This window comes from Nuphar pumila, chromosome 10 (assembly GCF_984573655.1).
Source record: "Nuphar pumila chromosome 10, dmNupPumi1.hap1.1, whole genome shotgun sequence".
In the NCBI taxonomy this organism is placed as follows: domain Eukaryota; kingdom Viridiplantae; phylum Streptophyta; class Magnoliopsida; order Nymphaeales; family Nymphaeaceae; genus Nuphar; species Nuphar pumila.
In genome coordinates, this window is record NC_143258.1 from 102,657,504 (window position 1) to 102,801,682 (window position 144,179).

At 39.0% G+C, this 144,179-nt stretch overlaps 7 protein-coding genes across 11 annotated transcripts; 4 read left to right on the forward strand and 3 right to left on the reverse strand.

The window, feature by feature from the left end:
- Positions 1 to 757: 757 nt before the first annotated feature.
- Positions 758 to 2,633, forward strand: LOC149827675 (uncharacterized). Its single transcript, XM_090018550.1, has 4 exons — positions 758 to 1,070; positions 1,658 to 1,768; positions 2,379 to 2,447; positions 2,515 to 2,633. Exons 1-4 carry the CDS (start codon positions 758 to 760, stop codon positions 2,631 to 2,633), a joined length of 612 nt encoding a protein of 203 aa, XP_089874676.1.
- Positions 2,634 to 12,142: 9,509 nt separating this feature from the next.
- LOC149827676 (protein ALWAYS EARLY 3-like) lies at positions 12,143 to 66,814 on the forward strand. 3 transcript variants are annotated; one of them, XM_090019553.1, is made up of 21 exons: positions 12,143 to 12,362; positions 13,256 to 13,370; positions 18,896 to 18,994; positions 19,275 to 19,337; positions 32,992 to 33,069; positions 39,348 to 39,537; positions 40,428 to 40,690; positions 40,808 to 41,147; positions 43,374 to 43,454; positions 58,136 to 58,419; positions 58,539 to 58,589; positions 60,053 to 60,403; positions 60,478 to 60,656; positions 60,863 to 61,142; positions 62,891 to 63,136; positions 63,218 to 63,382; positions 63,967 to 64,104; positions 64,228 to 64,431; positions 64,805 to 65,104; positions 65,492 to 65,706; positions 66,680 to 66,814. In XM_090019553.1, exons 2-20 carry the CDS (start codon positions 13,266 to 13,268, stop codon positions 65,693 to 65,695), a joined length of 3,621 nt encoding a protein of 1,206 aa, XP_089875679.1. In that variant the 5' UTR covers positions 12,143 to 12,362; positions 13,256 to 13,265; the 3' UTR covers positions 65,696 to 65,706; positions 66,680 to 66,814. The 3 variants fall into 3 exon arrangements, with proteins under 3 accessions (XP_089875679.1, XP_089875678.1, XP_089875680.1); XM_090019552.1 differs by lacking the exon at positions 66,680 to 66,814 and having other exon boundaries at positions 65,492 to 65,801; XM_090019554.1 differs by lacking the exons at positions 12,143 to 12,362; positions 66,680 to 66,814 and having other exon boundaries at positions 13,356 to 13,370; positions 18,896 to 18,972; positions 65,492 to 65,801.
- Positions 66,815 to 69,478: 2,664 nt separating this feature from the next.
- LOC149827677 (vicilin Cor a 11.0101-like) lies at positions 69,479 to 71,707 on the reverse strand. Its single transcript, XM_090018551.1, has 5 exons — positions 71,125 to 71,707; positions 70,639 to 70,814; positions 70,339 to 70,419; positions 69,959 to 70,237; positions 69,479 to 69,784 (listed from the first exon to the last, which is right to left on the reverse strand). Exons 1-5 carry the CDS (start codon positions 71,705 to 71,707, stop codon positions 69,479 to 69,481), a joined length of 1,425 nt encoding a protein of 474 aa, XP_089874677.1.
- A 15,881-nt stretch (positions 71,708 to 87,588) lies between these two features.
- LOC149827678 (protein ALWAYS EARLY 3-like) lies at positions 87,589 to 91,608 on the forward strand. 2 transcript variants are annotated; one of them, XM_090018207.1, is made up of 7 exons: positions 87,589 to 87,930; positions 88,012 to 88,176; positions 88,761 to 88,898; positions 89,022 to 89,225; positions 89,599 to 89,898; positions 90,286 to 90,500; positions 91,474 to 91,608. In XM_090018207.1, the coding sequence occupies exons 1-6, from the start codon at positions 87,697 to 87,699 to the stop codon at positions 90,487 to 90,489; spliced, it is 1,245 nt and encodes a 414-aa protein (XP_089874333.1). In that variant the 5' UTR covers positions 87,589 to 87,696; the 3' UTR covers positions 90,490 to 90,500; positions 91,474 to 91,608. The 2 variants fall into 2 exon arrangements, with proteins under 2 accessions (XP_089874333.1, XP_089874332.1); XM_090018206.1 differs by lacking the exon at positions 91,474 to 91,608 and having other exon boundaries at positions 87,596 to 87,930; positions 90,286 to 90,597.
- Positions 91,609 to 94,272: 2,664 nt separating this feature from the next.
- Positions 94,273 to 96,501, reverse strand: LOC149827679 (vicilin Cor a 11.0101-like). Its single transcript, XM_090018552.1, has 5 exons — positions 95,919 to 96,501; positions 95,433 to 95,608; positions 95,133 to 95,213; positions 94,753 to 95,031; positions 94,273 to 94,578 (listed from the first exon to the last, which is right to left on the reverse strand). Exons 1-5 carry the CDS (start codon positions 96,499 to 96,501, stop codon positions 94,273 to 94,275), a joined length of 1,425 nt encoding a protein of 474 aa, XP_089874678.1.
- Positions 96,502 to 112,382: 15,881 nt separating this feature from the next.
- LOC149827680 (protein ALWAYS EARLY 3-like) lies at positions 112,383 to 116,402 on the forward strand. Of its 2 annotated transcripts, XM_090018209.1 has the most exons (7): positions 112,383 to 112,724; positions 112,806 to 112,970; positions 113,555 to 113,692; positions 113,816 to 114,019; positions 114,393 to 114,692; positions 115,080 to 115,294; positions 116,268 to 116,402. In XM_090018209.1, the coding sequence occupies exons 1-6, from the start codon at positions 112,491 to 112,493 to the stop codon at positions 115,281 to 115,283; spliced, it is 1,245 nt and encodes a 414-aa protein (XP_089874335.1). In that variant the 5' UTR covers positions 112,383 to 112,490; the 3' UTR covers positions 115,284 to 115,294; positions 116,268 to 116,402. The 2 variants fall into 2 exon arrangements, with proteins under 2 accessions (XP_089874335.1, XP_089874334.1); XM_090018208.1 differs by lacking the exon at positions 116,268 to 116,402 and having other exon boundaries at positions 112,390 to 112,724; positions 115,080 to 115,391.
- Positions 116,403 to 119,066: 2,664 nt separating this feature from the next.
- Positions 119,067 to 121,295, reverse strand: LOC149827681 (vicilin Cor a 11.0101-like). The gene is made up of 5 exons (XM_090018553.1): positions 120,713 to 121,295; positions 120,227 to 120,402; positions 119,927 to 120,007; positions 119,547 to 119,825; positions 119,067 to 119,372 (listed from the first exon to the last, which is right to left on the reverse strand). Exons 1-5 carry the CDS (start codon positions 121,293 to 121,295, stop codon positions 119,067 to 119,069), a joined length of 1,425 nt encoding a protein of 474 aa, XP_089874679.1.
- Positions 121,296 to 144,179: the final 22,884 nt, after the last annotated feature.

Sequence of the window (144,179 nt, forward strand, 5' to 3'; positions counted from 1 at the left end):
TAAAAATATTTAAAAATAAACTGAATCAGCCTGGTTTCCTATTGATTTCTGCCCGATACGCTATGAATCGATACTGAACATAATTCCAAATATCTTGATGTGGGCAACCCGGCACTGAGCTTACTTGATAGTCAATGCATCAATATCAATGAGTGTGAACATAGCGTGGCATAGAAGTTCCAACTTGGCTCAAGTCTTAGAGCTAATCTAATTTGGGTTGGTCAAGCACAAAGTCATGCTTTTGAATTTTTTAACATTATGTCCTCGTAATGCACATTTTCATCCTGCCACCTAGGTCAAATTCATCATTGATTTTGTGGTTAAGTTCTATTCTTTCTTTGACCGAAAGAAAAAATGATAATAAAGAAAAATATAGAAAGTAATAATTTGTCAGCTGAAAAAGATTATAAAATATTGACACTTACACAATATTTTATAAATATATAAAGATAACTTAACCCATTATAAATTATTGAATCATAACCTGCTATCCTTAAAGAAATTGCAATCAACATCTGACTAGTGACTGGGTTAGTTACAAAGAAACATAAATTAGTCATGGTTGTTCATCCATAAACCCCAACAGTTTTTGTCTCCTTTCTCACTCTTCTTTCAAGTCTCGTCTCTTCTCACCCTATAAATCCTCCCTCCCCCTCCTCCCCACAGCCACAACCCAGTCAAGCAGCTCCTCATATCTTCCTGTCGGAAAACCAGTACCAATTTTCCGGCCACCGACAACTCAACATATCCTTCTCTAATGGCTGTCAAGTTGGGTTTGGTCTTGGCCATTGCTTGCACATTGTATGTGCATGCATATGCTCAATCCGGCTGCACCAGCGCGCTCGTCAGCCTTTCGCCTTGCTTGAGCTACATAAATGGAAACTCATCTACACCTGCAGCAACATGTTGCTCACAGCTTGATAGTGTGGTCAAGGCCCAGCCTCAGTGCCTCTGCCTGGTCCTTGGGCCCAATGCTGGTGCCTCACTTGGGGTCACAGTTAACCAGAGCCAAGCACTAGCTCTCCCTGGTGCTTGCAATGTGCAAACACCTTCACCTAGCTTGTGCAGCTGTAAGTACCACTTGCATTTGTCAATCAATTCTCTATGAGTAAGGTGTAGGTGCAAACTAAGAAATGAATGGAGTCTTTTTGCTTTTTTTTTCTCAATCTGACGATGTAGATCTGTTCTACATGCTTTGTTTTTTATAAAAGATTGTCTGACTCTGCAACAAATTTTATAGGGTTTGGCCCAGAATTTTCATAAACATTCAAGGCTTAAAAATTCGTTTTTTTTTTCTAAAAATGCGATTCAACTGTAGATATTCTTAACAAATGGTCTACGCTGAACACATCTGAAAGGTCAGATTTGAAAAATGCACATTTTAGAAGTGCACTATCTACATAATTTGAAAATTTGATAAATTTGTATCAAATAACAACCAAAGGATGAAGGTCATCAATAATACATTGGATAACTTAAATGACTTTGGGTGGCCTTTTCGTTTCATCAAAGCAATGGGTACATTTGCGACTAACAAACGATATAATCTTATATCTTTTAAAACTTACAATATCCTATTAGAAAATTAGGAAATTACACTTCAGGTTGGGTTATTCTTTTTATATGTCAAAAGTTATCAATAAATTTTTTTTGACAGCTATCACTGGCTCACCCACTTCATCTCCTGCTACTCCAACTGATGCACCACCAAGCTCAGTCTTGCCATCCCAGCCATCTGGGACAACCAGCTCACCAGCTACCCCGTCAGGTAATTAATAACACCCATATATAAAAGCCTGAAATAATCACCTTGGGCTTTCACATTTTGAGATGGGTCCTGACCCAATTCAGACTTTCTGGAACCTTGCTTGGGTCTAGGTTCAGACTTAGCTGGAATCCAGTGTAGGACGAGAACCGGTCTAGATTAAGCCAAGATTGGTGTTTGAGCATGAAATCAATCTCTAAGGCCTTGTTTGATGCGCAGGACAATCCTGCGCGGCAGGGACACCAAGGCCCCATGTGGGATTGTCCCACATTTAAAACACTGGACCAAGCAGTCCATGCAGGGACCGCTTTGTTCTGGCACACTGATGGGAAAGCACGGCCAGTGTGGTCCCGTACTCCTGGGTGCCAGGGAGGGGTATATCAAGGTCAGACTCGAACCCACATTGCACCAAGCAACGGCTCTCCATGAGATCGATATTCAAGCTTTTTCTAAAAAACCCATATTTTTAAAATATCGTGAGATTTTCCCTGGACGAGATTTTCCGTAGAACGAGATTTGTGACTACGGCCTATAACTCTTAGGCAATGTTTGGGCTTGATATAGAAGTCCAATTGGCACTATGCAATTTTTTTTTTGTTTTTTTATACTATAGTCCTGGTTATGGAGTGCCTTGGCTTGTTGCTGCACTGGCTGGCTGGTGTAGAGAAGGCTTCAAACTCAAGTGTGGGGAGTGAAATTGCTTTATATTTACATGTATTTCCACTGATAAGTAGTGCTTGGTATTGCAGGAAGTGTCACCCAATCCCCACCTTCAACTAATGGAAGCCCCATGAACTCTGCTCCTTCTCTGATGGCCCTCACTGTCATCTTGCTCATTTCTTGTGCTTCTGCTGCTGGGTCCTTTTGAGTAGGGTTGGATTTGATTGATTGGGATTTTTTAGTTTTTTTGGGGGAGCGGGGACTCCATAGTATTCTTTTCTTCTGTTTTTGGTACTCTTGTTTATGGTATTTTGTGATATCTTGTGATTGTGAGGGGTTGTATTGTTTTTGTTAATAATATGACATGAATTGTGTTAGTTGTTTAATTCTCTCTCTCTCTCTCTCTCATGGAAGAGATGTAAACGGTTCAGATTGGGGTTGGATTGTGGCTAATATCAGATCTGTCTAATTGGAGTCATTCAGAAAAATAAAATCTAATATTGAATTTGATTAAATACATATCGGATTTGAGTTGGATGTCAGATAGCATCCAGCCTGTTGGCATTCCTATCTGATACTGAATGTTGGATTTGATGAGGTAGAGGTGAATCCAGATTCAAATCTTATTGGTAATTCTGCATCCAGCCAAAGAAGTTTAGAAGCAAGAGTTTTACACAATGTTGTCATAATCAGTTTTTGAACCGAATTGATTTTTCAAAAAAATGCATGAATAGGTCTGAATAAAATAAAATCGAATCGGTTTATTGAAAGTCTAGTTTAAAAAATAAATAAAAGTTTTCTATATATATAGGTCGATGCAACACAAGGTGACTGCACCAGTGTTCAGAGAAGAATACTTACACAAGTGTTCTACCTACCAAAGGGGAGCAACGTAGTGGCTGACAAGTGATGGGATCAGATCAGTGTGAGCTCTGACGGTAATGAGCGATATCCAAACCGTAATACGGTCAGAGCTCCTTTGGATGCCGTTGAACTGAAGACTAACATCATCCAAACCTGTATGGATGATACACCCATCACTTGGATGGACCACACGTTTTTCCCGATGTCGTTCATGTTCTAGATGAGTGACATCTTAATGGTTTAAAATGAACGGCTCACAATGAGCCTTATTCACTGCATTTTTAAGATGGACGGTATCCAAGAGGCCTCCAGAGGTGCATTTGACCTGATCCTCTCTCCTTATTAAAAAAGGGGCCCAGCCAAGTGTACTGCCACGCACTTAAAAGGGCCAAGCACACCCCAGCTGGTAGAGCCAAGCGGCTTATTAAGAGCCGAGCTTGGTGAGCTAATCACGAGCTGGTTTGTTTTCTTTAAAAATTTATTTTTAAGTGTTTTAAACTTGATAATATATAAATGCATTTACCAACAAGGTGCCGATTCAATTTCATTTTGATAACATTGGTTTTACATGTATAGGATACAAACAGATCAAACTAAGGTTAGATTCCAACCCGAATGCAATAGAAAGCATAAACCCGAACTCAAATCAGGACCAGGAAAAAGTCCTTATCATACTAGTCTGATTTTCACATTATGGTCTTATTCTAAGATTCATGCCCGAGTGTAATGCATCAAATTTGGATCAAACACCAGACTAAATCCAATCCGTTTGTGTCCATATTGAGAACTCTTTGAGTTGCAAATGGGCTGGGGCTTTAACCATAATCTGACCCACAATTATGGGTCCAGATAGCTTATATTTGAATTAGAGCTGGATTGAGGTTGGGTCTTTGGAACAGAGTTGGAATCATGGGTAGGCCAATACAATCAGGTATGGTGGGTATGGGTTAGAAATCGGCCTAACCTAGCCCGTTTTACCGTCTTCACATATCAATCAATTGGTTTTACTTGTTTTCACTGAATCCTGTTTTCAAAAAGCCTATTCCTACTAAAAAGTGCATGATCACAAAGGGTTATTTTGATGAAAAAAACGGAAGCTTGCCAAAGTCATTTGTACATATAAAAGAAAACTTTAAACCTTTGTCTCTCATGCCAAATATACTTTGAGTTTCAAGGGACCATATTCTAGAATGAAGGGAAGAATGGCGTTGAGTTGCTTCACTAGTTTTCCTTTTACTCGAAGAAACCGCACCAGGCGCACAGACCTAGCCGTGATGGCTCAGCCTGTCGCTTACGCCTTACGGTCTCTGTCTATGTCGGCGTAAAACTCTGAGGGCTTATGCAGGGGTGACACCCATGATGTTTGAACCTAGACTGCCCGTCAAACGGTCTAGGCCCCATCCCACTACGCCAAACCCCTTGGGTCTGAGTTGCTTCTATAGTTTACGTATATAGAGAGCATACAAGTTAACCACATCTACTCAGTCAAGCCACATATATATTGTAGGACCGATTTGTCAGACAAGGTCAAGTGAGATTATAAGATGATACTCGGACAAGATTGATCCGACCTATTAGAAAATGGGTCTAATTGGACATATCCATAGTCAGATTCACCAGCTCTTAAACATAAGGGTTTATAGGCTCAACAGATTACTGTGAGGCTGAGCTTGCTGCTCCGGAATGTCAATGGTTCGTCCTGAGTCGATATCCGACCGATCTGAATCTGTTTACTCGGGTTTGGTAAGCAAAACTGGAATTGAATGCTAATCAGACACAGATTAATCTCTAGGATTTTCACATCTGAGTCCGAATTTTGAATCCTACATAATACGACCTGATCTGTTAAGATATATACTCTAATCAAACTTGGGTTTGGTATAAGTTCCACACATCCCAGTCTGAATCCATTTTTTTAGATTGGACAAGATTCGAGTCGAGTCTGACCTGTTTGCATCCTCCTATTATGTTGCTCAATGTATCATTGACAATGAATGTGAATATAACATGGCGTAGAAGATCCAACTTGGCACAAGTCTTGTACCAAGACAACTAGCAAGGAGATGATCCAATTTGGGTTGGTCCATCACAAAGTCAAGCTTTTGAATTATTGAACATTATGTACCAATAATGGACACTTTTTTCCTGTTAACTTAGTCAAGTTCATCACTTATTTTTTGGTTCAAGTTCTTTTCTATATTTGACCAAAAGAGCCACAAATTTCTCAAAAAAAAAATAGGAAGTAACGATTTGGAAGCTGGAAAAATATAGAAACTATCACTTACCCAATGTTTTATAATGATATAAGATAACCAAACCCATATTAAATTATTGAATTATAGCCTGGTGCCATCAAATAAATTTCAATCAACATCTGACTAATGGCTAGGTTAGTTAGAAAGGAAATAAAGTAGGAAGGGTTGTTCATCCATAAACCCCAACTGTTTTTTGTCTCCTTTCTCAATCTTTTTTCAAGCCTCTCCTCTTCTCACCCTATAAATCCTCCTCTCCTACTCTGGATTGCCACAACCTCTAGCTTCTGGCGACCAGAAAACCAGTACCAATTTTCCGGCTGCCGACGTCTCGACATATCCTTCTCAAATGGCTGTCAAGATGGGTTTGGCCTTGGCCATTGCTTGCACATTGTATGTGCATGCATATGCTCAATCCGGCTGCACCAGCGCACTCGTCAGCCTTTCGCCTTGCTTGAGCTACATAAATGGAAACTCATCTACACCTGCAGCAACATGTTGCTCACAACTTGATAGTGTGGTCAAGGCCCAGCCCCAGTGCCTCTGCCTGGTCCTTGGGCCCAATGCTGGTGCTTCACTTGGGATCACAGTCAACCAGACCCAGGCAGTAGCTCTCCCTGGTGCTTGCAATGTGAAAACACCTTCGCCTAGCATGTGCAGCTGTAAGTACCACTTGCCTTTGTTAAACAATTCTGTGCGACTAAGGTATAGAGGTGCGAATTATGTAATAAATGGAGTTTTTTCTTTTAATCTGACCATGCAGATCTGATCAACATGTTTGATTTTATAAAAAAAAGTGAACTTTTAAATGTCAGACTCTGGCACTTAAATTTTATAGGGTTTGGCTCAAAACTTTCATAAATATTCGAGGCTCAACAAATCTTTTTTTTTTGTTTTGGAAAAAATGTGATTCAAGTGTAGATTCTTAACTAATGGTCTTTGCTCAATACATCTGCGAGGTCAGATTTAGAAAATGCACATTTGGAGTGTGCCGTATATATAATTGAAAATTAGTTAATTTTGGATCAAATAACAACCAAATTAGGGGTGTCAATGGGTCGAGTTTGACCCGTACCAAACCCTATAGGGTCAGGGATTGATGATAAAAAAGAAAGCTCTGACTAGAATCCGGGTCGGACCCAAAGGGTCCGATTAATATATGGAGTCGGGTATGGTTTGTGAAATTTCATACCAGACCCAGACCAGACCCGAGTTCCGATTAAAATCCACAATTTTTAATGTAAAAATGAGAAAAAAATTTATTTTACCGGGTATGGTCTGGGTCTGGTTCATGTAATCCTTATACGATCGGGGTATGATTTCTCTTATGGTAGGTCTGATTAGACTTGGGTCTGGACCGGGTACCATAATCTCAAATGAGGTTTGGGTCTGGTTCTACCTGGCTCTGAACCAAACCCTACCCGTTGACACCCCTAAACCAAATGATGTGGGGAATCATTAATTATTGGTAACTTAAATGACTTTGGGAGACATTGGCGTTTCATCAAAGCAATGGTTATATTTGCAACTAACAAGCAATATAATCGCCCGCCCGGGTTGCCCAAGTGGTAAGGATGGTTCTTGAGAAGGTGGTGGAACCCAATCTTGCCAGGATCGATTCCTCCTGGGATCAGGCCTTTGGCTCGCCTAGTAGATGTTCTTTGAGAGCTAGGAAACTCACCTGGGGTTTACTATCTAGGAGGGGAGGCTCATTACGTGGCCTTAGTCTCTAGATGGCTTCTTCGTCATAAAAAAACAATATAATGTACATTTAAAAACTAAAAATATCCTCTTAAAAAAATAACATTCTTTTTTTATTTTTTGACAGCTATCACTGGCTCACCCACTGCATCTCCTGCTACTCCAACTGATGCACCACCAAGCTCAGTCTTGCCATCCCAACCATCTGGGTCAACCAGCTCACCAGCTACCCCATCAGGTAATTAATAACACCCATAAAAGCCTGAAATAATCACCTTTGGCTTTGACATTTTGAGATGGGCCCTCACCCAATTCGGACTTTCTGGAACCTTGCCTGGGTCTCGGTTCAGACTTAGCTGGAACCCAGTGTAGGCCAAGATTGGTGTTTGAGCATGAAATCAATCTCTAAGGCCCTGTTTGGTGCACAGGACAATCCTGCCCGGCGGAGACACCACGGCCCCATGTGGGATTAGGGGTGGCAAAACCTAACACGACCCTTCGCCAACCCGCCTCTTAGGCAGGTTCGGTTTGGGCAAAAACGAATCCGTTTAATAAACGGGTCGACCCGCCTATTAAACGGGTCGGGTTCGTGTTAGGGGTATGCCAACCCACCAACCCTGCTGACCCGTTTAATAAACGGGTTAGGCGGACGGGTCAACCCGCCAAACCGACCCGCTAACCGCCAACCCAACCCGCCAAACTGACCCGCCAACCCGACCCAACCAGTTTATTAAACGGGTTGGCGGGTCGTGTCGGGTTACCTGTTTAATAAACGGGTTGGGTTCGGGTTGAGGTATGCTGACCCGCCAACCCGACCCGATTGCCACCCCTATGTGGGATGGGAATGTCCCACATTTGAAACATTGGACAAAGCAGTCCATGCGGGGACCGCTTTCAGCCGACACACTGATGGGACAGCACGTTGCCGTAAGAAGGTGGGGTGGGGGTGAAAAGATCAGGTGCCATCACATGGCACAATTTTTTGTGCCTTACCCACCTGATCACCCTCCATCTTGGGGATAGGGCCTGTCAGGCGTGGAGCCCATGACCTGATGGACGGCGATCAGGTGCTTAAGGCAAAAAAAATGTACCATGTGATGGCACCTGATCCCGACTTCGGTGGGGGACGGGGGCATACACGGACAGTGTGGTCCGGTACTCCTGGGTGCAAGGGAGGGTATATCAGGGTTAGACTAGAACCCACATTGCACTAAGCAACCGCCCTCCATGAGATTGATGTTTAATGGATCCCAATTTTACCAAATTGGCCAGTAAATAAAATGGATTTGGTCCTAATATAGACCACACTCCACTTTGCTAAGCTACAATAGATACCATGCATACTAGCGGTGTCAACATGTCGGGTTTGGTTTGGACCCAGGTGAAACCAGAAATGACGCCAATTTTCAGGTATAGTATCAGGTCCGGATGCGGGTTTAATTTGACCCATCATAAGAGAGACCATACCCAAATCTGATAAGAACTACATGAACCAGACCCGGGCCATACCCTGTAAAACATTATTTATATCATTTTTACATTGAAAATTTGCGGGTCTTAATTGAAACTGGGGTCGGGCCTGGGTCTGCTATAAAATTTCACAAACTATACCCGGGTCCATGTATTAATCAGTCTTTCAGGTCCGGACCAGGTCTTCTTATTTATCACCATACCCGGACCCTATAGGTTTTGGTACAGGTCGGGTCTGGGTAAACCAGACAGTTGACACCCCTAATACATACTCTCAAATATCACCGAAATTTTGAAAATATTGTGAATTTCACATGATGCTTTCAATATCTGTTATTTTGCCGTTCAAAACATGGGATTAAAAAAATTGCCTATATCAGAAATATCACACTTGTAACACGTAAATATGGCATAGAAACACTTTTTTTTTTAACTGCTTGGTATTGCAGGAAGTGTCACCAAATCCCCACCTTCAACTAATGGAAGCCCCATGAACTCTGCTCCTTCTCTGATGGTCCTCACTGCCTTCTTCCACATTTATTGTGCTTCTGCTGCTGGGTCCCTTTGAGTTGGGTTGAATTTGACTGATTGGGATTTTTTGTATTTTTGGGGACTCCACCCTATTCTTTTCTTCTTTTATTTGGTGCTCTTGCTTATGGTTTCTTTCTTGTGATTGTTGGGGGTTGTATTTATCTTGTTATTGCTCATAATATGACAGAAATTTTGTGTTATTTTGTCAAATCTCTCTCTCTCAAAGTGATGTAAATGGGTCGGGTCGGATGTGACTAATACTAGATCCAATTAATCAGATATTGGTCGAACCGAGTTGGATTGGGATGGGGAAAAACTGATGCTGGATCTGATTAAGTCTATGTATCGGATTTGGATGGGAAAAAACTGACACTGGATCTGATTAAGTACATGGATCAGATTCTGGTCGGATGTCTGATAACATCCGGGGTGTTGAGTGTTGACATTCATATTTGATGGTGTGTCGGATTTGGTTTTGTAGAGTTGAATTCAGATTCAAAACTTATTGGTAATTCGGTATCTGGCCAAACATGAGTTTTTCCTTTTTTTTTAGGCTAGGCCAAGAGAAAACCTGCACATTGGCTGGCCTCCTGTTGGTAAAACCCTTAAGGTCCCCCTTGCCCATTAAGGAGTACACCCAGCTTCCCTTGCGGCAAGGGATGCCCCACTGTGAATTTTGAGCTTGTGACGTCCTATCAACTTGGTGACATTCACAAACAGCCCTTACCAGATGAGCAAAGCCCGGGTGGGGGCCAAACATGAGTTTAAACTTTAACACAATGTGATCAGAATAAACTTTCAAAAGAAGAAGCTCGAGTTGGTCTCAATCAATTTGAATCCGTTTGAATTGATCTATTAAAAAACCATTTTTTTGAAAAAAAAATCACACACACACACACACACATATATATATATATATATATATATATATATATATATATGGGCTGATTCAGACTCGTCGAATTGAGAAGGGTTTGATCCGATTTGATTTTGATAACGTCTGTTTTACATGTAAGGAGTCTAAACAGATCAATTTAAGGTTGGATTCCAACCCAAATGCAATAGAAAACATCAACCTAAACACTCAAATCCAGGGATGACAGTGGACCGGGGGAAAGCGGGGCCCCGCCTCGCCCCGTTTGGATCAGGGATGAAGGGTATGAAACGGGGATGGAGGCGGGGACGAAGGTTAAAATCCATCCCCGTCCGGGGGTGGAGGCGGGGATGGACGTGCACTTTTCCCCGCCCCGCCCCGTCCCGTCCCCGCCACGATCCCCGCCTCATCCCCACCCGACCACTTTTCCCCGCAATATCCCCGCCCCGCCCCGCCTCGTCCCCGTTTGAACTGGGGATGGAGGACATGAAACGGGGATGAAGGCGGGGATGGAGGATAAAATCCATTCCCCGCCGGGGATGGAGGCGGGGGTGGAGGATAAAATCTTGAGGCGGGGCGAGGGTGGAAACCTTGTCCCCCGCCCCGCCCCACTGCCATCCCTACTCATATCAGTACCGGGAAAAGCCCAATCATACAAGACTCCTGGATCTATTCTAAGATTCATGTCTGATGAGTGTAATGCATCAGATGTAGTCATTAGTCCCTCAGATGCACATGGGCTGGGGCTTCAACCTGGATCTAACCAGCATTTATGGATCTGGATAATTGGCATCTGAATTAGAGCTGAATTATGGCTGGGTCAGTTTGGAACAGGGTTAGAATTGTGTAAGCCAAAACAATTGGGTATGGTGGGTATGGGTTGAAATGGGTCTAACCCAGACCGTTTTGCCTTTTCTGCAAATCAATCAATTGGTTTTACCTCCTTTCAGTGGATTCAGAGCCACAGAGCTCATATCTTGACCTGATCCAGGACTTCAAAAAACATTAATACTAATATATTTTATTTGCAATTACAAACATTTGAAAACAGTAATAGTAGTATAAATAGTGGGTGCAAACAAATCGGGCCAGTCAGACCAATCCAGATCCAATTTTTTTCTCGGATATGGATTTAGGTAGGACTTTGATGATATTTAGGTTCGGACTTGACTTCTCAAAATTGGAGCCAAGTATGAATGAGTATTTTTCAAACGAGTTTATATTCTGATTTGGTTTGGATCCAATCCATTTTACCTTATTACAAAGGAAACCCATTGTTTCCAAATATATGAACATATAAATACAAATATAACTATAACTATAAATATAAATATAAAAATAAAATAAAATACAAAAACAGGTTTTCCTCGTTTGAGTTAATGCTTTGTAAATACATAAAAACAATTAATTATATTAATCATATTCGTGTCAATTCATATAAATTCAAGAGCGGAAACAACTTTTCAGGTAAATTCTTTGGATCCATATCTGAACCTAACCTGGGTCTACCATAAATCAGGTCTAAACCTAGCCGGTATGAGGGCATTCATTCTCTCACCTTCCGTCAGGGATGTCAATAAATCTGATTTGATCCTATATATAACCGAAATCGATTCCGTTTAGTTTCATTTGGCAAGCCAAAATCATATCCAATTATAATCAGATACGTCTATGGTTTTGATTTTTTGCTATCTAATCCAACAAATATCCAAATTTGGCAGACATCCAAATCCATTTACATGTAAAAGCAGATCTGATATGAGCTTTTCACCATCCGAATCCGTTTAGCCAACATCCGATTAATCGGATATGGTATTAGCGACATCCGATCCGTTCACATCCCTACACCTTCCGTTTAAAATCGGAGGGAATCCGGAACCGGTTACAACTTGGCTGGTAAAATCTTCGGGTCCATATTGAAACCGAACCCGAATCTACCACGACCCAGATCATGTAACCCGACCCGGTGAGGCGGCAGACTTTCTCTCTCCTTCCGTTTAAAATTGGAGGGAGAGAGAGAGAGAAAGGGAGGCAACGCGTAGACAGAGTTTCTGCCGTGAAGGGATTCCCTCCGTCCAAGAGAGCCGCTCCGGCGGAGGCGCTGGGAGAGAAGAAACCGAAATTCGCCGTCCGGAGACGCCAAAAGACTCCGAAGGGATATTTGTGGAGCTCAGAAATCCCATCCCGCCGTCGATCCTTCCCTCAAGGAAGTATATTCCAAAAACCTCGCGTCTCGAGCTCACAGGTGAATCCTTTCACCACCACCACCATCATCTTCATCATCACATTCTTCTATCTTTCCTTATTTCGATCATATCCGGCACGAGAATCGTAGGGAATCTTAGGTTTCTGATTGCTCCGGCTTGGTCTTGGTTTTTTTTGTTTGTTTGTTTTTGTTTCAATATCTATGATTCTTTCATGATTAGGGTTTGACGAGTCGTTGGTTTTGGTATTTCGTTGATATCGATGAGTTTAAGGATCATATCCTGTCAAATTACGTAATGATCTGGTAATTGAAAAAGTTTTCTTTGGTTTGACGTACGGAAAAGGGGTCAGATCCTGCCGGTTATGCGCGCCGTGAGTCGATTTGGTTGAAAGTTCTTTCATTTGAGCTTTTGTAAAGTGAGGTTGTGCAATTTTCTGGTTATTGAAGGAATATTCACGGGTTTGATGCCGAGAAAGAGCGGGTTAGATTCTGCTGGCTGTGCGTGCATCAAGCATGTTCAGTTGGAATTTTGTTCGTTTGAGATCGTTTTCTGTTTGATGGTTAAGTTGAGGTGACTGTTGATGGTGCGACAAGGTTGAAAGTTGGAACATTTTGGTTTTTTGGACTTAGTTATAGTTGTGGATTTTGATGGAGCATATCTAATTGTAAAGGGACTTGTTCTCTTTCAACATATCAATGGCTAAATCAAATGTTTGCCAATATGGTGTTGAGAGGACTATTTGCGCGTCTTGGCTTTCTTTAATTGTATATTGTAATTCTGTAGGTAGAGCATGTAATAACTCTCTCTCCATGAAAGTCACTGAGATGTTCTAACATAGTTGATGATGTGTACAGAAAAATCAATATTGGGTGTTTTTTTTTCTCTTTTTCTTGGTTATATTCACTTTTGTTGTTTATTTTCTGATTGATAGAAAAAGTTCTATGTCTCCGAACAAGAGATCTAGGTCAGCAAACAAGCGTTCTACAAAAGTCAATGAGGTGCCTCATGATAGGGATGGAGTTAGGATGAACAAGAAAAAGCTGCAGGTGAGATTTTCAATGCATTCAAATATGAGCATTTTTTTATGCTTGTTTAATGTGCAGTTGATAAATTAATTGAATGAAATCAGTGTGTAGGTTCGAGAAGCTCGTCATCTAATATCCAAAAACCTGTGACAAAGGTGCTATGGTAGCTTGAAAGGCACCTGGTCACTCTTTTTTCTTTTTCTTCTTTTTATTAATAATGCTTATGTGTTCCATGGAGAGGTGAAGCCCATGGTTAATGGGGGGAATATAGCCCTTGATATTTTGTAGAAAATATTTGCAAGGAATGAGTTTATTTGGGTTTATCTGGCCATTTATTATTTTACAAGTTAGATTTGTTCATAGAACAAAATTATTTAGCAGAAAGCAGAACAAAATTTCTTTTTAATAGAACCTGAAGCGCGCAATGGATTCTTTAATAGAACCTCAGTCAAGCAAACTTTTTCCAGTAGAACCTTAATCAAGGAGCTTGCTTCTACATTACTACGATCCATGCTAAGATTTTAGTGTTGTCCATCCGCCATTCCATATGTCTTTTCCTGAACTCAAGGGTGGTGGTGACTTTTTCATATTCATCGAGGAACTTTATGTTTCCATCCACAATTTTTGTGAATGAGAGTTGAGGATCCAGACGATCATCCTCAATGTATTTGATGAGGCCTTTGGACAAGATATGGTTCTCCATAGTGGAAGCTCAAGTGCGGTAGTTTGAGTCATTCAACTTGATGTGCATAACGAACACAAACTTTTTCTCTATCACAAACAAGAGAGTTGATAAAGAAGAATGGTCACTTGAAGCATTGACACGTTCTCCAAGAAGAAGCATGAGTACCACGATGGTCGACCTCTAGGATCATGAGCTTATTGGCTATGATTGTTAAGATAAGCTTCTAATATATATATATATATATATATATATATATATATATATATATATATATATAAAGCCCGAATGTCCATCAGGGGTATTCCAGTCATTTTACCTTGTAATAGTAGTCAGCCCATTAGGGGCTGATTGTTTATTATTATTTTTGTATTTTTTGTAATGTTTACTTTTTGTAAATCTTGATTGGGACAACTCGAGCCCAACAGCTAGTTGGGCTACTCCCTATTCCCTTTCATTGTTATAAATAGGGCTTCAAGCCCTTGTAAACCTCAATGCCTTTTGAGCATTTTATATAATACAAAAACCTTTATTTGACCCTTGTGTGGGTGGTGTGGATTGAACAATCAAGTGTTCTTTTTGGTTGGTTGTGTTCTTATAAGTCTATAAGAGACTTGTTTGCTTTTGTTTTTCATTTCATTACATGGTATTAGATTTTTGGTGCTCTTGGGTTGTTATTCATTCAGAAAGGCCAAAAGGAGAATCGTAAGATTGTTGGAGCATCGGTTCGTGGGATCGTTGCATCGGGAAGCTTACTATCGAAGATCTCCTCAACAAAATTCTTGCTACCTTCCTTTTTCTTTTTTTTTCTCTCTCTCTTTTTCTCGTTATTATAAAAATGGAGGATGAAAGAGAAGTGATCGTTTTTATTCTCGTGAGACTCAATGATACTAACTATGTGATGTGAGCATCCGTAGTGGACCATAAAATATGAAAAAAGGGTCTATGGAGTTTGGTTGATGGCACCGAAATAGAGTCTAAACTTATACTTACCAAGATTGAGAATTAAAAGGAAATGACTCTTCAAAGAGAAAAGATGTCTAAGGCCGTCACCGAATATGAGAAAAAATGAAAAAAGTGGAGGATGGGTCATTCCAAGATAATTGGATGGCTTATCAATAGTGTTGACATCGAAAAGTGCTCTAGTTGAGTGAAATTTGACTTTGCTAGTGATTCATGAAAATATCTTAAAGCTATTAATAGTCTCAAGGATATTGCTCACATATGCAATGTACAAAATAAAGTGAGAACTATGACCCAATGAAAGATGAGCATTAGGGAATATTACAATGTCCTCTCTCTTTTTTTGGATGGATTGGCTCTTTTAGAGCCAAATTGGTATTGCCCCCAAGATCTAGAACTCTATGAAAAACAAATTAAAATGAAACATTTCTATCAATTTATTAATAGGCTTAGACCCGAATTTGAAGGGGCCAAATCGGCTCTTCTTTATAGAGGAGGTGTATTTACCATAGTTGAAACTCTTGAAGAGTTAACCATGGAGAAAAATAGGTTGAAAAAAACTCATCTTTTTCAAAAAATGAAGAATCCATGCTTGCTATGTCAAAGCTCGTAAATCACACAAGAAGTTATAAACCTCCTCACTTTGGAAGAAATAATGAGAATGAAAAAAATTCCAATGACTATGGAAGAAGTCAAAATAATAAAAGAGACAATCATGAATACGAGAAGAGTGACAAAATAATATGTTACTATTGTTATGAGCTGGGTCACATCAAGTTTTTTTGCCCCAAAAGAAGGAAAAAAGATTAAAGAGACGATAAAAAGGTGGCTTCAGTGAGACCATTTTTTGAAAGAAATGGTGTAGACAACTCCAAATGCATCGGCTCGTTATCCTTGGCACAACTCATGCATGCATTATAACCAATGTTAAAAATCAAACTTCTTCCTTCACGGGTGTGTCCGTATCCACAAGCATTGACCCCGGTAAGACTTCTTGGATTCTTGATTCCGGTGTTTCTTTACATATGATCCCAAATGAGTCCATATTACTCGAATGTCATCCTAACCCAAATAATTCTTATGTTTTAACCACCGATGAAACTTCCTTAAAGATTAAAAGTTTTGGGTTTTTTCAAAAACAAACTTTCTTTATACCAAATATTAGAGTAGTACCAAAATTGAATTTAAACCTCTTATCCGTTTTCATCTAATGATTGTTTGATACATGATCTACAATCCATGAAGCTGATTGGGAGAGGCCATAGAAGAAGAGATCTCTATGTTATGGATAATCTTGAATTATCAAAACATACTTTTTGTAATTTTATAAAAAAAAAATATATAGAAAATTGACACAAAAGACTATGACATCCTAGTGTGTCCAAATTACATTTGTTTTCATTTCTTACAAGCTATAAAGAAAATGATTTTGTTTTTGAAGATTGCATCCTTGGTAAAATGAAATCTTTACCCTTTGGGCCTAGTCATTTTATATCTAAAAAATTATTTGAGTTGGTACATTCGGATGTATGGGGACCGGCTCTAGTTATATACATAATGGAGGAATATCTTAATATGTTGTGTTTGTGGATGATTATAATAGACACTCTTGGATATATTATCTTAAACACAAATATGAAGTATTTGATTGTTTCAAAAAATTTAATTGCTATACAAAGACTCAATTTAAAACTAATATTAAAATCTCTAGAATCGATTTCGGAGGAGAATTCGTGTTAAAGGAGTTCAAAAATTATCTTGACTTACATGAGATTATTCATCAAAAATCATGTCTTTATATTCCTCAACAAAATTGATTAGCCAAAAAGAAGCATAGACATATTGTTAAGACTACTAGAACACTTCTTATATCAAGAAATGTTCCAAAAATATTTTGGGTTGAAGCCGCTCTTACGGTGGTTTATTTGATAAATAGGATGCCTTAAAAAACCATTGAAAACATTTCTCTTATTGAAAAATTATTTAAAATATCTTCCGATTATAAAAGGTTGAGAGTCTTTGGTTGTAAATGCTTTGTCCTTACCAACAAAAAAAAATAAAAAAATAAACAGTCAGCCCTTAATGGGCTGACTACCATTACAAGGTAAAATGACCAGAATACCCCTAATGATTATTCCTGTTTAACATACACATAAATATATATTAGAAGCTTATCTTAATAATGATACCATGTAAGAAATAAGAGTGTGCTAAAATAGATGCCACTAAGGGCTACACAATTACAAAAGTGTGCACAAATACAAGAAGCCACTTACGGGCAAAATACAATATCACCAAAGATAGCACAAGCACAAGCCACTAAAGAAAAACAACACATAAAAATAAATAATTTTATTAATTAAAAATGCTTAAGAGAAACATATCAAATGGGGAAGAGCTCTTAAGTTTTCATCTAATATGTGTAGGATAATTAACTCATAAAAGCTGTCACACATATACTCCATTTTGACTTCCATTCCGTATCCCTTTATATACAAGTCATATTGAAAACTTAATAAAAATGGCTGTATCCTCGTATCCTCAGCCATATCCATGTGACATAGCATAAAAGAAACTCATCAAAAAGTGTTTAAGATAATTGATATGCACCTAAAACTTGAAAACACCAATGTAAGGGCATGTTGGAGTAGTTCTATGTGTTGGGGTTTGTTATAGTTGTTCTCTGAACAAAGACAGGAGATAAGTATACCTAATCAAGCGTTAGATATTGAATTTAGGACTAGGTTTTGACCTTAGGAACAATCATGTATTGGGCAACCCAACTCAGTATGGGTGTTGCTTGGGCCAGCACATCATAAAAGTTGGGTTGTGAAGCATCCAGGGACCAGGGTCACCTACATGGTTGTTCCTGTCGGTCCTAAACCAGGCAAATACCCAGTACAGGAAAAAAAAAGGCTTAGCAATTCCACACAGAGTTGCCAGTCGGAGAAGCGGGAGTAGAAAGCGATTAGGGAAGTGGAAGTGGAAAGTGAGGTACTTCCAAAATTTTATGAAGCAAGAAGCGCTGGACAGCTTAGAGGCGAACCAGAAATCGTCTCGTAAGCGAGAAAAGAAGCTAACCGGAAGCAACCTGGAAGCGAAAAAAGAAAAAAAAAAGAAGAAAAAGAAGAAGGAAAAACAAGAAAAAACAGAAAAAAACAAAAAAAGAAGGGAAAGCGAGCTTCTCATTTAGGGGAAGCACGCTTCCCATTTAAACATGGTGCTTCTCAGCGCGTTTCGGAAGCACCACGTTTCGCACTTCTGAAATGCGCTTTAGGGAAGCGCGCTTCCCTAGATCTTATAATGCTTCTGGTAACCCTAATTCCACACGCAGGCACATTCTCGGACGTGGATTTACATGCATGAAAGGACCCAAATAAAATAAAAAATGTGGTGCATCTATCAAAAAATAGGAGCACCATTGTGTCAAATTCATGCAAATTAGAGGTAAACTCTTTATCATCGTTAAGGTAGCTTGCTCAAGGCCAAAACAGAATTATTCTGGTAAGTTATTAAAAATAATTTGCTATATGAAAAAGAAAATATATTCTTGATTATGTCCTTAAAAACTGCATTTGACTATTCGTAACTAGAATGGCAGTTTTTTTTACTTATAAGGACTTGCTTGTCTAATATGGAAAAACTTTGCCAGATTGAATAAATCTCATATCTGAAAGATTTTATGTTTGCTACTAGAAAATATCTTGATAATTTATAATTTGGTGCACTTCCCTTGGAAAAGCTGAGAACAGTTTGCTGGTTTCATGTTGTTGTTCAGAAAGAATTTATTCAATACTTTTTGTGGCAAGCATGCATTGTTGGCCTAAATGCTTCCACCTGAGTGAAACTTTCCTATCTTAACCCTTTTGAAGTGCTAACTGCCCTTCAAATTTCTGTGTAGAAGCGAAAGTTGTATGACATGTTGGGCCCTGAGTGGAGTAAGGAGGAGCTTGAACACTTTTATGAAGCCTATCGCAAGTACGGGAAAGATTGGAAAAAGGTTTTCTCTGTCTTATTTTATTCCCTTCTGAAGGTTTCTGGTGAAGATGTACTCTTTGCTATTGGCCTTGATTATGTTTGATCAGTTGATATTGCATCTATTAACAGCTAAATTACAGAGCATGCTGTAATGAACTTGTTGGTTTTGTCTCATTGAGTTTTTTCCTTTTAGATTTATTTTCCCAAACTCAACATACTGGAATTCCTTGTTTCTCGTGATTGACTTGTAAAGATTATAATGCAGTGCTATTGATCAGTAGAATATTGATGCTCACTTTCAGGTTGCTAGTTTTGTCCGTAACAGATCTGTGGAGATGGTGGATGCTCTTTACTGCATGAATAAGGTGGGATTTACCATATACTTTTTGTTTTGAGTATGAGCTTTCGGCATCAAGTTTTATGGTCTTATGAACTGATGACCACTTTGAGGTTTTGTAGGTGTACACTATCATGTGATTATAAATTATTGGATACTTGACAGTTGATAAAAGAACACTTTGTCATTATGTGATTTTTCTAAATAATTTGTGCTTCCAATAATTCTAGTTTCCGCAGCCGTAACAGACTGATTTTGTGATAGTGTCTGATTCTGCATATGGTATACGATTGTCCATGAAGTAATTTTGTACTATTGCATGTTCATCATGCGGTAGCAGGTCCATGTTAAGTGTAGATGGTAACTTTGGGAACTGACTGAATGTTTTAATAACTGCTGAATCATTAGTGATGCATGTAAGAAGATGAGTTCCTAGATCACCGACAATGAATACTTCAAAGAGCTCCAACCAAAGTATCGAAATGAATACTCACATGAACCAAGAAAAGATCATACACAAATACCCAAAAAAGGGTATTCAATAGCAAGAGGAAAACAATAATATTATTGATTGTAATTCTGTGAAACACACAAAAAATGCATACATATGAGAGGGGGCAATGCCCCATATTTATATAAAATAGGGGAGCAAGAAAGGAGAGAGTCGTTGGGATCCCAATGGCTTTGACTTAGTCAAATGTTGACAAGTCAAATACAACCTAAAAAGGTCCTAAAAATAAAAGAAAAAAAGGAAAAAAGACCTATACAAATAATACTAAAAGAAAAAAAATAAAATTAGCCTTATGATACATTATTTAACACTCTTCCTCAAACTTACGGTTGAATAATCGAAAGTTTGTCCAAGAGAAAGGGAAATCTAGGAATTGCGAGAGGTTTGGTAAAGAAATTTGTCAATTGATATTCTGAAGAAACATAGGGAAGATCAATAGTGCCATGTAGGAATTCCTCTCGTACATGGTGACAATCCATTTCAATATGCTTGGTTTGTTCGTGGAATGTCCGGTTGTTGGTAATGTAAATATAACTTTTGTTGTCGCAACATAGTCGTGATGCCCTTGTATTCTGAGCACCCATATCATGCAACAATTTCCTTAGCCAAACTACTTTCATAGTGGTTGTAGCGATGACTCTGTATTTTGCTTCAGTTGATGAGAGATAAACTTTTTGTTTGCTTTTTGCACCTCCAAGAAATCAATGATTCACCTAAAAATACACAGAAACCAGCAGTTGAGTGTCAGTTATTTGGTTCTCCTCTCCAATTTCCATAAATATAAGCAATTAAATCTGAGGAAGAAGCAGACAAGAAAAGTCCTCAAAAAATAGAGGTTTCAATATATCTAATAATACGTAAAACAACTCACATATGAGTAGTGGTAGGAGCATGCCGAAATTGGCTTGTTGTGTAGACAACATGCGCAATGCTAGGTCTTGTAATGGAGAGATAAGACAATGCCTCGATAAGTTGTCTGTAAGGTGTTGGATTTTCAAGTGGTTCTCCATCATCAATCATCTTTTTTACATTTACGATTTCGGAAGTGTCGACCTTTTTCTCATCTGAGATACCAGACTTGTCAACAATATTTAGAGCAAACTTAGACCGAGTCAGCAAATAAACTCTAGAAGAATAAGCAACTTCTATACCAAGATTTAAAAAAAAAAAACCCAAATCACTCATTTCAAAGTGTATTTTGAGAAATCTTTTAATATTTTCAACTCCCTGTTTATCACTTCCAGTGATGATCATGTTGTCTACATAAAGAAGAAGGATAATAATACCTGCATTAGAAATCTTAACAAACAAAATTGTATTAGTGAGACAACATTGAAAACCAAAATCAAGCATAACTTACTAAATTTGTCATACCAAGCTTTTGGACTTGTTTAAGGCCATACAAAGCCTTATTTAAATGAAGAGCCTTTTCTTTAGGAATATTAATGCCAGGTGGCGGTTCCATATACACTTCTTTGGCTAAGCTTTCATTGAGAAACACATTTTTGACATCGATTTGATATATAGGCCATTTCTTTACAGAGACAAAAGCTATTAAGGTCCTAACTGTGATCATTCTAGCAACTGGAGTAAAGATATCTTTATAATCTATTTCATACTCTTGGGAATAGCCCTTGGCAACTAATCTGACCTTATACCTTTCAAGAGTTTCGTCACTCTTGGTTTTAACTTTATACACCATCGACAACCCATAGGCTTTTTGCCTAGTAGAATATCTTGAATAGTTTAGGTATTCGCCTTTTCTAAGGCATTTAATTTCATTGTCATTGCTTCTACCCATTAAGAATGTACCTTTGCTGCAACATAGTTAGAAAGTTCTATCTAGGAATGTATTAATGCAATGTAGGCTTGATATTTAGGTGAAAAAGACTCAGGACACAAATTTTTCAAGGACTTTTGACACTCTCCATGACCTTCTTGTTTGCATTTCTTCCCGTTTTTCATTACTAGTATATTTTTCAAGAGTACATGGTTGTTCTAAATTACTCCGCCTAGAGTATTGAATACAACCTTGATTATCATGAAATGATTTTGTACTTGTCATATCATTTTTATTTTCTTGGCTTTCATCAATATCACACTCATCAATCTTTGGAACTAGATCCAATAAAAAAGAATACTCATTTATTTCTTTAGTATTCTCACTTTAAAAAAAACTTTTCTTTTCCAAAAAGGCTATATTTCTTGACACATAACTTTTTATTTTTAAAGTCAAAACATCTGTAGCCTTTTTTATAATTTGCATATCTTAGAAAAACACAAGGAATAGCACGATGAGAGAGTGATATTTTTGTCAGAAAAAACAACACTTGCATCCAAAAATCCTTAACCTAAAATAATCTGGAATTTGTTTGAAAAGTTTTTCAACAGGAGATATATTTTTTAAGGAAGAGGATGGCATTCTATTAATAAGATAAACTGGAGTTAGAGTGGCTTCAACCAAAAAACTTTAGGTACTTGATTTGTAATAAGTAAAGTTCTTGTTGTCTCCATAATATGCCTATGTTTTATTTCGACAAAACCATTTTGTTGAGAGGTATAGGGACATGATCTTTGATGTGTGATACCGTATAGATTTAAATAATCTTTAAATTCCTTTGATAAAAACTCTCCTCCTGAATCGATGCGAAAGAGGAAAATATCATTTTTAAATTGATTTTTGACTAGATTATGAAATATTTGAAAGTGTGAGAAAACTTCAGACTTATGTTTAAGAAAATAGATCCAAGTATGTTTTGTAAAATCATCCACAAAAATTACATAATACATAAAGCCACCTTTTGCTATAACAGGTGCGGGTCCCCATACATCCGAATGTATTAACTCAAGTGGTCGAGAAGAAATAAAGATTCTTTCTTGAAACTGTAATATTTTCATTTTACCAAGAATACAATTTTCACATGTAAAGTTTTCAAAATTACAAAAACTTTTCATCTTTGGAAAAAACTTGATTTTAGATATACTAGGATGACCAAGTCTCTTATGCCACAAATCCAAATATAGTTTCTGAACATTACAACACAATGTATTCTTGGGTATTTTCAAAAAATTCATGTAGTATAAGCCTTCTTATCTATGGCCTTCTCCAATCAGTTTTCCTGACTGACGATCCTGCACTCAACAATCATGAGAGGAGAAAAAAATATTACATCCATGATAATTGAGAAACAGATAAAAGATTTAAGTTAAGTTTAAGAATACATCTAATTTGTGAAATAAAAAATCTTGTTGAGTTTTAAGAAATATTTTCAAAATTTTCTATTCCTTTTATCTCAAGAGATGTTCCATCAACGGTAAAAACATTTGACCCACTTGTCTTATAACATTCGGATAATATATCAATATTTGGTGGCATATAAAAAGTGACACCTGAGTCCCAAAGAGATTTACCAGGATCAGAGATGCCAAAAGAAGAGATTGCGGTTTTAGTGGATGAAGATGCTTTTTTGAGTAGAGGTTGAAGTACCTCCACTAATTGAGTTAAGGACATGTTTCCAATGGATGGTTCACTTGATTCTTGTGGAGGTTCGATAAATGCAACATTCTTCTCATAGGGCTTGTTCAATTTTGGATAATATGTTTTCACATGTCTCGGTTCACGACAATAGTAACAAATGACTTTCCTTTTTTCAAACTTGTTTCTCATAATTTGTCCTCCCAAAGTGTGGAGGTTTGTAGGTACGAACATAGTTTTTCGGTCTAGATACGGCTAAGACCGAGTCATCATCACATTTGGATATTCTCTTTTTAAGCTTATTTTCCTTCATTCTTAATTCTTCTATCGTATCTTTTATCGAATGAACTTTTCCTTAATGAAGTTGAACGGATTTGGTTGATTCAAACTCTGATCTCAATCCATTAATAAATTGAAAAAAAAGCTCCTTATCTATTTGATTTTGACGGAGTTCTATGTCTTTCGGACAATGCCATTTTGGTTCAAGAAGAGCCAACTCTTCCCATAATTCGGACAAGCTATTATAGTATTCTCCAATGCTCTTGTCCCCTTGAACTATATTTCGTACTTTATCTTGTAAATTGTACATGTGCAATATTTTTAAGAGAGTGCATTCTCTTAAGATAGTCCTATGCATTGTTTGCATGTTCAAATTTTGCAAGATTTGAACACTTTTTGATATCGACACTACTAATGAGCCAAGACATAATCTTGACATGTCCCATTCTCTATTCCTTCCACTTTTTCTTGTAAGCGGTAATGACTTTATTTTTCTCAACCTCCGTAAGAGGTATTTTTTTCTCACCTACTTTTGTAAGGATTAGTTTGGGTTTTGGATCGGTCTCATCCACTAATCCCCACAACCCCTTTCTCCATATAAGGTGCTTTATAATTGAAGCCCATGTTACATTGAATCATTAAGCTTAATGAGTTTAATTATGACATTATCATTGTCATCCATTTTACAAAGTTTGAGAAAGAAAAAAGAAAAGAAGAAGAACAAAGAAGAAGAAGAAGAAGAAGAGAAGAAAGAGATGAAAGTGAGGATAACGAGTACTTCACCACCAATAAAGAGCACATACACTTCACCAATCTTTTACACGATCACGATCTCACACGTACTTGAATAAGAATTGCAAAAGAACTTCACCTCTTTTTTTAAATTTTGAATGACACGTTTCCCGATATACCAAAAAAAATTAACTTGATCACCAAGCTATGATACCATGTAAGAAGATGAACTCCTAAATCACCAACAATGAATACTTTAAAGAGCTCCAACCAAAGGATCGTAATGAATACTCACAAGAACCAAGAAAGGTTCATACACAAATACCCAAAAAAGGGTATTCAACAACAAGAGGAAAATAATAATATTATTGATTGTGAAACACACAAAAAATACATACATATGAGAGGGGCAATGCCCCATATTTATATACAATAGGGGAGCCCACCGACTCTTTGTATTTGACTTAGTCAAATGTTGACTAGTCAAATACAACCTAAAAAAGTCCTAAAAATAAAAGGAAAAGAAGGAAAAATGACCTATACAAATAATACTAAAAGAAAAAAAATAAAATTAGCCTTATGATACATTATTTAACAATGCATGTGCTTTAGAGTCCCATTTATAAAACTTCTAAGAGTTTAATTTCCTTTTTTTGGTCATTTTGCTGTCAGAATAGATTCATCATCCCTTATAAGAGTTTAAGAACTGCTGCTGACCCTGGCTGGGTATGGTTTTTCCATCAGAAGCATAACTGAGCTAGTCCTGTATCTTGATCTCCAACAAGAGAGAGAAATTTCATACTTTCTGGAGTTTTGACAAATTCACACTTTTTTTTTCTTGAATTGTGAAAACATTTCATAATCTACTCTCCATATTTCAATTGTTAATGTCTTTCCTATTGATAAATTTGCTTATGAACTGACGTGTTCTACTGAAAGTACAAGAAAGAGGAAGGGGAAAGGAGAGAGCTTTCAGAAATCGGCAACCAGTGTTAACTTGATGGCTGCAGTAATGCTTCATTAGTCTTAATAGGGTTACAATAATTTTTTACAAAGACAAAAGTGCCCTGTATTAGTAACACATGTTACATTGGAATACAAAACAAAACGCGTGAATGGATATGGATCATTTATCAGATCCATATCCAGTCCATATTCTAATACCCTCCCTCTATGTCACAGGGATTCGGCTAGCAGGGTGCCGCACCCGCGTCGACGCGACTCGATGCGGGTGCGGTCAACCCGACCCTGGGTGCGTTGACCACACCGAGGGTTATTTTTGTCCTTTTTTTGGATTTTTTTTTTAAAAAAAATTTTGCCCTATGAAATGGGCTGCATAATTTAAAACAATGAATCAGGTTACTCACCTCGGAATGGCATTTGGAATACACCTCGGATCTCTACCAACCAAACCAATCGACACCAGAGCTACAATAAAAAAACCACGAGAGAGAGAGAGAAAGAGAGAGAGAGAGTTGGTTACCAGATGGCTGGCAAGGATGGCCTTGGCACCACGATCGACGAGGTACTTGATGGTGGGGACGGAGGCCCTGACCCTGGTGTCGTCGGTGATCTTCTGGTTCTCATCGAGGGGGACGTTGAGATCGACCCTCACAAACACCCTCTTCCCCCTCAGCTCCTCCTCCCTCAGATCGCTCACGCTCCTCTTCGCCATCCCTCAGATCGATCGATCGACTCTTCTCTCTCTCTCTCTCTTCCCTTCGCCTTTTAAAGGCACAAGGAGCCAACAAACACCGCCTTCCAGAACCCCTTTCGCCCTCGGGATGTAAACCCCAGCAGAAACAGTGGGACACAAACCATTGGATTGTAGAAACTGACGGTGACGATGGTCTATGCCCCCGACACTCACCTTGGGACTCAAAAAATGTTGACACCTGTGCTCCCAAAAAGGACACAGTGGGCCCCACTTCCTGCATTTCACATCGTCAAGCTCACGAGTCACGCCCCACTAGCGTTATTCCCGTTTTTGGATGACTCCCATGAACCCAGCCATGTGGTTCAACACCTATTACGTGGTGGAGTGTCACCATTTATTTTTTTTTGAACTCCATGAGACTAGATCTGGATTCAGGATATGCTTATCACTTGGATAGATCCAACACTCGCATGAAAATGCTTTTCTACTCTCTCTTCTTGCATTTGAGAGAGCGTGCGTGTGATATGCAAAAGCTTTGATTAAATGATATCTTTATTGAAATATCATATGCAGGAACTTTTAAATGGATGGGGTTACCGGTTCAAGTTTATAGACTATACCATGATATATATATTCATACATATATATATATATATATATATATATTTTTTTTTACATTTTTGCCCCTGCCGCACTCCCGCACTCGGGTTTTTTGGAAGTGCCGAATCCCCGCACCCGCACCCGCACCCGCACCCGCACCCATGTGACATAGCCCTCCCTCAAGTTGTGCATGAGAGTGAACCATGTGCAACTTGTTCTTTGGATGCCAGAAACGGTGACTTGTAAGACCTTTTGTAAACATATCGGCAACTTGGTCTTTTGAAGGCACATAAACTGGTTCAATCTCTTTGTCTGCTATCTTTTGTCTGATGAAATATTGATCAATCTCAATATGCTTAGTCCGACTGTGATGAATAGGATTGAATGCAATTTGTATAACACTTCTATTATCACATATAAGTGTCGAATTTGAGATATCCTCTCCCATCTCTGTAAGTAGATGCCTAATCTAGGTCACTTCTGCTGTGGCAGCTGCCATAGATCTATACTCTGCCTCTGTGCTAAATCTTGCCATAGCCTTCTGTTTTCTGCTACTCCATGAGACAAAATTTCTCCCAAAGAAAACACAGTATCCTGAAACAGACCTCCTCTCATCTAGATCCTCTGCCCAATCTGCATCTGTATAGGCCAGTATGTCATGTTTTGGTGACTTCCATGAAGATTGAATATATATGAGTTCATCACCCACCGTTCCTTTTAGATAGCGAAGGATGCGTTTGACAACATCCATGTGACCAGTCTTTGGTTCATGCATGAACTGAGATACTTGATTAACATAATATACAATGTCTGGTCTAGTAAAAGTAAGGTATTGTAGCATACCCACTAAACTGCGATACTTGACTACATCAGGATATAACTCACCATCACAAATACTGAGTTTTTGGTTGACAACACTGGGTATGGGTAGAGGTTTACAATCTGTTATTCCTGCTTTAGCCAGAAGATCAAGAGTGTATTTGTGTTGAGTTAATGACATTTTTTCATTTTGTCTGTTCACCTCTACACCAAGAAAATATCTCAGTTCCCCAAGGTCTTTCATTTTGAACCGCATACTCAATAAAACTTTAATTTGTTGAATGTGGTCCGGAGCATTACCAGTGATCACAATATCATCAACATATATGAGTAAGAAAACCATAGTGGTACAATTCCTGTATATAAACAGAGAATGGTCAAGTTGGGAACGAAAGAAACCATGTTTCTGAATTTATAAGGAGAAGCTTTCAAACCATGACCTAGAAGCTTGCTTCAAACCATACAAAGTTCTGGTTAATTTGCATACATATTCTTTTGGGTCTTCCTCTGCATAACTATGAGGCTGCTCCATGTAGACCTCTTCCTTTAGGTCCCCATGAAGGAATACATTCTTAACATTAAGCTGACTAAGGATCCAGTCATGTTCAATTGCCAGGCCAAGTATAATGTGAATAGTTCCCATTTTCACCACTGGGCTGAATGTCTCATCATAATCCTGACTATATTCTTGAGTGAAACCCTTGGCTACAAGACGCGCCTTGTACCGTTCAATGCTACCATCCGGTTTATATTTAATTTTATAAACCCATTTGGAACCAACAACATTTTTATCTGGAGGACGACCAACTATCTCTCATGTTTGACACTCATGAAGTGCCTCGATCTCCTCATTCACCGCTTCAATCCATTTGTTGGATTGGATAGCTTGATGAAAACCAAGTGGTTCATCGTGTTTTTCAATCTTGGATAGAAAAATCTGAAAGTCCATAGAAAAGTTGTCATAACTAACCCACTTTTCAATAGGATGCCTTATCCTGCCTGATCTTCTTGGTGCTTCTCTGTTATTAGACAATGCAATGTGTTCTTCAGAAGGTACATTTGTTTGCTCTTTGGGTCTCCTGGTATACACATTACCTTTGTATCTCAAACATTCTGTTTGTGATGCTTCATCTGAAACTGTCTCACCATGTATGCTTTCAGGGGTCAAAATAGTATGCTCAACAACATGTGAAATAAGTTCAACACTAAGCCATAGATTATACCAATTAGCAACTGCACCAATATGTTCACGATTGACGTTTGTTTCTTTTCCCAGAAAACTATTTTCATCAAAAACAACATTTGTGAAAATTCTAATCTTCTTATTGGCAGGATCATAGCACCTGTAACCCTTGTGTTCATCTGCATAACCTACAAATTGGTATATAGAGGCTTTGTCCTAAAATTTAGTCCTCATGGATTTGTCAATATGTACATAACATGTGCATCCAAAAACTCGTAACTCATCATAATCGGGATGTGCACCAAAGAGAACATAATAGGGAGATTGATTTTCAAGAATAGGCATAGGAAGACGATTTATCACATGAGTGACAATGTGAAAAGCTTCAGTCCAAAGACTAATGGGTAAGTTACTCCCATGCATCATACTCATTACACTTTCCACAATATGTCTGTGTTTACGTTCAACAATTCAATTTTGTTGTGGAGTGTACGAGCAAGAAACTCTTCGATGCATCCCATTATCTTGGAAAAAATCTAAAAATTCTTTAGAGGAATACTCACCACCTCCATCACATTGGAAAATTTGAATATTTTGAGAGAATCGATTTTTAACATAGGCATGAAAGTGACGAAAAATGAGAAAAACTTCTGATTTGTGTTTCATAAAGAATATCCAAGTAAAACGAGAGAAACTGTCAATAAAAGATACATAATATTTACTTCCAGAAGAGGAAGGATTGGGGGCCGGACCCCAAACATCTGAACATATTATGTCAAAGGGCATGGATGCTCTTTTATTTATTTGATGAAAAGGGAGTACATGACTTTTGCAGGCCTGACAACTGGGACATATTTTATCCTTCAATGAAGGTGAAACAAACTCTAAAAGAAAACCATTGGACACTAATTTTTCAATAAAGACTTGACTACAATGACCAAGACGAGAATGCCAGAGATCTGACTTATTACATTTGGATATACTTAGGACGCTTTTAGAGACAAGATCAGACTTGGGCTTCAGGACACTGGAGTTTGGATCTTCATTAAAGACATACATGTCTCCACGTCGCTCTCCTTTAGCGAACATCTCCTTCGTTTGAAGATCCTTGACAAAGACAATATTTTTCTTTATATTCGGTGCATGAACAACATCAGATAAAGGGATAGATGACTCAGACAAAGGAATAAGGACATTGCTTATGTTTGAAATAGGGTGGTGAGTCCCATCTCCGGTTGCAATATTAGATTTACCAAAATAGGGAGTCAAAGTAGAGAACTTACCTGCATTGCCAGTGACATGGGTTGCTGCCCTAGAGTCAACATACCATATTCCATCATCATTCTGCTTCAGATTCAAGTTGGCCATCGCAGATACTAGAAGATCCTTAGCATCATCACTAACCTGAAATGTACCTGCAGTTCCTGATGTACCAACATTTCTAGTGTTTTGCATTCTATTCCGATTTTGTGGGTTGAACCAGCAGTTGACTTTGATGTGACCTCGTTTGTTACACTGATAGCATGTGGGAACATTCAGTGGAATTTGGTGTAGGTAGTAACCCACATCCACCCTGGATTGAATTTCCCTTGCCTCTGCCACGTCCTCCTCGTGCACGATCAGCTATCACCCCTGTGGCAAGGACCTCATGCGTAGATGATTGTCCTATTGAAGCTTCAAACATGCTTTTCAGTGTCATCTCGTACTGAATGAGTTTGGCACGTAATTTCTCAAAACTGAGTAACGTAGGCAAGCATAATAAGGATGTAACAAGAACATGATATTCTGATCCCAGGGCATTCAGTGTCTGCTGCACCTTTTCTTTATCTGAGACCGGATACCCAACCATGGCTAATTGATCTGTGATGCTTTTGACTTGATTTAAGAGTTCAATAATGCTCATTGCACCCTTTTTTAACATCTGAAATTCGCGTTTAAGAAACAACACTTTAGCATCTGATATCTGAGAGTAGGTCTGAGCTAAAGCCTCCCACAAAACCTTAGATGTGCAATCATCATGAATGAAAATCAAGACTTCTTGTGACAATGTGGAAGTGATGTACGCGACGAGGGCCTGATCGCGCTTCATTCAAGTAACAAATGCAGGGTTGCGAATAATATTCGACAATCCTCCATCTTCTTTGGCTTCGGTTGTGATAAATTCTGAAGGCATTGGAGTGAATCCATCCAAATGGCCCGGAAGATCTTGACTCCGAATAAAAGGGGCAATCTGCCTTTTCCAAGTCAAATAGTTGTTGGTAGTTAGCTTTTCTGAAACTAATTGCCACAGAAAACTGGAAGAGAGACCCGAGTTGGCTGAAGTATCCATTTGTAGATTTGTTGACAGGAATTGAAACAGAAGATACTAATGGCTGATGCTGGCCTGTTTTATCATAAACTGACATGGTTGACAGAATATGTTGGGACAGGCGTGACCGGTGTGACAGAATATGTTGGGACAACAGTAACGTGGATCTGGTCTTTCGCAGGGGAGAATGAAACCAGATCAATAACGTGGTGTTCAGAAACAAAGGAAATTTTAGGGCGAGAAACAGAAACGAAAGAATATTTTAGGGTAGGCGTGACAGGAAAAATTCAAATCAGCAGTAATGTGAATTTGGTCTTTCGCAGGAAAGAATGGAACCAGATTCACACAGACAGGGACTCGGGTTTATGAAATTAGAAGAGAACTTGGCCTTTACATGAAAGGAAGGAGGCAACAAAAAAGGGGAACAACAGCAGATCTGAATATGTTTCAGATCTGTGACAGAGAGGTTCAGCAAGTGAAAATAAAAGAAGTAGAAGAAGGAAACTGGATGCTGAAATGTAATATGGACTAAAGTATGATGCAGATTTTAACAACAGCAGATCTGAATTTTATTTCAGACCTGTCGAAAATACATAGCAGATCTGAAATATTTCCAGATCTGCGATAAGAGTATGTCTGAAGGTAAGGGAGCGTCAACCGATCTGAATTTTATTTCAGATCTGTTAAAAACAGACAGCAGATCTGAAAATATTTCAGATCTGTGACCGAAATCCACAGCAGACGAAGATAAAAGAATAAGTAGAAGGCAACAGGAGATGATGACGACAAAAAGAAAATAGGACAAAGAAGAAGGAAGAAGAACGAGACCTGTTGATAGCAAGGAGAAGTCGACTTTCACGTCGACTGAGCAAGCCTGTCACACCCAGAAGTTCCGCTGCTTGTTGATGGCAAGGAGAAGTCAATTTTCATGTGGACTGAGCAAAGCCTTTCACGCCCAGAAGATCCGCTGCTCTGATACCATGATAAATTTGCTTATGAACTGACGTGTTCTACTGAAAGTATGAGAAAGAGTAAGGGGAAAGGAGAGAGCTTTCAGAAATCGGCAGCCACTGTTAACTTGATGGCTGCAGTAATACTTCATTAGTCTTAATAGGGTTACAATAATTTTTTACAAGGACAAAAGTGCCCTGTATTAGTAACACATGTTACATTAGAATACAAAACAAAACTCGTGAATGAATATGGATCCTTTATCGGATCCATATCCAGTCCATATTCCATATTCTAATACCTATGGCTTGGATGACATCATTGATTGCGATATGACATTTATGCATCATTCACTCTTAGCAATATATTTCTAGAATGTCTTTTTCTTTTTCTGTTTATATTATTGCTTTCCATCACTTCAATTGCGCCATTGCAGCGGAAATCTGATTCTTTGAATAACCTACACTGCCCTGCCTATCTATAGGATTTTGTATGGTATAATGTTTGTGTAGATGCATATTTTATGTCCAATGGCAGTACACTTGTCTATATGATCCTGTCTTGCGCTGATCAGGGTTTCTTCATCTATTTGTGCATATTATCATATATTTATAACTTTTGTTATCCATATTCATGTCAATATTTCATGTATGTTTGCTTATATGCATTATGCTAGGAATCATTGATGGAAGTTTTTCATTGTCAATTTTCCAAGGAACTTTTTTTTTTCAAATTGCAGGAGTTAAGAATAATGAGTGCATATTTTGATTTTTGTTAGTTATTTGATGTAAGCTAGAACCTTTCCATCATAAGTGGTCCAATTGACAGATTTTTATGATTAGCAATTTAGCATCTATTGCCATCATGCTATTAATACATTCCCTTTTAAACAAATGAATGCATCATTAAAAGATGAAAGCATTATGTGGAAAACTCTCTATAGGGCATGATGTGGCTTTGGCATTGAATTTTCTGGTCTCTTGAGTTTTGCAGTCGCTTCTAAGACCCTTGTTCTAAGCTTCTTTGCATGGCATCTATTTGTATTTAAGGGAATACCCGACATAATTTTTCTTTTCTGCAGCATGTTAATAAGGGGTTGGTGGGTTCCTTGGTTCTACACACTTTTGGTAGATGATGATATTTGCATGTAATTTTAATCTATTTCAGGCCTACTTGTCTCTTCCAGAGGGAACTGCTTCAGTGGCTGGACTCATTGCAATGATGACTGATCATTACAGTATTTTGGTGAGGCTTATATTATACCAAAATATATTTATGTTTGTACATAACTCTGTATATCTATATGTTGTGGACCCATTGCAATGATGGCTGATGATTACAATATCCTGGTGAGGTAGAAACTGGAATTAGTTTATAATCTTATATGTGCAGATGTGCATGCATTTGTGTGTGTGTGCATGTGACTAATTCCATAGATTTTACTGGTGATCTTTGGAGCAGATATATATGTTTGCAAATTTTCTGATGAACATGGTCACTGCAACCAAGAAAAATGATTTGATACATTTTGGCTTCAAATGAGCTGTTAAATAAAGTATAAACCAGATATAGCACAGTGGAGGTTCATGGACAGGTGTAACCAAGAGGAAATTGTGGACTGTGGTGAAATTTTTTTATCTTGTATTAGAATTAAGGATAATATATATCATATTTTCCTTTACTGGTGTGCTGTCACAAATTGATGCGAAAACTGCTAAGAACAAGGAAGTTATGAGATGTATTTGGAGCTGGTGCTTGTATAGGTTGAATTCTATCTCATGGTTAAGGTACGTTCAATTGTCGTGAAGTGGCACGGAGCCTGAGACACAAACAAATTTGAAAATGAACAAAATACTAAATGCATTTAGTTAAATACAATAAACAACAACTCATACATTCAAAAGAACAACAATGGATAAAAATAAAGAATTTTATTAATCACAAAAACTACAAAATAAATCCTCATTACATACACTCAAGCACACACACACACACACATATATTACATTCATCCTCTCTCACCTATACAACAAAAAGGATGAGCAATATATAGAGGAAGACATAATGGATAGTTTGACTTGTCAAACTAGTTGTTAGACTATTCTCAAACTAGCCCTTACAAACCCCAATGGCTAGTTGGTCATTCAAAAAATGACAAAAAAATAAAATAAAATATAAAAATAAAATATTTATTCATTTTAATAATGACTAAAAAACCTAATTTAACCTAAAGTATACCAAAAGTATATTTATTAATCTAATAGTTATACCTATCCTAACATACATAAGGTATACCTAAAGTATACCTTGAAAACAACTCAAATTAAATATACAAGAATACACATCAAAAGAAAGAAAATACCTAAAGTACACTTAGGTGTACTTTGGTATATACAAGACAAATACAACCACGTAGGGAAATGCTACATATATCTTAACATCAATGACACTCTTTATCTTTTCCAGCAGAAGCTGTCTTGCACATTATAGAAAAAAGTTCTTGCTAGGTAATTAAAATTATGATAATCCTTGCCCTATCTGTGATACCTACCAAAAAAAGTTCCTAACTAATATTTATGTCTTGATGAATATAAATAAGCCTTTTGCTGGACTTCAAACATTGGGCAATAATAAGCGACAAGGAAATAAGGTAGTTATGTAGAGATGCATCTATGGATGCTTGGAGTTATAGGAAAAGATAAAAGATTAGAAATAAATATATCAGAAAACATCTAGGAGTTCTACTAAACAACAACAACAACAACAACTACGCCTTCATCCCAAAACAATTGGGGTCGGCGATATGAACCAACAAAGAAAATCATTATGGGTCTTCCACATGAATCCTTCTCCTCCAATCATTTCTATCCAATGCCATGTCCTCGGTGAGGTTCAAAGCATTCATATCCTTTCCTATCATCTCCATCCAAGTCTTCCTAGGCCTACCCCGACCTCTTTTAACTAATATATTTTCCCATTTCTCTATCCTTCTAACTGGAGCATCATTAGGCCTTCGCCGAATATGTTCAAACTACCGTAAACGATTCTCTCTCATCTTATTTTCAATGGGTGCAACGCCTACCTTCTTATGTATCTCCTTGTTCTGAATCTTATCTTTTATTGTATTTCCACACATCCATCTAAGCATACGCATCTCAGCTACACTCATTTTTTGAATATGATGTCTCTTGGCAGCCCAACATTCCGTACCATATAGTAAAGCAGGCCTAATAGTCGTCCTATAAAACTTTTCCTTCAACCGCAATGGCATTTTACGATCGCACAACACTCTAGTTGCACTTTTCCATTTCATCCACCCAACCTTTATCCTATGATTTACATCTCCATCAATTTCTCCATACTTTTGAATGATAGATCCCAAATATTTGAAACAATCATCCACCGATATTTCTTGTTCACCAAGCTTAACTACACTCTCATCACTACTTCGTTGCTTACTAAACCGACATTTCATATATTCTGTCTTACTCTTACTCAACTTAAAACCTCTTGCTTCCAATGTCTCTCTCCATAATTCTAACTTAGCATTAACCCCAGCTCTAGACTCATCAATCAAAACAATATCATCAGCAAACAACATACACCACGACACATTTTCTTGAATTGATCTCGTAAGCTCATTCATCACTATAGCAAATAGGAAAGGGCTTAAAACAGATCCTTGATGTAACCCAACCGTTATAGGAAAATTGGTTGTCACCCTTCCACAAGTGCGGACATTGGTTACTACTCCTTCATATATATCCTTAATTATACTAATGTACTTGAGAGAAACACCTTTCTTCATTATTGTCCACCAGAGAACGTCCCTAGGTACTCTATCGTATGCCTTCTCTAAATCAATAAAAACCATATGCAAATCTTTGTTCTTCTCTCTATTTCTCTCAATAAGTTGTCTAAGAAGATGTATATCTTCCATAGTTGATCTTTTAAGCATAAAACCAAATTGATTCTCCGATATCATGACAAACCTTCTTCAACCTAGACTCAATCACCCTCTCCCAAAGTTTCATAGTATGACTCATGAGTTTTATACCACGATAGTTTGTGCAATCTTGTATATCACCCTTATTCTTATATAGAGGCACCAAAGTACTCTTCCTCCACTCATTAGGCATCTTATTTGTCCGCCAAATCTTGTTAAAAAGATTTGTCAACCATTCTAAACCTTTCTCCCCCAAAGCATTTTCAAGCCTCGATAGGTATATCATCTGGGCCAACTGCCCTTCTTGATTTCATTTTCTTCAAAGCCTCTGCAATTTCTTTCTTTTGAATCTTGCGCATGAAGTCACGATTCATCTCATGAAAAGGAATGGACAAGTCTCCAAGATCCTGGGCCTGACTTCCATTAAATAGCTTATCAAAGTAATCTTTCCATCTTTCCTTAATCTCCTCATCTTTGACCAAAACTCTTTGTGTTTCATCTTTGATACATCTAATCATACCCAGATCCCTCGATTTCCTATCTCTCATCTTTGCAAGCCTATAAATATCCTTCTCGCCCTCTTTGGTATTCAACTTGTCATAAACCTCCTTATATACCTTATCCCTTGCGTTTCGAACTACTTTTTTAGCTTCCTTCTTTGCTATCATATACTTCTCCAAATTCTCATTATCACGAATCTTACTTAGATTTCTATAACACTCTCTTTTAACCTTAATAGCTAATTTGACATCCTCGTTCCACCATGATGTATCCTTACCTAGCGGTGCACCGCCTTTAGACTCACCCAATACCTCCTTAGCCACCCGCTATCTTATTCCACATTGATTCTGAATCCTCCTCGAGACACCAATCAACTTCCTTAACTACCTGCTCTACAAACATTCTTTGTTTAGCTCCTTTCTGTGCCCATCACTTAATTCTAGGATCTATCTTATGTCTATCCCTTTTGCGGCATTGTCTAATTCTAAAATCTAAAATTAAGACTCTATGTTGTGTAACTACACTTTCTCCCGGTATAACCTTACAATCGATGCAACAACCCCTATCTCTTTTTCTAAGTAGGAAAAAATCTATCTAACTCGTATTAACCCCACTTTTAAATGTTACTAGGTGAGGCTCCCTCTTCCTAAACCAAGTGTTTGCTAAGATCATATCATAGGACAAACCAAAATCTAAAATCCTTTCTCCACTTTCGTTTTTTTCTCCTATACCATAGCCTCAATGGATACTCTCAAATCCATCCCTACTAATGCCTACATGTCCATTAAGGTCACCGCCGATGAAAATCTTTTCACTATAAGATATCCCTTGTACTACTCCATCTAAATCTTTCCCAAATTGATGCTTAATGGAATCATCTAAACCTACTTGAGGTGCATAAACACTAATAATATTAATAATATTCGTACCTAATACTAATTTAATAAGTAAAATCCTATCACCCTTCCTACTGACCTCAACTATATTATCTATAAACTCACGACTCATAACAATCCCTACTCCATTCCTATTTCTATTTATTCCTGTATACCAAATCTTATATCCCCGAGGTTCTATCACTTTTGCCTTCTCACCTACCCATTTGGTCTCTTGTAGACATAAAATATCAATCTTTCTCCTACACATAACATCTACTAACTCTACTAACTTACCAGTTAAAGACCCTATGTTCAAAGTGGCTAACCTAATTTTATGGTCTTGGACTAACTTCTTTACCCTCACCCATCCAACAAAGTGAGAGAACCCTTGCCTATTTGACACCACACCCGGGCGCCGGTGTGACACGTCGCTTCCGGGCGATGACCTAACAACCCTTGCCCATTTATCACTGCCTCCGGGCCTATAGAGTACAACGCGTCGCTCAGTAGGGAACGCCCCAACGGAATTCTCATATTGATTCATATTCATAGGGTATGACTAAGTTTTTTACGCTGGCTGTCACTGGCCTACTGCAACCCTCCTCTATTATCCGTGCTTGGGACCGGCAGTGTATAACTAAACAGTTATACAGAGGCGGAGTTTAGGAGTTCTACTAATAAAAGAAAAAAATTAGAGAATTTTCAAAGATGAATGTATGAAGTTATGAAAAAGATAAGTTTAGAAATAAATATATTACATATTGTCTAGGAACTCTACCATTAAAGAAAAGATTAGAGAATATCATTTAAAATGGTTTAGGCATATTGTATTGAGTCCTATTCTGGCACCAGTTAAAAAGGTTGACATGATTTAAGTGGAAGGAATTAGGAAAAAGGAAGACCGTTGAAGACTTTGAAGGGAACACTAGGTAGTAAGAGGTGATATGGAGGATTATAAGGTGACTAAAGCTCTAGATAGGAAGGAATAGAGAAATAGGACTCATGAAGTCAACTCCATGTAGTTGGTACAAGGAATTGATGATTCTATTGATCTTCCTGAAAGTTAGGGGGATGGAAAGTTTGAAACTTATGATGATGCTAGTGGTCATTAATGAGAACCTTGGAGGTGGAGATGTTCACATAGGTCCCATCTGTAATGAGGTGGATTGAATCCAATACACATGCAAGAACACACCTTCAATCAAGTATAATACTTGATTGAATCAACACATCACCCACACAAGGGTCTAACAAATTGTTATTGCATATAAACACTCAAGAAAATGCGTTAAAAAATATACAAGGCCCATTGTGCCTATTTATAATACAATGAGGAAGGGGCTGAACATGTGACTGTTGGGGCTGCACCCAACGGTCACATTTGTGACCGTTGGGGCAGCTCCAACAGTCATATGCGCTGTCCCATTTGCATAGAGAAAAGTGAAAAAAACAAAAGAAAAACAAAAGTCAAAAATAGGGTACAAAATATCAGCCCATTAAGGGCTGACACCTATTTAATGAAAAGACCGAAATACCCCTAATGGGTATTTCGGTTTATATATATATATTAACAATATCTTAACACATCTTAACACCATCTTCCATCCATTGTATTTGTTCAGTTGGGAGATTTGAAGTCTAAAAATCTATGTTACTTGGACACTGACACGAGTGTTAGTGTTGGACACAGGAAGAAGTGTCAAACACGACGGGTCTTATAAAGCTAGACACTTGTACACAATTTTATATATATATATAATGTGTGTGTGAGTGAGAGAGAGAGAGAGAGAGAGAGAGAGAGAGAGAGAGAGAGAGAGAGAGAGAGAGAGAGAGAGAGAGAGAGAGGTGTTAACATTGTAAGCAGCTTCCAGTATCTCTGAACTGAATCTCTGCAAGAATGACTCCTGCTCTTCTCCTCCGATTCCAAAGGACTGAAAGAAAATTCTCTCAAATCTTAAAAGAGTGGCATTCGCTATGCATTCCATATCTATTACAACACACCCAAACCATTATATATATGTGACAGAGTATGAAGTGTAAAACTTGCACCTAGGTAAACTATATTATAGATATAGATATAATGCATTATTAGACAATAGTTTAATCACATTGGATCATCTAATGAAACTAAACAATGTTTCTCCTCTTTTGATATGACACATGAATTTGGAGTCCTTTTTGCATGTTTTGTCCTGCAGGAAGGAAGCAGTAGTGATCATGAAAGCAATGAAGGATATGGAATGCCACAGAAACCTCAAAAGACTGCTCGAAGGAAATTTCAGCTAAGTGGCTCCAAAGATGTGGATGGCCGTCTTCCTGATCTGTTACAGCACCATTCCATTGCCTTGAGCTATGATTGTGCTGCTTTATTGAAGAAGCACTGTGGAGGTATTCTGACTTTTTTTAATATGATGAATGTTTTGTTCCTTAAGATAGGTATAATTCAAAATTTCTTATAGATGCAAGTCTTCTTATGTTTGCCTGTACACTGGTTAGAGTATCTAATGCCATCTTTAATATTTATATCGATCCAAGCGCCACCCTTAATTTTTATATCGATTCAGACGGGCAACATGCTATGTTCAGAAGCACTTTTATGTATTTTTGCTTTCTTGGGCATAAACATGATTATTTATCTTGAATATTGGTTGTCAGAGAAATCACTGCAGAACAAATTAGAGAAGGATAAGGTGTTTTGGCAGTCAAGTAATAGGAAAATTGTCCTGCCCAGGGGAATGTTCTTCCATCAGAGATCTTTATATGATAGAAAACTGAAGGAATAGGAGAATTGTCCATACATGTGGAGTGTTCAACACCTTAGGAATTAAAAGACTGGAGTGTCTAGAAATGTCCTAGAGCTATTGTTGTTGTAAGTGTTCGACATGAGTGCAGCTGGTTGACAGGTGTATCCAGGCAATGCAATTCACTTCTATTTGTTTGTGTTCATTGGTCAGATCATGTATTTCTAATTTTATCTTGTCAGCCGTATTGACTCTTCAACTGTTAGGAATCTTGCTTTGTTCTTGTTGTTTCACCTCCTCTTCCATAGAAATTTATGTAGGCTTGGAAGACCACTATTTCCCAAAGCGTGCAGTATGTCAGGAAAACTATAATTGGGTAGATAAGAAAAGGGAGCAGCATAGGATCTAAAAAGCAAAAGTGCTTCACTTAAGAAAATGTTGGACAGTCATCTTAACTGGCACTTTGATTTCTGGATGAAAATGCTATTTAGTGGCTGAAAAGTAAGTTCACCACTTGATGCTTTGGCATTTCTGTAGGTCGCTATCCTCGTATTGTTGGAAAGAGAACCCCCAGGGTTCCTGTTTCATCTCTACACAATGTGGATGATGGGAAAAAACATGCAACAATAAATAAACGATATTTAAGTTCAGAAGGGGGTCCTGATGATCATAAAGTTGCCCAAGTGGCTGCATTAACACTGGCAGATGATTCACAAATAGGGGATTCACCTCAAGTTTCTCTAACAGCAAGTAGAACAGATCAAACTCGATCATCACCGGTCCAGAATGGTGAAAAAAAGGTATTTTTAGTTAGATTTGGTAATTTTTCAGTTCTCTTTATAGTTTTTTTAAAGCTTCGATGATGTTTCTTCTTTTTCTTTTTCCTGCATATTGAACCTGAAATTGCTGCTTCCAAGGTCATGTATTCTGCTATGGATGAAGGCTGCTTGGCAGATAGCTTAGAAAGCAGGGAAGCTGAGAATATAGATAGAGCAAGGGCAACAAGCCACAGAGCTCTTCTGGACATAGGAAAAACCGGTGCTGTACCAATCCAGCATCAGTTGAAGATGCAAGAGAGAAAACCAAAATTTCAAGCACCTGAAACTAGACACCACGATGATGAAAGGGAAGAATGCAGCTGTACTGAAGATGATCTCAGCTTGATGGGTGACAATGACGAGCATGAAGCAGAAGTTGCAGAGAGGAGAAGTGAGAAGTCTTCTTCAAAGAAAAGAAGCAGACAAATTTTTACTACAGGTATGGACCTATTTAGTTGGCTTGAGTTGCTGTTTCAGTTTGATTTTTTTTTCATTTTAGCATCTTGGTCTCATGGAGGTCATGCTAGAAATTTCTTTTCTTTTTTAAGTTTAGCTGTCTAAACAATCTTACAATGTTGCCTTTAATCAATCACTGCCTTGTAAGTTCTTGTTTGAAGAGGAAGGTAACATATTGTGCATGTTGAAACTATTAGGTCTGATGGGGAAGGAGGATTATAAATCAGACAGCAAATCTGACACCATACCACAGGATATGGATCTTTATGTTGTAAGAACCTTGTTTGGGAAGGCCTGCAGGCTGCAGGTTATTTGGTGGCTCTGTTATATTCTAGAACAATTTGACAAATTCTTTAGATCCCAATGGGATTCCCCCAATGAGCAGTACCTGCCAGCAAAGAAAAGAAATTCTAGAGATGCCATCTTTTCTAGACGAAGAATATTGGCTTTGCATCTATTACTACTTCTTTGGCTTCATTTGGTGGACAATTAAGAAGTTCACCAAGTTGGCTATGAGAAAAATAAAACGAATAACATTGTGATCCTTTGCATTAGTTGACCTTCCCAGTTGTTTTATAGTGAACTTATATGAATAGCATGACTTATTGAAACTGATTCTTGGGATTCTTTACATTCCCACAGCACAACTCATGAATTGAGTTATATACTTCAAATCCAAACCAAATATCCTCTTTGAGGATCATATGACAGCACAGCACTTTTCCCTCATCAGCTGGATACAAGGATTTTTTGGTATGGTCATGCTGTATCTTCACTTCTTGAGGCTAGTGTCGGATTCTGCTTAGATAAGCCTTGCTGATGCATAGGGTTAAATTTTCTCTTGTCTAGTAGTGGCAAAGCACTCCAACTCATGAAAATCTAAAGAACAAGGGAATCTTGATGGTTGGCATTGTTGTTTACAAGGGGTTCCGTGACAAGGGTAAGAGACGATTTGGTTAAAACCAGAGTTACCAGTCGAGGAAGCGGGAGCGGGAAGCGATACGGGAAGCGGGAGCGGGAAGCGAGGCACTTTAAAAAATTTAGGAAGCGGGGAAGCGTGGGACCACTTAGAAGAAAATTCCGAACCGTCTCGGAAACGACCTAGGAAGCGAACCGGAAGCGAGGGGAAGCGAAAAAAATGGAAAAAATGGGGAAGCGAAGGGGAAGCGTGGGGGAAGCGTGGGGGAAACGTGGGGGAAGCGTGGGGGAAACGTGGGGGAAGCGTGGGGGAAGCGCTTCCCATAAAAGGGAAGCGCGCTTCCCAAAAAAGGGGGACGCTTCCCCTCACGCTTCGGAAGCGCGACATTTCGCGCTTCCGAAGCGTGCTTTGGGGAAGCGCGCTTCCCCTTTTGCCTAGGCGCTTCCGGTAACTCTGGTTAAAACTATGTCCTTGCTGGATAAAAGCCTCCTTGTGGCTGATATTTTTCTAACAGTGATGTTAGTTTTTTTCCAAGATCAACTTCTAATCTCTGCAGCTCGTCCACCTTGTCATCCAGACTTCTGTTAGATATACTGCGAGAGATTTTGACTAGGAGAAAATTATAATTCGGTTGTCACAAATTTTCTGAGTGCCTGCTAGTGTTTTGATTGTCAACCTCTCTTCACTTTTCCTTTCTTTCTTTCTGCATTCCTTTTATTTTGTTCCTTTCTTTCTTTCACATTGGATCAGTCACTTTGATTAATCTTTGGCACTGGTTTAGAAAAATAAAAGGAAACAAAAAATACTTGGTGGTGGCAAACTAATGAAATATGCCAATATGATATTATGAGAGTCATAATGGTAGAGAAACTTGGTGAATTTGTTAATGGCTGTCCATGGGGTTGGAGTTGGTTCATACTTGATCTGACTTTCAGGTACCTGGCTCGGTTGAGGTCTGGGTCTCAATGGGCTTAGGCAGGTCTATGTTGAGGGCTAGATTAGTAGTGTAAAATTCTTCCACTTTTATGAAAGCACATATGCTGCTGGATCTTAGTTGTGTATTGATAGGACCATGTACTGATTTAGGAACAATAAACAAGGTGTATATCCAGCTAATATGTGTGTCGTGTAAACTGAATATTATATTGGCTTATTGGATTACTTGTCAAGCAAGCCTGATCCATTGGGAGCTCTAGTGATGAATGAATGCTGCCACTGTTCATTTTTATTGTTTGGATAACTTTTAACATTCACAATATGCATTCACTAAATCTGTTTTGACAAATGCAGATGAAACTTCTGCAATTGATGCCCTTCGATCATTAGCAAATTCATCTTCAAATTGCATATTTCCGTCAGTTATCGAATCTGGTAAGCTTTATCTGCTTAAAACTTTGTGGCATTTTAATACTTCTCCTTGTCATGATATCTTGATGTAATTGGACATTAAAATTTCTGTAATGTGCTTTTATAGATTTTGTTTGTGGAGGCTTGGTTTGTTTTTGACTTGTAATCACTTGTCATGCTTGCATTACGTCCCATGTGAAAATGTAGAATTTGCTCAAGACATGACAAATTATGTAATGCTGTGTGTGCGTGTGTTTTAGGAACACATGAGCTTGTCGTTCTGCTAGTTTAACTGATGAAATGACTAGAACTAGTTGAGGAGTGCCATAAAGAAAATAATAAATTGTTAAAGGTACATCCTGTAACTGGAAGAGTCATTTCTATTTGTATCTTAGTAGTCAAAAGCATTAGGCATTGCCCCCCTAGGTGCTGGGCAACATATAGATAACCACAAAAAATTATAACTATTTAAAATATAAATGTAAAAAATCATAAAGAATAAGAAAACATCTAAGAAATTTTAAATATTTCAAATGTGCAACTCAAGCATGATTATAATGTTCAATACATTATAAAAAATGAATACAAAATACCAATCCACGTGCCTTCCAACTTGGGGACTCACCTAGGCACCTAGGCCCTAGACTTGTGCCTAGGCACTTAAGCGAGTGCCTAGGCTACCAAGGTTTGCCTAGGACAGCATCGATTGAGAAACATGGCAGTCAGGCTGCAAATTGTTTGACCCACCCGCAATTAGCATAATGTGTGGAGCTGGAAAAGATCCAGCGCATGTAGCATGAACATAATAAGGATGCAAGTCAACCTGCACATGCTGGACTGTGATCAATTGCCTATGAAGAGTATGATGCAGCCATTTTCAATAATATATGTCTATAATTGAATGTAACACACATTTTCAGGCTAACAATACCCTTTTTGCTTTATTGATCTAGAGGTTTGTGATGGTGGCTAACCCTGCAAATCTCCCACTTGAGGGGATGACTAGATACTCTAAATCCTGTTCTTAGACAAAGTTTTGCCGCTGAACCTATGTAGTCAAAGGCGCTGTATTGCCTAGGTGCCTAGTTGATGTAACTCCAGGTTTACCTGCACAGGAGAAAGGAGATGACAGAGAAGAGAATAGGGGCTGCAGAAGGTCACGGCTGAGTCTTGTTCACCGTGACTGTTCTATTCAATAATGTATATATTAGTGAGTGGTTACAAAATTAGGGTACTGAAATACCCTTTAATGAACAACTGATATTACAACATAACACAACATTGCGTATGGATACGTGACTGCATATGGATATGGGTCTGGGTCCGGATCCATGAACTACTTCTTTTCACCCTTTCTCAAGTTGTACATGGTCTTGGATCATGAACAACTTGTCTTTTAACATCTAAAACCTGTCCTTCGTCAATCTTTTTGTGAATATGTCTGCAACTTGCTCTTCAGTTCGGATAAAATTGGGTTCAATCTCTTTTTCTTCGACCTTTTGCCTCACAAAGTGTTGGTCTATCTCAATGTGTTTTGCCCTACTGTGATAAATAGGATTGAAGGACATATTAATAGCACTTTGGTTATCACATAGTAGGATTGATCGAGCAATCAGTTCTCCTATTTCTGTGAGGAGATGCCTTATCCATGTAGCCTCCGCAGTCGCGGCAACCATTGATCTGTATTCAGTTTCTATGCTCGACCTAGCGACGACTTTCTGCTTTCTACTGCTTCAAGAAACCAAGTTTGACCCAAGGAAAACACAATAACCAGATATCGATCGACGTTCATCTGGATCACTTGCGTAATCAGCATCAACATAAGCAATGATCTCATGTGCACCCTGGATCACTTGCGTAATCAGCATCAACATAAGCAATGATCTCATGTGCACCCTGATTCAACCCACCATTTCTGTACACAGGCCCATCACCGACAATGCCTTTTAAATACCTTAGTATTCTCTTAACTGCCTCCATATGTGATGTACAAGGTTCATGCATAAATTGAGATACCTGATTGACTGAATATTCTATATCAGGTCGAATAAATGTTAGGTATTGTAACATACCTACTATGTTGCGGTCTCTGGTAGGATCTTCGTATAGGTCTCCCTCTTTAGAACTCAGTTTCTGATGTATGACACTTGGAGTTCCCAAGGGTTTGCAATTCATCATACCCGCTTTACTGAGAATGTCCACTGTATACTTGTGTTGAGTGAGAGTAAGAATATTACATGTCTTGTCGACTTCTACCCCAAGGAAATATCTCAGATCTCCCAAATCCTTCATCTTAAATCTCTGATTCAACAATTTCTTTACTTCCTCAATGTGAGTTCCACAGTTTCTTGTAATGATGATGTCGTCTACATATATCAATAGGAGTGTGGTCACATTCTGCTTCTTGTAGATGAATAATGAATGATCTAGAAGAGACCTAGATAAACCGTGTCTCTGTATCTCAAGGTAAAAACTCTCGAACCAAGAACGAGATGCCTGTTTCAAACCATATATCACTCTTTTTAATCTACACACATACTGATTAGCACCTTGTTCTGCATATCCAGCAGGCTGCTCCATATAAACTTCCTCCTTTAAATCTCTGTGTAGGAAAGCATTTTTAACATCTAGCTGACTTAATGTTTATCTATGCTCAATAGCTAGACCTAACACAATCTGAATGATCCCCATTTTCATATGGGGGCTAAAGGTTTCATCAAAATCCTGCCCTTGTTCTTGCGTAAACCCTTTGGCAACAAGTCTAGCCTTATACCTTTCAATACTCCCACCTGGTTTATATTTGATCTTATACACCCATTTCGATCCAACCATATTTTTATTGGATGGTTTGGGCATAATCTCCCAAGTTCCACATTCATGTAAGGCTTCCATTTCTTCATTCATCGCTTCAATCCACTTCTTGGAGTTGACAACTTGATAAAAAGTGAGAGACTCATCTTCTTTGTTTATGCATGTCAAAAACAATTGAAAATCCAGTGAACAATTTTTGTAGCTGATCCATCTATCAAGTGGATGTCGAAGCCGAGTAGACCTCTTGACAATCAACTCCTGTGAGGGAGGAGGAGTTACATTAAGATCCGAACAGGAAGCAAAGACGGGTGGAGGTTCTTTTTCATGTCGGGTGTAGATGATGCCCTTGTATCTTCCTGTTTTCAAGGGTTACGCAACAACTTCTTCTGGCTGTGGTGCATTTTCTGACTCCTCACATATTTCCTTCTGACTACAGTCAGGAGGACAATCATCATTAATGTTGGAAAAAAGTTCATAAGTTAGCCATGGATAATATACCTCAACATTGGATCCTGAACTTGAGAAGTTAGCTGGTTGATTATCAAAGTTTATCTCATAAAAAATAACGTTTCTGGACACTTTGATGTGTATGCTCGAAGGATCATAGCACTTGTACCCCTTATAGTCATCCGTATACCCAACAAATCTGCACTTTAAGGCTTTGTCCATAAACTTATGCCTTAATGAGCTGTCAATATGCACATAACAAACAGATCTAAAAACACGTAATTCATGATAATCGGGATGAATACCAAAAAGGGTAAAATATGATGATCTGTTTTCTAACAGTGCTATGGGCAGACAATTTATCACATGCACTGTAGAATGAAAAGCTTCTGTCCATAAAGTAATAGGGAGATTAATATCATGCATCATGCTCATTGCACTCTCAACAATATGTCGATGCTTCCTTTCAGCTATCCCATTTTTTTGAGGTGTATGTGGGCAAGACACTCTTCTCCTTATTCCATTATGCTGGAGAAAATCAATAAAATCACTAGAGGAAAACTCTCCCCCTCCATCACATTGAAAATGTAGAATGTTTTCAGAGAAATGATTTTTGATGAAATAATAGAACTTTCAGAACAATCCAAAGACTTCAGTCTTATGCTTCATGAAGAATATCCAAGTGTAACGTGAATAGTTGTCAACAAGGATAAGATAATATCTGCTACCTGAATCAGAAGCAATTGGGGCAGGGCCCCAGACATCAGAACATATGATTTCAGAAGGCCTTGAAGCTCTTTTATTGATTAAATTGAAGGGTAAAACACGACTCTTACATAAGTGACAACTTGAACATTTTATTTCATTTATTTCTGAACCCATACTAGACTTAGGAATCAAATTATTTGAGACGCGTTTTTCAATAAAATGACGACCACAATGACCCAATCGACTATGCCAAAGAATTGGCTTATTACATTTAGAAACGACGAACACACACTCAGAAGAAATTAATGGTGGATGCTGATAAAGCTTCAAGGATGAACAAGTGGAATGAACTGTGGAGGGGGGATCTTCTTGAAAAATGTACATGTTGCCTCGTCTCTTTCCCTCAGCGACTGTCTCCCTTGTGTGAAGATCCTTGACATAAACAGAAGAGAGAGTAAATTTAACTGCGGCATTAATATCATCAACCAGTTTTGAGACAAAAACAATATTTTTTTGAATATTTGGTGCATAAAGAACATTTGAAAGCTTGAGAGGAGACTTAGACATGGGTATAATAGCATTTTCAATGTGTGAAATAGAGTGGTGAGAACCATCTTCTGTAACTATACTATTTCTACCAATATATGGAATAAGGTTTAGGAGTTTATCAGCATCACCTGAAACGTGGGTTGCTGCCCCTAAGTTAACATACCAAATGCCTTCATATTCAGTCCTGCCAGTGCTGCCAATAGTAACTCCTTTACTTCTCCCCCAGCCTTTGAGACTCCTAAGTCTTTCTTAGTCTTTGTTTGCAAAGATTTTCCTTTATTTTGGGGATTAAACTAGCAATTTGCTTTAATATGCTCCCTTTTGTTACATAAAAAACATGTAGGAATGGACCTTTGACTTTGTTGATTGGGAGGATCATTAAGTGTTGAAAGTAGTCCACGACCCCCAAAACCATGTCTTGCTTGTCCACCTTTGCCTCGAAAAACACTACCTCCTCTTCCTCTTTCATAGATCAGTCCTATAGTGAGTATATCTTGAGTCCCTGAGTGCACATAATTTTCTTCAGAAAAACCCTTCAAATTCATTTCATATTATAGTAATTTTGCACGTAGATCTTTGAACCGTGGAAGCTTTGGAAGACACAATAAGGACGTTGCCAGAACATGATAATCTGGCTCTAGCCTGCTTAGAGTCTGTTGTACTTTATCATTAACCACACATCCCACGATAGCTAGCTGATCCGTAATGCTCTTCATTTTATTCAAGTATTCCATAATAGACATGGAATCTTTCTTTAACATCTGAAATTCTCGCTTAAGAAACACAACTCTAGCCTCGGATATTTGTGAATATGTCTGAAGTAACTTGTCCCACAACTCCCTGGCCGAACAATCATCAGGAATGGCTACAAGAACCTTTTGCGACAGTGTTGAGGTGATGTATGCCACCAATGCTTGGTCTCTCTTCATCCAAGCAACATAATCCGGATTTCTGAGAAGCACGGTAAAGAATTTCCCTTTATCATCATCCTTTTCTTGAGAAATAAATTCTGGAGGGGTTGGAATTGATCCATCCAGATGTCTAGAGAGATCTTGGCTCCTTATGAAATGAACAATCTGTCTTTTCCAAGTCAAGAAATTGGTGTTGTTTAACTTCTCAGAAATGAGTTGACTAAGAAAGTTAGAAGAAAAACCTGTTTGTGAGAAGGAGGAATCCATTGAGAAAAAAAAAACAAGAAATTGATGTTAAAAGGAGGGAAAAATTTTTGGATCAGGGAAAATTTTCTGGATCAGATTCAGTCTATGGAAGAATCAACCACTTCTAATATTCTGCCTTTTTTTGCAGAAGTTAAAAACAGGAAAATTATATCCTGACGTGACCAGCGAGTATGACTAATCTGATCGTGGTTACACTGAATCAGTTCCAAATTGATAAAATCCCTCGTTGAATAAGTAAAAAGTCTCCAAAAAAATTTTGTAATCTGGAATAATAAAGATGATAAATATAAAGCAAAGGTATTCCAGATAAAGTCAGATCAGCAGTGGACGATTCTGTATTTTCAATGATAAAGAGGTAAGAATCAGTATTTTCAATGCGGAGAAACGTTTCCGATTTTCGAAGGAGAGGATTTCAGAAATGAGCAAGAATGGATAAGAATGAGGAGATCTCGACTGAAGTAAAAGAGATGCAAATTAAGAGACGCAGACGACTGAAGTAAAAGAGATGCAAATTAAGAGACGCAGACGACTGAAGTAAAAGAGACGCAGATGGGAGAAAAACACTGATTAGGAGATGCAAAAAATCTGAGATTGTAAAATCCAGATTTGGATTTAAATGAGAAACACTGATTTGAAGAAAGATGTAAGGAAAACACAGATTCAAAGAGACACAGATTTGGGTTTAGAAGAGAAATAGATTGAAGGGAGACGCTGATTCAAAGGTGACGCAGATTTGGATTTGAAAGCAGATCTGGATTTGATAGTTAGATCAAGAAAAACGCTGATTCAAAGAAGACGCAGAAAGTAAAACTCACAGTTTTCTCGGCTTGGATTTGAGATCATCTCTTTGGGCATTCCTTTTGGAAAGACAACTCCTGGCCCAACTTTGACTTGGCTGCTCTGATACCATGTTAGAAGGAAGAAACTCCAGGTTTACCTGCACAGGAGAAAGAAGATGATAGAGAAGAGAATAGGGGCTGCAGAAGGTCACGACTAAGTCTTGTTCACCATGACTGCTCTATTCAATAATGTATATATTAGTAAGTGGTTACAAAATTAGGGTACTGAAATACCCTTTAATGAACAACTGATATTACAACATAACACAACATTGCGTGTAGATACGTGACTGCATATGGATACGGGTCCGGGTCCGGGTCCGGATCCATGAACGACTTCTTTTCAAATGTGTGGGTACCATAAGTGGGAAAAAATAGAGTTTTATGCTAAAGAATTAACATCCAAAGTAATCCCTAAAGCCAATTGCACCTTTAGAATTATCTTTATCATAGATGCAACCTGTGATTATTAGAGTCAATGATATTCCTTTTTTTGGTACTCTTCTAAATTGGCATGGTTTTCTTCTTCTTCAACACTAATTATGTTCTTGCCTTCTAAGGACAGAATACAAAAATAACATGTGCACATTCTTTGAAAGGACCAAAAATGCCCCTAGACCATGATAAGAGTGACACTCTAGCATTACCACTCAAGTTGGAGAGAAAATGTTGATCATGTCCAACTTGCCAATGATATTTTGGAGTATTGTCTTGTTTACTGCCTTTGTAAGGATGTCAACTAGTTGAGAGAACATTCAAACATGCGTTATTTGAGACTGTTTGGCTTTTTCTTTTTCCTTTATATGGTGATAATCATTACCAATGCACTTTGTCTCTCATAATAGATAGAATTAAAAGCTATTTGAGCAGTAACCCTATTGTCACAATACTTTCCACTTCTAACTTCAACTCCATAAGTAGATACTTCAACTGCAAACCTTCTTCAATGCCTTGTGCCATGGCTCTATAGTAGTCTCAACTCAACACTAGACTGAGCAACAATTGTTTGCTTCTTGCTTCTTCAACTGACTGGGTTTCCCCTAGGGGTGGCCATCGGGACGGCCCGGCCTGATCCGGACCCTATTAGGGCCCGACAGACCCTACACAATCTTTGGGCCACTGAAAGCCCAACCTGTTAATAGTCGGGTCAGGCTCGGATATCAAATGGATACCCAAAACCTGCCGAAACTTGTCAGATCGGGTTGGAGCAGGCCAATATTGTTAAAATATGTAATTACATTATATATATGTGTGTGTATAGTATACATACATACGGATGTGTACACATACATATGTATATATGGATATATAAATATGTATCTTATATTCTTTTCTTTTTTGTAATTAGTTTAGTCAACAAGAGTTGACTAAGGTCTGACGGCTAGATTTCTAACTGTTAGATCCAAGGTTGTAAGTAGCGTATCGTTACCCGCATCGGTCGGGCCAATAGTAACACTGTATCGTAAATTTTTAATAAAAATTTTCAAAAAAAATCCAAAAAATCAGAAAAAAGTAAAACTTCTAAAAAAATTATATCACATCAAATAATGATGAATTTTACAAAATACAACCATAAAATCATATATTAAGCATTTATATCTCTATGAGTTGCATAAGACATCATCAAACATAAACTATCTCACAAGAACAATACAAAATATTAAATATCTTACAATTAAGAACATGCCACAAGGCTCATACTTTCATACTACATAAACAAAAATATTATGACAGTAGTTACACTCTATTTTCAATAAGTTTTCACTCATTACTTGAGTGCCCCATTGCTATTCCGGATCATCTGATGCCATCTTTGTTGGAGGAGTGTGGAGCCTGATTTCTACCTCGATACAAATCTTTAATTTTCGTGGATCCAACCTACAATTTTACTCATAATAAAGATTTTTTTACCTTAACTCATTTTCTTGAGTGGACAAATAGTGAAAATGCATTTTTTTAATCTTAACCCACTTCTTTGGGTGAAAAACAATGAAAATGCACTTCTAATGACCTCTAGACAAATGGACAAGTTGGCCTTCAAAAGGTATTTAAAACCTAAAATGAAAAAAAATAATTTTTAGCCTTTTTAAAATGCGTCAATGGTATATTGTACGATACGCTCTGTATCGTACAATACACTCTGTATCGTACGATACAACACGATATAGGGGTGTATCATATGACACACCCAATACGGGTACGATACACACTCGTATTATAAACTCCAAAAGTAACAATATGTATCATACCGTATCATACGATAAGGCACGATACATACAACCTTGGTTAGATCTAGTCTAACGGCTAGATCTTTCTCTCTCTCTCTTGCCTCTTAATGCTTTCTCTCAAGGTTGTACATATCGTACGATATAGTACAATACATATCATTACTATTTAAAATATCAATATGATACGCACTCGTATTACAATACGAGTGTGTATCGTAGCTGTATCATATATAGGGTCAGCACTCTTAAAAAATGGTCAAATCATAATTTTTTAGTTTTAGGTTTTAAAAAATGATCAAGAGGTCTGACTCCCTCATTTGTGTAGAAGTCATTACAGAGGTATTTATGCACCTCAAGACTTGTGAGAGTGATTTGGGGGCTGATCCGTGTGCAAGTAAAAGTGCATTTCCACATTTTTTCACTCAAGGACTGTGAAAATTAAAGATTTACATTAAGGTAGAATTCAAGCTCCACACTCCAACAAAGATGACATCAGATGATTCGACATGGCAATGGGGCACTCACATAATGAGTGAAAACCGATGGAAAATCAAGTGCAACTATTTCTATAATATTTTTGTTTATATAATAAGAAAGTATGAGTCTTGTAGCATGTTCTTAATTGCAAGATATTTAATATTTTGCATTGTTTTTGTGAGATAGTTGATATATGATGATGTCTTATGCAGCTCATAGAGACATAAATGCTTCATATGTGATTTTTTGGTTGTATTTTTGTATAATTCATCATTGTTTCACGTGTCATGATTTTTTTTAGAATTTTTGCTAGTTTTTTCTGATTTTTTAGAATTTTTATTAAAAAATTATGATTTTTTACGATACGTATCTTATTTTGGGCTTGATCGATACAGGTTACAATACGATACTTACAACCTTACTCTCTCTTCTCCCTCTCTTGATGTGTATAAATAGGGGACTTCTCCCCATTGTTAAGTATGTTTTTTGCATACTTGGATATTAATAAAATGTTAATTTGTTATATTGTGAGAGCCTTCTTTGTGTGTGCCCTTTGTGGGTTTTGTGAGTGTGCCCATTGTGGCTCACTTTTGTGTTTGCCCATTTTGCATCTATTGGTGGACATTCTTGTTCGTAGTTGAAGTCTCACTTCCTTACAAATACAACCCACAAAATCCTCACATGAGAGGGAAAATAAATGAGTGTATTTATAGTGCTGGATAGGCTTAGCTTTTTCTCACCTAGACAATATGGGACTAAACCAGAGTTATTGGAAGCGCCTAGGCGTATGGGGAAGCGCGCTTCCCCAATACGCGCTTCGGAAGTGCGAAATGTCGCGCTTCCAAAATGTGTGGGGAAGCGTCCCCCTTTTTGGGAAGTGTGCTTCCCTTTTATGGGAAGTGCACTTCCCCCACGCTTCCCCCATTTTTTTCATTTTTTTTTATTTTTTTTCGCTTCCCCCTTGCTTCCGGTTCGCTTCCTAGGTCGCTTTCGAGACGATTCATAATTTTCTTCTAAGTGGTCCTAAATTTTTGAAAGTGTCTCGCTTTCCGCTCCCGCTTCCTCGACTGGTAACTCTGGACTAAACCCCAACTGCCAAATGTTTACTTTTTTGTATTACACCTCAAGAAACAGAAGAAAAACGTAGAGGCATTTATGAGAGGGAGGTAGTGTTAATGAAATTTTGTATGTTTCCCATGCATTTATGTGTGAAAGAGTGGACATTAATTGTCGTTTTTCTGTTTCCATGTATGATGCGTGAAGAATAAGTATGGGGAAATAGTCCCATATCAATCAGTGAAGGAGAGTATGAGCTCTCTATTGTTTATAAAAGAAGAACCCCTCCTTTAAAACCTCACTATAATATGTTTTTCTCACCTATGAGGGCCTGACTCGGGCTTGACCCGATATCTTATCGGGTCGGGCTCAACCCGACTTATTTAAGGGTTCTTTAAAATCAGGCCAGAGCTCGACCCGATTCAGGCCAGGTACCCAAGAGCCCTTGGGTACCCGACCCATTGGCCAGCCCTAGTTTCCTTCAATGAATGTACAATGTCAGTGGTAGACTTTTTATCTTCCAGAGAAGATGCCCAATCCACATCTACATATATACAACAACAACAACAACTACGCCTTCATCCCAAAACAATTGGGGTCAGCGATATGAACCAAAAAAAGAAATTCATTTTGGGTCTTCCACATGAATCCTTTTCCTCCAATCATTTCTATCCAATGCCATGTCCTCGGTGAGGTTCAAAGCATTCATATCCTTTCCTATCATCTCCATCCAAGTCTTCCTAGGCCTACCCCGACCTCTTTTAACTAATATATTTTCCCATTTCTCCAACCTTCTAACTGGAGCATCATTAGGCCTTCGCCGAATATGTCCAAACCACCGTAAACGATTCTCTCGCATCTTATTTTCAATGGGTGCAACACCTACCTTCTTACGTATCTCCTCGTTCTGAATCTTCTTTGTTAAAATTCCCATGATCTAACACCCTTTTCTTGATTTTGCTTCAAGTATCTTAATATTTGATACATTGTATTCATATCCGCGAGGGGAGAATTCATAAAAAGCCTAACCACATGCAAAACATAATCAGTATCACGTCTTGTATTAGTAAAATACATGAGTTTGCTCATTAACCTTTGATAGTTCTCATTGTCTTCAAATTTGTCACCGTCATCTAGTTGCAACTTATGATTTGGCTCAATTATTGTGTCAACACTCTTGCGTCCCAATATTCTATTTTTGCTTAACAAGTTCAATACAATTTTCTTTGAGACTAGAGGATTGCTTCTTTTGATTTTGAGCACTTCTATTCCCTGAAAATAGTGCAATGGTCTATGTTCCATTCTCTGTCACATAGACATGGAAAACCATTAGCCTTACCCTATGTCACATGGGTGTGGGTGCGGGTGCGGCGGTGCGGCACTTTCAAAAACCTTGGGTGCGGGGGTGCGGCAAAAAGTTTTATCAGTTAACAACATTATCAGTTTCATAGTCTGAATTAGTTCATACTTACATATGTATGGCTTAATCTTTGAGACAAGCATATGTGTAAAGCCCTCGTTTAAAGAAAAAAAAGTCGGATACGTGTCAGACACGTGCCAATGTTGGTCTGCCGTATCGGACCCGGATCCGAGCCCGACCCGGGTTTCAGATTGTTTGCCTGCGCCTTTTAAAAGACGCAGGCTGAGAGGCGAAGGGCAAAACCCTCGCTCCTTTTCTCTCTCCTCTCGCTCGCCCGTCTCCATCCCCTTCGCTGTTGACGTCGGCGATCGAATCGCCGGTGACCCCCGTGCTCCGGCAATCACCGCTGCCACCAGTCCGGCGGCCCCCCTGCGAGACCCTCCGAAACCCCGAGCTCTCTTTCCCTCTCTCTGTTGTTTGCAATCGCCGCCGCCAGCGATCCTCCGAGACTGCCTCTCTTTCCCTCTGCCTCCCATACTCTCTCAACCTCGCTGGGTTCTCCGGCACCACCGTCGCCCCCCTTTGTTGAGATCCTGGACGATCGCCCGACACCCCGCGTCGCCTCCTTTTTGTCACTGTCAAACCCCCTGACGACCCCGCCTGGGCCGTTCCTTGCCACCGGCGTCCCTGGGCTCCCCCTTCGCCGGTGAATCTGCAGGTGTACTGCCTCTTCTCTCTACCTTCTACTTCGACCTCTTCTATTTTCTCGGTCAAGCGGCAGGGTCGCCGCCTGCTTTGTGTCGTCAGGCCGGCAGGGACGTTGACCACACCCAAGGCCGGGTTGACCACACCGGGTGCCACACCCGCACGCGCACCTGCATCGCGTCGTGTCGACGCCGGTGCGGCACCTGGTTGGCCGAATCCCTGTGACATAGGCCTAACCCATGTCGACACGGCCCGACACGTGTACGGGTACTGGACATGGCACAAGTGCGTGTTGGGTCTGGTCGGGTCCAACCCTTATCTGACCCAACATGACCTAATAACATTGATTTTTTTGTCATTTGACCTCAGAGAGAGAGAGAGAGAGAGAGAGAGAGAGAGAGAGAGAGAGAGAGAGAGAGAGAGAGAGAGAGAGAGAGAGAGAGACTCCACTTTTGCCTTTCCTTTTATAAAATAAAATATAAAACTTCCCCCTCCATTTAAAAAAAAATCATCCACTCCAATCTTGCCAAAATATCATTCTCATTATTCTTATATATATAGCCATGTCCCCGTGCCCGCAATTTTTGAAACCACCATGTTGTACCCTAAGTACCTGCACCCGTACCCATGTGACATAAGATCCATTACATCAAAGATGTTGTTTAGGTACCTTTTCAGCTTTGAGATTTCCTTTGTATCATTACCTTGATTGCAATATCATCTACATAAACAATGAGTATAAGTATTTTCTCACTTTTTTCACAAAGTTGTGATTGATAACACTTCTCTTATACCACACTAGATAACTGCCAAGCTGAATTTCTCAAACTAAGCTCTTGATGATTATTTGAGTCCATATACATCCTTCTTCAACTTGCACATTGTACCTTCACTGGATAATCTGGACCTTTGGTTAGTGGATTATGCTCCTTCATGTTAAAAAGTGTACTCATCCATGTAACTATATATAATATTCTATATTTATTTTATTTTATTTTATTTTATTTTATTTCTTTTTATATTTTTTTTTGTCTAGTTCAATTTGAACTCGACCTTAAACTAGTCAAGATCCAACTAGATCTTGACTAGTTGGTGTTGCCGTTGGAGCTAGTCCAACAGCTACAATTAGAGCCGTTGGACTAGCTCCAACCATTCTATGGAGCTCTTTAGAGCTCCTCTCTCATCCTTTCACTGTGTATAAATAAGGGGCGATCCCCCTCTCCAATGTAATAATGCTTTTATGCATTTCTTGTGAATGAAATAAAGTTTATTATTTTATTTTTTGTGTTCTTCCATTTGTGCCCGCCCTTTTGTGGGTTATTATTGTAGTGTCTTCGATAGACACCTATTACGAGCATTTGTGCTTTCGTGGAAGATCCTCATTTCCTTACACTTCCAAGTATCTTTTTTTTTTCTCTACATTACACATCATATAAATTGCCATGCAGGCAATCCTGCTATTAACATAGAGGGTTGTCAAATTATCTTTTGCAATCTTTTCCATGAAACAAATTGGTGCAGAAGTGAACACAGAGGGTTCAATAGATCAACTTGGTAGACAGATAGGCAGATGATTCTCATTACCTACCTAATAATCAACTCTAAGGCAAAACTTTTGAAAGCTGAGTTTTTTAGCCCTCTTTGCTGATGGGCTGATGGCTGAATTGTTATGTACTTTTGAATTTTGATGTAGTCGAAGCACATGCCATGTGGATAGTTGCTTTAGACATGTTGCCTTAAGCCTCTAACTGCTTCTTAGAACACCAGAATGGTATTGATGCAATATATTTGTGTCAAAATGTTCTTTTATGACAATAAATTATTTTCTTTGCAAAAATGGATTGTGTTCGTGATTAAAAAGAAAGGAATCATGGCTTCCAATCTACAATAACAATATAGGCATTCAAGGATGCTGTTCTAGCTTCTTTTTGGACTGTTGCAATGGAAAAGGGCTTTTGTATTAGCTGAACAATGGTGTTGTTGCTTTTGAAACAGTTGTCACTTTGTATCTTTGTGCCCATTTAGTTTATTCACTGTTGGTTTATACTAAAGAAAAGGTTGCATTGTTAGGGAAATCTTTTATTTCAATCTTAGGATCATTAGTGCGGTTGTAATTATTATTAATATCATCATTGTTTTACTATTTACATTCTAGCAAGTGCTTGTACATTCTAGCAAGTGCTAGTTATTTTGTAATCTCCTTGGAAGTTATGTTCACTGCAGCGATTGTTTTATACGAAAATTCTAGTTTTAAGATGTTCGATTTAATATCTGAGTTACAAAGAATGCTTCAATTTTGCTTGGATATAATCATTTCTGAGAGAAAAAATATATATTTCATTACTAGAATCGTCCATGCAAGTCAAGGAAGAAAAAGGAAATATTGATGTTGTTGACAAGCCCAATACACATGAAATTGTTTCCTTGAGCATTCAAAAAGATCAACCTAGAAGCTCATCAAATAAAGAGAAGGGAACTTCCTCAATATGTGAAGTTGAAAGTGTCTCCCCAAGGAATGCTAAATCAATGAATTCTCTGTCTCCTGGTGTTGATCCAATTCCTTCAGCAAAGCGACTTGATAAATCTACCATTACATGGTCGAAATCAAAGCACAAATCATTAACTGGAAAAGTAAGTTTGGATTAATTTTAGCATTTTCTTTGTCATGTCTTTTCTCTCTTTTTATAGCCATTTCTGACCATGAAATAGTCTTATTAATCTCTGATGGTGTTCTTGCCTTCAAAATGTAGCCTACTGAAAGTCTTCGTGATGCTCAGGTGGCTGAGTCTCAGAAATCCGAGGTAATTTCACTTATTTTCACATTGTTTTCGCATAAGTTTTTGTTGTACTTTTCTGGTACGATCAGTAGGTCTCATAATATTCAGTGTGATGTTACATTTTTTTCTCATAGGAACAATTTCCCTAACATATTGTTTTTTCATTTGCTTGGTTTGTAATTCCATGAAGTAAATTGAGCATTATATTGTATGTTATAAATGAACAAACTGGTTCTACCTTTTTGTTTCATTATAATATGAATGTTTATATGAAATCACTTTGTTTAGGAAGCTCTTTTGTTTGAATAATTTGTTTTTTTTCTTTTGTTTCATTGCAGTTTGAATGTTCTATTTTGTACACATATTGAAAATTAAATCTAACTTGTACAGGACTTGAAAGGTATTTGGTTTGGTATCATATGTAGTTTCTGTGCTTGGGTGAGCAATGTAGCCTTATTGAATGTGAAACAAAGTGCATCATGTTTTCCCTGATAACTGCTCAAACTGGACTTTGTTTGAAGGAATATTAGCACAACTCATCAATTTGCTCACTACGATAGAAATTTAGAATTATTTAATCAAGGATGTTCAGAGTTTATGCTATAATTGAATAGTTTCACAACGGTTAGAACATAAGGTTGCCTACTCAAAAGACTATTGCGCAGACTTAAGACCACCGAAATGTTTTGGAGAATTGTCTTCATATGTAGTTTTAGCTTGTTTTATTATGTCATTGACTTAAAAAGTTAAAATTGGCCTATCATATATTAAATATCTTTTTTAACATGGAAACTCAAAATGGCTACTTGTGGCTAGTTTAATTCTGTAGGTCCTGGCGTGTCTTTAACTGTTTGTACATGCTCTTTAGCATGCAATCCTGCTTATATTTTTCAAAACCCAGTGACTCAGGATCTGGCTCACTTGGGGTTGACTTGTAACTCGGACAAGTCAACCTGGTGACACAGTCAGGTTCTGTTATCCCTTTTTGTTTTATGATCATATATGTTATATGTATGTAACATATACATGTATTTATAAGTATTCTCTGTATATGTTATATATTATATTACATATATTGCATGTGTGTGTACCTATGCAAAACCTTATATGAAGAATTACACACACACATATATATATATATATCATATTTTATATATAATACATAACATATATACATATATGTATGTATTTAATCACCTGGTAATGTCAAGTCGTGGCTTGACTCAGCTGAGTCTTGACTCTTGACAGTTTCTGGGTCAGTTCACTGGGTTGACCCAGTAAACTGCTGATCCTGGTTGATTCGGCTGAGTCACTGAGTTCACTCGCCAGGTTTTTAAACATTGCTTGCTTATGCTTTCTCTTGTTAGTGTAAACTCTGCTTTGTAGTTTTTTCTCCTCAAAATATTTGTTTCTTGCCTCTTTTACATTGCATGTGCTTTATTTTAATTGGGTTCTTATATTTTATAATTATGTATTTCACATGCTAGATTCAAGAAGGAAAACGGTCCATTAGCAAAGCTAAGCGGGCCAGCCAAGTAGCTCCATCAGCTAAACAAGGGAAACCTGTAAAAACATCTGAGAAAAGTTCTTCCAACTCTGATTTAGAAAGAAGTGGGATATATTTGACTGAATTAGCTGATCAAATTTCCACTGTTAAACAAGTTGAACCACCAACCAAAAGGAGTAGGCGTAAAATGGACCTTCCAAAAACAACTCTGTTAAAGGAGGTGTGGCCTCCTGTCAATGCTGCATGTATTGCTGCTGTTGACCGAAGGCTGGTTAATGGTAGGCTTGATAAAAGTTCACCTCAGATATATGACAGACAAGATGATCTGAAGGTTAGTGATATTGCACTTGGAACTTGTGGATCTTGGTTTCTCAATTTGGTGCATGATATAAGTTTTTCCTGCAGGACAAGATTGCTCATTGTCTTTCATCCCCAAAACTTCGTAGATGGTGCATTTTTGAGTGGTTTTACAGTGCAATAGACTTACCATGGTTTTCTCGAAGCGAATTTGTGGAGTACTTAAACCATGTTGGCCTTGGACATGTACCAAGGTTAACTCGTGTTGAATGGGGTGTCATACGGAGGTAAAGGCACTTATTTCTGATTAACCTATCTTGGCAGTGCACTTTACTTTTCACAAACTGGTAGGCTGCTTTTTTTTTGGCTGATTATTTTGTGATCTATTCTCTAAACATATATGTTGAAGGCCTATTGAATTGCTCCTTATGTTGCGCCATATTTTCTTAGCTGCCTCTGCTTCTAACATTCTGTTCATGTTGCCTTAATTCAGTTCTCTTGGAAAGCCTCGCCGATTGTCTCAACAGTTCCTTCGGGAGGAAAGGGGAAAACTAGAGCAGTACCGTGAATCTGTTAGAAAGCATTATGGTGAAGTGAGAGCTGGTGTTCGTGAACTAGCTACCGATCTGGCTCGACCTCTAACAGTTGGCCAGCGTGTCATTGCTTGTCATCCCATTACACGGAAGATTCATGATGGGAGCGTACTAACTATTGATCAGAACAGATACAGAGTTCAGTTTGACAGGCGTGAATTAGGGGTTGAATTCGTGCTGGTAGTCTTCTATTTTCTTGAAAGTATTTATCCCACAATTTAATTTCCTGGTGTGTGTTTTTTTCTCTTCTGTGCACAATTTCTGGCACACCTTGTTTGAACTGTAGATGTTAAGGACATAAGTGAGAACTCCATCCTTTTTCTCTGAAAGTCTATCATTAGAAATTGGGTTTTCTGAGTTCAGCAAGTAGTAAATGAGAACTAGCTCATGAATTTCTAACAGGTCCAGTGAATCCTGTGAGAGTGAAGTATAAACCATATGTCTTATTAACACTGCTTTTCTTTGATAAGGTAGCCACCAGCATGCTTCCATGATGCCAATGTGAACTTTTGCTGCTTCTAGCAACAAAAGTGGCACTTGGATTAGATGTTTCATCCTGCTGCTGACATTTGGTTTCCAGGAGTCTATCACATGGGTAAGATGATGTTAGAATTGGAGGTACAGGGCTTTTGCAACCTGGTTCATGCTGTGGGTCTCTCTGTTTCATATAAAAAGCAAATAATCTTGAGATTGAAGTCATATAGATCCAATTTTGCGCATATGCCAGATTCCAATGCCTTAGCATAGTTGCCAGAGATTGGATCTTGTTGTACAAAGCCCACAAGAGAATCCCGTTGCCTGAAAGCATTAACGAGAACCATACAACACAGGTTACTTGCGGCATGTCTGCTGGCTGAGCAGAACAGATTTAACTTGGGTTAGAAAATCACGAGTTTCAAGTCTTTGAAAACTCTGTTTAACCATGATGCAGCAGGGTTTTCTCATTACTTATTTTGACTTATCTAAGTAATGGTATACCTTCTAAACATGACTTGCCAAAGGCCTGGATGATCTTGGTTGATCCATGACTCATCTTAAGTTGATTCGGATGATTAGGATGCCATAACTCAAAAACATTTGAAGTTCTCTACTAAATACTAAAGTTTAGGTGTTGCTAATTTTATAAGATTTAATTGTAGCTACCTTTTTTCCTGTAGCAATAAAAGGCCCTAACATTCTGCCTCAATGAGGGTAGAGATTTTTGCTATGCATCAACAAGCAAACTATTCTTAAACACACATTCCATTCTCAAAACAGCAGAACAAAGTGCTTTGTTGGTTCTATCCAGCCATCAATTGTAGTCTTTTAGACTACAGGGTTTGTCTATTTTTTGCACAATCTGGTGATTCTATTTTTTTGTACTTTTACATGCACAATTCAATTCTTGTTATAAGCAAAGAAACAACATGAATCAGGCCTGGCAGGACACTGATCCCCAGGTTCGCCAATCATGCTTAGTTTCTCTTCAAATCTTAAGTTTGTACAATAAACTTCACTTGAAATTTTATTATTATTTTGCTTGGTTTGGCTTCATGCATCTTGAATGCACTTGGAACTGTGCCATAGTGCTCCGCACATTTAACTTTAACCAGAAAGGTCCTATAGCCTTTGGCATTTCCCTTCTTATCCTTCTTTTAGACATCACAAGGATATGATATTTTTAACTTTTTGTGCCCCCCATTCTCTGCTTTTTAAACCAACTACTTTTGCTAGATTTGGCATTTAATATCATGCATGTGTGAGAAAAAGAAAAGAAGAAAAGAAGAAAAGAAGAAAAGAAGAAAAGAAGAAAAGAAGAAAAGAAGAAAAGAAGAAAAGATTATGGTCTACTGTTCCAGACATTGTGATTCTCGCATTGAATTGTTTCATCTGATAGATTGTATCATTTCTTCTCAGTAGACCCACATGAATTCCTTTTCTTTTCTCAGGATATTGATTGCATGCCACTGAATCCATCAGGCAATATGTCTGAAGCTCTTAGAAGAAAGGGTGTTGCTATGGACAGTTTCAAAGATGACTTCCATGAGCCTAATTTGGACACTAAGGCAAATGAATGGAAGATGGGTGAAGCAGCGAAATATGTTGGAAGCAAAAATTTGGGGCTGACAGTTGTTGAAGCTTGCCATGTTGTTGGGCCAAGCCATCCTATGAATACATTGTTAAAACATGCAAAGGTTGGTATTTCATTGCTTGAGATCCTTTGAATATTTTAACTCTAGAACTCAGTTCATCCTAAAATATGTCATTTGATGCAGATGGACAACATCAATGCGATTATGCAAGCAAAAGCTGCTGCAAATGAAGTTTCTTCTGCGGCACAACAAGCAATATCCAGTCAACCTTGTACTCTTGCACAAATAGAGTCAACAGAAGCTGATATAAGGGCACTTACTGAACTAACACGTGCTCTCGATAAAAAGGTCAATCACATTCATGATTTGTTGTGTACCTTATGTATAGTTTCTGTACATCTTACTTTCAGGAAGTCATTGATTTGTTCTTTTGCAGCTTACTCTTTTTTTCATCTTTCCATGGTTCTACTTAATTTATTTTGGATGTAAATCACATTTTTTCCCTTAGTCTAGGGAAACATTTTTTTACATATTATGCCATACCTATTCGTCATAAGTGGCACATAACCTCATTGTAGATTGGAGATACCAGTCCACTGAAGAATAAGTTGGTATCCGCTCTTTCTACATTCTGCTGCTAGCAGTTAACAGTTTTTTTTGGATTTAGAAGTTAGCAGTTGGGATTTAATTGTGCAGGTCCTGTGTATAACACAGGTAACTCAGCAGTAGTTTTACCTCACAGGGAGCCGTCCCATTAAGTGACCTGGTTCTCGGTGAGGGTTTTCCTTCGTCATAAAAAAAAAACATAATGAAAGGGATATTCTAACCATTGCAACAGTGGAATGATTGACTATAGCCTTAAAGCCATTTTATCATTTTTTTTGTCAATTTGCTCTTTCAAAAGTATGATTTGCATGTCTTAAATCTTTTAGGAAGCCTTGTTGATAGAGCTGAAGCACATGAATGAGGAAGTTGGTGGAAACCGTAAAAATGAGTCCATCAGGGATTCAGAGCATTTTCAAAAGCAGTATGCTATGGTACTGTTACAATTAAGGGATGCAAATGAGCAAGTAAGTCACTGAGGAGTCGAATTATCATTATTGATAATTTATGTATTTGTTCTTTGAGCCTTGAATTTTTGAGACTCGGTTTACCAGAGTTTTGTTGTGTCCTAAATTTCACATTTATTACAGGTAGCAGCTGCACTTCATTATTTGAGGCAACGGAACACTTACCAGGATAGTTCTAATGTATGGATGAAGAACATGGGACAGATGCCCAGTTCCTTGAGCTCTGATGAACATGCTTTTCGTGCGGAAGATTCAAGATCTCATGTGTTGGAAATCATTGATAACTCCAGAAGGAAAGCACGGACAATGGTTGATGCTGCTATGCAGGTAATGGAAGTTACTACTTGGAATTAACCCTATTTGTGCTCAGTTGCCGTCATGGGAATATGGAATTGTAGATAGCAGATACAGAAAAGGAGGAAAATTAGAAACCTGAAAATAACTAAGAAAAAAATTAGAAGAATTTCTGAAAAACCAGATAGGGCAGGCAGAAGGCTTTGATGGTGTTTTTACATGTAACACTGGCTGTACTCGAACTCCCTCAACCATCCCTTTTTTGGACCAAAGTCAGGCCCTAGCCTGATGTCTCAGGAGTCGATTACCAACCAAGGCATCAACTTTTTTAACCAAATTCAGTTGTCATTGAGGTCCAGTGTCTAGATATCAGTTAATCTCATTGTGCATATATCTACAAATTCAGGCAATGTCTTCTCTCAAGAAAGGGGATGATGCTTTAACCAGAATTGGTGAAGTGCTAGAGTTGGTCAACAATAAACAAACAAGGCATGATACTGGTGTAACAGCAGTAGGATCTTCCTGTCCGGCAGCAGACAATCTCCTGGGCCCTACTTCTTATCATGATCAAATGATTTCTAATGCACCAGGGATGGCCGCAGTGAACACAACTGATCCAGCAGGAGGCAATTCTTCTGATGGGAGCAGAGTGCAACTCCCTTCAGAGCTTATTTCATCATGTGTTGCCGCTTTTCTCATGATCCAGGTAAGCTGCAGAATCTAATCTAGCAAAATTCATGCACCTTAAATATAGTTGACTTTGCATGTGAACCACGTTCTTTACAAAAAAACTGTCCATTTATTTTTAGTTTCAAAACATCTCTTGATATTTAGAATGTGATTTTTTTAGTGTAAGCATTTAGAATGTACTGAAAAAGGATGAGAGAAAAGAAGGTAGATTGCGCCTAAATTATCTAATTATTTAATTATCTTTTTACTTGAACCTGATTATCATACTGGGGAAGTATTGTTTCCTGTTAGAGATGGTTTAGCCAGTTTATTTATTTCTTCATCTATACTACATCTCTGTCTAGTGTATGTATTCACTGAATATCATCTGGTTTTCTTCCATTTTCTCCATTTAAATCTGCAGATGTGTACAGAGAGACAGTATCCACCAGAAGAGGTCGCCCATATATTGGATACCGCTGTGACAAGCCTGCAGCCATGTTGCTCTCAGAACCTTGTGACTTACAGGGAGATTCAGCAGTTCATGGGGATAGTTAAGAACCAGATATTAGCACTTATACCAACTCAACACACAATTCCGCTTCGTACGATGCTCACAACCATGTAAATAAAATAATGGTAATCACCACATTTGCATTTTTCCTTCTCAAGCATCCTGGTTACCGAATGTTGTTTACACTTGCTGCAAATAATAAATAGAAATTATTTTTTTTGAGATCTTTCTTGAAAAACAGTTGTTTGGATGTGATGCTTGTGCATATTCTAACATTACTAAGGAGTTGAGAAGGAAGTTAAGGGAGATGACAAGAGCATCGGTTTCTGGCTGGATTTGGGCTGAGAAATTCCATCCTGTCTTGTGGGACTTGTCATATACAACCTCCCAAACAGCGGTGGGTGTTGGGGATTCTGTTTAGCGGTGTCAATGGGTCGGGTTTGACCCAAACCCTGGCCGTACCAAACCCTGTAAGGTCAGCGTTTCGAAATAAATAAAGTCCAATTAGAATCTGGGTCAACCTCCCAAACAGCAAAGGGTCCGATTAATATATGGAGCCCGGTATGGTTTGTGAGATTTCATGTCAGACCTGGGCCCAACTCCTAATTTTTCAATGTAAAAAAGATTAAAAAATATTATTTTATTGGGGATGGTCTGGGTCTGGTTTCACCTGGGTCTGAACCAAAACTAACCCATTGACACCCCTAATTCCGTCAATCACCTCCAACACACCAACTACGGACTTCCAAACATAGCCAAGCAAGAGATTTATTTATTTATTTTCAATTTAACGTAGTGAAACCACCACTATGGTTTTGACTTTTGACCTCCTGATACGGGCTAAGAAGTGTTTGGGCAATGTGCCGGCCCAGCCCGCTAATGGATCAGGCTGACTGGGCCAGCCCGGTCAACGGCCAGAATCCCGGTTTGGGCCAGCCCGTTGGAAAAACCCTGGCCACAGCCTGCCCGTTAGGCCTGTGGACACAATCGGGAACATCATCAACACGCAAGATCGGCTTCAGTGTAGCTTGCAGGTGTCCAATGTGTCAGGTTAACCTCGAAACGGCCCCTCATCTGCTCTGGTTTTGCTCTTCTCAGGTTCTTTTCATATTTGCATGGCTGGACTTAGTAGTGCAAGTCGACCCAGCCTCTTGCTTTAGGGACCTGATCTACGATGCATTTGGAAGTGGTGGGTCTGCTGGGCATGGTGGCGAGTTTGGGAAGAAAGAAATATCAAGGTTTTTGAAGAGAAAGCATCCTCGCTCGAGAACGTTTTACTATCCATCCAATCTGATCTAATGAAATCAATTCAAGCAGTTCGTTCTGTTCTCCCCTGTTTACTTTGCTGTTTTTGTTTAGCAGGGGCCGGATACCTCATCCCCCTGTTCTCTATAAGGTCTTTTACTGCAATTTAATTCTTTCGACTTTCCTCTCAAAAAAAAAATTTTGTGATATAATGGAATTAATTTGTTGTGATTTTATTGGGATATTAATTTTCTATTTATTTGACATATTTTCTAGATATTCAATTTTTTATTAAGTACACATGGCAGCAAGGTAGGATCAAGCTTGTTTTTAGCTTGAACTTGCTAGTGGCCCCATATTAAATCTTTTAGGATTGTTCATGTTAATGCTTGTCCTCCAATCAAGATGTAGGTGAGAAACATAACTACCAAAGCAACAAACGCCACTTGGAGGTGACGTTTGGTTTAACAGAATTCCTTAGCCTTCATTAAAGACCAACTGCCATGCTGAAAATCTTCCCTTCTCTTGCATCACCATGTTATTTTCATTTTAATAAGGAAATTAATTGGAGTTCATCTTTCATGAGAAAGAATAATGCTTGGGAGTCCCCAAGATGGATGTCAATTGGTTGGTTTGAACGAACTATTATTTCCTAAAAATATATAAAATAATAAGGAATTTTGACCAGAAAATAGTTCGGATCCGGATATGGTACATGGGGAGTCCAATCATGTGGTGATTCGTGTGTCACGATCTCGGTCACATCAAAGGTATGCCTTAGAGATCGGCACTTGGTTCACAATCAGCTTAGATGGATCTCTATTGCAAGTAGGTCATCGTATGAATTTGTTGGTGTTTCTACTGGATCCAAAACAGAATAGCAATGATGTGTACTGGAATCAATTCATCTGGATCCCATAATATGTGATCCATACTTGAGACCAGATATCAAAATGTTTCAAATCTGGACAGCAGATCCTTAGGATGCAAAATATGATGGATCAAAAGGCACTGTCTGATCCATAGGGCTGTAAATGGGCCAGATGTAGGAGATATAGGCACATTCAAACATCGATGTATAGGCTTAGTGGACTCAGATTTGGATCTTTTGCATAGGTAGTTGGTCTTGAGTGACAGCCCTAACCCTATTCATTAAAGGAAGGATAAGTATTTAAAAGAGTTACTTGTTTTACAGCACAAACAGGCGGGCCCCAACTTTGCGCTACAATCTGGCAATTTAATATTGTCGAAAAACCGTATGTTTGTGGGAAAAGGCTTTACTTCTTATGACTTGTTTAAGTTGAACGCGATCAATAAAATTGCTTGAACATCTACTTACATGGTTGATTCATTTGATTTAAGGCATGTTAGGCTTAGCCGATCTCTGGCAAAAGTCATAGCTCAAACTTGGCCAGGATGTTACTTGGGTTGGGTTCAGGTCAATCCGAAGAATATTCAGGCCAGCATTTCCATTTCCACACCTGGATATTTGGATTCGGTTGGTTCGGGTGCCCGACACAAACTTGACCCATTGCCTGCCCTAAATACGGTGGCCATGTCTGGCAATATTGCAGGTGAACCTAGGTGAATGGGAACTTTGCGGGTACCCGAAGAATCCGCATCTTGGATCGAATTCCTGGTCGGCGGATTCAGATCAAATCCCCCCCCCCCTCTTATTCTTGACTCAAGAGGTGGGACCTCCCAAATAAGGATGGATCTAACTCAACAGGTTCCAATCAAATTAGATATTTGCTAGATATTTCGAAAGAAGCATGAAAACACTTAATATCCAATTGGTTACAGAGGTACAGGGTAATCAACGCATTTGAATTCGAGTTTGCATTTGAATTTGGATTCAGATGTAAGACCTACACACACCAGATTTAAGTCCGATCATCGACCGGGTGTTATGTGCTCTACCCAATTGAACTAGACAAATTTCGTCACTCAAATCGGATCTATTAACATCCGAGGGGCCTTAATTTGGGCAAGAAAAAACATGTTCCTTGATCACGAGATAAGCCACAGAAGCTGTGATTATCGGTTGTCACAGGATTCTTGAGAATGAGAATCCTCGAAAAAAACAGGAGCATTCTCAGGTGTCAAGCTTGCACTTTCTCATGTTTCACTTTAACTTGAGAAAAGTGTTGTCATGATTACGATTGCAGACGTGCTTAAAGTGGGACGTCTTCAACAGTTTCGAAGAAAGACGATCATCGGAAAAACAAAAAAATGCCAATGAAAGTGGGAAAATGCCAGAGAAAAGGTCATCTCATGGCAGCTCTTATTTAGTTAGCAGCGACAAGCATTTACAGTACTCTCCTTTTACTTATATGTACAATAGTAGTTCCCAAACTACACACTCAGTTCTCTTCTCCAGAGAGATTATTTAGCGCCTCGCCCTACTATTATCTCTAAGCGTCGGCATAACCTCTGCTTCCTCCTCCTCCACGCCTCTCCTTTGGCCCTTTCAAGATGACCGACTCTTCTTGAGCACCCAAGAGCTGTTGTGATTCTTTGGAAGACACACCGAACGCCAACTCTCTCGCCACCCCTTCCAAGTTGTTGTATATATTGTTCTTACCTGAGAGAGAGAGAGAGAGAGAGAGTTCGGTCAATTAACATTTTTATAAAGAGTTAACAAAATGAACATTAATCGGTGCACACGTTACCTGCGAGCATGTATTTGTGGTTGCCACGAGCGTTGATATCAAAACACACAATGTGGAGGTCCTCATTAGCCACGATGGTAGCCGGGTGCCCTGCTGGTTCCACGATCACGCTCATTGTGTCCACCTCCGAGCTCACCTTGTGGTACCTTGTCCCTTGCTTCTCTTCCTCACCACGCTGCGTGCCTCCTGCTATGTGGGGACATGCCATCTCTATGTATCCCTTTCCTTTGGTCACGATGGAGATCTTGGTTGCCCTAGAATTGTATGATGGAGCCAGCATCGATCCCTATTATAGCATGGTGCAATTGAACTCAATGAGTTTCTTGCTTCACCAAACAAAATAGACAGAGTTCACACACCAGAGTTCATAACTCCCAACATTTATACTAGTAATCATATGCTTGGAATGAATTGATCATAGAATCGCATATATGGTCTCAAGAAGGAGAAAAGGACTTACAGCAGTGAGGTTGGCGAAGGAGACGGTTATGTCGAGGTAGCCAAGGGGAGAGTAATCATTGTGATCAGCTCGGTGCATCTGCCCACGTCTGTTGGAGAACCAGGGCCGCTTGTTGAGCAGATTGTATGGTCCCTGACAATCCCTTTCAGTAGAGAATGGCCAAATGTGAGAGCCACCTTTCGATCCGCTGCGTGAAATTTCACGGATTTGCTCGGGCGACGCCTTGGTGATGACGTGCTTGCGAGTGCCAAACACCCTCCTCAATTGATCTTTTTTTGTCTGTTTAAGGCAAAGAGAGCAGGAATAGACACGCATACGATTGAGTAAAATTCTGATTCACCATACCATCCACAAAGACAGAGAGAGAGAGAGGTGTTTACATTGTAAGCAGCTTCCAGTATCTCTGAACTGAAGCTCTGCAAGAATGACTCCTGCTCTTCTCCTCCGATTCCAAAGAAGGACTGAAAGAAAATTCTCTCAAATCTTAAAAGAGTGGCATTCGCTATGCATTCCATATCTATTACAACACACCCAAACCATATATATATATATATATATATATATATATATATATATATATATATATATATATATATATATATATATATATATATAGAGAGAGAGAGAGAGAGAGAGAGAGAGAGAGAGAGAGAGAGAGAGAGAGAGAGAGGTAGGAATACCGCGACTTTCCCGGGAGTGGAAACAGTACGGAATATCTTGAGTATGCAGAGCTGCTCCCTCTCGTCGGTGTTTGCAACAAAGCACATCGTCCCCGAAGGAATGACCATCACGTCCCCCTCGCTCACATCGAACGTCTCTTGCTTATCTTCCGTCACTATTCCTATCGTTCCTTTGCCTGTCCCATTAGCACCAAGAAGCAATAGCATGAGCCATCAGATACTATAATACTACACCATAAAAAACATGCACTTATTTGCTTTTGCCTTCGTCTATATGGACCATTGAACACATATACAAAAGGGACCGGTACATAAAAGGATTGCCAAAAGTGGTCAATCCTATCTTACCACTATGTTGTATAATAAAACCATGAAAAGAAAAAAAAACTAACAACTGGATCTAAAGACATAACATCCCTTCTTAAAGAAAATATAGTATGACAACTTAATGAACAAGAAGCAACAACATGGTAAACCATCACTCACCGTTGCAGACATAGAGGAGGGAATCAGCATTATTATGGTGCGGAACCAACACTGTGCTGGGGTTGGCAACGAACTTTTCCACCCTATAGTTCTCTAACCCCTTGAGAATGTCAGATCCCTTTGCGAAGTTGGGAAGCATCTCGCAGGATCCGTGCTCAGACATATACTTGGTCTTCAACTCATCCTTCTTCCACACATAAGGATTCTCCTTCTGCTCTCCTTTTCCTTTTTCCTTGGTCACTTCAGCATCTTCGCCGGCCTGCCGGCCCCTCTGCTGCTGCTGCTTCTCGCAGCGGCGCTGGCACTCCTTCAGCCACTTCTCGCTTCGGCCTTGGCCCTCCCTCCGGCAGCTCTCCCAGCACTCCCCCTCCGGGTTCTGCCTGCTACTACCACTACCACCACCAGTACCCGCTTCTTCCTCCTCGCATCGGCGCTGGCACTGCTTGAGCCACTTCTCGCTCCGGCCCTGGCCCTCCCGGAGGCACTGCCGCTCGCACTCCTTGTGGGAGTCGCGCTCCGGTAAGAAGATCGACTCCCACCCTTCCCCGCTCTGACCCCGCTCCTCACACCGGCGTTCGCACATGCGGCGCTCTCGCTCGTCGCCGAGCTCGCGGTGACACCGTTGCTTGCACTCGCTTTGTGGGTCTCGTTCGCTCCATACGGAGGGTGAGAATGAAAGAAAGGAAAGGGATATGAGTAAGAAGACGACCAGAAGAGTACTGGACGCCATGAGAGAGAGAGAGAGAGAGAGCTACGAGATAAGGGTAGTCTCTATGAGACGACCGGACTGGAAAAAGGGACGGACGGACCTGAGAGAGAAAGAGAGAGATGGACGCTAATAAAGAGCTGAGATTTTGGATGGATGGCTAACAGGGAGTGATGGAAAAGAGGAAGCGAGTGGGGTTTGAATATATAGGCGTGATGGGGGAATGAGTAAAGAGTAAGGAGGGTGGCATGCAGGGGGACGTGTGGGGAGCGACGTGTTCCGGAGGGAGGCCGGATGAGATGAGGCGTGTCGAAGCCGTTCCGTTCACTCAGGTCCGCCACCCTGCGTGGAGCGCGGAGGGACCGAGTCGCGACAAAAAATCTCGAGGGAGCGCACCTGTGACGTGGAACCCTTTGTCGTTACTGTGGCTTTGTTACAAGGTTGCCCATTACTGATAACAAACATTTCATACACTGTCTAATATTATTTTTTGAGATCTTTTTTTTTGAGAAATTTTTCATACATTCTCTAATATTTGTTATTAAGTGGCCGGATTACCGTAATTTCTTTTCCAAAAGTTTTTTTATTTACTAATATATATCATTGTAAATATTTAAAGAATCGTTTTGAGAGGTCTTTTTAACCCCCCACCACAACCCACACACGGTTTATACTTGGTACAAATGAAGGTATGAAATTATATTTAGGTGAAAATTAATTTTAGGTAGAAACTGTGTCAACTCCTTCCGATCACATAAATGCATTCAAACCATTTTTCAATGTAAGAATGTGATTTTTTTTTAGTTATAACATTTTGGTAAGTTGTGGGTAATTCATTTTTAAGTTCTTCAAAAACGTGCAATCTCATGATTTGGAATAATTTACTAATAAACAAGCCTTGTAAATCACATCCATTGTATCTAATTAAAAAATATAAAAAGAAAGTGACTTTTACTCTCGTAAATTTATCAGTACCAAATATTTAACCGCACAGAAAAAATGCAAACTAACTAGTAACAATCAGAGAGGCCAAGCTACGAGAGAGAGAGAGAGAGAGAGAGAGAGAGAGAGAGAGAGAGAGTGGAGGAAGGGGAGTCGCAAGGAGACAATGCAAGGGGTGACTCGCTTGGTGAGTGGCCTCCTCGGGCGGACTCAAGACTGTGGAAGGATCTCAAATGACTATTGTGGGACTGATTGCCAATGGATGCATAGAACTGCCTCCAAAAACTCAACCACCAAGAATTAAATAATGAGCGAGCATTGTAAGGGTGCATGAGACAGGAGAACAAGCTCTAATCAAAGCTTCTCATCTAGTGATAAATCCAGAATCACCATCCCAGGAAGCCGATACGACCAACTTCTAGAACCTCTCTGATACCGGGGTTCCCAGGTGGTTTGGAAGATCGACAGATTCAGTATAGGTTCATGTTTGAATCGGTCGTTCCGTAGTGGCCTCCCATGCTAGGATTAACTATGGCCACCTTGAAGGATGGTTTCATTCATATATCCGTGAAGGGAGGAGAACACCTCAAGATTGTATCACTCTGAAGAACATGGTACGTGGCCGGAAAAACTTTAGTAACAAATCGATGAAAACCTGGAGCTTCGGTCACCACCATCTCAATATGGATCTAGTTACCAGATTTATCCTTATGGTCGGATGATATATTCACAAGTATTGTGGAGGCAATAGGAGGGAGTTTATCAACGTCGATGTGTACACAAAGTCGAAGGAACAAAGGCAGTTCATTTGAGTGAAGCTTGAAGTCCAGCTCGATTTTCAACCTTTGCCGAAAATAGAGATTGAGATCGAAAAGGTCGTTCCTATATGCATGAGATTATTTACGAGAACAATATTTGTTATTGTTCGATTTGTGCATCGATAGCTCATTCAATTGAGCAATGCTGGGAGAGACTGAAAAATCAAGAGGTGGCAAAGGAAAGGTCGTCCAATGAATGAACTTAGGTTAAGGTGTCACGGCAGAATCATCGAAGTGAAATAAATGCCAGGTCGTTCTCATGGCAACTCCTTTGCAATCCTCCAAGAGCATGGAGAGGAAGGCGACGGCTCTGACAAAGTCATGCAAGACACCACCAACTCTAGAGCCCCCCGACCTGAAAGGAGATCCCCAAGTCAAGTAAGGGGCATACCTAGATTCCACCACCCAATAAAATGTTAAAACATGATACACAAAGAAATCAAGAACAATATATTTACGTGGTTCGGCATTTGAATGCCTATGTCCACGAGTGAAAAAAATGCACCGAGCTCTCTCATTTTTCTGTCTTATTATTTTTCAGACTTTTACAACCAGCTTATATACAATAGAAAGATACAAAGATAAAGAATAGAAACAAATCTCAACGGCTTTCAATAACTCAATCTCGCCAGCCACCATAACTGATATGAGTCACACAAGGAAATCACCTTCCTTGATTTTAAGAGGTGATAAAGTTCGGCAACAATCTCCCCCTCAATTTGGTGCATAGATGTCAATCTGTTCTAACTTGATAATGATTTGATGATGTTTCTCTTTTTCCAGAGATTTGATAAACACATCTGCCAGTTGCTCATTACTTCCCACATGGGAAGTTCGAATTATTCAACCCTAAATTTTCTCATGAATGAAATGACAATCCACTTTTATATGTTTTGTACGTTCATGAATGATAGATCCATTCATTCTCAGAATTTGTCTGATACTGCTATACTTTTGGTATATGTTGACATTATCATGATAGCTCATTCAATTTGGTAATCTATGTTTTGTACGAATGAATGATAGGATTGGCTCTAATATAGATTGGATTCATCTTATCACATTTAAGATCCATAGGTTGAGATACTTTGATTCCCATGTCCTGTAAAAGGGCTTTGACCTATATCAACTTGCATGTACACTGAGCCATTGCCTGGTATTTAGCCTGTGTGCTGGATCTGGCTACTATATTTTATTTTTTGCTTTTTCAAGTTATCAAATTTCCTCCAACAAATGCGCAATAACCTATAGTGGATCTTTTGTCCTTTGTATCCCTAGTCCAATCAGCATCTGCATATCCAACAAGTGCTGAAGAACTCTGTGAGCAGCTTCAACATGCGTAGATCTAGGATTATGCATGAACTAACTAGTCACATTTACTGCATATGCAATATCAGGATGAGTAACTGTCAGATAAATTAACTTTTCTACTAACCTCTGAAAGATCTCAACATTGCCAACTATGTCTCCTTCATCTTTCTTCAGTTTACAATTGACCTCAAGAGGTCTTTCAACAGCCCTTGATCCCAATGTATCTGTTTCTTTGAGAAGGTCTAAGATATATTTTCTTTGACTAAGAAAAATTCCTTTATTTGAATGTGCAACTTCAATTCTAAGAAAATATCTTAGTTTACCCAAATCTTTGATTTCAAACTGACTATGTAAAAATGTCTTCACTTTTTTTATTAAGTTATGATCATTACCTGTCATGATAATATCATCAACATATACCAAAAGTATAGCAGTATCAGACAATTTCTGAGAAATAAACATGGTATAGTTGGTTGTGCTTCTCTGAAAACCAATTTTGACAAGGGCATCACTGAGTTTTGAAAACCATGCATGAGGGGACTGTTTAAGACCATAGATGGACTTTCTTAATTTGCATACTAATTTGTCTGAATTTTCTCTTCTCGAAGGAGGATCCGTATATACTTCTTTCTCTAAATCTCTATATAAGAAAGTGTTTTTCACATCTAATTGGAATATTTCTCAATTTTTTGTTGGTTGCAACAGATAGGAGGATACGTATAAAACTCATTTTGGCAAATGGGCCAAAAGTCTTGATAAAAATGATTCCTTCTTTTTAAGTATATCCATTTGCAACTAGCCTTGCTTTGAACCTTCCTATAGTTCCATCACTATTATACTTTACTTTATATATCCACTGGCACCCAACAGGTTTTTTACCTTGAGGAAGGGGAACCATTACCCATGTACAATTTTTGTTAAGAGCTTTTAACTCCTCATCCATTGCACTTTGCCATTTTGGGTCATTGTTGGCTTCTTGAAAGGTTGATGGCTCTTGGACAACATAGGTTTTTGAAAGGTAGGCTTGGTAGGAGGGTGACAAGTTTGTCAGACTAAGGTTTTTCTCAATCGGATGATGGCTAGAAGGAGATGTATGATATGTGTAGTAGTCACTAAGGCGAACTAGGGGTCGAGTGGTTCTAGTAGATTTCCTAACTAATGGTTATGAATTTGGATTGGGTTGGATATTCGGGCCATAGGAGATATTCGGACTTGAAAGTTCACTAATCAAATTGTGATTATGGTTAAGATTATCTAGATGACGATTTTCAGAAAGAAGCTGACTTTTTAATTTGGAGCATAGGTAAGATGGAACCATGACCTTGACCATGACCATGATGTTGTTCATTCTCCCCCACACAAGATTCATTCAGTCGCCAACTTGGAAAGTACGATTCATTTTCAAAAAAATTCACATCTCAAGAAACATATAACCTTTTTGTATTGGGATCAAAATATTTGTATCCGCTTTTTGATGAAGAGTATCCCAAAAAAAGACATTTGATAGCTCTTTTGTCAAGTTTGGTGTGAAATTTTTCTTGAACATGTACAAAACATTTGCACAAAAAAACTTTCAAATGTTGTATAGAAATAGGTTTTGTGCCAAAATTTTCATGGAAATCAAATTATTAATATTGGTGTTGGGAATGTGATTTATAACATAACAAGCAACTGAAATATCATCAACCCAATAATTTTGAGGAACATACATATGGAACATAAGAGATTTTGCCACATTGAGGAGATGCCTATTTTTTTGTTCAGTGACCCCATTTTGTTGGGGTGTTCCCACATAGGTGGTTTGAGGAAGAATACCCTTTTGTGTCATGAAATTTTCTAAAACCTCGTTTATGTATTCTCCCCCATTATCTGATCTGAGATGCTTAATTTTAGCACCATACTGAGTATGAATCATTTTATAAAAGTCTTTAAAAGCTAAAGCAACTCCACTCTTATGTTTCACAAAGAAAACCCAAGTAACACAAGATTTATTTTCAACAAAGGTAACATAATACATGTATCCAAACACAGACTCAATTGGAGTTGGCCCCCACATATCTGAGTGAACGAGTTCAAACAAAGTATGGGATCAACTCTCTACAAGCTAAAACGACAAATGAGTGGCCTTGGTGAATTTACAAGCATCACATGCCAAGGTAGATGGACTCAAATCAGGAAGAAAAGTCTTTAAAACATGGTCGGGGGCATGTCCGAGCCTAGAATGCCACAAGTCAAAAGAAGGACTTGACTAAACACGACTGAGAAGAGAGAATCCACAATCATTGAGCAAGTATAACCTGTCTCTCTCCATTCCTTTACCAATATCCTTCTTCGTGGCTATGTACCAAAAAATCACATTCTTGGGAGAAAATATAGCCAAGCAGTTATGAGCCTTGGTTATTTTACTCACAGATAAGAGATTAGCTGAGATTTTAGGTACATGCAAGACTTTTGATTCCACATAAGAAACTTTTTTCCCTTTAATTAGCATATGAGAGTCGTCAGCTATGAAGACAAACTTAGAGCATTTGTCATCATTGTTACTAGTTTTAAAAAACCAACTTGCCATATGATGGATGGCCCCAGAATCAACTATCCACTCAGAATTCAGACTATGAGAGATATAAGCACAAAGTTTACCTTCGGTTTTTTCTGATTTAGAAATGGGTTGGTTGGTGATCAAATTTGTTTTGGCCATTTGCTGAAAAAATTGAGCCAGGTCCTCCTTGGTGACATAATTTACAGTAGCTGGTTTGGACTGAACAATTTTGTCATTTGGAGGTCATCTGATAATGTAACAATGATCACAGGTATGCCCCAACTTCTTGCAGTAGGTGCATCTAAACTTGGGTTGGCTCTTTAATTGGTCTGGTTGGTTCATGTTTGATTGATTGCTCATTATAGGAGCAAACTTTGTAGCCGTTTGAAATGCCATCTTCTTGGGTTGTTCATCTCCACTTTTGTTAACAGGGTTCATCACTTTTCTACGAGTCTTTTTTCTTTGAATAATAGCATATACGACATTGAACGAGGGCAGCGAATTAGTTAACAAAATCTAGCTTTTGAGGGATTCATAGTCTTGACCGAGTCTTGCTAAAGCCTTGAAGATCTTATCTTCTTCAAATCGTTGTCGACTGACCATGAGATCAGCAGTAGGAGGTCAGAGTTGCAACAACTCATCGTACATGCCTCAAAGGGTGCCAATATATCCATTGAATGGAGTGCCAAATTTTGTTGTTCACCATATACTTCGTGGGTTGCTTCTCAAATTTCCTAACTTGTGTCAAGAAAGAGGAATTTTTTGCCATGGACGGTTCCATAGAGTTGAGAAGCAAGGACATCACAAGATGTTTTCTTGACTCCCACTCATCAAATTCGGGACTAGAAAATTTTGGTTGTTTGATCTTGCCTGTGATGAACCCCAACTTGGATTTGCTGCTCAAAAACAGGCTAGCAACCTTCGAGCAACTCAAGTAGTTGGTGACATTGGACAAATTTGATGTGATCTTAAGGATAGGGCATTGATCCAGAATAGTTGTCTTGGTGATGCATGTTGTGCTTGGGTTGGCCGACGTCGACTCACTGCTCTCAGCCATGACAGCAGATAATATGTTGTTAGGAAGGATACCAACAATTGAAGGTAGATGAAAGAGTCATGCAAGAGTTCTGATACCATGTTAAAACATGACACACATAAGAAACAAGAACAACATATTTACGTGGTTTGGCATTAGAATGCCTACGTCCATGAGTGAAAAAAATGCATCGGGCTCTCTCCTTTTTCTCTCTTATTATTTTTTAGACTTTTACAGCCAACTTATAAACAATAGTGAGATACAAGGATAAGGAATAGAAACAAATCTCAACAACTTCCAACAACTCAATCTCGCCAGCCACCATAACATATATGAGTCACACAAGAAAATCACCTTCCTTAATTTTAGGAGGTGATAAAGTTTGGCAACATAAAACCCCTTCACAAGAAGGTTGCAAGGACCTGACGAGGAACTCACCATCCATCTATCATATCGGAGCACAGAAACGATGAGGCACTACGACATCGATGTTGAATGGTGGTGCTGAGAAAGTTATGGTGAAGATAGACACAAAGAGAGAAACCCCTTTAGAGGACCGAACTCAGCTCGATGGGTGAGAAAATCGAGAACATCTTTCAAAGTTTCTTCTGCTAGAAAAGCTTACATATCTTAGCCACTATAAATAAGTTGAGGGCACTTGCTGCTCAAAAAAGCACTGGTACCATCATCAATGTTTCAGGTATGAATTACAAGTTCAGATTCATAGAGAAATTAGATCACCTATAGACTTGGTGCCATCTTTAGCCCATAACTAAGATAAATGAAAACCCATATTTTATTGTGCTCATTACAAGATTAGTCATAGTGTGTCCTTGTGTCTTTTACAATTGGGTGGTCTTCATAAGAAGATGCCTAGAGACACATTGATGGAGGATGACTGTCAGGTATATATATAATGGACACTTTTACCACTCATCAAATGTGGCCAACCAAAGAAGAATCAGTTGTTATGTTGGAACTTAAATCCCTTATTGGTTTCTCTAACAAGATCCAGTTCTGGGTCTCCCTTTGGATAACGAGATGGGTCTATTCTAAATTGACCCCAACATCCTACCAAGATCCAAACGATTGTCCAAGTCCTCTCTCAAGGGGTCTGGTAAAGAAAATCAGCACAACACAGCTCCAAGAGCAGTGAGACCATGTGTTCTTGATCTTTGGATCATCAATTGATCAATGAGCAGTTAGGGGACTTTGAGGCACCACAACACCAAATTGAGGGTGACAGAGAGGAATTGATCATGACAGACGAGTCAGATGACTGGATATGGGACACTCGGGGTGAGTCCACCTCCCCTAACAATTATGTCAATAAAGCTCATGGAATGTTGGGAGGGGTGGAGATGGGCTACTAGTGGGCACGTTGGCATATTTTGGAAGTTTTGAGAGTTTAAGAAATAGATGTGGTCTTCCTGTTGGAAACCAAGGTCACTAGAGATCAAATGTTGAAGATTGAAAAGGAATTTCCTAGTTTTGGCATGCAATGCAGTAGATAGTAGCATAATAATGTGTGTATGGAATAAGTGTGGAGTCAAGTTGGAGGTTGTGCTTAATACAAATGACAGTGATTGTAGGCCTTCCTAATGAGGTTGTAGAAGTGATGGGCATATAAGGGCGTAATGAAGTGATAGCAGGAATTGTGACAATAGTTAATGCAACATCCTCATGACAATCCATGGATTGTTTCGAGGAATTGGAACACTACATGTTCTTCTACAGAATGAATAAGTTCCAGAGTTGGACATATGGATAATGGAGTATTTAATTATATGATTGTATCATGTGGGTTAATAGAGATCCAGATTCCTAATTCGGCAATAACATGGCACAATCAAGAAAAAGGACTTCCCTTCTGAGCTTGTTATTTGGACAAATGTTGGGTTAACGACCATTGGATACAATGATTTCTTAACACTAAAGGTAAACTCATTCTTAGGGTGATTTCATGCCATAATGGGATTCATATATATGTCTTTCTCTCTTGTAGTCCATCCCCATCATTTAAACTTTTAATTGTTGGGTCCTCAGGAAAGATTGTGAACATGTCATTAGTGATAGTTGGGCTTCGGAGGTACGGGGATGTGCCATTATGTTTGTATAGCCTGCCTAGATGCCACAAAAAGAAAGTTAATTGTGTGGGTTAAGTCGTTCATAGGCTCCATCCCAACAAGAAGGAAATCCATTTATGCAGATCATGAGACATGTCAAGCACAAATGGAGAAAGGGGATCACAAAAGTATAGTTAAGGAGCTTCAATTGAAAGATGACCTTCAACTCCTTTATGAAATAGAGGAATCTGTGAAAACAAAAAGCCAGATGCTAGTGGATAGAAGAGAATTATAACATTACTTTATTTTACTCCTTTTACAATAGAAACATCATGAGAAACCATATTACCTCTCACTCTGGAAGATGATTCTATGATTCATTCTTTACTAGAGATTAAAGTAGAGGCAGTTTGATACTTCTCTTCCCTCTTCTAGAAGTAGATATCAACATGGACCATCTCACGAGGGAGCAAAATCCTAGGGTCAACAAAGAAGAGAATATGATGCTTGTCCAAGAAGTAACTAATGAGGAAATAAAGAAGGTAGTTTTCAAATTGGATGTCAATAGTGCCCTAGGCTCAAATGAGTTCTTGGGATTATTTTTTTCAGAAATATTGACATATTATAAGGAGAGATGCTATAATATCCATAAAGACAAGAAAACTTCATAGAAGAATAAATTGTACTCACACAACTCTCATTCCCAAAGTAGTGGGAGCAAATAGATTAAGCAATTTCGTCATATTGGGTTATGCCACTTTGTCTAAAAGATCATATCTAAGATTATGGTCAATGGAATGAACGAGATATTGAATTGTCACAACCAACAAGCCTTCTTAAAGGGGATGAGCATCCAAAAAAGTGTTCTCTTGTCTCATGAATTGGTGTATTCAATGTTCCCTAACAAGAAGAAATGAATGATCTTTAAAATGGATCTTGCAAAAGCATATGACAAGATCGAATGAAACTTTTTTAGCACACTCTGGGTTTTTTGGCTTTAATAGAGGATGGTCTGATAAGATCATAAAATGCATACGAACTCCTTTCTATGCAGTGATTTTGAATAGAGAGGTCACTAAACAATTTTGGGAGAGTAGAGGTATTAGATATGGAGACCCAGTGTCGCCTTATCTCTTTTGCTTGTCATGGAGAAAGTAATGAGACACCTCAACCTCTCAGTATTAAAGGGGCACATCTTTCATGCATTTTTCAAAGAATTTCAATGGCATCACTCATTTTATGTAGATGATGCAGTATTGTAACTCGCCTGAAATATTTAACCAAATTTTTGTAAGCAATTCTGTTGTAATTTAAAAAAAAATCTATATTTTTTTTAGTTTAATATTTTGGGGTGTTACAAGTGTTCTTACAGGACAACAAACAATCAATGCCTATTTTTCTTAAAAGCATGGGATCATTCGAGGCAACATCTGGATTGCAAATTTATAAAGAGAAAACTAAATTTCTCCCTTGCAACTTATCCCATAACAAAGCAGTTACCATTTCCAATTGGAGTGGTTGGAAGATCAAAGAGCACCCTCTTACTAAGGTCTGCTAATTTTTAAGAGGCAAATGAAAAGGATAATGTGTGATTCTCTCATTTCAAGGTTTCAAAACAAGATGAAAATGTGGAATGAGAAACAACTCTCAATGGCAGTTAGAGTGGTGTTGATAAGGTCAGTTCTTTAATCCTTTCTTCTATATTAGATGAGATAATTTTTCCTTCATTGAATATTACTAAATCCATGGAAAGTATCATCCACAACTTGTTGGGAGAAGCTTTATAAGCCTCGAAAGGAAGGAGGCCTTGGCATTCACAATCTAAAGGAGATTAATATTGTTTGTCTTTCTAAATTAGCTTGGAAGATTGCAAATCAAGTGAAAACTCTATGGGTGCAGTTGATCAAACTGAAATATTTAAAGGAGGAATCACTATGGGTTCCCAATTGTAATGGAAGAGGCTCCATTGGGTGGAGATGAGTTAAGCATGGGGTAGCGCTCATTTTGGAGAGATTTAGATAGAAGATTAGAAAGGGGGGGTAAGGGTAAAATTTTGGTTTGACCCTTGGTGCCTAGAAGGTCTTCTTGTGAACCTTGTCCCACCAAATTCTAAAAAGGTCATATATTAGAGTTTGAGAGCCATTAAAGTTTAGGAGCAAATTAATAGCAGTCAAGCCCCCAATTATTGGTACGTAGAATTTGTCCTTTGTATTCTAGTATCAATAAAAGAAATAATCAATGTGAAAAATTGGTCACCATGGAGCCTTGATCATCTAAGGTTTCAACTGGCGGAAGGCTTCTTAGTCAAATCAACATTTGAGGTAACAAGGATGAAGATATGAGGGGGAATTGATCAGGTGGTGAGAAAAAGAGTGAGGGCCCCTCTGCAGACTGCAGACGAGGTAACTCAGAAAAATGAGAAGACCCTGGTTGGAGAGTGTACAAGAGGATATTGAGGAGTATGTGGAGGTGGAAGATGTGACATTGGAAGAGCAAGTGCATGCTATAAGGAAGATGTTGTATCGGCAAAGGTCCAATTCTTGTGAACATGTAGTTTCTTTAGAAATTATATATGTAAGATGTTTGTGATCAATATATGTGTGTGTGTGTGTGTGTGTGTGTGTGCGTGTGTGTGCGTGTGTGTGTGTGTGTGTGTGTGTGTGTGTGTGTGTGTGTGTGTTGATTCTAGATACATAATCATTCATTAAATTGTCATATCTAGTTTAGTTTATATTTCAATTACATTATGAATTTTAAACTGATTCAGGATTTGCATTATCAAGAGTCAAAAGATCCAACACCCCTTATGCATCAATTCTACTGGTTTCAAGCATATTCATGGTTCTTTAACACTATCATAGAAATCAAATGACTGGCTGAATCAAATGCATTATCAAAAATTCTTGAAGGACACGCTAAAAAATTTGTCATAGTCTCATAGATTCTATGGCATAGTTATGAAACCGGCAACTAACATGATTAAGATCTTCTAGTTTGAAATTACCTTCACCTTGGAAGATATGGCACATATCACCAAACTGAAATGCCATGGGTAGCTAGTGAATTCACTTCGGTTTTGAGATTTGAAGCACTTATGTAGAGTCATATTAGGAGCATCTGAGGATGTATTTGAAGGTGAAAGGTTGCAGTTGTCATGGTTGATGAAGGCATATGACAACAACATGATCAAAAGAATTATGAAGAAGATACCCTATATCGAAGGGAAGGCTACTCATAGGGTAGAGAGGGAGTTAAGAGCATTCTTGGGCGTCTGTTTATTTATCGATAATAGAGGAAAGTTGATTCATGCATCATATGTGCAATTATTGCAAAACGTGGATCACAGTGATGAATTTTCATAGGGAGCATCTTCACTTGCACACTTGTATACAAACTTAAGTGAAGTGTGAAAAAAACCTGACCAGCATATTAGTGTTATTGAAGGCACGAATATTGATTTCATTTGATTGATATGAAATAATGATTTTGTTATTTTTATTTAGTAATTATGTATTAATCCATGTAATGATCCTCGTAGGTTTGGGAGCACATATATAAGCTCCTTGGACATGACATAGTTTTCAGGTATTGATGTGTGGACTAGGTCACACACTATAGAGGAAGAAGAGGAGAAAAAATTATGTATGCTAACTGAAGAATATGTAGGTATAAGATGCAGTGGGAGGAATCTCGTTGATCTTTAAATGCGGTGTGAATGATCACGATACAAGTGACTCCACAAATACTGTTGCAATGAGGCGCTTCGATGTGAGATAAATGGGCACCATGACTACTTCAGTCGTGCGATACACTGATAATATGAATGAAAGGTCACCATGGAATACACGTTGACTGCTTTATTTCATTAATCAATCAATTGACAGCTGAATGCAATAACAAATAGGGAAAAATAGAACAAGCAAGGACGTAATGGAAAAGTAAATGAAAAAAAAATAAGATAGAATCAAAGGAAATGACAAAAGGAAAAACTGCTGAAAGGGAACGATTGCTTAATCTTTAATCAATTCTGTCTGCACAAAACCCTAGAGGAGGGTTTTTAAAGGCTATGGGCAGACCCGGGTCTCGGGTCCAATAATGGACCTGAAACATGATCCATGTCACCTATGCATTGAAGTCGGATCTAAGAAGCTCTCCACGTTGAAACCGGATCTGAGAAACTCGGGTTCGGGCTCGTTTGGCATAGGTGTACAGGGGTGCCTCACTCTTGTGCCTTGGTACCACGATCTGGATCGGATCTGCTGCATGGGTCCGATCTTCAACCCCCTTGCATAGACCCGGTTCTCTGCCTGGGTTACTTGGTGTAGACTGGACCCAGTCCTACTTTGTATCATTCTTCTCTGGTTGGGAAGAAGTCGGCTCTGATGATTTTTTGTCTCTACAGTAAGCATTTAGATCAGACACATTAAATATAGGAGAAAGGTGCCAATTTTTTGGCAGCTCAAGGAGGTAAGATCGGTAAAATAGGCCTACGAGCCGGGAAAACCCGGTCTCCTTGGTGGGAAGAAGAACTATTTTATGACCCTTAAAGATCAATGTGTATGTATTTCTACGGCCATCATGGATGGTCTTATGGTCAAACTGTCAGGGACGTTCAAAAAGGATATGACACATACTCATAGGAGCCACATCGCACCACACTTCATCATGGTAATGCTCCCCCATGGAGAACCGAACTAGACAATGCAGGGTGATAGGTACTTCGTTTCCTTTCTTGAACCATGCCATCTTATAAGGTTGGGATAGTTTTTCTGTTTTTAGGTTCAAGGTGGACACAACACTCTCGGACACCATATTCTTGCAAGTCCCGGTATCAATGATAATGATGATGCATGAAATGCACATCATGTAAACAAGTTTTTCATGCATTTTGTATCAAGTTTAAGGTTTTAAACCCATGTTTAGATGTGTTTTGATAATAAGGGGTTATGGTTTGAATTTCAGAAAAATCGGAGTTAAAATGAGAGAGTTATGGCTATTTCAGTGTTTGGGCACGGATTTCGAGGTGGATCAGATCCATATCTGACCCAATTAGGTCACTTGGACATTGGATCAATTCTTAAAAAGCCTAAAATCCAACCCACACACATATCCATACCCATTTCAAAAAGTTTTGCAGAAAACCCCTCAGAAAGTGGCGCCTAGTAAAATATATTTTTATAACCCTGTTTCTGAAAACTATCAAAAGTATAAATTATAGTTTCCAGCAAACCCTAGGCGTCTTTGGCATTGGGATTGGCGCCTCCTACAGTGATTCTAGCTCCAGCACCTTCCAACCTCTCATTCCACTTCATTTCCATCAAAAATTGGGTTTTTGCTTGGAAATCAAGCATTACTCTATCTCTCTTTCCATTCTTTTTCGTTTCTTTAGTATCCTTGCTGCGTTTTCTCACCATTTGCTGTGTTTTTTTAGGTGTAGCAGAGGTGGAGACCATTAATCTTGCTTGGAAGTGCGAAACACCCCAACAAGATGAGCCGGCCCTACCTCCATCCGGTTTTCTAAGCCCTCTGATCGCGAATCGGCACCCGTTCCATCTTTGGTGGATCTCCAACGTGTTGCAGCTGTAGATATCCTGTTCGTGGTGACATTCCAGCATTTTCGAACCGTTCGGGACGTCAATCCAAGGCCATTGTCTGCTCTCTTCTTCCCCACGATCGTCGGATCGCCCTAGAGGTAGATCTTCTTCTCCCTTTTCTTCTAGCTAAAACCCAAATCGTGTGTGCTTGTTTTCGTGTTTTCTTTTCCGTGTGTTTGCTGTATTTTTCGTGTTTCAACCTTAGTATAGCATTCGTGCACCGACCAGCACGTTAGATCTAGGTGTTGTTTCATTGTTTCATGATTCAAGGATCGATTTTTATTGTTTTTATGCAAAACGTGTAAATCGGCTAGAGGTTCTTTTAGCCGATTTGTTTATTTTTGTTTACAGCGTGTTCTACAATGTTTTTTTACAGAAAACTTGTTTTAAAAAGTTTATTTTGATTTATTCTGGGCGTTGGGACTGGATCAAAGAACGTTTTTATTGAAAACCAATAAATCGGCTAGATCCATTCTAGCCGATCTTGGTTCGTTTTGAGTTTGAGCCTTTGATCGGTTTTTGCAGAAAAACTGGGTTAGCAGACCACATTTAGATCATATTCAAGTTGAGTTTGCTGAAGTTCCATGTTGAGTTGAGTATATGGTGTCGTGGGATTTGTTTTTCAAACATTCTTTGAATTAGAAGTGCATTTTTGTTTAGTGTGTGTGTTTAGATCGAGTAATCCGTGTAGTTAGCTGTTTGTGTGGTAGATAACAGTCTTGTGAGATTGTTTAATTCAAAGTTCATAGTATTAGTTTCGTTCTAAATATTGTTTTTGACGTTCTAAATAAAAGGCCCTAACATTCTGCCTCAATGAGGGTAGAGATTTTTGCTATGCATCAACAAGCAAACTATTCTTAAACACACATTCCATTCTCAAAACAGCAGAACAAAGTGCTTTGTTGGTTCTATCCAGCCATCAATTGTAGTCTTTTAGACTACAGGGTTTGTCTATTTTTTGCACAATCTGGTGATTCTATTTTTTTGTACTTTTACATGCACAATTCAATTCTTGTTATAAGCAAAGAAACAACATGAATCAGGCCTGGCAGGACACTGATCCCCAGGTTCGCCAATCATGCTTAGTTTCTCTTCAAATCTTAAGTTTGTACAATAAACTTCACTTGAAATTTTATTATTATTTTGCTTGGTTTGGCTTCATGCATCTTGAATGCACTTGGAACTGTGCCATAGTGCTCCGCACATTTAACTTTAACCAGAAAGGTCCTATAGCCTTTGGCATTTCCCTTCTTATCCTTCTTTTAGACATCACAAGGATATGATATTTTTAACTTTTTGTGCCCCCCATTCTCTGCTTTTTAAACCAACTACTTTTGCTAGATTTGGCATTTAATATCATGCATGTGTGAGAAAAAGAAAAGAAGAAAAGAAGAAAAGAAGAAAAGAAGAAAAGAAGAAAAGAAGAAAAGAAGAAAAGATTATGGTCTACTGTTCCAGACATTGTGATTCTCGCATTGAATTGTTTCATCTGATAGATTGTATCATTTCTTCTCAGTAGACCCACATGAATTCCTTTTCTTTTCTCAGGATATTGATTGCATGCCACTGAATCCATCAGGCAATATGTCTGAAGCTCTTAGAAGAAAGGGTGTTGCTATGGACAGTTTCAAAGATGACTTCCATGAGCCTAATTTGGACACTAAGGCAAATGAATGGAAGATGGGTGAAGCAGCGAAATATGTTGGAAGCAAAAATTTGGGGCTGACAGTTGTTGAAGCTTGCCATGTTGTTGGGCCAAGCCATCCTATGAATACATTGTTAAAACATGCAAAGGTTGGTATTTCATTGCTTGAGATCCTTTGAATATTTTAACTCTAGAACTCAGTTCATCCTAAAATATGTCATTTGATGCAGATGGACAACATCAATGCGATTATGCAAGCAAAAGCTGCTGCAAATGAAGTTTCTTCTGCGGCACAACAAGCAATATCCAGTCAACCTTGTACTCTTGCACAAATAGAGTCAACAGAAGCTGATATAAGGGCACTTACTGAACTAACACGTGCTCTCGATAAAAAGGTCAATCACATTCATGATTTGTTGTGTACCTTATGTATAGTTTCTGTACATCTTACTTTCAGGAAGTCATTGATTTGTTCTTTTGCAGCTTACTCTTTTTTTCATCTTTCCATGGTTCTACTTAATTTATTTTGGATGTAAATCACATTTTTTCCCTTAGTCTAGGGAAACATTTTTTTACATATTATGCCATACCTATTCGTCATAAGTGGCACATAACCTCATTGTAGATTGGAGATACCAGTCCACTGAAGAATAAGTTGGTATCCGCTCTTTCTACATTCTGCTGCTAGCAGTTAACAGTTTTTTTTGGATTTAGAAGTTAGCAGTTGGGATTTAATTGTGCAGGTCCTGTGTATAACACAGGTAACTCAGCAGTAGTTTTACCTCACAGGGAGCCGTCCCATTAAGTGACCTGGTTCTCGGTGAGGGTTTTCCTTCGTCATAAAAAAAAAACATAATGAAAGGGATATTCTAACCATTGCAACAGTGGAATGATTGACTATAGCCTTAAAGCCATTTTATCATTTTTTTTGTCAATTTGCTCTTTCAAAAGTATGATTTGCATGTCTTAAATCTTTTAGGAAGCCTTGTTGATAGAGCTGAAGCACATGAATGAGGAAGTTGGTGGAAACCGTAAAAATGAGTCCATCAGGGATTCAGAGCATTTTCAAAAGCAGTATGCTATGGTACTGTTACAATTAAGGGATGCAAATGAGCAAGTAAGTCACTGAGGAGTCGAATTATCATTATTGATAATTTATGTATTTGTTCTTTGAGCCTTGAATTTTTGAGACTCGGTTTACCAGAGTTTTGTTGTGTCCTAAATTTCACATTTATTACAGGTAGCAGCTGCACTTCATTATTTGAGGCAACGGAACACTTACCAGGATAGTTCTAATGTATGGATGAAGAACATGGGACAGATGCCCAGTTCCTTGAGCTCTGATGAACATGCTTTTCGTGCGGAAGATTCAAGATCTCATGTGTTGGAAATCATTGATAACTCCAGAAGGAAAGCACGGACAATGGTTGATGCTGCTATGCAGGTAATGGAAGTTACTACTTGGAATTAACCCTATTTGTGCTCAGTTGCCGTCATGGGAATATGGAATTGTAGATAGCAGATACAGAAAAGGAGGAAAATTAGAAACCTGAAAATAACTAAGAAAAAAATTAGAAGAATTTCTGAAAAACCAGATAGGGCAGGCAGAAGGCTTTGATGGTGTTTTTACATGTAACACTGGCTGTACTCGAACTCCCTCAACCATCCCTTTTTTGGACCAAAGTCAGGCCCTAGCCTGATGTCTCAGGAGTCGATTACCAACCAAGGCATCAACTTTTTTAACCAAATTCAGTTGTCATTGAGGTCCAGTGTCTAGATATCAGTTAATCTCATTGTGCATATATCTACAAATTCAGGCAATGTCTTCTCTCAAGAAAGGGGATGATGCTTTAACCAGAATTGGTGAAGTGCTAGAGTTGGTCAACAATAAACAAACAAGGCATGATACTGGTGTAACAGCAGTAGGATCTTCCTGTCCGGCAGCAGACAATCTCCTGGGCCCTACTTCTTATCATGATCAAATGATTTCTAATGCACCAGGGATGGCCGCAGTGAACACAACTGATCCAGCAGGAGGCAATTCTTCTGATGGGAGCAGAGTGCAACTCCCTTCAGAGCTTATTTCATCATGTGTTGCCGCTTTTCTCATGATCCAGGTAAGCTGCAGAATCTAATCTAGCAAAATTCATGCACCTTAAATATAGTTGACTTTGCATGTGAACCACGTTCTTTACAAAAAAACTGTCCATTTATTTTTAGTTTCAAAACATCTCTTGATATTTAGAATGTGATTTTTTTAGTGTAAGCATTTAGAATGTACTGAAAAAGGATGAGAGAAAAGAAGGTAGATTGCGCCTAAATTATCTAATTATTTAATTATCTTTTTACTTGAACCTGATTATCATACTGGGGAAGTATTGTTTCCTGTTAGAGATGGTTTAGCCAGTTTATTTATTTCTTCATCTATACTACATCTCTGTCTAGTGTATGTATTCACTGAATATCATCTGGTTTTCTTCCATTTTCTCCATTTAAATCTGCAGATGTGTACAGAGAGACAGTATCCACCAGAAGAGGTCGCCCATATATTGGATACCGCTGTGACAAGCCTGCAGCCATGTTGCTCTCAGAACCTTGTGACTTACAGGGAGATTCAGCAGTTCATGGGGATAGTTAAGAACCAGATATTAGCACTTATACCAACTCAACACACAATTCCGCTTCGTACGATGCTCACAACCATGTAAATAAAATAATGGTAATCACCACATTTGCATTTTTCCTTCTCAAGCATCCTGGTTACCGAATGTTGTTTACACTTGCTGCAAATAATAAATAGAAATTATTTTTTTTGAGATCTTTCTTGAAAAACAGTTGTTTGGATGTGATGCTTGTGCATATTCTAACATTACTAAGGAGTTGAGAAGGAAGTTAAGGGAGATGACAAGAGCATCGGTTTCTGGCTGGATTTGGGCTGAGAAATTCCATCCTGTCTTGTGGGACTTGTCATATACAACCTCCCAAACAGCGGTGGGTGTTGGGGATTCTGTTTAGCGGTGTCAATGGGTCGGGTTTGACCCAAACCCTGGCCGTACCAAACCCTGTAAGGTCAGCGTTTCGAAATAAATAAAGTCCAATTAGAATCTGGGTCAACCTCCCAAACAGCAAAGGGTCCGATTAATATATGGAGCCCGGTATGGTTTGTGAGATTTCATGTCAGACCTGGGCCCAACTCCTAATTTTTCAATGTAAAAAAGATTAAAAAATATTATTTTATTGGGGATGGTCTGGGTCTGGTTTCACCTGGGTCTGAACCAAAACTAACCCATTGACACCCCTAATTCCGTCAATCACCTCCAACACACCAACTACGGACTTCCAAACATAGCCAAGCAAGAGATTTATTTATTTATTTTCAATTTAACGTAGTGAAACCACCACTATGGTTTTGACTTTTGACCTCCTGATACGGGCTAAGAAGTGTTTGGGCAATGTGCCGGCCCAGCCCGCTAATGGATCAGGCTGACTGGGCCAGCCCGGTCAACGGCCAGAATCCCGGTTTGGGCCAGCCCGTTGGAAAAACCCTGGCCACAGCCTGCCCGTTAGGCCTGTGGACACAATCGGGAACATCATCAACACGCAAGATCGGCTTCAGTGTAGCTTGCAGGTGTCCAATGTGTCAGGTTAACCTCGAAACGGCCCCTCATCTGCTCTGGTTTTGCTCTTCTCAGGTTCTTTTCATATTTGCATGGCTGGACTTAGTAGTGCAAGTCGACCCAGCCTCTTGCTTTAGGGACCTGATCTACGATGCATTTGGAAGTGGTGGGTCTGCTGGGCATGGTGGCGAGTTTGGGAAGAAAGAAATATCAAGGTTTTTGAAGAGAAAGCATCCTCGCTCGAGAACGTTTTACTATCCATCCAATCTGATCTAATGAAATCAATTCAAGCAGTTCGTTCTGTTCTCCCCTGTTTACTTTGCTGTTTTTGTTTAGCAGGGGCCGGATACCTCATCCCCCTGTTCTCTATAAGGTCTTTTACTGCAATTTAATTCTTTCGACTTTCCTCTCAAAAAAAAAATTTTGTGATATAATGGAATTAATTTGTTGTGATTTTATTGGGATATTAATTTTCTATTTATTTGACATATTTTCTAGATATTCAATTTTTTATTAAGTACACATGGCAGCAAGGTAGGATCAAGCTTGTTTTTAGCTTGAACTTGCTAGTGGCCCCATATTAAATCTTTTAGGATTGTTCATGTTAATGCTTGTCCTCCAATCAAGATGTAGGTGAGAAACATAACTACCAAAGCAACAAACGCCACTTGGAGGTGACGTTTGGTTTAACAGAATTCCTTAGCCTTCATTAAAGACCAACTGCCATGCTGAAAATCTTCCCTTCTCTTGCATCACCATGTTATTTTCATTTTAATAAGGAAATTAATTGGAGTTCATCTTTCATGAGAAAGAATAATGCTTGGGAGTCCCCAAGATGGATGTCAATTGGTTGGTTTGAACGAACTATTATTTCCTAAAAATATATAAAATAATAAGGAATTTTGACCAGAAAATAGTTCGGATCCGGATATGGTACATGGGGAGTCCAATCATGTGGTGATTCGTGTGTCACGATCTCGGTCACATCAAAGGTATGCCTTAGAGATCGGCACTTGGTTCACAATCAGCTTAGATGGATCTCTATTGCAAGTAGGTCATCGTATGAATTTGTTGGTGTTTCTACTGGATCCAAAACAGAATAGCAATGATGTGTACTGGAATCAATTCATCTGGATCCCATAATATGTGATCCATACTTGAGACCAGATATCAAAATGTTTCAAATCTGGACAGCAGATCCTTAGGATGCAAAATATGATGGATCAAAAGGCACTGTCTGATCCATAGGGCTGTAAATGGGCCAGATGTAGGAGATATAGGCACATTCAAACATCGATGTATAGGCTTAGTGGACTCAGATTTGGATCTTTTGCATAGGTAGTTGGTCTTGAGTGACAGCCCTAACCCTATTCATTAAAGGAAGGATAAGTATTTAAAAGAGTTACTTGTTTTACAGCACAAACAGGCGGGCCCCAACTTTGCGCTACAATCTGGCAATTTAATATTGTCGAAAAACCGTATGTTTGTGGGAAAAGGCTTTACTTCTTATGACTTGTTTAAGTTGAACGCGATCAATAAAATTGCTTGAACATCTACTTACATGGTTGATTCATTTGATTTAAGGCATGTTAGGCTTAGCCGATCTCTGGCAAAAGTCATAGCTCAAACTTGGCCAGGATGTTACTTGGGTTGGGTTCAGGTCAATCCGAAGAATATTCAGGCCAGCATTTCCATTTCCACACCTGGATATTTGGATTCGGTTGGTTCGGGTGCCCGACACAAACTTGACCCATTGCCTGCCCTAAATACGGTGGCCATGTCTGGCAATATTGCAGGTGAACCTAGGTGAATGGGAACTTTGCGGGTACCCGAAGAATCCGCATCTTGGATCGAATTCCTGGTCGGCGGATTCAGATCAAATCCCCCCCCCCCTCTTATTCTTGACTCAAGAGGTGGGACCTCCCAAATAAGGATGGATCTAACTCAACAGGTTCCAATCAAATTAGATATTTGCTAGATATTTCGAAAGAAGCATGAAAACACTTAATATCCAATTGGTTACAGAGGTACAGGGTAATCAACGCATTTGAATTCGAGTTTGCATTTGAATTTGGATTCAGATGTAAGACCTACACACACCAGATTTAAGTCCGATCATCGACCGGGTGTTATGTGCTCTACCCAATTGAACTAGACAAATTTCGTCACTCAAATCGGATCTATTAACATCCGAGGGGCCTTAATTTGGGCAAGAAAAAACATGTTCCTTGATCACGAGATAAGCCACAGAAGCTGTGATTATCGGTTGTCACAGGATTCTTGAGAATGAGAATCCTCGAAAAAAACAGGAGCATTCTCAGGTGTCAAGCTTGCACTTTCTCATGTTTCACTTTAACTTGAGAAAAGTGTTGTCATGATTACGATTGCAGACGTGCTTAAAGTGGGACGTCTTCAACAGTTTCGAAGAAAGACGATCATCGGAAAAACAAAAAAATGCCAATGAAAGTGGGAAAATGCCAGAGAAAAGGTCATCTCATGGCAGCTCTTATTTAGTTAGCAGCGACAAGCATTTACAGTACTCTCCTTTTACTTATATGTACAATAGTAGTTCCCAAACTACACACTCAGTTCTCTTCTCCAGAGAGATTATTTAGCGCCTCGCCCTACTATTATCTCTAAGCGTCGGCATAACCTCTGCTTCCTCCTCCTCCACGCCTCTCCTTTGGCCCTTTCAAGATGACCGACTCTTCTTGAGCACCCAAGAGCTGTTGTGATTCTTTGGAAGACACACCGAACGCCAACTCTCTCGCCACCCCTTCCAAGTTGTTGTATATATTGTTCTTACCTGAGAGAGAGAGAGAGAGAGAGAGTTCGGTCAATTAACATTTTTATAAAGAGTTAACAAAATGAACATTAATCGGTGCACACGTTACCTGCGAGCATGTATTTGTGGTTGCCACGAGCGTTGATATCAAAACACACAATGTGGAGGTCCTCATTAGCCACGATGGTAGCCGGGTGCCCTGCTGGTTCCACGATCACGCTCATTGTGTCCACCTCCGAGCTCACCTTGTGGTACCTTGTCCCTTGCTTCTCTTCCTCACCACGCTGCGTGCCTCCTGCTATGTGGGGACATGCCATCTCTATGTATCCCTTTCCTTTGGTCACGATGGAGATCTTGGTTGCCCTAGAATTGTATGATGGAGCCAGCATCGATCCCTATTATAGCATGGTGCAATTGAACTCAATGAGTTTCTTGCTTCACCAAACAAAATAGACAGAGTTCACACACCAGAGTTCATAACTCCCAACATTTATACTAGTAATCATATGCTTGGAATGAATTGATCATAGAATCGCATATATGGTCTCAAGAAGGAGAAAAGGACTTACAGCAGTGAGGTTGGCGAAGGAGACGGTTATGTCGAGGTAGCCAAGGGGAGAGTAATCATTGTGATCAGCTCGGTGCATCTGCCCACGTCTGTTGGAGAACCAGGGCCGCTTGTTGAGCAGATTGTATGGTCCCTGACAATCCCTTTCAGTAGAGAATGGCCAAATGTGAGAGCCACCTTTCGATCCGCTGCGTGAAATTTCACGGATTTGCTCGGGCGACGCCTTGGTGATGACGTGCTTGCGAGTGCCAAACACCCTCCTCAATTGATCTTTTTTTGTCTGTTTAAGGCAAAGAGAGCAGGAATAGACACGCATACGATTGAGTAAAATTCTGATTCACCATACCATCCACAAAGACAGAGAGAGAGAGAGGTGTTTACATTGTAAGCAGCTTCCAGTATCTCTGAACTGAAGCTCTGCAAGAATGACTCCTGCTCTTCTCCTCCGATTCCAAAGAAGGACTGAAAGAAAATTCTCTCAAATCTTAAAAGAGTGGCATTCGCTATGCATTCCATATCTATTACAACACACCCAAACCATATATATATATATATATATATATATATATATATATATATATATATATATATATATATATATATATATATATATATATAGAGAGAGAGAGAGAGAGAGAGAGAGAGAGAGAGAGAGAGAGAGAGAGAGAGAGGTAGGAATACCGCGACTTTCCCGGGAGTGGAAACAGTACGGAATATCTTGAGTATGCAGAGCTGCTCCCTCTCGTCGGTGTTTGCAACAAAGCACATCGTCCCCGAAGGAATGACCATCACGTCCCCCTCGCTCACATCGAACGTCTCTTGCTTATCTTCCGTCACTATTCCTATCGTTCCTTTGCCTGTCCCATTAGCACCAAGAAGCAATAGCATGAGCCATCAGATACTATAATACTACACCATAAAAAACATGCACTTATTTGCTTTTGCCTTCGTCTATATGGACCATTGAACACATATACAAAAGGGACCGGTACATAAAAGGATTGCCAAAAGTGGTCAATCCTATCTTACCACTATGTTGTATAATAAAACCATGAAAAGAAAAAAAAACTAACAACTGGATCTAAAGACATAACATCCCTTCTTAAAGAAAATATAGTATGACAACTTAATGAACAAGAAGCAACAACATGGTAAACCATCACTCACCGTTGCAGACATAGAGGAGGGAATCAGCATTATTATGGTGCGGAACCAACACTGTGCTGGGGTTGGCAACGAACTTTTCCACCCTATAGTTCTCTAACCCCTTGAGAATGTCAGATCCCTTTGCGAAGTTGGGAAGCATCTCGCAGGATCCGTGCTCAGACATATACTTGGTCTTCAACTCATCCTTCTTCCACACATAAGGATTCTCCTTCTGCTCTCCTTTTCCTTTTTCCTTGGTCACTTCAGCATCTTCGCCGGCCTGCCGGCCCCTCTGCTGCTGCTGCTTCTCGCAGCGGCGCTGGCACTCCTTCAGCCACTTCTCGCTTCGGCCTTGGCCCTCCCTCCGGCAGCTCTCCCAGCACTCCCCCTCCGGGTTCTGCCTGCTACTACCACTACCACCACCAGTACCCGCTTCTTCCTCCTCGCATCGGCGCTGGCACTGCTTGAGCCACTTCTCGCTCCGGCCCTGGCCCTCCCGGAGGCACTGCCGCTCGCACTCCTTGTGGGAGTCGCGCTCCGGTAAGAAGATCGACTCCCACCCTTCCCCGCTCTGACCCCGCTCCTCACACCGGCGTTCGCACATGCGGCGCTCTCGCTCGTCGCCGAGCTCGCGGTGACACCGTTGCTTGCACTCGCTTTGTGGGTCTCGTTCGCTCCATACGGAGGGTGAGAATGAAAGAAAGGAAAGGGATATGAGTAAGAAGACGACCAGAAGAGTACTGGACGCCATGAGAGAGAGAGAGAGAGAGAGCTACGAGATAAGGGTAGTCTCTATGAGACGACCGGACTGGAAAAAGGGACGGACGGACCTGAGAGAGAAAGAGAGAGATGGACGCTAATAAAGAGCTGAGATTTTGGATGGATGGCTAACAGGGAGTGATGGAAAAGAGGAAGCGAGTGGGGTTTGAATATATAGGCGTGATGGGGGAATGAGTAAAGAGTAAGGAGGGTGGCATGCAGGGGGACGTGTGGGGAGCGACGTGTTCCGGAGGGAGGCCGGATGAGATGAGGCGTGTCGAAGCCGTTCCGTTCACTCAGGTCCGCCACCCTGCGTGGAGCGCGGAGGGACCGAGTCGCGACAAAAAATCTCGAGGGAGCGCACCTGTGACGTGGAACCCTTTGTCGTTACTGTGGCTTTGTTACAAGGTTGCCCATTACTGATAACAAACATTTCATACACTGTCTAATATTATTTTTTGAGATCTTTTTTTTTGAGAAATTTTTCATACATTCTCTAATATTTGTTATTAAGTGGCCGGATTACCGTAATTTCTTTTCCAAAAGTTTTTTTATTTACTAATATATATCATTGTAAATATTTAAAGAATCGTTTTGAGAGGTCTTTTTAACCCCCCACCACAACCCACACACGGTTTATACTTGGTACAAATGAAGGTATGAAATTATATTTAGGTGAAAATTAATTTTAGGTAGAAACTGTGTCAACTCCTTCCGATCACATAAATGCATTCAAACCATTTTTCAATGTAAGAATGTGATTTTTTTTTAGTTATAACATTTTGGTAAGTTGTGGGTAATTCATTTTTAAGTTCTTCAAAAACGTGCAATCTCATGATTTGGAATAATTTACTAATAAACAAGCCTTGTAAATCACATCCATTGTATCTAATTAAAAAATATAAAAAGAAAGTGACTTTTACTCTCGTAAATTTATCAGTACCAAATATTTAACCGCACAGAAAAAATGCAAACTAACTAGTAACAATCAGAGAGGCCAAGCTACGAGAGAGAGAGAGAGAGAGAGAGAGAGAGAGAGAGAGAGAGAGTGGAGGAAGGGGAGTCGCAAGGAGACAATGCAAGGGGTGACTCGCTTGGTGAGTGGCCTCCTCGGGCGGACTCAAGACTGTGGAAGGATCTCAAATGACTATTGTGGGACTGATTGCCAATGGATGCATAGAACTGCCTCCAAAAACTCAACCACCAAGAATTAAATAATGAGCGAGCATTGTAAGGGTGCATGAGACAGGAGAACAAGCTCTAATCAAAGCTTCTCATCTAGTGATAAATCCAGAATCACCATCCCAGGAAGCCGATACGACCAACTTCTAGAACCTCTCTGATACCGGGGTTCCCAGGTGGTTTGGAAGATCGACAGATTCAGTATAGGTTCATGTTTGAATCGGTCGTTCCGTAGTGGCCTCCCATGCTAGGATTAACTATGGCCACCTTGAAGGATGGTTTCATTCATATATCCGTGAAGGGAGGAGAACACCTCAAGATTGTATCACTCTGAAGAACATGGTACGTGGCCGGAAAAACTTTAGTAACAAATCGATGAAAACCTGGAGCTTCGGTCACCACCATCTCAATATGGATCTAGTTACCAGATTTATCCTTATGGTCGGATGATATATTCACAAGTATTGTGGAGGCAATAGGAGGGAGTTTATCAACGTCGATGTGTACACAAAGTCGAAGGAACAAAGGCAGTTCATTTGAGTGAAGCTTGAAGTCCAGCTCGATTTTCAACCTTTGCCGAAAATAGAGATTGAGATCGAAAAGGTCGTTCCTATATGCATGAGATTATTTACGAGAACAATATTTGTTATTGTTCGATTTGTGCATCGATAGCTCATTCAATTGAGCAATGCTGGGAGAGACTGAAAAATCAAGAGGTGGCAAAGGAAAGGTCGTCCAATGAATGAACTTAGGTTAAGGTGTCACGGCAGAATCATCGAAGTGAAATAAATGCCAGGTCGTTCTCATGGCAACTCCTTTGCAATCCTCCAAGAGCATGGAGAGGAAGGCGACGGCTCTGACAAAGTCATGCAAGACACCACCAACTCTAGAGCCCCCCGACCTGAAAGGAGATCCCCAAGTCAAGTAAGGGGCATACCTAGATTCCACCACCCAATAAAATGTTAAAACATGATACACAAAGAAATCAAGAACAATATATTTACGTGGTTCGGCATTTGAATGCCTATGTCCACGAGTGAAAAAAATGCACCGAGCTCTCTCATTTTTCTGTCTTATTATTTTTCAGACTTTTACAACCAGCTTATATACAATAGAAAGATACAAAGATAAAGAATAGAAACAAATCTCAACGGCTTTCAATAACTCAATCTCGCCAGCCACCATAACTGATATGAGTCACACAAGGAAATCACCTTCCTTGATTTTAAGAGGTGATAAAGTTCGGCAACAATCTCCCCCTCAATTTGGTGCATAGATGTCAATCTGTTCTAACTTGATAATGATTTGATGATGTTTCTCTTTTTCCAGAGATTTGATAAACACATCTGCCAGTTGCTCATTACTTCCCACATGGGAAGTTCGAATTATTCAACCCTAAATTTTCTCATGAATGAAATGACAATCCACTTTTATATGTTTTGTACGTTCATGAATGATAGATCCATTCATTCTCAGAATTTGTCTGATACTGCTATACTTTTGGTATATGTTGACATTATCATGATAGCTCATTCAATTTGGTAATCTATGTTTTGTACGAATGAATGATAGGATTGGCTCTAATATAGATTGGATTCATCTTATCACATTTAAGATCCATAGGTTGAGATACTTTGATTCCCATGTCCTGTAAAAGGGCTTTGACCTATATCAACTTGCATGTACACTGAGCCATTGCCTGGTATTTAGCCTGTGTGCTGGATCTGGCTACTATATTTTATTTTTTGCTTTTTCAAGTTATCAAATTTCCTCCAACAAATGCGCAATAACCTATAGTGGATCTTTTGTCCTTTGTATCCCTAGTCCAATCAGCATCTGCATATCCAACAAGTGCTGAAGAACTCTGTGAGCAGCTTCAACATGCGTAGATCTAGGATTATGCATGAACTAACTAGTCACATTTACTGCATATGCAATATCAGGATGAGTAACTGTCAGATAAATTAACTTTTCTACTAACCTCTGAAAGATCTCAACATTGCCAACTATGTCTCCTTCATCTTTCTTCAGTTTACAATTGACCTCAAGAGGTCTTTCAACAGCCCTTGATCCCAATGTATCTGTTTCTTTGAGAAGGTCTAAGATATATTTTCTTTGACTAAGAAAAATTCCTTTATTTGAATGTGCAACTTCAATTCTAAGAAAATATCTTAGTTTACCCAAATCTTTGATTTCAAACTGACTATGTAAAAATGTCTTCACTTTTTTTATTAAGTTATGATCATTACCTGTCATGATAATATCATCAACATATACCAAAAGTATAGCAGTATCAGACAATTTCTGAGAAATAAACATGGTATAGTTGGTTGTGCTTCTCTGAAAACCAATTTTGACAAGGGCATCACTGAGTTTTGAAAACCATGCATGAGGGGACTGTTTAAGACCATAGATGGACTTTCTTAATTTGCATACTAATTTGTCTGAATTTTCTCTTCTCGAAGGAGGATCCGTATATACTTCTTTCTCTAAATCTCTATATAAGAAAGTGTTTTTCACATCTAATTGGAATATTTCTCAATTTTTTGTTGGTTGCAACAGATAGGAGGATACGTATAAAACTCATTTTGGCAAATGGGCCAAAAGTCTTGATAAAAATGATTCCTTCTTTTTAAGTATATCCATTTGCAACTAGCCTTGCTTTGAACCTTCCTATAGTTCCATCACTATTATACTTTACTTTATATATCCACTGGCACCCAACAGGTTTTTTACCTTGAGGAAGGGGAACCATTACCCATGTACAATTTTTGTTAAGAGCTTTTAACTCCTCATCCATTGCACTTTGCCATTTTGGGTCATTGTTGGCTTCTTGAAAGGTTGATGGCTCTTGGACAACATAGGTTTTTGAAAGGTAGGCTTGGTAGGAGGGTGACAAGTTTGTCAGACTAAGGTTTTTCTCAATCGGATGATGGCTAGAAGGAGATGTATGATATGTGTAGTAGTCACTAAGGCGAACTAGGGGTCGAGTGGTTCTAGTAGATTTCCTAACTAATGGTTATGAATTTGGATTGGGTTGGATATTCGGGCCATAGGAGATATTCGGACTTGAAAGTTCACTAATCAAATTGTGATTATGGTTAAGATTATCTAGATGACGATTTTCAGAAAGAAGCTGACTTTTTAATTTGGAGCATAGGTAAGATGGAACCATGACCTTGACCATGACCATGATGTTGTTCATTCTCCCCCACACAAGATTCATTCAGTCGCCAACTTGGAAAGTACGATTCATTTTCAAAAAAATTCACATCTCAAGAAACATATAACCTTTTTGTATTGGGATCAAAATATTTGTATCCGCTTTTTGATGAAGAGTATCCCAAAAAAAGACATTTGATAGCTCTTTTGTCAAGTTTGGTGTGAAATTTTTCTTGAACATGTACAAAACATTTGCACAAAAAAACTTTCAAATGTTGTATAGAAATAGGTTTTGTGCCAAAATTTTCATGGAAATCAAATTATTAATATTGGTGTTGGGAATGTGATTTATAACATAACAAGCAACTGAAATATCATCAACCCAATAATTTTGAGGAACATACATATGGAACATAAGAGATTTTGCCACATTGAGGAGATGCCTATTTTTTTGTTCAGTGACCCCATTTTGTTGGGGTGTTCCCACATAGGTGGTTTGAGGAAGAATACCCTTTTGTGTCATGAAATTTTCTAAAACCTCGTTTATGTATTCTCCCCCATTATCTGATCTGAGATGCTTAATTTTAGCACCATACTGAGTATGAATCATTTTATAAAAGTCTTTAAAAGCTAAAGCAACTCCACTCTTATGTTTCACAAAGAAAACCCAAGTAACACAAGATTTATTTTCAACAAAGGTAACATAATACATGTATCCAAACACAGACTCAATTGGAGTTGGCCCCCACATATCTGAGTGAACGAGTTCAAACAAAGTATGGGATCAACTCTCTACAAGCTAAAACGACAAATGAGTGGCCTTGGTGAATTTACAAGCATCACATGCCAAGGTAGATGGACTCAAATCAGGAAGAAAAGTCTTTAAAACATGGTCGGGGGCATGTCCGAGCCTAGAATGCCACAAGTCAAAAGAAGGACTTGACTAAACACGACTGAGAAGAGAGAATCCACAATCATTGAGCAAGTATAACCTGTCTCTCTCCATTCCTTTACCAATATCCTTCTTCGTGGCTATGTACCAAAAAATCACATTCTTGGGAGAAAATATAGCCAAGCAGTTATGAGCCTTGGTTATTTTACTCACAGATAAGAGATTAGCTGAGATTTTAGGTACATGCAAGACTTTTGATTCCACATAAGAAACTTTTTTCCCTTTAATTAGCATATGAGAGTCGTCAGCTATGAAGACAAACTTAGAGCATTTGTCATCATTGTTACTAGTTTTAAAAAACCAACTTGCCATATGATGGATGGCCCCAGAATCAACTATCCACTCAGAATTCAGACTATGAGAGATATAAGCACAAAGTTTACCTTCGGTTTTTTCTGATTTAGAAATGGGTTGGTTGGTGATCAAATTTGTTTTGGCCATTTGCTGAAAAAATTGAGCCAGGTCCTCCTTGGTGACATAATTTACAGTAGCTGGTTTGGACTGAACAATTTTGTCATTTGGAGGTCATCTGATAATGTAACAATGATCACAGGTATGCCCCAACTTCTTGCAGTAGGTGCATCTAAACTTGGGTTGGCTCTTTAATTGGTCTGGTTGGTTCATGTTTGATTGATTGCTCATTATAGGAGCAAACTTTGTAGCCGTTTGAAATGCCATCTTCTTGGGTTGTTCATCTCCACTTTTGTTAACAGGGTTCATCACTTTTCTACGAGTCTTTTTTCTTTGAATAATAGCATATACGACATTGAACGAGGGCAGCGAATTAGTTAACAAAATCTAGCTTTTGAGGGATTCATAGTCTTGACCGAGTCTTGCTAAAGCCTTGAAGATCTTATCTTCTTCAAATCGTTGTCGACTGACCATGAGATCAGCAGTAGGAGGTCAGAGTTGCAACAACTCATCGTACATGCCTCAAAGGGTGCCAATATATCCATTGAATGGAGTGCCAAATTTTGTTGTTCACCATATACTTCGTGGGTTGCTTCTCAAATTTCCTAACTTGTGTCAAGAAAGAGGAATTTTTTGCCATGGACGGTTCCATAGAGTTGAGAAGCAAGGACATCACAAGATGTTTTCTTGACTCCCACTCATCAAATTCGGGACTAGAAAATTTTGGTTGTTTGATCTTGCCTGTGATGAACCCCAACTTGGATTTGCTGCTCAAAAACAGGCTAGCAACCTTCGAGCAACTCAAGTAGTTGGTGACATTGGACAAATTTGATGTGATCTTAAGGATAGGGCATTGATCCAGAATAGTTGTCTTGGTGATGCATGTTGTGCTTGGGTTGGCCGACGTCGACTCACTGCTCTCAGCCATGACAGCAGATAATATGTTGTTAGGAAGGATACCAACAATTGAAGGTAGATGAAAGAGTCATGCAAGAGTTCTGATACCATGTTAAAACATGACACACATAAGAAACAAGAACAACATATTTACGTGGTTTGGCATTAGAATGCCTACGTCCATGAGTGAAAAAAATGCATCGGGCTCTCTCCTTTTTCTCTCTTATTATTTTTTAGACTTTTACAGCCAACTTATAAACAATAGTGAGATACAAGGATAAGGAATAGAAACAAATCTCAACAACTTCCAACAACTCAATCTCGCCAGCCACCATAACATATATGAGTCACACAAGAAAATCACCTTCCTTAATTTTAGGAGGTGATAAAGTTTGGCAACATAAAACCCCTTCACAAGAAGGTTGCAAGGACCTGACGAGGAACTCACCATCCATCTATCATATCGGAGCACAGAAACGATGAGGCACTACGACATCGATGTTGAATGGTGGTGCTGAGAAAGTTATGGTGAAGATAGACACAAAGAGAGAAACCCCTTTAGAGGACCGAACTCAGCTCGATGGGTGAGAAAATCGAGAACATCTTTCAAAGTTTCTTCTGCTAGAAAAGCTTACATATCTTAGCCACTATAAATAAGTTGAGGGCACTTGCTGCTCAAAAAAGCACTGGTACCATCATCAATGTTTCAGGTATGAATTACAAGTTCAGATTCATAGAGAAATTAGATCACCTATAGACTTGGTGCCATCTTTAGCCCATAACTAAGATAAATGAAAACCCATATTTTATTGTGCTCATTACAAGATTAGTCATAGTGTGTCCTTGTGTCTTTTACAATTGGGTGGTCTTCATAAGAAGATGCCTAGAGACACATTGATGGAGGATGACTGTCAGGTATATATATAATGGACACTTTTACCACTCATCAAATGTGGCCAACCAAAGAAGAATCAGTTGTTATGTTGGAACTTAAATCCCTTATTGGTTTCTCTAACAAGATCCAGTTCTGGGTCTCCCTTTGGATAACGAGATGGGTCTATTCTAAATTGACCCCAACATCCTACCAAGATCCAAACGATTGTCCAAGTCCTCTCTCAAGGGGTCTGGTAAAGAAAATCAGCACAACACAGCTCCAAGAGCAGTGAGACCATGTGTTCTTGATCTTTGGATCATCAATTGATCAATGAGCAGTTAGGGGACTTTGAGGCACCACAACACCAAATTGAGGGTGACAGAGAGGAATTGATCATGACAGACGAGTCAGATGACTGGATATGGGACACTCGGGGTGAGTCCACCTCCCCTAACAATTATGTCAATAAAGCTCATGGAATGTTGGGAGGGGTGGAGATGGGCTACTAGTGGGCACGTTGGCATATTTTGGAAGTTTTGAGAGTTTAAGAAATAGATGTGGTCTTCCTGTTGGAAACCAAGGTCACTAGAGATCAAATGTTGAAGATTGAAAAGGAATTTCCTAGTTTTGGCATGCAATGCAGTAGATAGTAGCATAATAATGTGTGTATGGAATAAGTGTGGAGTCAAGTTGGAGGTTGTGCTTAATACAAATGACAGTGATTGTAGGCCTTCCTAATGAGGTTGTAGAAGTGATGGGCATATAAGGGCGTAATGAAGTGATAGCAGGAATTGTGACAATAGTTAATGCAACATCCTCATGACAATCCATGGATTGTTTCGAGGAATTGGAACACTACATGTTCTTCTACAGAATGAATAAGTTCCAGAGTTGGACATATGGATAATGGAGTATTTAATTATATGATTGTATCATGTGGGTTAATAGAGATCCAGATTCCTAATTCGGCAATAACATGGCACAATCAAGAAAAAGGACTTCCCTTCTGAGCTTGTTATTTGGACAAATGTTGGGTTAACGACCATTGGATACAATGATTTCTTAACACTAAAGGTAAACTCATTCTTAGGGTGATTTCATGCCATAATGGGATTCATATATATGTCTTTCTCTCTTGTAGTCCATCCCCATCATTTAAACTTTTAATTGTTGGGTCCTCAGGAAAGATTGTGAACATGTCATTAGTGATAGTTGGGCTTCGGAGGTACGGGGATGTGCCATTATGTTTGTATAGCCTGCCTAGATGCCACAAAAAGAAAGTTAATTGTGTGGGTTAAGTCGTTCATAGGCTCCATCCCAACAAGAAGGAAATCCATTTATGCAGATCATGAGACATGTCAAGCACAAATGGAGAAAGGGGATCACAAAAGTATAGTTAAGGAGCTTCAATTGAAAGATGACCTTCAACTCCTTTATGAAATAGAGGAATCTGTGAAAACAAAAAGCCAGATGCTAGTGGATAGAAGAGAATTATAACATTACTTTATTTTACTCCTTTTACAATAGAAACATCATGAGAAACCATATTACCTCTCACTCTGGAAGATGATTCTATGATTCATTCTTTACTAGAGATTAAAGTAGAGGCAGTTTGATACTTCTCTTCCCTCTTCTAGAAGTAGATATCAACATGGACCATCTCACGAGGGAGCAAAATCCTAGGGTCAACAAAGAAGAGAATATGATGCTTGTCCAAGAAGTAACTAATGAGGAAATAAAGAAGGTAGTTTTCAAATTGGATGTCAATAGTGCCCTAGGCTCAAATGAGTTCTTGGGATTATTTTTTTCAGAAATATTGACATATTATAAGGAGAGATGCTATAATATCCATAAAGACAAGAAAACTTCATAGAAGAATAAATTGTACTCACACAACTCTCATTCCCAAAGTAGTGGGAGCAAATAGATTAAGCAATTTCGTCATATTGGGTTATGCCACTTTGTCTAAAAGATCATATCTAAGATTATGGTCAATGGAATGAACGAGATATTGAATTGTCACAACCAACAAGCCTTCTTAAAGGGGATGAGCATCCAAAAAAGTGTTCTCTTGTCTCATGAATTGGTGTATTCAATGTTCCCTAACAAGAAGAAATGAATGATCTTTAAAATGGATCTTGCAAAAGCATATGACAAGATCGAATGAAACTTTTTTAGCACACTCTGGGTTTTTTGGCTTTAATAGAGGATGGTCTGATAAGATCATAAAATGCATACGAACTCCTTTCTATGCAGTGATTTTGAATAGAGAGGTCACTAAACAATTTTGGGAGAGTAGAGGTATTAGATATGGAGACCCAGTGTCGCCTTATCTCTTTTGCTTGTCATGGAGAAAGTAATGAGACACCTCAACCTCTCAGTATTAAAGGGGCACATCTTTCATGCATTTTTCAAAGAATTTCAATGGCATCACTCATTTTATGTAGATGATGCAGTATTGTAACTCGCCTGAAATATTTAACCAAATTTTTGTAAGCAATTCTGTTGTAATTTAAAAAAAAATCTATATTTTTTTTAGTTTAATATTTTGGGGTGTTACAAGTGTTCTTACAGGACAACAAACAATCAATGCCTATTTTTCTTAAAAGCATGGGATCATTCGAGGCAACATCTGGATTGCAAATTTATAAAGAGAAAACTAAATTTCTCCCTTGCAACTTATCCCATAACAAAGCAGTTACCATTTCCAATTGGAGTGGTTGGAAGATCAAAGAGCACCCTCTTACTAAGGTCTGCTAATTTTTAAGAGGCAAATGAAAAGGATAATGTGTGATTCTCTCATTTCAAGGTTTCAAAACAAGATGAAAATGTGGAATGAGAAACAACTCTCAATGGCAGTTAGAGTGGTGTTGATAAGGTCAGTTCTTTAATCCTTTCTTCTATATTAGATGAGATAATTTTTCCTTCATTGAATATTACTAAATCCATGGAAAGTATCATCCACAACTTGTTGGGAGAAGCTTTATAAGCCTCGAAAGGAAGGAGGCCTTGGCATTCACAATCTAAAGGAGATTAATATTGTTTGTCTTTCTAAATTAGCTTGGAAGATTGCAAATCAAGTGAAAACTCTATGGGTGCAGTTGATCAAACTGAAATATTTAAAGGAGGAATCACTATGGGTTCCCAATTGTAATGGAAGAGGCTCCATTGGGTGGAGATGAGTTAAGCATGGGGTAGCGCTCATTTTGGAGAGATTTAGATAGAAGATTAGAAAGGGGGGGTAAGGGTAAAATTTTGGTTTGACCCTTGGTGCCTAGAAGGTCTTCTTGTGAACCTTGTCCCACCAAATTCTAAAAAGGTCATATATTAGAGTTTGAGAGCCATTAAAGTTTAGGAGCAAATTAATAGCAGTCAAGCCCCCAATTATTGGTACGTAGAATTTGTCCTTTGTATTCTAGTATCAATAAAAGAAATAATCAATGTGAAAAATTGGTCACCATGGAGCCTTGATCATCTAAGGTTTCAACTGGCGGAAGGCTTCTTAGTCAAATCAACATTTGAGGTAACAAGGATGAAGATATGAGGGGGAATTGATCAGGTGGTGAGAAAAAGAGTGAGGGCCCCTCTGCAGACTGCAGACGAGGTAACTCAGAAAAATGAGAAGACCCTGGTTGGAGAGTGTACAAGAGGATATTGAGGAGTATGTGGAGGTGGAAGATGTGACATTGGAAGAGCAAGTGCATGCTATAAGGAAGATGTTGTATCGGCAAAGGTCCAATTCTTGTGAACATGTAGTTTCTTTAGAAATTATATATGTAAGATGTTTGTGATCAATATATGTGTGTGTGTGTGTGTGTGTGTGTGTGCGTGTGTGTGCGTGTGTGTGTGTGTGTGTGTGTGTGTGTGTGTGTGTGTGTGTGTTGATTCTAGATACATAATCATTCATTAAATTGTCATATCTAGTTTAGTTTATATTTCAATTACATTATGAATTTTAAACTGATTCAGGATTTGCATTATCAAGAGTCAAAAGATCCAACACCCCTTATGCATCAATTCTACTGGTTTCAAGCATATTCATGGTTCTTTAACACTATCATAGAAATCAAATGACTGGCTGAATCAAATGCATTATCAAAAATTCTTGAAGGACACGCTAAAAAATTTGTCATAGTCTCATAGATTCTATGGCATAGTTATGAAACCGGCAACTAACATGATTAAGATCTTCTAGTTTGAAATTACCTTCACCTTGGAAGATATGGCACATATCACCAAACTGAAATGCCATGGGTAGCTAGTGAATTCACTTCGGTTTTGAGATTTGAAGCACTTATGTAGAGTCATATTAGGAGCATCTGAGGATGTATTTGAAGGTGAAAGGTTGCAGTTGTCATGGTTGATGAAGGCATATGACAACAACATGATCAAAAGAATTATGAAGAAGATACCCTATATCGAAGGGAAGGCTACTCATAGGGTAGAGAGGGAGTTAAGAGCATTCTTGGGCGTCTGTTTATTTATCGATAATAGAGGAAAGTTGATTCATGCATCATATGTGCAATTATTGCAAAACGTGGATCACAGTGATGAATTTTCATAGGGAGCATCTTCACTTGCACACTTGTATACAAACTTAAGTGAAGTGTGAAAAAAACCTGACCAGCATATTAGTGTTATTGAAGGCACGAATATTGATTTCATTTGATTGATATGAAATAATGATTTTGTTATTTTTATTTAGTAATTATGTATTAATCCATGTAATGATCCTCGTAGGTTTGGGAGCACATATATAAGCTCCTTGGACATGACATAGTTTTCAGGTATTGATGTGTGGACTAGGTCACACACTATAGAGGAAGAAGAGGAGAAAAAATTATGTATGCTAACTGAAGAATATGTAGGTATAAGATGCAGTGGGAGGAATCTCGTTGATCTTTAAATGCGGTGTGAATGATCACGATACAAGTGACTCCACAAATACTGTTGCAATGAGGCGCTTCGATGTGAGATAAATGGGCACCATGACTACTTCAGTCGTGCGATACACTGATAATATGAATGAAAGGTCACCATGGAATACACGTTGACTGCTTTATTTCATTAATCAATCAATTGACAGCTGAATGCAATAACAAATAGGGAAAAATAGAACAAGCAAGGACGTAATGGAAAAGTAAATGAAAAAAAAATAAGATAGAATCAAAGGAAATGACAAAAGGAAAAACTGCTGAAAGGGAACGATTGCTTAATCTTTAATCAATTCTGTCTGCACAAAACCCTAGAGGAGGGTTTTTAAAGGCTATGGGCAGACCCGGGTCTCGGGTCCAATAATGGACCTGAAACATGATCCATGTCACCTATGCATTGAAGTCGGATCTAAGAAGCTCTCCACGTTGAAACCGGATCTGAGAAACTCGGGTTCGGGCTCGTTTGGCATAGGTGTACAGGGGTGCCTCACTCTTGTGCCTTGGTACCACGATCTGGATCGGATCTGCTGCATGGGTCCGATCTTCAACCCCCTTGCATAGACCCGGTTCTCTGCCTGGGTTACTTGGTGTAGACTGGACCCAGTCCTACTTTGTATCATTCTTCTCTGGTTGGGAAGAAGTCGGCTCTGATGATTTTTTGTCTCTACAGTAAGCATTTAGATCAGACACATTAAATATAGGAGAAAGGTGCCAATTTTTTGGCAGCTCAAGGAGGTAAGATCGGTAAAATAGGCCTACGAGCCGGGAAAACCCGGTCTCCTTGGTGGGAAGAAGAACTATTTTATGACCCTTAAAGATCAATGTGTATGTATTTCTACGGCCATCATGGATGGTCTTATGGTCAAACTGTCAGGGACGTTCAAAAAGGATATGACACATACTCATAGGAGCCACATCGCACCACACTTCATCATGGTAATGCTCCCCCATGGAGAACCGAACTAGACAATGCAGGGTGATAGGTACTTCGTTTCCTTTCTTGAACCATGCCATCTTATAAGGTTGGGATAGTTTTTCTGTTTTTAGGTTCAAGGTGGACACAACACTCTCGGACACCATATTCTTGCAAGTCCCGGTATCAATGATAATGATGATGCATGAAATGCACATCATGTAAACAAGTTTTTCATGCATTTTGTATCAAGTTTAAGGTTTTAAACCCATGTTTAGATGTGTTTTGATAATAAGGGGTTATGGTTTGAATTTCAGAAAAATCGGAGTTAAAATGAGAGAGTTATGGCTATTTCAGTGTTTGGGCACGGATTTCGAGGTGGATCAGATCCATATCTGACCCAATTAGGTCACTTGGACATTGGATCAATTCTTAAAAAGCCTAAAATCCAACCCACACACATATCCATACCCATTTCAAAAAGTTTTGCAGAAAACCCCTCAGAAAGTGGCGCCTAGTAAAATATATTTTTATAACCCTGTTTCTGAAAACTATCAAAAGTATAAATTATAGTTTCCAGCAAACCCTAGGCGTCTTTGGCATTGGGATTGGCGCCTCCTACAGTGATTCTAGCTCCAGCACCTTCCAACCTCTCATTCCACTTCATTTCCATCAAAAATTGGGTTTTTGCTTGGAAATCAAGCATTACTCTATCTCTCTTTCCATTCTTTTTCGTTTCTTTAGTATCCTTGCTGCGTTTTCTCACCATTTGCTGTGTTTTTTTAGGTGTAGCAGAGGTGGAGACCATTAATCTTGCTTGGAAGTGCGAAACACCCCAACAAGATGAGCCGGCCCTACCTCCATCCGGTTTTCTAAGCCCTCTGATCGCGAATCGGCACCCGTTCCATCTTTGGTGGATCTCCAACGTGTTGCAGCTGTAGATATCCTGTTCGTGGTGACATTCCAGCATTTTCGAACCGTTCGGGACGTCAATCCAAGGCCATTGTCTGCTCTCTTCTTCCCCACGATCGTCGGATCGCCCTAGAGGTAGATCTTCTTCTCCCTTTTCTTCTAGCTAAAACCCAAATCGTGTGTGCTTGTTTTCGTGTTTTCTTTTCCGTGTGTTTGCTGTATTTTTCGTGTTTCAACCTTAGTATAGCATTCGTGCACCGACCAGCACGTTAGATCTAGGTGTTGTTTCATTGTTTCATGATTCAAGGATCGATTTTTATTGTTTTTATGCAAAACGTGTAAATCGGCTAGAGGTTCTTTTAGCCGATTTGTTTATTTTTGTTTACAGCGTGTTCTACAATGTTTTTTTACAGAAAACTTGTTTTAAAAAGTTTATTTTGATTTATTCTGGGCGTTGGGACTGGATCAAAGAACGTTTTTATTGAAAACCAATAAATCGGCTAGATCCATTCTAGCCGATCTTGGTTCGTTTTGAGTTTGAGCCTTTGATCGGTTTTTGCAGAAAAACTGGGTTAGCAGACCACATTTAGATCATATTCAAGTTGAGTTTGCTGAAGTTCCATGTTGAGTTGAGTATATGGTGTCGTGGGATTTGTTTTTCAAACATTCTTTGAATTAGAAGTGCATTTTTGTTTAGTGTGTGTGTTTAGATCGAGTAATCCGTGTAGTTAGCTGTTTGTGTGGTAGATAACAGTCTTGTGAGATTGTTTAATTCAAAGTTCATAGTATTAGTTTCGTTCTAAATATTGTTTTTGACGTTCTAAATAAAAGGCCCTAACATTCTGCCTCAATGAGGGTAGAGATTTTTGCTATGCATCAACAAGCAAACTATTCTTAAACACACATTCCATTCTCAAAACAGCAGAACAAAGTGCTTTGTTGGTTCTATCCAGCCATCAATTGTAGTCTTTTAGACTACAGGGTTTGTCTATTTTTTGCACAATCTGGTGATTCTATTTTTTTGTACTTTTACATGCACAATTCAATTCTTGTTATAAGCAAAGAAACAACATGAATCAGGCCTGGCAGGACACTGATCCCCAGGTTCGCCAATCATGCTTAGTTTCTCTTCAAATCTTAAGTTTGTACAATAAACTTCACTTGAAATTTTATTATTATTTTGCTTGGTTTGGCTTCATGCATCTTGAATGCACTTGGAACTGTGCCATAGTGCTCCGCACATTTAACTTTAACCAGAAAGGTCCTATAGCCTTTGGCATTTCCCTTCTTATCCTTCTTTTAGACATCACAAGGATATGATATTTTTAACTTTTTGTGCCCCCCATTCTCTGCTTTTTAAACCAACTACTTTTGCTAGATTTGGCATTTAATATCATGCATGTGTGAGAAAAAGAAAAGAAGAAAAGAAGAAAAGAAGAAAAGAAGAAAAGAAGAAAAGAAGAAAAGAAGAAAAGATTATGGTCTACTGTTCCAGACATTGTGATTCTCGCATTGAATTGTTTCATCTGATAGATTGTATCATTTCTTCTCAGTAGACCCACATGAATTCCTTTTCTTTTCTCAGGATATTGATTGCATGCCACTGAATCCATCAGGCAATATGTCTGAAGCTCTTAGAAGAAAGGGTGTTGCTATGGACAGTTTCAAAGATGACTTCCATGAGCCTAATTTGGACACTAAGGCAAATGAATGGAAGATGGGTGAAGCAGCGAAATATGTTGGAAGCAAAAATTTGGGGCTGACAGTTGTTGAAGCTTGCCATGTTGTTGGGCCAAGCCATCCTATGAATACATTGTTAAAACATGCAAAGGTTGGTATTTCATTGCTTGAGATCCTTTGAATATTTTAACTCTAGAACTCAGTTCATCCTAAAATATGTCATTTGATGCAGATGGACAACATCAATGCGATTATGCAAGCAAAAGCTGCTGCAAATGAAGTTTCTTCTGCGGCACAACAAGCAATATCCAGTCAACCTTGTACTCTTGCACAAATAGAGTCAACAGAAGCTGATATAAGGGCACTTACTGAACTAACACGTGCTCTCGATAAAAAGGTCAATCACATTCATGATTTGTTGTGTACCTTATGTATAGTTTCTGTACATCTTACTTTCAGGAAGTCATTGATTTGTTCTTTTGCAGCTTACTCTTTTTTTCATCTTTCCATGGTTCTACTTAATTTATTTTGGATGTAAATCACATTTTTTCCCTTAGTCTAGGGAAACATTTTTTTACATATTATGCCATACCTATTCGTCATAAGTGGCACATAACCTCATTGTAGATTGGAGATACCAGTCCACTGAAGAATAAGTTGGTATCCGCTCTTTCTACATTCTGCTGCTAGCAGTTAACAGTTTTTTTTGGATTTAGAAGTTAGCAGTTGGGATTTAATTGTGCAGGTCCTGTGTATAACACAGGTAACTCAGCAGTAGTTTTACCTCACAGGGAGCCGTCCCATTAAGTGACCTGGTTCTCGGTGAGGGTTTTCCTTCGTCATAAAAAAAAAACATAATGAAAGGGATATTCTAACCATTGCAACAGTGGAATGATTGACTATAGCCTTAAAGCCATTTTATCATTTTTTTTGTCAATTTGCTCTTTCAAAAGTATGATTTGCATGTCTTAAATCTTTTAGGAAGCCTTGTTGATAGAGCTGAAGCACATGAATGAGGAAGTTGGTGGAAACCGTAAAAATGAGTCCATCAGGGATTCAGAGCATTTTCAAAAGCAGTATGCTATGGTACTGTTACAATTAAGGGATGCAAATGAGCAAGTAAGTCACTGAGGAGTCGAATTATCATTATTGATAATTTATGTATTTGTTCTTTGAGCCTTGAATTTTTGAGACTCGGTTTACCAGAGTTTTGTTGTGTCCTAAATTTCACATTTATTACAGGTAGCAGCTGCACTTCATTATTTGAGGCAACGGAACACTTACCAGGATAGTTCTAATGTATGGATGAAGAACATGGGACAGATGCCCAGTTCCTTGAGCTCTGATGAACATGCTTTTCGTGCGGAAGATTCAAGATCTCATGTGTTGGAAATCATTGATAACTCCAGAAGGAAAGCACGGACAATGGTTGATGCTGCTATGCAGGTAATGGAAGTTACTACTTGGAATTAACCCTATTTGTGCTCAGTTGCCGTCATGGGAATATGGAATTGTAGATAGCAGATACAGAAAAGGAGGAAAATTAGAAACCTGAAAATAACTAAGAAAAAAATTAGAAGAATTTCTGAAAAACCAGATAGGGCAGGCAGAAGGCTTTGATGGTGTTTTTACATGTAACACTGGCTGTACTCGAACTCCCTCAACCATCCCTTTTTTGGACCAAAGTCAGGCCCTAGCCTGATGTCTCAGGAGTCGATTACCAACCAAGGCATCAACTTTTTTAACCAAATTCAGTTGTCATTGAGGTCCAGTGTCTAGATATCAGTTAATCTCATTGTGCATATATCTACAAATTCAGGCAATGTCTTCTCTCAAGAAAGGGGATGATGCTTTAACCAGAATTGGTGAAGTGCTAGAGTTGGTCAACAATAAACAAACAAGGCATGATACTGGTGTAACAGCAGTAGGATCTTCCTGTCCGGCAGCAGACAATCTCCTGGGCCCTACTTCTTATCATGATCAAATGATTTCTAATGCACCAGGGATGGCCGCAGTGAACACAACTGATCCAGCAGGAGGCAATTCTTCTGATGGGAGCAGAGTGCAACTCCCTTCAGAGCTTATTTCATCATGTGTTGCCGCTTTTCTCATGATCCAGGTAAGCTGCAGAATCTAATCTAGCAAAATTCATGCACCTTAAATATAGTTGACTTTGCATGTGAACCACGTTCTTTACAAAAAAACTGTCCATTTATTTTTAGTTTCAAAACATCTCTTGATATTTAGAATGTGATTTTTTTAGTGTAAGCATTTAGAATGTACTGAAAAAGGATGAGAGAAAAGAAGGTAGATTGCGCCTAAATTATCTAATTATTTAATTATCTTTTTACTTGAACCTGATTATCATACTGGGGAAGTATTGTTTCCTGTTAGAGATGGTTTAGCCAGTTTATTTATTTCTTCATCTATACTACATCTCTGTCTAGTGTATGTATTCACTGAATATCATCTGGTTTTCTTCCATTTTCTCCATTTAAATCTGCAGATGTGTACAGAGAGACAGTATCCACCAGAAGAGGTCGCCCATATATTGGATACCGCTGTGACAAGCCTGCAGCCATGTTGCTCTCAGAACCTTGTGACTTACAGGGAGATTCAGCAGTTCATGGGGATAGTTAAGAACCAGATATTAGCACTTATACCAACTCAACACACAATTCCGCTTCGTACGATGCTCACAACCATGTAAATAAAATAATGGTAATCACCACATTTGCATTTTTCCTTCTCAAGCATCCTGGTTACCGAATGTTGTTTACACTTGCTGCAAATAATAAATAGAAATTATTTTTTTTGAGATCTTTCTTGAAAAACAGTTGTTTGGATGTGATGCTTGTGCATATTCTAACATTACTAAGGAGTTGAGAAGGAAGTTAAGGGAGATGACAAGAGCATCGGTTTCTGGCTGGATTTGGGCTGAGAAATTCCATCCTGTCTTGTGGGACTTGTCATATACAACCTCCCAAACAGCGGTGGGTGTTGGGGATTCTGTTTAGCGGTGTCAATGGGTCGGGTTTGACCCAAACCCTGGCCGTACCAAACCCTGTAAGGTCAGCGTTTCGAAATAAATAAAGTCCAATTAGAATCTGGGTCAACCTCCCAAACAGCAAAGGGTCCGATTAATATATGGAGCCCGGTATGGTTTGTGAGATTTCATGTCAGACCTGGGCCCAACTCCTAATTTTTCAATGTAAAAAAGATTAAAAAATATTATTTTATTGGGGATGGTCTGGGTCTGGTTTCACCTGGGTCTGAACCAAAACTAACCCATTGACACCCCTAATTCCGTCAATCACCTCCAACACACCAACTACGGACTTCCAAACATAGCCAAGCAAGAGATTTATTTATTTATTTTCAATTTAACGTAGTGAAACCACCACTATGGTTTTGACTTTTGACCTCCTGATACGGGCTAAGAAGTGTTTGGGCAATGTGCCGGCCCAGCCCGCTAATGGATCAGGCTGACTGGGCCAGCCCGGTCAACGGCCAGAATCCCGGTTTGGGCCAGCCCGTTGGAAAAACCCTGGCCACAGCCTGCCCGTTAGGCCTGTGGACACAATCGGGAACATCATCAACACGCAAGATCGGCTTCAGTGTAGCTTGCAGGTGTCCAATGTGTCAGGTTAACCTCGAAACGGCCCCTCATCTGCTCTGGTTTTGCTCTTCTCAGGTTCTTTTCATATTTGCATGGCTGGACTTAGTAGTGCAAGTCGACCCAGCCTCTTGCTTTAGGGACCTGATCTACGATGCATTTGGAAGTGGTGGGTCTGCTGGGCATGGTGGCGAGTTTGGGAAGAAAGAAATATCAAGGTTTTTGAAGAGAAAGCATCCTCGCTCGAGAACGTTTTACTATCCATCCAATCTGATCTAATGAAATCAATTCAAGCAGTTCGTTCTGTTCTCCCCTGTTTACTTTGCTGTTTTTGTTTAGCAGGGGCCGGATACCTCATCCCCCTGTTCTCTATAAGGTCTTTTACTGCAATTTAATTCTTTCGACTTTCCTCTCAAAAAAAAAATTTTGTGATATAATGGAATTAATTTGTTGTGATTTTATTGGGATATTAATTTTCTATTTATTTGACATATTTTCTAGATATTCAATTTTTTATTAAGTACACATGGCAGCAAGGTAGGATCAAGCTTGTTTTTAGCTTGAACTTGCTAGTGGCCCCATATTAAATCTTTTAGGATTGTTCATGTTAATGCTTGTCCTCCAATCAAGATGTAGGTGAGAAACATAACTACCAAAGCAACAAACGCCACTTGGAGGTGACGTTTGGTTTAACAGAATTCCTTAGCCTTCATTAAAGACCAACTGCCATGCTGAAAATCTTCCCTTCTCTTGCATCACCATGTTATTTTCATTTTAATAAGGAAATTAATTGGAGTTCATCTTTCATGAGAAAGAATAATGCTTGGGAGTCCCCAAGATGGATGTCAATTGGTTGGTTTGAACGAACTATTATTTCCTAAAAATATATAAAATAATAAGGAATTTTGACCAGAAAATAGTTCGGATCCGGATATGGTACATGGGGAGTCCAATCATGTGGTGATTCGTGTGTCACGATCTCGGTCACATCAAAGGTATGCCTTAGAGATCGGCACTTGGTTCACAATCAGCTTAGATGGATCTCTATTGCAAGTAGGTCATCGTATGAATTTGTTGGTGTTTCTACTGGATCCAAAACAGAATAGCAATGATGTGTACTGGAATCAATTCATCTGGATCCCATAATATGTGATCCATACTTGAGACCAGATATCAAAATGTTTCAAATCTGGACAGCAGATCCTTAGGATGCAAAATATGATGGATCAAAAGGCACTGTCTGATCCATAGGGCTGTAAATGGGCCAGATGTAGGAGATATAGGCACATTCAAACATCGATGTATAGGCTTAGTGGACTCAGATTTGGATCTTTTGCATAGGTAGTTGGTCTTGAGTGACAGCCCTAACCCTATTCATTAAAGGAAGGATAAGTATTTAAAAGAGTTACTTGTTTTACAGCACAAACAGGCGGGCCCCAACTTTGCGCTACAATCTGGCAATTTAATATTGTCGAAAAACCGTATGTTTGTGGGAAAAGGCTTTACTTCTTATGACTTGTTTAAGTTGAACGCGATCAATAAAATTGCTTGAACATCTACTTACATGGTTGATTCATTTGATTTAAGGCATGTTAGGCTTAGCCGATCTCTGGCAAAAGTCATAGCTCAAACTTGGCCAGGATGTTACTTGGGTTGGGTTCAGGTCAATCCGAAGAATATTCAGGCCAGCATTTCCATTTCCACACCTGGATATTTGGATTCGGTTGGTTCGGGTGCCCGACACAAACTTGACCCATTGCCTGCCCTAAATACGGTGGCCATGTCTGGCAATATTGCAGGTGAACCTAGGTGAATGGGAACTTTGCGGGTACCCGAAGAATCCGCATCTTGGATCGAATTCCTGGTCGGCGGATTCAGATCAAATCCCCCCCCCCCTCTTATTCTTGACTCAAGAGGTGGGACCTCCCAAATAAGGATGGATCTAACTCAACAGGTTCCAATCAAATTAGATATTTGCTAGATATTTCGAAAGAAGCATGAAAACACTTAATATCCAATTGGTTACAGAGGTACAGGGTAATCAACGCATTTGAATTCGAGTTTGCATTTGAATTTGGATTCAGATGTAAGACCTACACACACCAGATTTAAGTCCGATCATCGACCGGGTGTTATGTGCTCTACCCAATTGAACTAGACAAATTTCGTCACTCAAATCGGATCTATTAACATCCGAGGGGCCTTAATTTGGGCAAGAAAAAACATGTTCCTTGATCACGAGATAAGCCACAGAAGCTGTGATTATCGGTTGTCACAGGATTCTTGAGAATGAGAATCCTCGAAAAAAACAGGAGCATTCTCAGGTGTCAAGCTTGCACTTTCTCATGTTTCACTTTAACTTGAGAAAAGTGTTGTCATGATTACGATTGCAGACGTGCTTAAAGTGGGACGTCTTCAACAGTTTCGAAGAAAGACGATCATCGGAAAAACAAAAAAATGCCAATGAAAGTGGGAAAATGCCAGAGAAAAGGTCATCTCATGGCAGCTCTTATTTAGTTAGCAGCGACAAGCATTTACAGTACTCTCCTTTTACTTATATGTACAATAGTAGTTCCCAAACTACACACTCAGTTCTCTTCTCCAGAGAGATTATTTAGCGCCTCGCCCTACTATTATCTCTAAGCGTCGGCATAACCTCTGCTTCCTCCTCCTCCACGCCTCTCCTTTGGCCCTTTCAAGATGACCGACTCTTCTTGAGCACCCAAGAGCTGTTGTGATTCTTTGGAAGACACACCGAACGCCAACTCTCTCGCCACCCCTTCCAAGTTGTTGTATATATTGTTCTTACCTGAGAGAGAGAGAGAGAGAGAGAGTTCGGTCAATTAACATTTTTATAAAGAGTTAACAAAATGAACATTAATCGGTGCACACGTTACCTGCGAGCATGTATTTGTGGTTGCCACGAGCGTTGATATCAAAACACACAATGTGGAGGTCCTCATTAGCCACGATGGTAGCCGGGTGCCCTGCTGGTTCCACGATCACGCTCATTGTGTCCACCTCCGAGCTCACCTTGTGGTACCTTGTCCCTTGCTTCTCTTCCTCACCACGCTGCGTGCCTCCTGCTATGTGGGGACATGCCATCTCTATGTATCCCTTTCCTTTGGTCACGATGGAGATCTTGGTTGCCCTAGAATTGTATGATGGAGCCAGCATCGATCCCTATTATAGCATGGTGCAATTGAACTCAATGAGTTTCTTGCTTCACCAAACAAAATAGACAGAGTTCACACACCAGAGTTCATAACTCCCAACATTTATACTAGTAATCATATGCTTGGAATGAATTGATCATAGAATCGCATATATGGTCTCAAGAAGGAGAAAAGGACTTACAGCAGTGAGGTTGGCGAAGGAGACGGTTATGTCGAGGTAGCCAAGGGGAGAGTAATCATTGTGATCAGCTCGGTGCATCTGCCCACGTCTGTTGGAGAACCAGGGCCGCTTGTTGAGCAGATTGTATGGTCCCTGACAATCCCTTTCAGTAGAGAATGGCCAAATGTGAGAGCCACCTTTCGATCCGCTGCGTGAAATTTCACGGATTTGCTCGGGCGACGCCTTGGTGATGACGTGCTTGCGAGTGCCAAACACCCTCCTCAATTGATCTTTTTTTGTCTGTTTAAGGCAAAGAGAGCAGGAATAGACACGCATACGATTGAGTAAAATTCTGATTCACCATACCATCCACAAAGACAGAGAGAGAGAGAGGTGTTTACATTGTAAGCAGCTTCCAGTATCTCTGAACTGAAGCTCTGCAAGAATGACTCCTGCTCTTCTCCTCCGATTCCAAAGAAGGACTGAAAGAAAATTCTCTCAAATCTTAAAAGAGTGGCATTCGCTATGCATTCCATATCTATTACAACACACCCAAACCATATATATATATATATATATATATATATATATATATATATATATATATATATATATATATATATATATATATATATATAGAGAGAGAGAGAGAGAGAGAGAGAGAGAGAGAGAGAGAGAGAGAGAGAGAGAGGTAGGAATACCGCGACTTTCCCGGGAGTGGAAACAGTACGGAATATCTTGAGTATGCAGAGCTGCTCCCTCTCGTCGGTGTTTGCAACAAAGCACATCGTCCCCGAAGGAATGACCATCACGTCCCCCTCGCTCACATCGAACGTCTCTTGCTTATCTTCCGTCACTATTCCTATCGTTCCTTTGCCTGTCCCATTAGCACCAAGAAGCAATAGCATGAGCCATCAGATACTATAATACTACACCATAAAAAACATGCACTTATTTGCTTTTGCCTTCGTCTATATGGACCATTGAACACATATACAAAAGGGACCGGTACATAAAAGGATTGCCAAAAGTGGTCAATCCTATCTTACCACTATGTTGTATAATAAAACCATGAAAAGAAAAAAAAACTAACAACTGGATCTAAAGACATAACATCCCTTCTTAAAGAAAATATAGTATGACAACTTAATGAACAAGAAGCAACAACATGGTAAACCATCACTCACCGTTGCAGACATAGAGGAGGGAATCAGCATTATTATGGTGCGGAACCAACACTGTGCTGGGGTTGGCAACGAACTTTTCCACCCTATAGTTCTCTAACCCCTTGAGAATGTCAGATCCCTTTGCGAAGTTGGGAAGCATCTCGCAGGATCCGTGCTCAGACATATACTTGGTCTTCAACTCATCCTTCTTCCACACATAAGGATTCTCCTTCTGCTCTCCTTTTCCTTTTTCCTTGGTCACTTCAGCATCTTCGCCGGCCTGCCGGCCCCTCTGCTGCTGCTGCTTCTCGCAGCGGCGCTGGCACTCCTTCAGCCACTTCTCGCTTCGGCCTTGGCCCTCCCTCCGGCAGCTCTCCCAGCACTCCCCCTCCGGGTTCTGCCTGCTACTACCACTACCACCACCAGTACCCGCTTCTTCCTCCTCGCATCGGCGCTGGCACTGCTTGAGCCACTTCTCGCTCCGGCCCTGGCCCTCCCGGAGGCACTGCCGCTCGCACTCCTTGTGGGAGTCGCGCTCCGGTAAGAAGATCGACTCCCACCCTTCCCCGCTCTGACCCCGCTCCTCACACCGGCGTTCGCACATGCGGCGCTCTCGCTCGTCGCCGAGCTCGCGGTGACACCGTTGCTTGCACTCGCTTTGTGGGTCTCGTTCGCTCCATACGGAGGGTGAGAATGAAAGAAAGGAAAGGGATATGAGTAAGAAGACGACCAGAAGAGTACTGGACGCCATGAGAGAGAGAGAGAGAGAGAGCTACGAGATAAGGGTAGTCTCTATGAGACGACCGGACTGGAAAAAGGGACGGACGGACCTGAGAGAGAAAGAGAGAGATGGACGCTAATAAAGAGCTGAGATTTTGGATGGATGGCTAACAGGGAGTGATGGAAAAGAGGAAGCGAGTGGGGTTTGAATATATAGGCGTGATGGGGGAATGAGTAAAGAGTAAGGAGGGTGGCATGCAGGGGGACGTGTGGGGAGCGACGTGTTCCGGAGGGAGGCCGGATGAGATGAGGCGTGTCGAAGCCGTTCCGTTCACTCAGGTCCGCCACCCTGCGTGGAGCGCGGAGGGACCGAGTCGCGACAAAAAATCTCGAGGGAGCGCACCTGTGACGTGGAACCCTTTGTCGTTACTGTGGCTTTGTTACAAGGTTGCCCATTACTGATAACAAACATTTCATACACTGTCTAATATTATTTTTTGAGATCTTTTTTTTTGAGAAATTTTTCATACATTCTCTAATATTTGTTATTAAGTGGCCGGATTACCGTAATTTCTTTTCCAAAAGTTTTTTTATTTACTAATATATATCATTGTAAATATTTAAAGAATCGTTTTGAGAGGTCTTTTTAACCCCCCACCACAACCCACACACGGTTTATACTTGGTACAAATGAAGGTATGAAATTATATTTAGGTGAAAATTAATTTTAGGTAGAAACTGTGTCAACTCCTTCCGATCACATAAATGCATTCAAACCATTTTTCAATGTAAGAATGTGATTTTTTTTTAGTTATAACATTTTGGTAAGTTGTGGGTAATTCATTTTTAAGTTCTTCAAAAACGTGCAATCTCATGATTTGGAATAATTTACTAATAAACAAGCCTTGTAAATCACATCCATTGTATCTAATTAAAAAATATAAAAAGAAAGTGACTTTTACTCTCGTAAATTTATCAGTACCAAATATTTAACCGCACAGAAAAAATGCAAACTAACTAGTAACAATCAGAGAGGCCAAGCTACGAGAGAGAGAGAGAGAGAGAGAGAGAGAGAGAGAGAGAGAGAGTGGAGGAAGGGGAGTCGCAAGGAGACAATGCAAGGGGTGACTCGCTTGGTGAGTGGCCTCCTCGGGCGGACTCAAGACTGTGGAAGGATCTCAAATGACTATTGTGGGACTGATTGCCAATGGATGCATAGAACTGCCTCCAAAAACTCAACCACCAAGAATTAAATAATGAGCGAGCATTGTAAGGGTGCATGAGACAGGAGAACAAGCTCTAATCAAAGCTTCTCATCTAGTGATAAATCCAGAATCACCATCCCAGGAAGCCGATACGACCAACTTCTAGAACCTCTCTGATACCGGGGTTCCCAGGTGGTTTGGAAGATCGACAGATTCAGTATAGGTTCATGTTTGAATCGGTCGTTCCGTAGTGGCCTCCCATGCTAGGATTAACTATGGCCACCTTGAAGGATGGTTTCATTCATATATCCGTGAAGGGAGGAGAACACCTCAAGATTGTATCACTCTGAAGAACATGGTACGTGGCCGGAAAAACTTTAGTAACAAATCGATGAAAACCTGGAGCTTCGGTCACCACCATCTCAATATGGATCTAGTTACCAGATTTATCCTTATGGTCGGATGATATATTCACAAGTATTGTGGAGGCAATAGGAGGGAGTTTATCAACGTCGATGTGTACACAAAGTCGAAGGAACAAAGGCAGTTCATTTGAGTGAAGCTTGAAGTCCAGCTCGATTTTCAACCTTTGCCGAAAATAGAGATTGAGATCGAAAAGGTCGTTCCTATATGCATGAGATTATTTACGAGAACAATATTTGTTATTGTTCGATTTGTGCATCGATAGCTCATTCAATTGAGCAATGCTGGGAGAGACTGAAAAATCAAGAGGTGGCAAAGGAAAGGTCGTCCAATGAATGAACTTAGGTTAAGGTGTCACGGCAGAATCATCGAAGTGAAATAAATGCCAGGTCGTTCTCATGGCAACTCCTTTGCAATCCTCCAAGAGCATGGAGAGGAAGGCGACGGCTCTGACAAAGTCATGCAAGACACCACCAACTCTAGAGCCCCCCGACCTGAAAGGAGATCCCCAAGTCAAGTAAGGGGCATACCTAGATTCCACCACCCAATAAAATGTTAAAACATGATACACAAAGAAATCAAGAACAATATATTTACGTGGTTCGGCATTTGAATGCCTATGTCCACGAGTGAAAAAAATGCACCGAGCTCTCTCATTTTTCTGTCTTATTATTTTTCAGACTTTTACAACCAGCTTATATACAATAGAAAGATACAAAGATAAAGAATAGAAACAAATCTCAACGGCTTTCAATAACTCAATCTCGCCAGCCACCATAACTGATATGAGTCACACAAGGAAATCACCTTCCTTGATTTTAAGAGGTGATAAAGTTCGGCAACAATCTCCCCCTCAATTTGGTGCATAGATGTCAATCTGTTCTAACTTGATAATGATTTGATGATGTTTCTCTTTTTCCAGAGATTTGATAAACACATCTGCCAGTTGCTCATTACTTCCCACATGGGAAGTTCGAATTATTCAACCCTAAATTTTCTCATGAATGAAATGACAATCCACTTTTATATGTTTTGTACGTTCATGAATGATAGATCCATTCATTCTCAGAATTTGTCTGATACTGCTATACTTTTGGTATATGTTGACATTATCATGATAGCTCATTCAATTTGGTAATCTATGTTTTGTACGAATGAATGATAGGATTGGCTCTAATATAGATTGGATTCATCTTATCACATTTAAGATCCATAGGTTGAGATACTTTGATTCCCATGTCCTGTAAAAGGGCTTTGACCTATATCAACTTGCATGTACACTGAGCCATTGCCTGGTATTTAGCCTGTGTGCTGGATCTGGCTACTATATTTTATTTTTTGCTTTTTCAAGTTATCAAATTTCCTCCAACAAATGCGCAATAACCTATAGTGGATCTTTTGTCCTTTGTATCCCTAGTCCAATCAGCATCTGCATATCCAACAAGTGCTGAAGAACTCTGTGAGCAGCTTCAACATGCGTAGATCTAGGATTATGCATGAACTAACTAGTCACATTTACTGCATATGCAATATCAGGATGAGTAACTGTCAGATAAATTAACTTTTCTACTAACCTCTGAAAGATCTCAACATTGCCAACTATGTCTCCTTCATCTTTCTTCAGTTTACAATTGACCTCAAGAGGTCTTTCAACAGCCCTTGATCCCAATGTATCTGTTTCTTTGAGAAGGTCTAAGATATATTTTCTTTGACTAAGAAAAATTCCTTTATTTGAATGTGCAACTTCAATTCTAAGAAAATATCTTAGTTTACCCAAATCTTTGATTTCAAACTGACTATGTAAAAATGTCTTCACTTTTTTTATTAAGTTATGATCATTACCTGTCATGATAATATCATCAACATATACCAAAAGTATAGCAGTATCAGACAATTTCTGAGAAATAAACATGGTATAGTTGGTTGTGCTTCTCTGAAAACCAATTTTGACAAGGGCATCACTGAGTTTTGAAAACCATGCATGAGGGGACTGTTTAAGACCATAGATGGACTTTCTTAATTTGCATACTAATTTGTCTGAATTTTCTCTTCTCGAAGGAGGATCCGTATATACTTCTTTCTCTAAATCTCTATATAAGAAAGTGTTTTTCACATCTAATTGGAATATTTCTCAATTTTTTGTTGGTTGCAACAGATAGGAGGATACGTATAAAACTCATTTTGGCAAATGGGCCAAAAGTCTTGATAAAAATGATTCCTTCTTTTTAAGTATATCCATTTGCAACTAGCCTTGCTTTGAACCTTCCTATAGTTCCATCACTATTATACTTTACTTTATATATCCACTGGCACCCAACAGGTTTTTTACCTTGAGGAAGGGGAACCATTACCCATGTACAATTTTTGTTAAGAGCTTTTAACTCCTCATCCATTGCACTTTGCCATTTTGGGTCATTGTTGGCTTCTTGAAAGGTTGATGGCTCTTGGACAACATAGGTTTTTGAAAGGTAGGCTTGGTAGGAGGGTGACAAGTTTGTCAGACTAAGGTTTTTCTCAATCGGATGATGGCTAGAAGGAGATGTATGATATGTGTAGTAGTCACTAAGGCGAACTAGGGGTCGAGTGGTTCTAGTAGATTTCCTAACTAATGGTTATGAATTTGGATTGGGTTGGATATTCGGGCCATAGGAGATATTCGGACTTGAAAGTTCACTAATCAAATTGTGATTATGGTTAAGATTATCTAGATGACGATTTTCAGAAAGAAGCTGACTTTTTAATTTGGAGCATAGGTAAGATGGAACCATGACCTTGACCATGACCATGATGTTGTTCATTCTCCCCCACACAAGATTCATTCAGTCGCCAACTTGGAAAGTACGATTCATTTTCAAAAAAATTCACATCTCAAGAAACATATAACCTTTTTGTATTGGGATCAAAATATTTGTATCCGCTTTTTGATGAAGAGTATCCCAAAAAAAGACATTTGATAGCTCTTTTGTCAAGTTTGGTGTGAAATTTTTCTTGAACATGTACAAAACATTTGCACAAAAAAACTTTCAAATGTTGTATAGAAATAGGTTTTGTGCCAAAATTTTCATGGAAATCAAATTATTAATATTGGTGTTGGGAATGTGATTTATAACATAACAAGCAACTGAAATATCATCAACCCAATAATTTTGAGGAACATACATATGGAACATAAGAGATTTTGCCACATTGAGGAGATGCCTATTTTTTTGTTCAGTGACCCCATTTTGTTGGGGTGTTCCCACATAGGTGGTTTGAGGAAGAATACCCTTTTGTGTCATGAAATTTTCTAAAACCTCGTTTATGTATTCTCCCCCATTATCTGATCTGAGATGCTTAATTTTAGCACCATACTGAGTATGAATCATTTTATAAAAGTCTTTAAAAGCTAAAGCAACTCCACTCTTATGTTTCACAAAGAAAACCCAAGTAACACAAGATTTATTTTCAACAAAGGTAACATAATACATGTATCCAAACACAGACTCAATTGGAGTTGGCCCCCACATATCTGAGTGAACGAGTTCAAACAAAGTATGGGATCAACTCTCTACAAGCTAAAACGACAAATGAGTGGCCTTGGTGAATTTACAAGCATCACATGCCAAGGTAGATGGACTCAAATCAGGAAGAAAAGTCTTTAAAACATGGTCGGGGGCATGTCCGAGCCTAGAATGCCACAAGTCAAAAGAAGGACTTGACTAAACACGACTGAGAAGAGAGAATCCACAATCATTGAGCAAGTATAACCTGTCTCTCTCCATTCCTTTACCAATATCCTTCTTCGTGGCTATGTACCAAAAAATCACATTCTTGGGAGAAAATATAGCCAAGCAGTTATGAGCCTTGGTTATTTTACTCACAGATAAGAGATTAGCTGAGATTTTAGGTACATGCAAGACTTTTGATTCCACATAAGAAACTTTTTTCCCTTTAATTAGCATATGAGAGTCGTCAGCTATGAAGACAAACTTAGAGCATTTGTCATCATTGTTACTAGTTTTAAAAAACCAACTTGCCATATGATGGATGGCCCCAGAATCAACTATCCACTCAGAATTCAGACTATGAGAGATATAAGCACAAAGTTTACCTTCGGTTTTTTCTGATTTAGAAATGGGTTGGTTGGTGATCAAATTTGTTTTGGCCATTTGCTGAAAAAATTGAGCCAGGTCCTCCTTGGTGACATAATTTACAGTAGCTGGTTTGGACTGAACAATTTTGTCATTTGGAGGTCATCTGATAATGTAACAATGATCACAGGTATGCCCCAACTTCTTGCAGTAGGTGCATCTAAACTTGGGTTGGCTCTTTAATTGGTCTGGTTGGTTCATGTTTGATTGATTGCTCATTATAGGAGCAAACTTTGTAGCCGTTTGAAATGCCATCTTCTTGGGTTGTTCATCTCCACTTTTGTTAACAGGGTTCATCACTTTTCTACGAGTCTTTTTTCTTTGAATAATAGCATATACGACATTGAACGAGGGCAGCGAATTAGTTAACAAAATCTAGCTTTTGAGGGATTCATAGTCTTGACCGAGTCTTGCTAAAGCCTTGAAGATCTTATCTTCTTCAAATCGTTGTCGACTGACCATGAGATCAGCAGTAGGAGGTCAGAGTTGCAACAACTCATCGTACATGCCTCAAAGGGTGCCAATATATCCATTGAATGGAGTGCCAAATTTTGTTGTTCACCATATACTTCGTGGGTTGCTTCTCAAATTTCCTAACTTGTGTCAAGAAAGAGGAATTTTTTGCCATGGACGGTTCCATAGAGTTGAGAAGCAAGGACATCACAAGATGTTTTCTTGACTCCCACTCATCAAATTCGGGACTAGAAAATTTTGGTTGTTTGATCTTGCCTGTGATGAACCCCAACTTGGATTTGCTGCTCAAAAACAGGCTAGCAACCTTCGAGCAACTCAAGTAGTTGGTGACATTGGACAAATTTGATGTGATCTTAAGGATAGGGCATTGATCCAGAATAGTTGTCTTGGTGATGCATGTTGTGCTTGGGTTGGCCGACGTCGACTCACTGCTCTCAGCCATGACAGCAGATAATATGTTGTTAGGAAGGATACCAACAATTGAAGGTAGATGAAAGAGTCATGCAAGAGTTCTGATACCATGTTAAAACATGACACACATAAGAAACAAGAACAACATATTTACGTGGTTTGGCATTAGAATGCCTACGTCCATGAGTGAAAAAAATGCATCGGGCTCTCTCCTTTTTCTCTCTTATTATTTTTTAGACTTTTACAGCCAACTTATAAACAATAGTGAGATACAAGGATAAGGAATAGAAACAAATCTCAACAACTTCCAACAACTCAATCTCGCCAGCCACCATAACATATATGAGTCACACAAGAAAATCACCTTCCTTAATTTTAGGAGGTGATAAAGTTTGGCAACATAAAACCCCTTCACAAGAAGGTTGCAAGGACCTGACGAGGAACTCACCATCCATCTATCATATCGGAGCACAGAAACGATGAGGCACTACGACATCGATGTTGAATGGTGGTGCTGAGAAAGTTATGGTGAAGATAGACACAAAGAGAGAAACCCCTTTAGAGGACCGAACTCAGCTCGATGGGTGAGAAAATCGAGAACATCTTTCAAAGTTTCTTCTGCTAGAAAAGCTTACATATCTTAGCCACTATAAATAAGTTGAGGGCACTTGCTGCTCAAAAAAGCACTGGTACCATCATCAATGTTTCAGGTATGAATTACAAGTTCAGATTCATAGAGAAATTAGATCACCTATAGACTTGGTGCCATCTTTAGCCCATAACTAAGATAAATGAAAACCCATATTTTATTGTGCTCATTACAAGATTAGTCATAGTGTGTCCTTGTGTCTTTTACAATTGGGTGGTCTTCATAAGAAGATGCCTAGAGACACATTGATGGAGGATGACTGTCAGGTATATATATAATGGACACTTTTACCACTCATCAAATGTGGCCAACCAAAGAAGAATCAGTTGTTATGTTGGAACTTAAATCCCTTATTGGTTTCTCTAACAAGATCCAGTTCTGGGTCTCCCTTTGGATAACGAGATGGGTCTATTCTAAATTGACCCCAACATCCTACCAAGATCCAAACGATTGTCCAAGTCCTCTCTCAAGGGGTCTGGTAAAGAAAATCAGCACAACACAGCTCCAAGAGCAGTGAGACCATGTGTTCTTGATCTTTGGATCATCAATTGATCAATGAGCAGTTAGGGGACTTTGAGGCACCACAACACCAAATTGAGGGTGACAGAGAGGAATTGATCATGACAGACGAGTCAGATGACTGGATATGGGACACTCGGGGTGAGTCCACCTCCCCTAACAATTATGTCAATAAAGCTCATGGAATGTTGGGAGGGGTGGAGATGGGCTACTAGTGGGCACGTTGGCATATTTTGGAAGTTTTGAGAGTTTAAGAAATAGATGTGGTCTTCCTGTTGGAAACCAAGGTCACTAGAGATCAAATGTTGAAGATTGAAAAGGAATTTCCTAGTTTTGGCATGCAATGCAGTAGATAGTAGCATAATAATGTGTGTATGGAATAAGTGTGGAGTCAAGTTGGAGGTTGTGCTTAATACAAATGACAGTGATTGTAGGCCTTCCTAATGAGGTTGTAGAAGTGATGGGCATATAAGGGCGTAATGAAGTGATAGCAGGAATTGTGACAATAGTTAATGCAACATCCTCATGACAATCCATGGATTGTTTCGAGGAATTGGAACACTACATGTTCTTCTACAGAATGAATAAGTTCCAGAGTTGGACATATGGATAATGGAGTATTTAATTATATGATTGTATCATGTGGGTTAATAGAGATCCAGATTCCTAATTCGGCAATAACATGGCACAATCAAGAAAAAGGACTTCCCTTCTGAGCTTGTTATTTGGACAAATGTTGGGTTAACGACCATTGGATACAATGATTTCTTAACACTAAAGGTAAACTCATTCTTAGGGTGATTTCATGCCATAATGGGATTCATATATATGTCTTTCTCTCTTGTAGTCCATCCCCATCATTTAAACTTTTAATTGTTGGGTCCTCAGGAAAGATTGTGAACATGTCATTAGTGATAGTTGGGCTTCGGAGGTACGGGGATGTGCCATTATGTTTGTATAGCCTGCCTAGATGCCACAAAAAGAAAGTTAATTGTGTGGGTTAAGTCGTTCATAGGCTCCATCCCAACAAGAAGGAAATCCATTTATGCAGATCATGAGACATGTCAAGCACAAATGGAGAAAGGGGATCACAAAAGTATAGTTAAGGAGCTTCAATTGAAAGATGACCTTCAACTCCTTTATGAAATAGAGGAATCTGTGAAAACAAAAAGCCAGATGCTAGTGGATAGAAGAGAATTATAACATTACATTATTTTACTCCTTTTACAATAGAAACATCATGAGAAACCATATTACCTCTCACTCTGGAAGATGATTCTATGATTCATTCTTTACTAGAGATTAAAGTAGAGGCAGTTTGATACTTCTCTTCCCTCTTCTAGAAGTAGATATCAACATGGACCATCTCACGAGGGAGCAAAATCCTAGGGTCAACAAAGAAGAGAATATGATGCTTGTCCAAGAAGTAACTAATGAGGAAATAAAGAAGGTAGTTTTCAAATTGGATGTCAATAGTGCCCTAGGCTCAAATGAGTTCTTGGGATTATTTTTTTCAGAAATATTGACATATTATAAGGAGAGATGCTATAATATCCATAAAGACAAGAAAACTTCATAGAAGAATAAATTGTACTCACACAACTCTCATTCCCAAAGTAGTGGGAGCAAATAGATTAAGCAATTTCGTCATATTGGGTTATGCCACTTTGTCTAAAAGATCATATCTAAGATTATGGTCAATGGAATGAACGAGATATTGAATTGTCACAACCAACAAGCCTTCTTAAAGGGGATGAGCATCCAAAAAAGTGTTCTCTTGTCTCATGAATTGGTGTATTCAATGTTCCCTAACAAGAAGAAATGAATGATCTTTAAAATGGATCTTGCAAAAGCATATGACAAGATCGAATGAAACTTTTTTAGCACACTCTGGGTTTTTTGGCTTTAATAGAGGATGGTCTGATAAGATCATAAAATGCATACGAACTCCTTTCTATGCAGTGATTTTGAATAGAGAGGTCACTAAACAATTTTGGGAGAGTAGAGGTATTAGATATGGAGACCCAGTGTCGCCTTATCTCTTTTGCTTGTCATGGAGAAAGTAATGAGACACCTCAACCTCTCAGTATTAAAGGGGCACATCTTTCATGCATTTTTCAAAGAATTTCAATGGCATCACTCATTTTATGTAGATGATGCAGTATTGTAACTCGCCTGAAATATTTAACCAAATTTTTGTAAGCAATTCTGTTGTAATTTAAAAAAAAATCTATATTTTTTTTAGTTTAATATTTTGGGGTGTTACAAGTGTTCTTACAGGACAACAAACAATCAATGCCTATTTTTCTTAAAAGCATGGGATCATTCGAGGCAACATCTGGATTGCAAATTTATAAAGAGAAAACTAAATTTCTCCCTTGCAACTTATCCCATAACAAAGCAGTTACCATTTCCAATTGGAGTGGTTGGAAGATCAAAGAGCACCCTCTTACTAAGGTCTGCTAATTTTTAAGAGGCAAATGAAAAGGATAATGTGTGATTCTCTCATTTCAAGGTTTCAAAACAAGATGAAAATGTGGAATGAGAAACAACTCTCAATGGCAGTTAGAGTGGTGTTGATAAGGTCAGTTCTTTAATCCTTTCTTCTATATTAGATGAGATAATTTTTCCTTCATTGAATATTACTAAATCCATGGAAAGTATCATCCACAACTTGTTGGGAGAAGCTTTATAAGCCTCGAAAGGAAGGAGGCCTTGGCATTCACAATCTAAAGGAGATTAATATTGTTTGTCTTTCTAAATTAGCTTGGAAGATTGCAAATCAAGTGAAAACTCTATGGGTGCAGTTGATCAAACTGAAATATTTAAAGGAGGAATCACTATGGGTTCCCAATTGTAATGGAAGAGGCTCCATTGGGTGGAGATGAGTTAAGCATGGGGTAGCGCTCATTTTGGAGAGATTTAGATAGAAGATTAGAAAGGGGGGGTAAGGGTAAAATTTTGGTTTGACCCTTGGTGCCTAGAAGGTCTTCTTGTGAACCTTGTCCCACCAAATTCTAAAAAGGTCATATATTAGAGTTTGAGAGCCATTAAAGTTTAGGAGCAAATTAATAGCAGTCAAGCCCCCAATTATTGGTACGTAGAATTTGTCCTTTGTATTCTAGTATCAATAAAAGAAATAATCAATGTGAAAAATTGGTCACCATGGAGCCTTGATCATCTAAGGTTTCAACTGGCGGAAGGCTTCTTAGTCAAATCAACATTTGAGGTAACAAGGATGAAGATATGAGGGGGAATTGATCAGGTGGTGAGAAAAAGAGTGAGGGCCCCTCTGCAGACTGCAGACGAGGTAACTCAGAAAAATGAGAAGACCCTGGTTGGAGAGTGTACAAGAGGATATTGAGGAGTATGTGGAGGTGGAAGATGTGACATTGGAAGAGCAAGTGCATGCTATAAGGAAGATGTTGTATCGGCAAAGGTCCAATTCTTGTGAACATGTAGTTTCTTTAGAAATTATATATGTAAGATGTTTGTGATCAATATATGTGTGTGTGTGTGTGTGTGTGTGTGTGCGTGTGTGTGCGTGTGTGTGTGTGTGTGTGTGTGTGTGTGTGTGTGTGTGTGTGTTGATTCTAGATACATAATCATTCATTAAATTGTCATATCTAGTTTAGTTTATATTTCAATTACATTATGAATTTTAAACTGATTCAGGATTTGCATTATCAAGAGTCAAAAGATCCAACACCCCTTATGCATCAATTCTACTGGTTTCAAGCATATTCATGGTTCTTTAACACTATCATAGAAATCAAATGACTGGCTGAATCAAATGCATTATCAAAAATTCTTGAAGGACACGCTAAAAAATTTGTCATAGTCTCATAGATTCTATGGCATAGTTATGAAACCGGCAACTAACATGATTAAGATCTTCTAGTTTGAAATTACCTTCACCTTGGAAGATATGGCACATATCACCAAACTGAAATGCCATGGGTAGCTAGTGAATTCACTTCGGTTTTGAGATTTGAAGCACTTATGTAGAGTCATATTAGGAGCATCTGAGGATGTATTTGAAGGTGAAAGGTTGCAGTTGTCATGGTTGATGAAGGCATATGACAACAACATGATCAAAAGAATTATGAAGAAGATACCCTATATCGAAGGGAAGGCTACTCATAGGGTAGAGAGGGAGTTAAGAGCATTCTTGGGCGTCTGTTTATTTATCGATAATAGAGGAAAGTTGATTCATGCATCATATGTGCAATTATTGCAAAACGTGGATCACAGTGATGAATTTTCATAGGGAGCATCTTCACTTGCACACTTGTATACAAACTTAAGTGAAGTGTGAAAAAAACCTGACCAGCATATTAGTGTTATTGAAGGCACGAATATTGATTTCATTTGATTGATATGAAATAATGATTTTGTTATTTTTATTTAGTAATTATGTATTAATCCATGTAATGATCCTCGTAGGTTTGGGAGCACATATATAAGCTCCTTGGACATGACATAGTTTTCAGGTATTGATGTGTGGACTAGGTCACACACTATAGAGGAAGAAGAGGAGAAAAAATTATGTATGCTAACTGAAGAATATGTAGGTATAAGATGCAGTGGGAGGAATCTCGTTGATCTTTAAATGCGGTGTGAATGATCACGATACAAGTGACTCCACAAATACTGTTGCAATGAGGCGCTTCGATGTGAGATAAATGGGCACCATGACTACTTCAGTCGTGCGATACACTGATAATATGAATGAAAGGTCACCATGGAATACACGTTGACTGCTTTATTTCATTAATCAATCAATTGACAGCTGAATGCAATAACAAATAGGGAAAAATAGAACAAGCAAGGACGTAATGGAAAAGTAAATGAAAAAAAAATAAGATAGAATCAAAGGAAATGACAAAAGGAAAAACTGCTGAAAGGGAACGATTGCTTAATCTTTAATCAATTCTGTCTGCACAAAACCCTAGAGGAGGGTTTTTAAAGGCTATGGGCAGACCCGGGTCTCGGGTCCAATAATGGACCTGAAACATGATCCATGTCACCTATGCATTGAAGTCGGATCTAAGAAGCTCTCCACGTTGAAACCGGATCTGAGAAACTCGGGTTCGGGCTCGTTTGGCATAGGTGTACAGGGGTGCCTCACTCTTGTGCCTTGGTACCACGATCTGGATCGGATCTGCTGCATGGGTCCGATCTTCAACCCCCTTGCATAGACCCGGTTCTCTGCCTGGGTTACTTGGTGTAGACTGGACCCAGTCCTACTTTGTATCATTCTTCTCTGGTTGGGAAGAAGTCGGCTCTGATGATTTTTTGTCTCTACAGTAAGCATTTAGATCAGACACATTAAATATAGGAGAAAGGTGCCAATTTTTTGGCAGCTCAAGGAGGTAAGATCGGTAAAATAGGCCTACGAGCCGGGAAAACCCGGTCTCCTTGGTGGGAAGAAGAACTATTTTATGACCCTTAAAGATCAATGTGTATGTATTTCTACGGCCATCATGGATGGTCTTATGGTCAAACTGTCAGGGACGTTCAAAAAGGATATGACACATACTCATAGGAGCCACATCGCACCACACTTCATCATGGTAATGCTCCCCCATGGAGAACCGAACTAGACAATGCAGGGTGATAGGTACTTCGTTTCCTTTCTTGAACCATGCCATCTTATAAGGTTGGGATAGTTTTTCTGTTTTTAGGTTCAAGGTGGACACAACACTCTCGGACACCATATTCTTGCAAGTCCCGGTATCAATGATAATGATGATGCATGAAATGCACATCATGTAAACAAGTTTTTCATGCATTTTGTATCAAGTTTAAGGTTTTAAACCCATGTTTAGATGTGTTTTGATAATAAGGGGTTATGGTTTGAATTTCAGAAAAATCGGAGTTAAAATGAGAGAGTTATGGCTATTTCAGTGTTTGGGCACGGATTTCGAGGTGGATCAGATCCATATCTGACCCAATTAGGTCACTTGGACATTGGATCAATTCTTAAAAAGCCTAAAATCCAACCCACACACATATCCATACCCATTTCAAAAAGTTTTGCAGAAAACCCCTCAGAAAGTGGCGCCTAGTAAAATATATTTTTATAACCCTGTTTCTGAAAACTATCAAAAGTATAAATTATAGTTTCCAGCAAACCCTAGGCGTCTTTGGCATTGGGATTGGCGCCTCCTACAGTGATTCTAGCTCCAGCACCTTCCAACCTCTCATTCCACTTCATTTCCATCAAAAATTGGGTTTTTGCTTGGAAATCAAGCATTACTCTATCTCTCTTTCCATTCTTTTTCGTTTCTTTAGTATCCTTGCTGCGTTTTCTCACCATTTGCTGTGTTTTTTTAGGTGTAGCAGAGGTGGAGACCATTAATCTTGCTTGGAAGTGCGAAACACCCCAACAAGATGAGCCGGCCCTACCTCCATCCGGTTTTCTAAGCCCTCTGATCGCGAATCGGCACCCGTTCCATCTTTGGTGGATCTCCAACGTGTTGCAGCTGTAGATATCCTGTTCGTGGTGACATTCCAGCATTTTCGAACCGTTCGGGACGTCAATCCAAGGCCATTGTCTGCTCTCTTCTTCCCCACGATCGTCGGATCGCCCTAGAGGTAGATCTTCTTCTCCCTTTTCTTCTAGCTAAAACCCAAATCGTGTGTGCTTGTTTTCGTGTTTTCTTTTCCGTGTGTTTGCTGTATTTTTCGTGTTTCAACCTTAGTATAGCATTCGTGCACCGACCAGCACGTTAGATCTAGGTGTTGTTTCATTGTTTCATGATTCAAGGATCGATTTTTATTGTTTTTATGCAAAACGTGTAAATCGGCTAGAGGTTCTTTTAGCCGATTTGTTTATTTTTGTTTACAGCGTGTTCTACAATGTTTTTTTACAGAAAACTTGTTTTAAAAAGTTTATTTTGATTTATTCTGGGCGTTGGGACTGGATCAAAGAACGTTTTTATTGAAAACCAATAAATCGGCTAGATCCATTCTAGCCGATCTTGGTTCGTTTTGAGTTTGAGCCTTTGATCGGTTTTTGCAGAAAAACTGGGTTAGCAGACCACATTTAGATCATATTCAAGTTGAGTTTGCTGAAGTTCCATGTTGAGTTGAGTATATGGTGTCGTGGGATTTGTTTTTCAAACATTCTTTGAATTAGAAGTGCATTTTTGTTTAGTGTGTGTGTTTAGATCGAGTAATCCGTGTAGTTAGCTGTTTGTGTGGTAGATAACAGTCTTGTGAGATTGTTTAATTCAAAGTTCATAGTATTAGTTTCGTTCTAAATATTGTTTTTGATGTTTTAGTGTTATTAGTGTTTCGTTGTTTTTGAGAAAAATACAAAAAAAAATAAGTTTTCGTGTGTTCTTGATTATAGTGTCCAGTCGACTGTCGTTTAATGTTCATTTAGTCTAGTTGTTACAGTAGTACTTTGTTGATTAATATTTAGTTAAAGTCGATTTTTATTTTGTGGTAATTGTAGTGGTAAGAATCTTCAATTTGTGGTGTTTTGTGTTAGGCGTGTAGTTAGGGTGTTGTTCATATTCTATGTAATGTCTACTTCCAGTATCATATTTCATTAAAGTGATTGTCATTAGTGTAGTTAGATTGATTAAGATCCGTAGCATAGTATTATTTTAGTTTTGAATTTTTATGTTTTGAAAGGTCGATTTTTAATTAGGTAGTTGTCTTCCCCAAGGAGGGGCGGCAGCCATTAGAGCTCAATTCGAGCTCTAGGCTGCTTTTGGTAGCTTGTTAGCTTTTTAGTAAGTATTTCAAAGTGTCTAGCTACATTGTATTAGGATTTAGTATATTTAGACGTTTTCTTTTAGTATTTAGTAAGTTTGAATTAGGTGTTGTCGCCCTTAGTGTAGAGAGTCAAAATAATTTGGTAAGTAGGGATCTTCTAGAATCGTGTGGTTTGTCTAAAAAAAAAATCTTTAAATTTTGAATGAGTCAAGGTAGAAGGGAGTTACATATTTAGTTTTGGAAATTTAGTTTGAAATCCAATTAAGTTGCCAAAAGGGGTTTCAACGGTTTTGAGAAAGAGAAGTTAATTATCTTCCAATTATTCTGAGAAAGTTCAAAACGGGTAGTCTTTGTGAGCTGGGCGATTTTTAATGATTTCCAAATTTATTTTGCAAAGCATTTAAGGAAAGACAATAACTCCTCTTGGTTGGGATGGTTTTTACTTTACCAAAATATCAAAGTTGATTTAATCAAAGATTGTAACTCCCCTCTAGTTGGACGATTCTGAGAATTATCACTTTCCAATATTATCTTTGACATTTACTATTTCATATTTCTCTAATCGTCCATAGTACTTTAGCATAAAGTATGTTTAATTATTTTAGTTAATAGAATTAACCTTAGTTACTAATTAGACCCCTAGTTAGATTGAGTTAATTAGAGTTTACTTGATTCTTTTAGGTATATAATTAGTGTGAGTCTTAATTAATTAAGTCTTAATTTTAAGTGTTTAAATTAGCCAATGTCTAATTTAGTCAACCTAACCTAACCTAGTCAATCTAGTCAACCCAGTTAGGTTCGTCGTGTCCATAGTCTAGGTCGAGTCCACTTAGTGAACCCAGTCATTCTAGCCAAGTGTGGCGTAAACCTAGTCCTATCTTAAACCCACCACTAATTGGTAATTAGAGATTTAGAATGTTTATTTTTAAGTTAGATTAATTTCAGTATAAGTTAGTGTCAGTTTTCATTGAATCGATTTAGTAGATTTTCCATTGCATGTTTAATGTGAGTTTGATAATTGTCTTCGGTAGTTATTCAAATTGGCTCAACTGCATTTAGTTTGTATTAACTGTATTCATTCATTCCTATAGCTAAGTGCATTTTTAGGTATATTAGTTACAATTGCATTATTAGTTCATTCAATTCTTAGTCATAAAGTGCATATCATATTTCATTTACCTCTCATTTAACATCATTGCATTTAACATCAGCATATAAAGTGTCATTCAGTACCATTTAGGATTGCATTAGGGCTAGATTGCATTTTTAAGTGTTTAAAATAGCTTTATAAAGTGAATAGTGCATTGAATCCGAAACCCGATTTTTGTCTCGACGCACTATCACCATTTCATGTGCAACAATTTCGAGTTTTCAAAATATTATTTTTCTATTCACTTTATTGGTGTATTAACTGTATGCAGACCCAATTTCAGCTCAATCCGAGTTGGTTTGGTCTGATTTTTAAGCGTTTTGTGAAAACCGCTTTTTCTGGTTTTTAAATTACAGGACCTTTGATATCCTGATTTTTCCCAGATTTGAAACGCTTATATCTGGAGTTCCAGATACTGTTTTTCAATTCTGTAAAAACTGTCAGATTGTTTAATCTGTCAGTTGCAGAACAGAATAAATTTCGGAAAAATCGGATTTCGTTTGTCCTGTCAAACAGTGGTTTTTCGATAACCTGTCAGCATGCTATTTTACACTAGTTAGGGGCAGTTTCGTAATTTTCGTAGTTTCGGTAAATTAGACTTGTTTTCCATAATTTCTGCATTTTAGGATTTGCATAATCATCATACAGCATTAGTAGAGTGAAATTGGTTAATTTTAGAATTAATTTAGTATTTTATTTAATTTTTGTTTGATAAATAGCATTTGTTTTGTAATTTTCGTACAATTAGAAATAGTTTTAGTTATTGTTTTAATTGTTAGAATAGAAAACTAACTTTGTATTTTTCTGTATTTTTAGGTTGAAAAGTATATTTATTGTCCAGGGTTATTATCCAAGTGAGAAGATTCTCTACGTGGCGAAAAGACTGAAATACCCTTGGCGTGGAGCAGAAGACTGATTGCTTGATTACTTTTCTTTTAGTGATTATTTGCAGTTGTATTAATTTTATAATTGTAGGTTGACATTTGTCATTAATAAATTGAAATTTATAGAAATATTGTGGTTAATTCCTGTTCCCTGTGGATTCGACCCGTACTTACCACTTTGTGGAAAGTCGGTTTTTAAATTTTTGGTTGACGATTTTCCAAAGTTTTATTGAAAATACTTGTTTTAAAAAGAGCATTCCAAAACTCCAACCAAATTTTGGCGCCGTTGCCGGGGAACGGCGAATTAATTACTTTATTTCTTAGAGTTTAATTTATTAATTTGTTTTATTTAGTTAATTAGTTGTTTTCTTTTTAGTTAGTAGGATTAGTAAGTGAATATAGGATTAACATAGTTAGTAAATATAGGATTCACATATTGTTCTTTTTAGGATTCACTTCATTATCATTCTGCAAGGAGCGATTAGACAGGTGGGTTTTAGAAAAACATAGTTTGTGATTTCCTGTATTTATTTGTTTCAGCATTTTAGAATAGTTTACTTTGTTACTTAATCATTTAGTATAGAATTCTGACATAGCTAGATAGCATATCTGTTTGTTTTTAGTACGGTTATTTGTTTATTTACATTTTAGTACCTGTGTTAGTTATTATTTTTTTTTAGATTTAGGTCGTTTGCTTACATCTGGTTTTAATACTAGTGTATGCAGGGGCGACAAGGTCTAGGAACCCCATTACACCCATTTGTTGACAACCCAGAGAGAATTTTACATTCTCATCGAAGTTCGGCAACAATGGCTGACATGGATCCTCCACCTCCACCCCCAGTTCTTTCACGCCCTCTGCGGGAATACTTCATTCCCACAGACTATGTTCAGGCATCCTGCATTCGGAGACCCGATGTAGGAGCACCGCATTATGAGATTAAGGCCAGCATTATTCAGATGCTTCCATCCTTTTATGGTCTTAGTCATGAGGATCCCTACCGACACTTAGATGAATTCCTCGAAATCTGTTCTACTGTTAAGATACAGAATTTCGATGATGATGCTTTAAGGTTGACTCTATTTTCCTTTTCATTGAAGGACAAAGCCAAGTATTGGCTGAAGTCCTTAGATTCTGTAGAAATAGAGTCATGGGATCAATTGCAACAGGAGTTTCTTCGGAAATATTTTCCCATTGGTCGTACGAACCAATATCGTAGAGCCATCACTAGCTTTTCAGAGCTAGAGGGTGAGCGCTTTCATGAGACCTGGGAGAGAATGAAGGATCTCCTCAGGAAATGTCCCCATCATCAGGTGCCGAAATGGCAACTGGTGCAGAGCTTCTACGATGGATTGTCTGACAAGAATCGTCAGATGATCGACTCTTCATGTGGAGGGACATTCATGCTGAAGAGCGAGGATGAAGCATGGAGGTTATTTGATACATTGGCCGAGAATTCTCTCCACCATGCTTCGAGCTCTCATTCTGATAGAGCCACACCTAGCATTCATAAGAAAGCTGGTGTTCTTGAAGTTGGTTCATCTACTGCACTACAGTGCAAGGTAGACATGATTGCTCAGAAGCTGGACCAGCTTCTCTCAGGACCATCCACTACACAGCAGGTGTGTACTCTTTGTGCCAGTCCGGCACACGAGATCACTGAGTGCCCTTCGGCAGCTCAGTACCCTGAATTTGTTCAAGAACAAGTTCAGGCAGCTCAGGGTTACGTCAGACCGCCGAATAACTCATTTTCATCGACATATAATCCGGGTTGGCGTAACCATCCCAATTTTTCATGGAAGAATCCACAGTCTTCCATGCAGATGCCTACTTCCTCTCAGCCAGTTCGGCAGCCATCTTTTACTCAGCCATTTCAAAGACAGAACTATTCTCAGTCTTCTTCTTCTTCAGTTCCTTCCCCGATTCAGCAGGAGTCTGCCCTGCAGACATCTTTTGAGGAAAGACTTCTCCAGGCATTCCAAGAGGTGGAAACCTCTAATCAGAACGCCTTCGAGAAGTGTAGCCAGATTTTGAGCTCACATACGCAGTCTATTGCGAAGTTAGAGTCGCAAATGGGACAGTTAGCTGAGGCTATTAGTAGGAGACCCGAGGGTACATTGCCGAGTCAGGCTGTCATGAACCCGAAGGGTAAGGACCAGATGACTGGAGGCCTATTTCATATCGAGACACAGCAGCAGGCCAAATCGGTTATGGCCCTGAGTAGTGGACGTGAGTATCATGTCGAGAGCAGAGAGCGAGAGAGTAGAGAGAGGATACAGGAGCCAGAGACCATTGTTTCACCCACGTCGGCTCAATCATCATCCCCATCCCCATCATCACCTTCACCATCTTCATCATCTTCGTCCTCAGAGAAGAAGAAGAAGGATAGGAGTGAGCCTTCTCACAAAGAGGAGGAGCCAGCAGAGTATATTCCCCCACCACCCTATCCCAAAGCATTAGAGTCTCTTGGTTATAGAGGGAAGCAAGGGGCGAAGATCTAGGACATGCTTGACATCTTCAAGCATGTGCAGATCAACCTACCTTTGCTCGATGTTATTCAGCAAGTGCCGGCATATGCCAAATTCCTGAAGGAACTATGTACGCAAAAGCGTAAATCTAGAGAGCGAGTTCCTAACAGGGTCCATCTGACTGAGCAGGTGAGTTCAGTACTTCAGCATCAGACACCACCAAAGCTCAAGGACCCTGGAGCCCCTATCATTGCGTGTACCATAGGGAACATCCGGATAGAACGCGCATTACTCGATCTTGGAGCAAGCGTGAACATTCTGCCCGGATATTTCTTTGATTCTTTCGGGCTAGGAGAGATGAGATCGACTCCGATTACACTGCAGCTGGCAGATCGTTCCGTCAAGGTACCGAGAGGTGTCTTGGAGGACGTGCTAGTTAAGGTGGATGACTTTTATTTTCCAGTCGATTTCATTATTCTTGATATGGAAGGTGTAGATAGCCAACACCAGACTCCGATTATTTTAGGCAGACCATTCTTGGCGACTGCCAATGCATGCATCAACTGTAGGACCGGAGCCATGGATCTCTCATTCGGCAATAGGAAGGTAAAGCTGAATATTTTCAATGCCGCAATGGGACCAGCAGGAGACATGGACTGCTTTCATGTAGACATTGCACAGGAGTTAGTGGAGGAGCAACCCGAGTTGTACATTACTGAGGATTCTTTAGATTTATACCATATAGAGAAGAATAGCGGTGTAGATAGTGTAGATGTGTCTAGAGTGTCATCAGAAAGACCACCTTGGGGAGCGGTCAGGGAGCCTCTTCCACCACTTGCTGAGACCCCCGCCAAGTCTTCGATCGAGTCACCTTCGAAACTTGAGTTGAAACCCTTACCGGATTCACTCAAGTATGCATACCTCAGAGATGATGAGACTCTGCCTGTGATCATCTCGTCTTTGCTCACTGAGGAGCAGGAACAGAAATTGCTGACTATTCTTCGAGAGCACAAGGCAGCGATTGGATGGGGAGTTGCTGATCTAAAGGGGATTGATCCTTCATTCTGCATGCATAGGATCCATTGTAATGAGGAAGTCAAGCCATTTAGGGATATGCAGAGAAGGCTAAATCCCAACATGAAGGAAGTGGTGAAGAAAGAGGTGGTGAAGTGGTTGGATGCCGGAATCATTTACCCTATTTCTGATAGCCAGTGGGTCAGCCCGATTCAAGTTGTGCCGAAGAAGTCAGGACTCACTGTGGTTGAGAATGAGAAGGGTGAGAGAATTCCGATGAGGACCACTACAGGATGGCGAGTCTGCATCGATTATAGGAAGCTGAATGTGGCAACTAGGAAAGATCATTTCCCATTGCCATTCATTGATCAGATCTTAGAGAGACTCGCAGGACAGAGCTACTACTGCTTTCTAGATGGATATTCAGGATACAATCAGGTAGCTGTCCATCCTGACGACCAGGAGAAGACCACGTTTACATGTCCTTATGGCACCTTCGCGTTTAGACGTATGCCTTTTGGGCTCTATAATGCCCCGGCTACTTTTCAGAGGTGCATGCTTGCTATTTTCTCGGACATGATTGATGATGTGATGGAAGTTTTTATGGATGACTTTTCAGTGTATGGCTCCTCTTTTGAAGATTGCCTTCAAAAACTTGCTTGAGTACTGAGTAGGTGTGCGGAGACCAATCTCGTCTTGAGTTGGGAAAAGAGCCATTTTATGGTCCAGGAGGGGATTGTGCTAGGACACATTGTGTCCAAGCGTGGTATTGAGGTTGACAGAGCAAAGGTGGAATCTATTTCTCGTTTGACTCCACCCACCTCTGTGAGGCAGATTCGATCATTTTTAGGGCATGCTGGATTTTACAGGCGGTTCATAAAAGATTTTAGCAAAATCTCTCGACCGCTTTGCACGTTATTGGAGAAAGACCAGCCCTTTGTTTTCGGTGAGGATTGTATGAAGGCCTTTGAGATTCTCAAAGAGGCCTTGATTTCTGCACCTATTTTGAGACCTCCAGATTGGACTCTCCCATTTGAGATTATGTGCGATGCATCTGATTATGCTATGGGGGCCATTTTAGGACAACGCATTGATAGGAAGCCCTATGTGATCTACTATGCAAGTAGAACTCTATCTGATGCCCAGATGAATTATACTACGACAGAGAAGGAACTACTTGCGGTAGTTTTCGCATTGGATAAATTTAGGTCCTATTTACTCGGTTCGAAGGTGGTTGTCTATTCTGACCATTCTGCATTGAAATATTTATTGAATAAGAAAGACACCAAACCGAGATTGATTCGTTGTGTACTACTACTACAAGAATTTGATCTCGAGATTCGAGATAAGAAGGGAAGCGAGAATGTAGTAGCAGACCATCTTTCCAGACTGATAGTGGAGACCACGCAGGATCAGAGGCCGATCAGTGATTCTTTCCCCGATGAGCAGATCATGTCAGTCAGTACATCGCAGTTACCCTGGTTTGCAGATATTGTGAACTATCTGGTTTCGAGACAGATACCTGAGCATTGGAACAAGAATGAGCGTGAGAGATTCCTATCTCAGGTGAGGCACTATTATTGGGATGAACCAGAGTTGTTCAAATACTGTGTAGACCAGATCATTAGGAGATGTGTTCCGGAGGAAGAGTACCAGTCCATTCTGAATTTTTCTCATTCATTAGCCTGTGGAGGGCATTTTAGTAGTAG

Bases quoted from the DNA above. Each gene is read 5' to 3' on its own strand.
- LOC149827680 (XM_090018209.1), top strand. From the start codon at position 112,491: ATGCCACTGAATCCATCAGGCAATATGTCTGAAGCTCTTAGAAGAAAG. The intron at 112,971-113,554 runs GTCAATCACATT...TAAATCTTTTAG, and splicing joins CACGTGCTCTCGATAAAAAG to GAAGCCTTGTTGATAGAGCT. The intron at 114,020-114,392 runs GTAATGGAAGTT...CTACAAATTCAG, and splicing joins TGGTTGATGCTGCTATGCAG to GCAATGTCTTCTCTCAAGAA.
- LOC149827675 (XM_090018550.1), top strand. From the start codon at position 758: ATGGCTGTCAAGTTGGGTTTGGTCTTGGCCATTGCTTGCACATTGTAT. The intron at 1,769-2,378 runs GTAATTAATAAC...TTTATACTATAG, and splicing joins CTCACCAGCTACCCCGTCAG to TCCTGGTTATGGAGTGCCTT. The intron at 2,448-2,514 runs GTGTGGGGAGTG...TTGGTATTGCAG, and splicing joins AGAGAAGGCTTCAAACTCAA to GAAGTGTCACCCAATCCCCA.
- LOC149827679 (XM_090018552.1), bottom strand. From the start codon at position 96,501: ATGTGCGAACGCCGGTGTGAGGAGCGGGGTCAGAGCGGGGAAGGGTGG. The intron at 95,032-95,132 runs GTAAACACCTCT...TGCCTTAAACAG, and splicing joins TACTGGAAGCTGCTTACAAT to ACAAAAAAAGATCAATTGAG. The intron at 94,579-94,752 runs GTAAGTCCTTTT...ATGCTATAATAG, and splicing joins CCTTCGCCAACCTCACTGCT to GGATCGATGCTGGCTCCATC.
- LOC149827676 (XM_090019553.1), top strand. From the start codon at position 13,266: ATGTCTCCGAACAAGAGATCTAGGTCAGCAAACAAGCGTTCTACAAAA. The intron at 39,538-40,427 runs GTATTCTGACTT...GCATTTCTGTAG, and splicing joins ATTGAAGAAGCACTGTGGAG to GTCGCTATCCTCGTATTGTT. The intron at 63,383-63,966 runs GTCAATCACATT...TAAATCTTTTAG, and splicing joins CACGTGCTCTCGATAAAAAG to GAAGCCTTGTTGATAGAGCT.
- LOC149827677 (XM_090018551.1), bottom strand. From the start codon at position 71,707: ATGTGCGAACGCCGGTGTGAGGAGCGGGGTCAGAGCGGGGAAGGGTGG. The intron at 70,420-70,638 runs GTATTCCTACCT...ATTTTCTTTCAG, and splicing joins CCACTCCCGGGAAAGTCGCG to TCCTTCTTTGGAATCGGAGG. The intron at 70,238-70,338 runs GTAAACACCTCT...TGCCTTAAACAG, and splicing joins TACTGGAAGCTGCTTACAAT to ACAAAAAAAGATCAATTGAG.
- LOC149827678 (XM_090018207.1), top strand. From the start codon at position 87,697: ATGCCACTGAATCCATCAGGCAATATGTCTGAAGCTCTTAGAAGAAAG. The intron at 88,899-89,021 runs GTAAGTCACTGA...CATTTATTACAG, and splicing joins TAAGGGATGCAAATGAGCAA to GTAGCAGCTGCACTTCATTA. The intron at 89,899-90,285 runs GTAAGCTGCAGA...TTAAATCTGCAG, and splicing joins CCGCTTTTCTCATGATCCAG to ATGTGTACAGAGAGACAGTA.
- LOC149827681 (XM_090018553.1), bottom strand. From the start codon at position 121,295: ATGTGCGAACGCCGGTGTGAGGAGCGGGGTCAGAGCGGGGAAGGGTGG. The intron at 120,008-120,226 runs GTATTCCTACCT...ATTTTCTTTCAG, and splicing joins CCACTCCCGGGAAAGTCGCG to TCCTTCTTTGGAATCGGAGG. The intron at 119,373-119,546 runs GTAAGTCCTTTT...ATGCTATAATAG, and splicing joins CCTTCGCCAACCTCACTGCT to GGATCGATGCTGGCTCCATC.